General features: G+C 41.5%; 1 protein-coding gene across 1 annotated transcript; it reads right to left on the bottom strand.

Moving 5' to 3' along the window:
• Positions 1 to 9,535: 9,535 nt before the first annotated feature.
• On the bottom strand, positions 9,536 to 102,202 carry mtr (5-methyltetrahydrofolate-homocysteine methyltransferase). The gene is made up of 33 exons (XM_060940299.1): positions 102,024 to 102,202; positions 99,792 to 99,994; positions 99,134 to 99,223; positions 96,929 to 96,998; positions 96,565 to 96,657; positions 92,406 to 92,512; positions 91,694 to 91,753; positions 88,935 to 89,029; positions 84,434 to 84,534; positions 84,288 to 84,349; positions 78,940 to 79,007; positions 78,574 to 78,653; positions 75,482 to 75,594; positions 69,099 to 69,239; positions 68,394 to 68,579; positions 64,239 to 64,418; positions 63,141 to 63,257; positions 57,415 to 57,555; positions 57,213 to 57,302; positions 52,752 to 52,904; positions 44,582 to 44,689; positions 44,282 to 44,382; positions 44,048 to 44,115; positions 42,544 to 42,664; positions 42,372 to 42,453; positions 35,048 to 35,146; positions 26,440 to 26,515; positions 25,910 to 26,065; positions 25,594 to 25,790; positions 25,216 to 25,419; positions 14,416 to 14,608; positions 14,117 to 14,229; positions 9,536 to 10,632 (listed from the first exon to the last, which is right to left on the bottom strand). The coding sequence occupies exons 1-33, from the start codon at positions 102,055 to 102,057 to the stop codon at positions 10,540 to 10,542; spliced, it is 3,795 nt and encodes a 1,264-aa protein (XP_060796282.1). The 5' UTR covers positions 102,058 to 102,202; the 3' UTR covers positions 9,536 to 10,539.
• Between the last annotated feature and the right edge of the window lie 11,104 nt (positions 102,203 to 113,306).

Raw genomic sequence — 113,306 nt, 5'->3', positions numbered from 1 at the left:
TCCGACAAAATCATTTCCGCTTAGAATGCAAACCAGCCAGCGAAATGACAGGAGCAATTTGTGAAAAATGCTAGCTATTATAATAATTCTTTAATTTTTTTTAAAGATATGTTCTTACCATCAAATACTTTTATTCCATATTTTGTTACTTTTTTGTATTTTTTGGGGTTTTGTTTTTGAGTAGAGTTTTTATTTAATCCTCGGTTGGTTCAGCAAAATGTTCAGCCATTTTGTTTTTCTCTACTCAAGGTATATGAGCTGATATCCTAGTAGTAGAGTAGCCAATCAGAGCGTGCGATGGCTCATATCCAGTGAATGTGGATAGAATACAGTTATACAATTCTCCAGTGAGCCAGTCATGTGGCAGCAACACAATTCATAAAATCATGCACAGACAGGTCAAGAGTTTCAGTTCATGTTCATAACAAACATCAGAATGTGGATAAAGTAAGCGTCATCTTTGTGAATCATGGTATGGGCTGGATTGAGTATTTCACAAACTCCTGGGATTCTCCCACACAATAGTCTATAAAGTTTACACAAAATGGTGTGCAAAAAAAAAAAAAAAACACTGAGTGAGCAACATTTGAAGAATGGTAAAGGACCAGGTGATTTTTATTTTTTAAATCTTCAGTTGTATAGTTTGGATGAATCTGTGCCCATGGTAGCTTCATATTCCTGTTCTTGGCTAACAAGAGTGGAACCCAATATGGTCTTCTGTAATTTAGCCCAAATTACCTTAAGCTTCAATGTTTTGTGCATAATGAGATGCTTTTCTGCTCACCACAGATGTAAAGAGTGACTAATGGCCCTTTTCCACTACCCTTTTTCAGCTCACTTCAGCTCGCTTCAGCTCACTTCAGCCCGACACGGCTCGCGTTTCGACTACCAAAGAACAGCACGACTCAGCTCGCTTCAGCCCTGCTTAGCCCCTAAAACTCGCACGGTTTTGGAGTAGGGCTGAAGCGAGCCAAACCGAGCCGAGTGAGGCTGGGGGCGTGAGCAGACACTCCCCTGTGCACTGATTGGTGAGGAGGAGTGTCCTCACATGCCCACACACGCCCCGCGAGCACGCTGGGATCTGTAAACACCGTAAACCCGGAAGAAGAAGAATTATGAATTACGAGAATTTCTGAAGCCTTATGCGCCTCGCCTCATCTATACGCTCTTGCCAGTATCTGTTGGCGTTGTCGGTGACAACAAGCCACAGCACCAAGACCAGCAACACTAACGACTCCATGTCCCCCATGTTTATTGTTTACTATTCGGGTCGTGAGACTACCGCTTAAAAGATCACTGATGTCACTGTTTGCGCTGCTTAACGACATCACATGACGTCCACCCACTTTCGCTAACTCCACCCAATGTGTCCACCCACTTCCAGCCAGCACGGTTCAGCGCGGTGGTAGTCGAAATGCAACTCCAACAGCCCCGCTCAGCTCGACTCAGCCCAACTCAGCACGGCACGGCTCAGCCGCGTTTGTAGTGGAAAAGCGGCATAAGTTACTATATCCTTCCTGGCATTTCAGACCAATCTGTGGTGGATTTCCCAAAAGGCTTTTAACGTTAAGAGTGTCTTAACTGGGAGAGAGACCATTCATTGTGTTGCTCACTTGAAAATTTAACGATGATCTTTGTGCTGTGATGGTTTTTGGAACTTCAGGCCAGGTTATTCTCCTCCGATGTCTCTCATCAACAACGTGTTTCCACCCGCAAACTGTTACTCATTCAGTTTCCTGAACCATTCTTTGTAAACCAGACGATTTGGCCCTTGGGAACCCATGGCCTAATGGTTCAAGAAACAGGTTTTGGACCAAACGGTTGCCAGTTTGATTCCCTGGACGAGTAGAAATGGCTGAAGTGCCCTTGAGTGAGGCACCTAACCCCCAACTGCTCCCTGGGCTGCTCTGGGTATGTTGTCCATCGCTCTGGTTAAGAGCATCTGCTAAATGCCAGTAACGTTAACGTTGTCAAAGTTGTTCAGATCCTTATGTTTGCTCATTTTTCCCGTTTACAACACATCAACTTTGAGGACTGACTGTTCACTTGCTGCCTACTACGTATATCACACCCCTTGACTGGTGCCACTGTAATGAGATAATCAATGTTATTCAATTCACCTGTCAGTGGTCATGATGTTATGGCAGATCAGTGGATGGATGGATGGATGGATGATGTGTATATTCTGTGATATTGTAATGTTTGGACCTGCACCTTAGTATCCTAGCTTTGACATTTTAGCAACGCATAGATTTTTATTTGTATTTTATTTAAATTTAAAAAATGGACTGCATGAAAACAAACAGGGTTGTGAATTTATTTAATTACAGAATAGAACAAAATACTTTGTCACTGATCAAAAAGGATAAAAGGAAATTGCAAGTTAGTAGTACACAATAATAATAATAATCTGTATACGCTGTTAGAAACAGGGGTACAGTAGGAGTCCGTTTCTGTACCTCATAGTACAATGTATACCGATGCATCCCTTAGGGCTCATTATTGGACCTCAAGGTAACTGTGTGTACCTTTTCTGGGCCAAAAAGATTCATTTATGTTCCCAAGCAGTATACAGTGGATATTAAAAAAAGTGTACACACCCCGTTAAAATTGTTTAAAAAAAAAGACCACGATAAATAATTTCAAAACTTTTCCCACCTTTAATGTGACCTATAACCTGTACAATTCAATTGAAAAACAAACAAATCAGTTCATGGGAAAAACATAAGAAATAAAAAAATGTACAATAAGCTGGTTGCATAAGTGTACACACCCTTAAACTAATACTTTGTTGAAGCACCTTTTGATTTAATTACAGCATTCAGTCTTTTTGGGTTCACACCTGTCATCAATTAAAATGACTCTGATTAACCCCAAATAAAGTTCAGACATTTACTCAGTTGCATCCTCCAGCAAAAGCCAGGGTTCACAGAGAGCTTACAAAGCATCAGAGGGATCTCATTGCTGAAAGGTATCAGTCAGGAGAAGGGTGCAAAAATATTCCCACGCCATTAGATATACCATGGAGCACAGTGAAGACTGTCATCAAGAAGTGGAGAACATATAGGACAACAGTGACGTTACCGAGAACTGGACGTCCCTCCAAAATTGATGAAAAGACAAGACGAAAACTGGTCAGGGAGGCTGCCGAGAGGCCTACAGCAACACTGAAGGAGCTGCAGGAATTTCTGGCAAGTACTGGTTGTGTACTACATGTGACAACAATCTCCCGTATTCTCCATATGTCTGGACTATGAGGTAGGGTCAAAGACAAACATCCAGGCCCGGATAAATTTTGCAGAAAAATACATCAACTCTCCCAAAAGCATGTAGGAAAATGTGTTATGGTCTGATGACACCAAGGTTGAACTTTTTGGCCACAATTCCAAAAGGTAAGTTTGGTGCAAAAACAACACTGCGCATCACCAAAAGAACCCCATACCCACGGTGAAGCATGGTGGTGGCAGCATCATGTTTTGGGGTTGTTTTTCTTCAGCTGGAACAGGGGCTTTAGTCAAGGTGGAGGGAATTATGAACAGTTCTAAATACCAGTCAATTTTGGCCCAAAACCTTCAGGTGTCTGCTAGAAAGCTGAAGATGAATTTTTCATCTTTCAGCACGACAATGACCCCCAAAAAGTTTTGGAACAGCCCAGCCAGAGCCCAGACCTAAATCCAGTTGAAAACCTGTGGGGTGACCTGAAGAGGGCTGTGCACAAGAGACGCCCTCACAATCTGACAGATTTGGAGCGCTTTTGCAAGGAAGAGTGGGCAAATATTGCCAAGTCTAGATGTGTCAGGCTGAAAGACTCCGACCCAAAAAGACTGAATGCTGTAATTAAATCAAAAGGTGTTTCAACAAAGTATTAGTTTAAGGGTGTGCACACTTATGTAACCAGTTTATTGCACGTTTTTTATTTTTTGTTTTCTCCCCGAACAGATTTGTTTTTCAATTGAATTGTACAGGTTATCGGTCACATTAAAGGTGGGAAAAGTTTAGAAATTATTTATCGTGGTCGTTTTTTTTTTTTTTTCATTTTAACGGGGTGTGTACACTTTTTATATCCACTATATAAAGGGTACAAATAAATATCTTAGAGGGTACTGCCCCAGTGACAAGCCATTGGACCCCTCAAGGTCCAGTAATTTACTTTGAGAGTGTATTGTACGTGTGACAACCAGTTGGCTTGCACATGATGTGAAGTATAATCTTCGTGTCTGAGGAACATGATATCCCCAACAATTTTGACTTATTCCCACTGCCATTCTCTCTTTGCTTGATCGTAAAAAGACGCAACAAGTACTATAGCGGCGGCTACAATTATCAACAGCAAGGACGCGTTATCCTAATGGGCTTCATGGGCAGCTGCCCGGGGCCTCGGAGGTAGCGAGATCGGAAAATATGAAACGATATTTTCAGAAGTTTTGATCACATTGATAACATTTTTGATGCATTTCGCCACCCGTAAGGAAGCCCACCTTGTCCCGTCGCATAAATCACCCGTCACTGTCAATATGATCACTGTCCACCATGTCTTCACACGCTACGCCAGCTTGAGTTCAATGATTTAATTAATGACTTCGCTTTCCAGAAAAGTAGGAAAGTGCCCTTATAAGTTGACCCATGGCTGTCAAACTGAACGCGCAAAGCTGTGTGCCGCTGCTGTTTGGGACACTGTGTGTGTGAAAGGATGAAATGTTTTACATAGCCTAACATTTTGAGATTTATTTCTGAGAAGCAAGATATTTTTCTTTGTTATCGCTCTTTGTTTTCACAAGTTAAAAGTCACCTGGATTCCAAAATGAAAACGAACGGTTATATACCAAATGAATGTTCTTGTTCTGAATACTAAAGAAACTGTTGTAGGCCTCGGTTATGTTCTTGACATGTTGTTCATTGACTCACTCATTCAAAGGCTTCTTGAGGCTAAACTTGAGTTAACCAGACTTGTTAACCGTGATGTCTGATGGATTTTTTCACCATGCAGTTGCCTATTTCACCATTGCTTTTTCTCGATTAAATAGGTGTTGATGGATATAAAGTTTTATCGTTCAATAGTATTTCTAATTGTGCCACTGTCATTACTTAAGTTTCTGTGTCTAGTTAGACAGGCACGTCTGAGGGGGTGAATTTGCTGAGCGCAGCTGACAACAGGCAGGGGTGGGGCCTCGGGGGTGGGGCCTCGGGGGTGTGTCTGCCCAGGGCCTCGGCAAGGGTTAATGCGGCCCTGATCAACAGTCCATAATTATCAACACCTTTTCAGATTTTCCAATAAAAAACTATTTTACAAAGGTGAGTTTCAGTTACAACAGTCATTACTGGTTAATTAATCAACCGGAAGACCCGCCTCGCCCTTTGACCTTGTCATCTGATGATACAGCTCGTTACCCGAGATGGAATATTTTTTAGCACGATTGGAAATTTTTCAGAAAATCCGGACGTTATCATCGCAGGTAAGCGTGGTGGAAAGATCAAGGACGTGTTTTTACTGATCGAATTCACCGATATTTCATGATCTGCTTGTCGAAACCTACTTTGTTTCTTACTCTTTCATTTGACAGCCGCCATTTTGTATCTAAACGTGCGTTTGAGAAGTTACGTGTGTGAGGTGTCGATAATAGTGATCACTTTCACCGGTGTCCACCATTATCGACACCCTGTGGAATTAAGGGACATTTACAACTGTTATGGATCGATCTTTGTGTAATATTGAAGTACTTTTAAAAATAAAAGTGCTGTAATTAATAAATTTTTCTGATTCATAACCGAATGGAATGTTTATAGAATATTTGGAATCCGACTGCAATAAATAGAATTAGAGCAGAATTAAATCCCTAGCATATATATAAAAAAAAAAATTACACGCTTGAAATATTCAGATTTTTCTATTCCATTCAGAATTTTTTTTCAAACTTTGTTGTAAATATCTACCGCATATTACAATATCAGTCGACATTTTTTTTTATCTTGGTTTGAGGAATGACGTGCGACCTTTGAACTGGATTTTCATGTGATTAGATTGCCAATTGCCTGTTGACATTTATTGGTAAACTACAAAAGTAGAAATTAATACAAACAACGATGAACGATTAACAAAATGTGATCTACGAAAATACTTAAAGCGGAACAAAAAGATTTGACGCAGGTTAAACATCAGTTCATTTGTTCACAAACATTAGAATTACTTCATTTACATAAACACCGACATCCAGATATTGATAAATATATTTTGAACTAAATATATAAGTCTATGTAAAATAAATTTTCAATAAAAACTGTTTTGTTAACTTAATACCACATACCAGTTTTTTTTTAAAATATATAAATCATCTGGCTGTCAATAATTGTAGAACAGTGTTGATAACTGTGGACAAAGGTGTCGATAATTGTGGAACGGCGTCATGTGATCTGAGACGCTAAGTAATCAGAAATCGACTCATTTTTTTCCCCAGTGGAAGTTTGAGTAATTATTCATGCACCATTTACATATTTAAAGTCTTTTCTACTTTTGCAACGGCCAAAAGATCGTTAAGGTGTCGATAATTGTAGCGGCTGCTCTAGTAAAATCTATCAGTGATTTTATGGTTGGCGTTTCTATTCCTCTGATTAACATTGCTTGGACCAGGGAAGTGAAAAGTCTCATCTCCTCAGAAGCAAACTGTTTTTTTTTTTTCACCTCCGTTTGTTTGTCTTTTCCCAATGTAACTTTAAAAGTAGTGAACGGATTTTGATGAAATTTGGAGTTAAAGTGATCCATGGGCCAAGGAACAAATTGATTAGGTTTTGATGCAAATCCGAACATGCATGTGGCTCCAAGATTTTTTTTTTTTTGGTCTTTTCCCAACATATCTGGGAAAATTAACGTAAAAAAAAAAAAAATTCATGAACTGATTTGGATGAAATTTGGTGGACAGCTTTAGTATGAGCCCTGGTTCAATTGATTTAATTTTGATGTTGATAATACGTAGCTTGGTGGAGGTATACACGACCGAGTGCCCTTCTATTCTAAATGGGTTACTTTTTCTAAAAACCTGGTAATTCGTATCATCTCCATTTTACTGGATGTAAGTGCAATAAAGTAAGGCTGGGGGGAAAAAAAAGTTTATTTTTGCTGTTAAATGTAGGGAAGACAATAATAACCAACTGTAATAATGACAGTGATAGGCTAGCTAAGTTCAAAACTTCCAAATGTAGTGTTACAGAGCCACGATACTGTTACAAAACCATACCATTGCTTGCACTGGTGGTACCATCAAGTACGCACTTTCTGAACCTTTAAGTGCTCCATTCTCAAAATCTAAATTTATTATTGAATAATTCTGGCGGTACCAGCGATTCCATGCCCTCTGTACCTCAGGGATCCCAGCAGTAATTGAAAAAAAATAGAGGAATGTAAGAAACTATCAGCAGGGGTCAAGGGGGCTGCAAGCCCTTTGCGGGGTGCAGGGGCAGCGCTGTTGAGATTTTAACATTTAAAGATGCTATAGAACACATTTTTTACATAGATTTAACATAGAAAAGCAACAGAATTTAACAATAATGTATCTATTTGGTGCCATATTTTGTAATCAATGACATAAGTGGCAAAAAAAATTGTTATTTATAAAAATTAGATGAAAATGTAGCTTTGAAGAATATACTTCTTCTAACCCGGACACTGTTCTGCTATCTCTTTTATGGACGATATCTTTCTTCCATGACATATTCAGGGCTGTGAAATTGTAAATAAGAAATCCAAGGAAAAGGGGGGGTCTGGGGGGCACAGCCCCCCAGCATAAGCTGGGGGTCTGGGGCCCGCAGGGCCCCAGACACCAAGCCATTTTAGGTGTTATATGGTGTATTCTGAGCATTTCCTGCAAGTAAAAAATTGATCTCAACAAGTAAATATTTGACTAGTCTTGGTCTTCATTTTGCCATATAAAATACCTATCAACAGTTTAAAATGAAAGATCCATGTAAAATACCTTGAAATATCTAATAAGTGCCTATGTATTTTCTCTTAATCAAAAATAAAAGTAAAAAAAAGTGTAAATAATTTAAAGAAATGTTAATAAAAGAAAACTTTGATAGGCCTTTCAAAATGACTTCGTGAAAAATCATGCTCAATATTTAAGTGAGATACCTGTTGTCTTCCAAATTACACTTAATTCTTGTATTATGTCCTGGCTTTTTCCAAGAATCTCTCACAATGTCTCTTGTCTACAGAGCAAAAGTTTAAAAAAAAAAACCCTAATGTTTCTTATCTAATATATTATTTACATCTTTTCTTTTACTTCTGGCTCCTTCTATTCCTCTTTGCATCACTCCCAGCTATTTCTTTCAATTCATCTTTCAGTAAGGCTATTAGTTATTAGTTCTATAGTATTTGCATTCCTCTATTAAAGCTATTTACAAAATGTTCATAGTCTGTCAAACAGCATCTAATGAAAGTCTTTTAATTTTCTTTTCTTTAACACCATCTCTTGCAGTTTTGCAAACTTGTTCTTTTTCATCTTTTCCTTCAGTCTGTCTGTGTTCTTTTCTAGCCCTCTTTGCATCTCTCTCAAACACCTCCTTAGCTTTCCTTTTTGATGGCATCTTAACTATGTCTGATCTTACACCCTGTAAGTACAAAATTCACGTACGCGGTGCCAGGTCATGCAATAGCTATTTTTAGCTCTGTAATGCACTCCTGAGCAGTGTTGCCAGATACTGCTCACGTTTTCCAGCCCAAAATATGTTCAAAACACACCAAAATGCACTTGAAACCGCCCAATCTGGCAACACTGCTCCTGAGTCGCAGTCAAGACGTGTTCCACGCTCAGCTGGCATAAAACTCCGCGAGTCCGGCGACTAGACCCCCCCAATGATTTTTAATGCAAAAATAGACGTTTTGTGAAGATGATATTTTTCGCGACAGAATCCGCGGAAATTTCACAGCCCTGCATATTGAATCAAGTTCAACGCATTAGAAACAAAAGCACGAACGGAGTTAAAACACGTTTTCTAGCAAATGGGCGCAGCCATATTGTTTTCTCGTTCTATCGCGTACAGTCTCGTGGTATTTACATCAATTTAACTTCCGAGTGTTCCCGAATGTCAACGAGAACAGACGAAGCTGACAAAAACCTCGCTAAACAAGCAAACCAAATCAGAACGTATTCTGCTGGTCATTTTACTTAAACATATTTTTAACAGATATACAAGAGATTTAAAAAAAAAAAAACCCACCGCTTTGGCTAGAAAAACAGCGGAATTCCGCTAAATAGCGGACGTCTGGGATCCCTGAAATTAAGTGCTTCACTCTTAAAATATAATTTTGATTGAATTTTTTAAAATTCTTTGGATTATTATTGAAAAAAAGGCAACAGTTGTACTCTGTCAGACTGTTGGTGCTTAGATTTATAGTTTGGATAGCATTAAAAAGACAAATGTCATTCCACACCGTCTTCTCTCCATACAATCACCTGGCATTCACACAGGGCAGTAATGGGGAAAAGAAAAGGCAAAAACTGGACATAAAAGACAGAAAAAAAATATACAATTACACAAACGGTGTGAAGGAAATGTTTATTATAATGTATGTACAATTCATGTGTAGGATTGTGGGATGTGCGGCGGGTTCATAAATTAAATTAGCTAAAGCCGAATGGAGTCCTGGAGCTAATTAATTCCGAATGAGTGGAATCGGGCAGGTCAGAGCAGGGAAGTCTCTAAACTGTGCTGGCTTAATGAAGGCAAATGAACACTATTCTATCTGCCAAATTCTTGTGACCTGCACTGGGAGAAAAGCAAGAGACATCAAACAATTAGGTCCCTCCCTATGAGTTTTAATTTAAAACAAGGAAAAAGAAATCAAATTTCTTTCTTGTATTTTATTCCAAGACAGCTTGATAACTCTAGAGACATGTTTATTGAAGCCGTGCCTTAAAGGTTAAAAGGAGCAGCTTTGGGACCAAAAGGTCAGCAGTTCGATTCCCTGGACTAGCAGGAATGGCTGAAGTGCCCTTGAGCAAGGCGCCAAACCCCCGACTGCTCCCCGGGCTGCTCACTTCTGTGGGTAAATCAGGGTCTTGCTGTGCATTGCTCTGGATAGGAGTGTCTGCTAAATGCCTGTAATGTAAATGTTGTAGTTTTTCACTGATCGAGGAAAAAAAATAATAAAAAACCCCACAGTCACTTTGAGCATCTGATGCTTTGACAATTTATCTTGGAAAAATCCCTTCAAATGGGACAACTTTGGAAATATTTTCCATAATATATATATGTCATCTGACATGCATGTTCAGATAATCCCAATGACTATAATTTTTATATACGTATTGAATACGTATGTAAGGTGCAAGTTTACCAGAACTTAGATTTAAAATCCCAAAATAATATTTCAAGCACGAAAAACAAACAAACAAACAAACAAAAAAAACCCCAGAGTCGCACTCTTGGTGGAAAAAAATAAAATAAAATAAATAGTTTGCCGCTGTTGGATCAATTTAGCTCATCTAGTCTTAGGGTCCACAATCACAGGTTTATAACCGTTTTGATCAGATGTTGACTTTGTGGTCAGGCGTCGTCAGTGTCGTAGGCCAGGTTGGGTGCCAGCCATTTCTCTGCCTCAGTCACAGAAAGCTCCTTCCTCCTGGCATAATCTTCCACCTGCATATTAATTAATTAAATAATTAAATTTAAAAAAAAAAAAACACCACTTAGCCAAAGGAATACAATGGGACTTTTTTCAAGCTAATCTCAAATAACCTCAAAATTTGGCACATTTTCCTGTACAACTGTAAAACTTGTGCGAAAAGCTTAAACAAGCAAGCAAATAATTGGAATTTTCTTTTCATTGTATTGGTCCTCTGTTGGAAAGATGGAAAAAAAAACCCTTCATAAAACAATACTTTCATTTTACATTTATCCCATTCGAAGACGTTTCTTGTTCGAATTTGCATTCCAGAGGCGTGCTCATCATCAGCAAATGCCTTCAGGCTTCTTTAATAAAGGAGGAGTTTCCAATAAACTGGTTTCCTGCTCTTCTCTCACAACAGGCAACAGAACGACTCCACAAATTACCCAGAATCCTCCACTGTTTTGGTGCTACGCTATTCGGCAGACAGGCACTAACAGAAACACTTGTACTCTTAAAATATTTCTCCTACATGCAAACGCTAGTAGTCATCGTCTTGAAATAAAAATATATACACGGGTCATTCGAGAATTCGCGGTACATTTCGCGTCTCTGAGATAAACCTTTTGTTATTCTACACAAAAGAAGTCTTTATGGAATCAGTTTTGAACAATAATCCAAATTTTCCAAGTCTTTCACCAATAGCGATGTTTGATGCACATTTTAGACCCAATTTATCCATAAAACATTAACTAAACGACTCCCACCCCTCCCCCCACATTGGCCGTCTTCGACTCCTGATTCATCCATTCAACTCCAATGAACACGACGGGATTCAGTCGAACAATCTGTTTTTGGGGCTTGTTCTATTAACTGATATCAAATCAATTGCATAGAAAGTCTATTTCCTGTATTATATGCAATTTCAGTAATAATTTATTTTTAAATCTGTTATAAAATCCACAAAGACTTGTAATAATACGCATGACATCTGCACTGAGTGATGTCACTTCCTCTGGCAGGAAACTTCAGAAAGGCAGTGAGGTCTGTTCTGTTTCTTCTCAGTAATTTGAGCAAAACGTTGAGGATCTTACGCCAACAGGAGATTAATTATTCATCAGATCGGTTACTGTGATATCGGAGTGAATCTCACCCTTTTAAAAAAAAAAAAAAGATTAAAATCCATAAAATTCTGTTTTTACGCATGCCATGTGGTTGCTAGTTTGAGGTTAGCATGTGGAGTTAAGACAAAATGGTGGGAAATATCAACTCCGTTATCGTCAGTTCTGTTAACGGATTGCCCAGTTTAACGATAACAGGGTCAACACTTGAAAAAGTACCCGCAATTATAGAACGGGCCGTACGCTACTCCTGATGAGAGGCTTTCCTTTGCCATGCTGTCGACTTTGACAAACCCGCTCGTAGTGCCCTGTCATATTACTTACACTGTGGTGATTCAGGTGCTTATTTATGCTTAGTTGTAGTTAACGTTGTGCTGAATAAGCCTACAGGTCTTTAAACTGACTACAGGTCATATGGTTACAGTGCCCTCCACAATTATTGGCACCCATTGTAAAGAAAAAGGTTATCAAAAAAAAATTAACTAAAATAATCGTAGTAATCATGCTTTTGGTGAAGTTATTTCATTGTCATCGTCATTATCTGTAGCCACTTTATCCTGTTCTACAGGGTCGCAGGCAAGCTGGATCCTATCCCAGCTGACTACGGGCGAAAGGCGGGGTACACCCTGGACAAGTCGCCAGGTCATCACAGGGCTGACACATAGACACAGACAACCATTCACACTTGTTATTTCATCTCAGTGGAAAAAAAAAATCCAACCTTTAATTGAAATTAATTTATTCAGAGAAAAACAAATCCCTCATCAAGAAATTATTTTCAAATATGAGGTGACACAGAGGCCAAATTCCCCTCAGTCATCCATCAACCTGAGAAAGATAAGAGAACACACAACCCAAACCAGAGAGATGTGTGCTGACCTTCTGCTCACCTGAAAATGTCCATTTCTACTGTTAGGGCAATAATTAATTAAAAAAAAAAAAACTGGAACGGTTACAAACTCGCCTGGAAGAGGACCCAAGTTTATTTTGCCCCCACGTTCAGTGAAGAGGAGGACAAGGGAGGCAAAAAAAATTCCCAAGGACCACTGTTGGTAAATTACAAGAAAAAGCAAAATCTTAGGGTTTCCAAGTCTCCAAAACCACCATCAGACACCACCTCCATGTCCAACAGACTATTTAGAAGGTCTGCCAGGGGGAGGGGGGGGAGAAAAACAAAACAAAAACCTTTTCTGGTCATGTGACCCCTAAAAAGCACCTGGAATTTGCAAAACTTGGACTTGAACCATGCTCTGTGGTCTGATGGAACAAAAATGGAGCATTTTAGCAATAAACCCTAAATGAATGTGGGTTCAACAGGAACGGTTACAAACTCACCTGGAAGAGGACCAGAATTTATTTTGCTCCCACATACAGTGAGGAAGAGGATAAGAGAGGTAAAAAAAAAAATCCACAAGGATCACTGTTGGTGAATGACAAGAAAATCTTGGGGTTTCCAAATCTCCAAAACCATCATCAGATGCCACCTCCATGTGCAACAGATTATTTGGAAGGTCTGCCGGGTGTGTGGAACAAGCCTTTTCTGGTCAGGTAGCCACCAATAAATAAATAAATAAACCCCGCTCCTGGAGTTCGCGAAACTTTGACTCGCGCCGCCTTCTATGGTCTGATGGAACAAAAATGGAGCATTTTAGCAATAAACTCTCAATCAATGTGTGTTTGGCGTAAAAAGAAGGACGGCTATAACGAAAAGAACCTGATCCCAACTGTAAAATATGGTGGAAGTTCTGTGATGTTTGTTTTGTGGCTGTTTTTCCTCCAAAGGCCTTGAAACCTTCTTCGGGTCCATAGCATCATGGACTCCATGAAATTTTAAATCAAAATCTGGCTGCATCCGAGAGGAAACTAAAATTGGACCCTCATCGAATCTTCCAGCAGGAAGGAGCAATGATCCAAAACATCTGTCCAAATCAACACAAAAATGGTTCACTGAGAATCACAGAATCAAGCCCTGGCCATCTCAGTCCCCTGACCTGAAAACCTGTGGGCTGAGCTGAAGAGGGGAGAGCACAAGAGAGGGTCGAGGACCCTGGACGATCTGGAGAGATTGTGGTCTCGTTTCTCTTTACCCTGCTCTGCATCTCCAACCTTATAAAATGTCATAGGAGAGACTCAGCACTGTTTTACTATCAAAGGGAGGTTGGACAAAGCATTAAACGCAGGGGTCCCACTAATACATTGCACATGCGTTTTTCGAAAATAATTTGCTTGACGAGGGATTGGATTTTCTCTGAGTAAATTCATTTCAATTAAAGGCTTCTCATTTTTTCCAGTGAGAGATGAAGCAACCTCAACAAAAGGTGGATTTTTTCCCCCCTAATCTTTACAAAGGGTGCCAATAATTGTGGAAGGCACTGTAGTTTATTCTGGCACGTACCTGCTCCTTAGTGAGTTTGCCCACAGCAAAATAGGTGGATTTGGGGTTGGCGAAGTAGAGACCAGATACAGCTGCGGCTGGAGTCATGGCGAGTGATTCCGTCAGACTGATACCTTCAACAAAACCTCATGTCAGCTCATGTTTAAAATACAACACCCTTTAAAAACAGTCTAGACCAAAAAAAAAAAAAAGCGCCACATTAGGTCGCCTCATTCCAGCGAGATCCCCGGATGCCATATTAACACTGTTTTGTACCAATTACCACAAACATGAGTATTCCTTTGTACCAGACGGCATACCGGTTTTTTCCTGAATTTCAGCGAGTCTCCACATGGTGCGTTTCTCAGTATGGTCAGGCTGGCTCGGGTAGCCTGGAGCGGGACGAATGCCAGAGTAACACAGCTTGTGCAGGTCGCTGGCCAGCATATCTCCCTCTTCACTGTAACCCCAAAACTCCTTCCTCACACGGGCATGGAGCTCCTCAGCAAATGCCTGCCAAACAAGCAAGTTAAATCCATCATAATCATCCAACCGCTTACACATACTGTATGTACTGGGAAGAAATATGGATCCTACACAATTAAGAGACAATACAGGGGCAGAATGCAATAAACATACAGTAGCTGTACAAATAACACCTAGAGATGCATTTCATTAAACCATATATTGGTCAACAAGACATTTCCTACGTATTAGATTCCTGTCATGACTTCATATAAATATTTATGGAGTTCCCACCAGCGTTATAGTCGAGTCACTAAACCAAGTCCCCAGTGTTCAAGCCCAAGTCATCTAAAAAAAAAAAAAAAAACCCCGAGTCGAGTCGACTATTGATCCGAGTCGAGTCCAAGACTCCAACCGCACCATTTGACGTTGGCTGTTTTAGCACCATTAACATTAGTTTTGATGTATGAACAGGTGAATGTGCTTCTCTTTATCAGGGGGTGTGACGTATTCTGTCAGAGATGGTTGGGAGACGGATGGAAGTGCAGAAGGTGTGTTTATTAATACAATAAACAATCCAGAACAGCAGGAAAAATCGTAAAACAGTGAATCAGGCAATAGGTCGAGCAAGGCACAAACAGGCTATCAAAGACGAGAAACAGGAAACCAAACAAGGCTCGGTAATGCATCAGCAATGCAACTCAATACTTCGCAAAGTAAGTGTGTTTTCGCAGGATAGATGGATGGATAGTGTTTTGTTACAATTGTTAAATCAGCGTTTTGTATGTTTTATTTTGAAACAGGAAATTACCTGTAACATGTCAGGTGACTTAAAAACCAGGAAGTAAAAAGAAGAAGAGCAGGGCTCAGAGCCATTGTTTTCATCAGTTTTCCAATCCTTTTGAATCTGCCTGCATCTTATGCCCTTTGATGGCATCGTTGGTGTGTATAGAGATCTTGCAGTCACGTGACCGGAAAGTACACAGCCGCCATCTTGTCGGTAAAAAACACAGCTGAATACTGCTGCGCTCGTGTACAGAATGGATCAATTTCAACTGACGGACTACACGGCTCATTTTTCTAATGAACAGATAACGAGATACATGTCTAAAATAAACGACCTACAGATTAGTGACCCTTATGGCTTACCGGACGGAGTTTTCACGACCGTGTCAATGGATTTTGAACTGCCAGCGGAATACCCAGACGTGTATAATTACCTCATTAACTTTCCCTCGCTGTTCAGTGGTGAAGCACTGCGTGCTTATAAATCTCTGGACAGTTACCTTTACAGAAATTCAGGATTTGTCAGCGACTCAGATGTGGCATCTTGTAAACAAGAAAATAATCCTTATTGGACGGGTAAGTCACTTAAGTATTGAGTATAGCACTGACCAGCCGATTATAGAATAGAATAAGGTAATTCCAGCTGTAATTCCAAATCGTCCGTCTTGTTTACCATGGATCTGGCGTTGGAGAGGTAGAGGCGGCAGTGGAGATTTGAGTGGCTGTTTTCTGAGCTTAGTCAACAGGCCGGCTCTGCCTGCAGCCTCGCTTTTGCTTCCTCTCCCGGCGCCGCCTCCTTCGCTTTGCTTCTGATAACAATCCACGGAGACCCCGCTGGTCTCGCTATCTCGTCCGGAATGTTGTGCATGCGATGGAAATCGCTACAAACCGTCATTTTCTGCTGGGAACCAATGTCCAGTAAGTCCATACGGTTGTAGTGGATATTGAAGTCCGGTACAGACGAACAACACGCAAAAATACACACAAAAAACGTGCACAGGTAGGGAGAGCTTGTAGCCGCAGCCGTTGTAGTAGAATTGTATATAGTAGGGTTTTCCAGAAGAAAAGGTAGAAGTAAAAGCAGAAGTAGAAGGCGGAAATATGGCGTTTGACCGACAAGATGGCATCTGTCACAATCTGGATCGGCTGTGACGTCACATGCAAGTGCTCCATTGATTTGTTTCATTGTTACTGATGATCGTAGATGATGTTTTTGTGACAATTTTGAGTTTGGGAAGTTTTGTGAAGAAAGTCTCTCGAGTCGTTACAGTTACTGTGTCTACTCAGCTAGGACCATTGTTAAAGTTCATATGAGAGAATAAATACAATAAATATGAGCAAATAGTGGATATCGTCTCGTCTCGTCTTCTTCCGCTTTATCCGGGACCGGGTCGCGGAGGCAGCAGTCTAAGCAGGGAAGCCCAAACTTCCCTTTCCCCAGACACCTCGGCCAGCTCCTCGGGAAGAACACCGAGGCGTTCCCAGGCCAGCCGAGAGACATAGTCCCTCCAGCGTGTCCTGGGTCTTCCCCGGGGCCTCCTCCTGGGGGGACATGCCTGGAACACCTCCCCAGGGAGGCGTCCAGGAGGCATCCGAAAAAGATGCCCGAGCCACCTCAGCTGATTCCTCTCGATGTGGAGCAGCAGCGGCTCTACTCCGAGCTCCTCCCGAGTGACTGTGCTTCTCACCCTATCTCTAAGGGAGCGCCCAGCCACCCTGCGAAGGAAACTCATTTCGGCCGCTTGTATCCGCGATCTTGTCCTTTCGGTCATTACCCAAAGCTCATGACCATAGGTGAGAGTCGGAACGTAGATCGACCGGTAAATTGAGAGCTTCGCCTTTTGGCTCAGCTCCTTCTTCACCACAACGGACCGGTAAAGCGACCGCATCACTGCGGAGGCTGCACCGATCCGCCTGTCGATCTCACGCTCCATCCTTCCCTCACTCGTGAACAAGATCCCGAGATACTTAAACTCCTCCACTTGAGGCAGAACTTCTCCACCAACCTGGAGAGGGCAAGCCACCCTTTTCCGGTCGAGAACCATGGCCTCGGACTTGGAGGTGCTGATTCTCATCCCAGCCGCTTCACACTCGACTGCAAACCGCCCCAGTGCATGCTGAAGGTCCTGGTTTGAAGAAGCCAACAGGACAACATCATCCGCAAAAAGCAGAGATGAAATCCTGTGGTTCCCAAACAGGATTCCTTCTGGCCCCTGGCTGCGCCTAGAAATTCTGTCCATAAAAATTATGAACAGAACCGGTGACAAAGGGCAGCCCTGCCGGAGTCCAACATGCACTGGGAACAGGTCTGACTTACTGCCGGCAATGCGAACCAGACTCCTGCTCCGTTCGTACAGGGACCGGACAGCCCTTAGCAAAGAGCCCCGAACCCCATACTCCCGAAGCACCCCCCACAGAATACTACGGGGGACACGGTCGAATGCCTTCTCCAGATCCACAAAGCACATGTGGACTGGTTGGGCAAACTCCCATGAACCCTCGAGCACCCTATGAAGGGTATAGAGCTGGTCCAGTGTTCCGCGACCAGGACGAAAACCGCATTGTTCCTCCTGGATCCGAGGTTCGACTATTGGTCGAATTCTCCTCTCCAGTACCCTGGAGTAAACCTTCCCTGGGAGGCTGAGAAGTGTGATTCCCCTATAATTGGGGCACACTCTCCGGTCCCCTTTCTTAAAAAGAGGGACCACCACCCCAGTCTACCACTCCAGAGGCACTGTCCCTGACCGCCACGCGATGTTGCAGAGGCGTGTCAACCAAGACAGCCCCACAACATCCAGAGACTTGAGATACTCAGGGCGGATCTCATCCACCCCCGGTGCCTTGCCACCGAGGAGCTTGCAAACCACCTCAGTGACTTCGGCTTGGGTAATGGACGAGTCCACCTCTGAGTCATCAGCCTCAGTCTCCTCAGTGGAAGACATGACGGTGGGATTGAGGAGATCCTCAAAGTATTCCTTCCACCGCCCGACAATGTCCCCAGTCGAGGTCAACAGCTCCCCACCCGCACTGTAAACAGTGTTGGCAGAGTACTGCTTCCCCCTCCTGAGGCGCCGGACGGTTTGCCAGAATTTCTTCGAGGCCGACCGATAGTCCTTCTCCATGGCCTCCCCGAACTCCTCCCAGTTCCGAGTTTTTGCCTCCGCAACTGCCCGAGCTGCAGCACGCCTGGCCTGCCGATACCCGTCAGCTGCCTCGGGAGTCCTGGAGGTTAACATGGCCCGATAGGACTCCTTCTTCAGCTTGACGGCATCCCTTACTTCTGGTGTCCACCACCGGGTTCGGGGATTGCCGCCACGACAGGCACCGGAGACCTTGCGGCCACAGCTCTGAACAGCTGCGTCCACAATGGAGGTAGAGAACATGGTCCACTCAGACTCAATGTCCCCCGCCTCCCTCGGAAGCTGGGAAAAGCTCTCCCGGAGGTGGGAGTTAAAGACCTCCCCGACAGAGTGCTCGGCCAGACGTTCCCAGCAGACCCGCACCATACGTTTGGGCCTGCCAGGTCTGTCCAGCTTCCTCCTCCGCCAGCGGATCCAACTCACCACCAGGTGGTGATCAGTTGACAGCTCAGCCCCTCTCTTCACCCGAGTGTCCAAGACATAGGGCCAGAGATCAGATGAAACGACTACAAGGTCTATCATTGACCTCCGACCTAAGGTGTCCTGGTGCCACGTGCACTTATGGACACCCCTATGCTCGAACATGGTGTTCGTTATGGACAAACCATGACTAGCACAGAAGTCCAATAACAAAACACCACTCGGGTTCAGATCGGGGAGGCCGTTCCTCCCAACCACGCCCCTCCAGGTGTCACTGTCATCTCCCACGTGAGCATTGAAGTCCCCCAGTAACACAATGGAGTCCCCAGTCTGAGCACTCCTCAGTACCTCTCCCAGGGACTCCAAGAAGGCCGGATACTCTATACTGCTATTTGGGCCATAGGCACAAACAACAGCAAGAGCCCTCTCCCCAATCCGAAGGCGCAGCGAGGCGACCCTCTCGTTCACTGGGGTAAACTCCAACACATGGCGGCTGAGCTGGGGAGCTATAAGCAAGCCCACACCAGCCCGCCGCCGCTCACCACGGGCGACTCCAGAGAAGTGGAGAGTCCAGCCCCTCTCGAGGAGCTGGGTTCCAGAGCCCAAGCTGTGCGTGGAGGTGAGCCCGACTATCTCTAGCCGGTACCTCTCAACCTCCCGCACAAGCTCAGGCTCTTTCCCCCCCAGCGAAGTGACATTCCATGTCCCAACAGCCAGCCGCTGTGTCCGGGGATCAGGTCGTCGAGGCCCCTGCCTTCGACTGCCACCCAATCCACATTGCACCAGTCCCCTACTGCTACCTCTGTGGGTGGTGAACCCACAGGAGGTCGGGCCCACGTCAGCTCTTCGGGCTGAGCCCGGCCGGGCCCCATGGGCAAAGGCCCGGCCACCAAGCGCTCGCATACGAGCCCCAACCCCGGGCCTGGCTCCAGGGTGGGGCCCCGGCTGCGTCATCCCGGGCGACGTCACGGTCCTCGGATTTTTCTCCATAGGGGTTTTGGTGAACTGCTCTTAGTCTGGCCTGTCACCTAGGACCTGTCTGCCTTGGGAAACCCTGACAGGGGCATAATGCCCCCGACAACATAGCTCCTAGGATCATTCAAGCACACAAACCCCTCCACCACAATAAGGTGGCAGTTCAAGGAGGGGCAAATAGTGGATATGTTAAAATAAATTAAAATACAGTGGTTTACATGAACATAATTGATAAATAAGCCATAAATACATAAAAGGTAGCGGTTAAAAAAAAAGTAATTTAGTTCATTTAAAAGTCAGTATATTTACACTGTATGAATGTGTAAGCATAAAAGAGAGCGTTTCATTTGTACTCATTATGCCTTTTGTGTGCTTTAGTTTTACTCTTTCTTACGTCATTAAACCTGTGGATAATGGACAACTGTCTCCAGAGTCGTGATGTCAGGAAGGAGTTTGTCTAACTGCCAAGGTGCATCACAGCACATATACTGAGGGCAGCATAGATGGATAGATAGATGGATGGGATTAAGGCCGACTGCACCTTAATCCTGTGCAAGTGCGAGTTGTTTACGGCGCACGCACATGAGAGTCCGCTTGGTGTGCACGCTGTCCAGAGCGCGCCCGAGTGTCTATTTGATGCACGCACCAAGGCACGCAAGTGTGACACTCTTGCACAAAATTAATGTAGATATAAATATCTTATGCCAAATTATTATGGCATGTTACAAAATAAAGAACAAATCCGAGTCCTCGTCTCCATTTTATGAGTCCGAATGCAGTTAATGCACGAGTCTGAGTCGTCGGTGCTCAAGTCCAAGTCGAGTCACAAGTCATTAAAAATTAGGGCACGAGTCAGACTCGAGTACTACAAGCCTGGTTCCCACCAAACAGAAGTCCTGCCCTCCTAACCCATTCACTACCAGCTATGAAACACTTTTTAACCAAAACTCTGTTTAACGTCTCTCAAAGCTTTATAAAAGTTGGTATTTTGACAACTGCATGCCTTCTGTGGAATTATTTTGAGTGAGCAGACTGGTCAAAGTGCGAAAAGCGTCACTGTTCGTAAGCTGTTCTTTAAAAGAAAAGATATTATGGTCTGAAACAAAACAGGGTTTCTGTTGTTTGAATATTAGGATGTTAATGCCAAATACTCTGTAAAATTAACTGTGTTTTTCTAAGTTTGAAAAAAGTGCAAAAGACTTTTCGTGAAACAAGTCCATTTCCGGTATCGTTGTGACAGTTGGTTATCATACTGTATATGATGTGTGACGCTCTTTTCACACCAAATTAGCCACAGGATAGGGGTCGTTCCTGACCCCCAGACAGGGCTCGAAATTAACTTTTTTTCTTTGTGTCCCCCAGTGGTCCCGAATTCTGTGTTGTATTGTCCCGAATGGAAGCAATAGTATCCCCATTTTTTTCCTCTCTGAAATAACCAGTGGTTAATATTATCATATGAAGTTACTATTATATTTGTAACTATGTGATTTTGAACCCTTTATATCATTTTTACAATAAGTCACAAGACACAAGCGACACATGTCCTATACATCATCTACTTCAAAATTACAGTTATTGCATTTTCAGTTTATTAAACTTTGGCGATCTCACTGTATGAATAGATACCCGTTTATTTAAAGGGGCCAACTAGCTCATTCAGAAAATGTTTCAACTCACTACATCTGCAGTACACTTTAGTTGAAAATAAGACCCCTTTTATGTTCATTTCATCTACTTATACCTTGAATATCTGTTGGCACTTATAAGGCCAACTTATAATTTTCACCATTACCGTTATCCATTTTTATGAACTTTCCGTTATCCATTCCCGTTATCCATTTTTATGGACTTTCCGTTATCCATTTTTATGAACTTTCCGTTATCCATTACCGTTATCCATTTTTATGAACTTTCCGTTATCCATTTTATGAACTTTCGCTGCCGGAACGTGGGTGGAACATCAGCATAGTGGCAGGTCCGAGCCTAGTTGTGCTGCTGACTGACTAAACTTTCTGAACTAGAAAGACACCAAGAAAACTCACTTATTCTGTTGAACGGTATCTTCCGTCAATATCATCCACATCATTCCTGTTGTATTTTATAACGTGTCTAACAGTGTTCATTAAGTTCATTCAGTTGCTAGCGTTGCCTGCAGACCAGGCGATGACACTTTGGATCCTGAAGGTCCCGGAGACGTTATGTCTGGGCTTTCAGTTTCTTCCCCGCGGTCGGTCCGCTTCAACCACTTCAGCATTTTTGTTCTGGCAAGAGTCGGCGCAGCGTGTGCGGTAGCAATTCCATTCCAAGTCCATATAATGCGGACTCCGGCCGAAGATTCTAGAACAGAATGCGCTGCTCTGTAGCCTACGGATGCAGGCGCATCGAAAGTGTAGCTACTATGTATTTTTCGCTGTTAACGTTTTAAAATTAAAATTGACAAATTAGGTGAATGTCTACGTATGTGTTACGGCTTTGTAAATAATATTAATGTAGAACTTTTTTTCTAGATCTATTTTTTTCCATTGTCCCGGGATTGTCCCAGATATGATAATTTTGTGTCCCGATGACATTTTTTATGGTCCCCGGGGACGTCGGGACACCGTTAGTTTCGAGCGCTGCCCCCAGATCGAGCGCACATTTTTAGTCATTACTGCTTTATGTGAAAACTCAAAGAACTTGGAAAGGAGAACTGATAGAACAAACACATCTTTTTATTCTTAATAAATGTTTCCTTCATTTAGGTGTTACAGTGCCTTGAAAAAGTATTCATACCCCTTGAACTTTCACATTTTTCCACCTTACAACCACGAACTTAAGTTTTTTATTGAGATTTTATGTGACAGACCAACACAGAGTAGCACATAATTGTGAAGTGAAACGAAAATGATAAATGGTCTTCAAAATTTTAAACAAAAATCTGAAAAATGTGGTGTGCATTAGTATTCAGCCCCCTGTCCTCTGATACCTCTAAATACAATCCAGTGCAATCAATTGCCTTCAGAAGCCATCTAATTAGTTAATAGAGTCCTACTGTGTGTAATTTACTCTCAGCATAAATACACTTGTTCTGTGAAGGCCTCAGTGGTTTGTTAGAGAACACTGAAGAACAAACAGCATCATGAAGACCAAAGAACTCACCAGACAGGTCAGGGATAAAGTTCTGGAGAAGTTTAAAGCAGGGTTAGGTTATAAAAAAAAAATATCCCAAGCTCTGAACATCTCAAGAACCACAGTTCAATCCATCATTCAAAAATGGAAAAAGTATGGCACAACCGCAAACCTACCAAGACATGGCCGTCCACCTAAACTGACAGAGCGAGCAAGGAGAGCACTGGTCAGAGAAGCAGCCAAGAGGCCCATGATCACTCTGGAGGAGCTGCAGAAATCCACAGCTCAGGTGGGAGAATCTGTGCACAGGACAACTATAAGTCGTACACTCCACAAATCTGGCCTTTTTGGAAGAGTGGCAAGAAGAAAGCCAGGCATAAGAAGCCATGTAGGGGACACAGCAAACATGTGGAAGAAGGTGCTTTGGTCAGATGAGACCAAAGTTGAACTTTTTGGCCTAAATGCAAAGCGCTATGTGTGGCAGAAAACTAACACTACTCATCGCCCTGCACACACCATCCCCACTGTGAAACATGGTGGTGGCAGCATCATGCTATGGGGATGCTTTTCTTCAGCAGGGACAGGGAAGCTGGTCAGAGTTGATGGGAAGATGGATGGAGCTAAATACAGGGCAATCCTGGAAGAAAACCTGTTGGAGGCTGCAAAAGACTTGAGACTGGGAAGGAGATTCACCTTCCAGCAAAACAATGACCCTAAACATACAGCCAGAGCTACAATGGGATGGTTTAGATCAAAGAATATTCATGTGTTAGAATGGCCCAGTCAAAGTCCAGACCTAAATCCCATTGAGCATGTGTGGCAAGACTTGAAAATTGCTGTTCACAGACGCTCTCCATCCAATCTGGCTGAGCTTGAGCTATTTTGCAAAGAAGAATGGGCAAAAATTTCAGTGTCTAGATGTGCAAAGCTGGTAGAGACATACTGTACCACAAAAGACTTGCAGCTGCAATTGTAGCAAAAGGTGGCTCGACAAAGTATTGACGCAGGGGGGCGCATCACATTTTTCAGATTTTTATTTGTTTAAATTTTTGAAGACCATTTATCATTTTCGTTTCACTTCACAATTATGTGCTACTCTGTGTTGGTCTATCACATAAAATCTCAATAAAAAACTTTTAAGTTCGTGGTTGTAAGGTGGAAATGTGAAAGTTCAAGGGGTATGAATACTTTTGCAAGGCAGTTTATATGAAGAGTTTGGTTCGAACACACAATAAGCGCCATTTTCAATAAAATAAAATAAAATTCCCGCCAAAAGAAACAAGTTCGCCATTTGACCGCTATTCAAAAAGTTCCATGTTCAAATTTTATGCAAAAACATGATATCTGCCACTTTTCTTTGCACTGTACCGTATATCCCCTTTCTTTCCAAACCATTGCAGTCAGATTCCAGATACTCTATAAAAACATTCCATTCTGTTATGAATCAGAAAAAAAAAAAATATATAAAAACCACAGCACTTTTATTTATTTATTTTTTTTCAAGTACTTCATCTACTTCAACAATATTACACAAAGATCGATCCATAACAGTTGTAAAATGTCCCTTAATTCCACAGGGTGTCGATAATGGTGGACACCGGTGAAAGTGATCACTATTATCGACACCTCACGCACGTGACTTCTCAAATGCACGTTTAGATCCAAAATGGCGGCTGTCAAATGAAAGAAGAAACAAAGTAGGTTTCGACGAGGAGATCATGAAATATCGGTGAATTCGATCAGTAAAAACACGTCCTTGATCTTTCCACTACGCTTACCTGCGATGATAACGTCCGGGTTTTCTGAAAAATTTCCGATCGCGCTAAAAATATTCCATCTCGGGTAACGAGCTGTATCATCAGATGACAAGGTCAAAGGGCGAGGCGGGTCTTCCGGTTGATTAATTAACCAGTAATGACTGTTGTAACTGAAACTCACCTTTGTAAAATAGTTTTTTATTGGAAAATCTGAAAAAGGTGTCGATAATTATGGACTGTCGATAATTGTAGCCGCCCTCGCTAACACTTTTTTTGGTAAAGAAAGTTTATCACGGTGGATTTACAGCGTTTTGGAACCAAACTCTTCAAATGATGGTTTATTTCTGTGCAGCGTTATCCACAGGTCCTGAATTGAACCATGAACAGTTCAGCTTCCGTCTAACCCAGATGGGCTTTGGCTGTTAATTTGGATTTACGGTGCTGTGTACGTGGCATGGTCATGCGTTACCTCGGCGAGTCTGTCAGCAAGCGCTTTCACCATGATGCTCCTGTAATCATCCTTGCCCTGCTGTTCAAACTCTCGGCTCAGCTTTTCAGCACCAAACACGGCGACTGCAAAGAGTCCGACGTAGTCCCGCACTCCGCTTTCCAACGGAGCAACGAAATCGGCCAAGCAGAAGTGCGGCTCTGTACACGCGGAGTCCTTCTCTGCCTGCACAGGACACACCACATTCAAATACTCAGGTAAAGCAAGCACAGGTGGAGTTTCTCCCTATTTGATCAGTGGCCAGGAATTCAACTGTGACTAAACAAACTCTTCTCTTCACGTCCCAGGCATCTTCAACACAAACGTTTGTGAACCCAAACACCATAAACGCAACGTCACCTGCTGTCTAAGCCCGTAGAAGGTCTCGTTGTAGTTCGATAAGGTTGGAGTGACATCATCGGCGTATACGAGAATGTCATCGCCGTGGCTTTGTGCACGCCAGAAGCCCACGATGCCTCTTGCTTGCAGACCCTTGCTGCTGATCAGCCTGTTCAGAAGTGACTGAGCATCATCAAATGTACGCCTGGCCTGTTCTCCTACACACAAACATTAATGTTAAAACTTGCATGCACAGAACATTTAAAAAAAAAAAAACACATTAGCTAAAATTAGTTTGGTTTTTTTGTTCAACTACACCCTGAACATTTTCCCTTACCCACGGTTTTGTCATTAAAGATTTTGGGGTACCCTCGGTTGGGATATTTCCCCCTCAGCTGCCACACATCGAAGAAGGGCTTCCAGTCGATGAACTCCACCAGCTTCCTCAGGTCATATGCATCAAACACACGCGTGCCCAGGAACTGTGGCTGAGCTACAAGGAGCCAAAGGGAACAAAATCAGTCTCTTGTCTTTATGTGACTGGGAGCACATATTCCCCAAACTGTGAAGGTCTAGAGCTTAAAGAAAATACATCATCTGACAATCAAAGAACTTGGAAGATCTCCGGAGATCGTTACCTCCACCAACCGGGTTCTGTTCCCAACGCAACTCAAAAAGTAATGAACGGATTTGGATGAAATTTGGTGTACAGCTTTAGTATTATCCTCTCTTCAAGCGATTTGATTTTGATGATGATGCATGCTTTTGGCAAAGGTATACACTACCAATTGCCCTTCTAGTTGATGATCTCTTATTTTTTCCTATCCAAGGAGGTTTGTTGTTCTCATTGGCAGATTAAATGTTTACCTGGTTGAGGCTGCGAGTGCCAGTCAATGTGTAGGCCTTTTTCACGTGCTTGTGCAAGAGACAAGTATCGCCTATCCTGTAAGAGCAGGAAAAAAAAAAATTATAAATAAATAAAAATTATATACATGTACTGCACAGCATGCATCAAAAATATCTTTATTTCATAAGTATCTCAGTCAAAGGTTTTCTTAAAAATTCATAGTTCAAAGTGTTTGTCATATGCACAGTAAGGACGTCCTCTTGCACAATGAAATTCTTAGCTTGCTGCCAATTACAAATACAAATAAATAACTAGGTGAAAGAAATAATACAAAATAAAGGGAATTCAGTGAAAAAAAACAGTATAGTACAAGATAAAGGTAAATGTAATGCAAAATAGACAGTATAATACAAAAATAAGGCAATGATTGGACATAGCAGCAAAAAAGGGCAGTAACGTGAAAATAAAAGGGTCCTAATCTAGCCCGATTTCACCACCATTAGCTTTAAGGCCCAATCCCAATTCTAATTTCTACCCCTACCCCTCCCCCTTCTCCCTTCCCCTTGAAACTGAGCTACAAGGGATAGGGCTTGAAATTCAACCCCTACGTATTGGGATAGCCCTTCAACGATCGCATACGTCATCGCGTACCTCCGTCAGCGTTTACGTTAGCAAAACGCGACCAAATGCGTCATTGGCTGCGACCAGCCGCTACAGTCAGAGCCAGAGGCAGAACCAGAAATCTCTGCTGGCAGGGTGTGATTTGTTAACTAACACCACTGAATGGGATATCTTTGGCGCTTCGTGCACCACATCCGACAGAATGAGGTGTCAGAACACTCATGTAAACAATAAAAGCGAGAATAACAGAACAAAACGTACGCAGTCAAGCAACCGAAAACAATACTCACTCCCAAAGCTTTTTAGCAGCAGCTTGGATTTCAGAAATCGCTGCTCATTCTCAGCTCGAAAGCGAATCAAGCGGCGTGTTTCCTCTGGATAACAACTTAAAACACGTAAATAATGGAGAAAATACATTTATGACAATCTTTCGCCGCGGGAACCGCCATCTTTCTGAAATCCACATGGCATTGTGGGAAATCACTCAAACCCCTTCGTTCGGAGTCTGCTCCAGGAAAATCTCCGTTTGGAGGGGTACAGAAGCCCTACCCCTTCCCCTACCCCTCCGCGTTAACTGGGATTGGGATACCCCTACCCCTTCACGTGAACGCGCAAAATGGAGGGGAAGGGCCAAGGGGTTGGTCCAAGGGGTGAAATGGGATTCGGCCTATAACCTGCTATTGGTGATTTTATTGACATTAATTACAAGTTAAATGCATACTACTAAATATTGTGTCTTATCTGAGTGCCACATGCTAGCAGAGTCTGTCCTTAATTGTTATTTGAGCCAAGTTTTCGCCCTGGCAATAAACTGACATGGAGCCATGGTTCAAGGAAAAGCAGAAAGCACCAATTTAACATTGTAGAACTATGAAATGTGTGCCTGGGAGAGTCCCCAGCACGGCCCCAGACCTTCCTCAAAGGACTTTCTCAAATTCCATGCAAATCTTGCATACTGCTACACCGCGACAAATCCAAACGGCACACCAGTGAATTCATCAGACCAACCCTATGATCCAGAAATATATTGCGTGAAACAGCCCAATTCCTAAAATTGGAACGAACTACTCAAAATGGCGGCCGAAAGTAAGAGCCAGTTGCCTTGTTGGTTAACATGAAACATGATCAGATTATTACACTGACACATGAGCAGATGGGTGGCACGGTGGTGTAGTGGTTAGCGCTGTCGCCTCACAGGTTAACTGGTGACTCTAAATTGAGCGTAGGTGTGAATGTGAGTGTGAATGGTTGTCTGTGTCTATGTGTCAGCCCTGTGATGACCTGGCGACTTGTCCAGGGTGTACCCCGCCTTTCGCCCGTAGTCAGCTGGGATAGGCTCCAGCTTGCCTGCGACCCTGTAGAACAGGATAAAGCGGCTACAGATGATGAGATGAGATGAGAGACATGAGCGGATATAAAACGCTTGGCTCCAGGAGTTATAATCAGAATACAATGTGCAGGAGCCAGAGCAACATCTCATCTCATTATCTGTAGCCGCTTTATCCTTCTACAGGGTCGCAGGCGAGCTGGAGCCTATCCCAGCTGACTACGGGCGAAAGGCGGGGTACACCCTGGACAAGTCGCCAGGTCATCACAGGGCTGACACAGACAACCATTCACACTCACATTCACACCTACGCTCAATTTAGAGTCACCAGTTAACCTAACCTGCATGTCTTTGGACTGTGGGGGAAACCGGAGCACCCGGAGGAAACCCACGCGGACACGGGGAGAACATGCAAACTCCACACAGAAAGGCCCTCGCCGGCCCCGGGGCTCGAACCCAGGACCTTCTTGCTGTGAGGCGACAGCGCTAACCACTACACCACCGTGCCGCCCCAGAGCAACATTAAAATGAAATTTATTTTGGGTCCCCCCCCCCGAATTTTCTCCCTAATTTAGATCTGGCCAATTCCCACTCACCAGACAAGTCTCTCCTACCAACCAAAGAGGGTGAGGATCACCACCATGTGCTTCCTCCAAGGCCAGCCAAATGCAGCTTTTCAAACTGCTGCTTATGCAACATTAGGGGGCGGCGTGATGCACACCGAGGAAAGTGCAAGCCGCCTGCTTACGTATCCATGAGCTCAGTCACTAAAAAAAGACCTATAGCTGCTTGAAGACATCACCACGACGCACTCCTTGAACGTGATGTTTTATGCTGACGACTCAATCATACAGAGTGTTTCAAAAAAAGATATTTCACAATCTAATAACTTTGAATGATTTCATGCAGGAGAATCGTATTGATTGGAGCCGCCGTTGTGGAATATGTACTGATGGCGCAAGGGCAATGACGGGCCGCCACAGTGGTTTGGTGAAGCAGACGCAAGCGGTTGCCCCGGGCGCTGTTTGGAAGCACTGTATCATCCATCGCCAGGCCTTGGCGACCAAGATGATGCCAAAAGAGTTGTGCGCGGTGCTGGACGAGGCAGTAAAAACTGTTAATCTAATTAAATTACATGCCATGAATGCTCGTCTCTTCTCCGTCCTCTGCAATGAGATGAATGCTCACTTCCAACAGCTGCTGCTGCACTCCGAGGTCCGATGGCTGTCCCGGGGCAAGGTCCTCACCCGCTTGTGTGATTTGCGCGAGGAAGTGCTCCTATTCCTTGCCGAAATCAGTTCTCCACTGGTGAAGCATATAGGGGACATGAACTGGATTGCAATGTTGGCATATCTTTCTGATATCTTTGACCAAATAAACGCACTGAACACTTCTCTGCAGGGCAAAGAGAGCCATGTCTTTTTGGCACACGATCGAGTCTCTGCATTTGGGAAAAAGTTGGACCTGTGGTGTGCTCATGTTAAACGGGGCTCGGTGGAAATGTTCCCGACGTTGGAAGATGTTGTGGAGAAGGCAGGGCTGCAACTGGACGCTGTACAACAGGTGATCATTGCGCATTTGGAGGGGCTGCGTGAGCAGTTTGCAGAGTATTTTGGAGAGGAGACCTTAGCAAATCAGTGGGTGAGAAATCCATTCTCATTCCCAGCGACATCCAGTGATGCACTAACAGTGCAAGAGGAAGAGGCCCTTGTCGAACTGAACTCTAATATGGACTTGGGAAAAAAAAAAAAAAGATGAGTGAAGTGTCACTTGCGCACTTCTGGCTGTCTGTGTAGACTGAGTTCCCCCACCTCTCCAAAACAGCGCTTCAGGTACTCATCCCGTTCACATCTACATACCTGTGTGAATGCAGTTTTTCCGCGTTAACATTGATCAAAAACAAGTACCGGTCTAGCCTGCAGGTCGAGGATGATATACGTTTAATTCCTGTCAACAGTGCGTCCCCGCATCAGGTGCCTGTGCATATCAAAAGAAGCAAACTCATAGCTCCCACTAAGATGAGGCAAGAAAAGGGGCTGTAGTGACGTGAAGTGTTAAAAAAGAAAATGTATTAAATGTGTGGGTTTTTTTTTAAAGCACATATTTAAAATGTGTAAAAAAGAATGTTTTTAGCACGTTTAAAACGTGTAAAACGATGTTTTAAAGCACAGATGTTTAAAATGTGTAAAAAAGAGGTTTTAAAAAGCTCATGTTTTAAATGTGTAAAACAAGATGTTTTAAAAAAGCACAGATGTTTAAAATGTGTAAAAAAGGTTTTAAAAGAGCACAGATGTTTACAATGTGTAAAAAAGATGTTTTAAAAAAGCTCATATGTTTTAAATGTGTAAAAAAGATGTTTTCAAAAAGCACAGATGTTTAAAATGTGTAACAAGATGTTTTCAAAAAGCACAGATGTTTAAAATGTGTAAAACAAGATGTTTTTAAAAAAAGCACAGATCTTGTTTTACACATTTTAAACATCTGGGCTTTTTTTTAAAAACATCTTGTTTTACACATTTTAAACATGTTTTAAAGCACAAATGTTTAAAATGTGTAAAAGATGTTTTCAAAAAGCACAGATGTTTAAAATGTGTAAAACAAGATGTTTTAAAAAAAGCACAGATGTTTAAAATGTGTAAAAAAGAGATGTTTTAAAAAAGCACAGATGTTTAAAATGTGTAAAAAAGCACAGATGTTTAAAATGTGTAAAAAAGCACAGATGTTTAAAATGTGTAAAAAAGGTTGTAAACATCTGTGCTCTTTTAAAACTTTTTTTTTACACATTTTAAACATCTGTGCTTTTTAAAACATCTTTTTTACACATTTTAAACATCTGTGCTTTTTCAAAAAATCTTGTTTTACACATTTTAAACATCTGTGCTTTTTGAAAACATCTTTTTTACACATTTAAAACATGAGCTTTTTTAAAACATCTTTTTTACACATTGTAAACATCTGTGCTCTTTTAAAATGTGTAAAAATGATGTTTTAAAAAAGCTCATATGTTTAAAATGTGTAAAACAAGATGTTTTGAAAAAGCACAGATGTTTAAAATGTGTAAAAAAGAGATGTTTTAAAAAAGCACAGATGTTTAAAATGTGTAAAAAAGAGATGTTTTAAAAAAGCACAGATGTTTAAAATGTGTAAAAAAGAGGTTTTAAAAAGCTCATGTTTTAAATGTGTAAAACAAGATGTTTTAAAAAAGTACAGATGTTTAAAATGTGTAAAAAAGAGGTTTTAAAAAAGCTCATATGTTTTAAATGTGTAAAAAAAAAAAGATGTTTTCAAAAAGCACAGATGTTTAAAAAGTATACAACCATTTTTTTTTTAAATACGAATGGAACATTAAGTATAGCAACAACAAAAATTATTGGGGGGGGGGGGGGGGGGGGCGCCTGTTTATTTGCTCTCTGAGGGGGGGCTGACTCTCCCACACTTTGAAAACCCCTGGGCTAGACTATGTAGTTTCTGGGATATTTAAATCTCAAATATCATCAAATATTTTTGAAAACACCCTGTATATATCCTTCAAGCGCAACCAACAAGAAGATAATAGCAATAAACTTCAACTTTGTTTGCAAGAGGTTATGGAATGGATGAAGCAAAACATGTCGGTTTGTAATCCGTCCAAGACTGAGGTTATTCATTTTACCTCCCGGTTTTCTAATTCACCAACCAATGTAGAATTTCTGACGATTGGCAATCTAAAGATCAAAGCCACTTCGGAGGTCAGACACCTTGGTATCATTCTTGACCCGTCATCTAACATTTAAGACTCGTGTCAACACAGTACGCCAGTCAGCGTCCCACTCAGTACCAGTCCCTAATGACCACTGGGAGAAGAATCAGAAAATATATCTTTCTGATCATGAATGATTAGTAGTTCATGCATTAATTTCATCGAAAGTCGACTACTGCAATGCCATTCTCTACGACAACGTCTTGAGAACACAGTGGCCCGAATCATCTCAAGGACCAAGAAGTCCCAACATATTACAACAGTCTTAATACAGCTTCACTGGCTGCCAGTAGAAGAAAGGATTTTATATAAAATCTTCTTAACATACAAAGCTAGAAATTGCATTGCTCCGGATTACATCATGAATACAAGCCAGCACGTGCTCAACAGTCTCCATCTCATAATTTAATAGATTCCCAAAACTAGACTTTCCACGTATGGTAAAGGAGCATTTCGTGCTGCCGCTACTCCAAAGCTATGGAACAGTCTTCCATCTTATCTTAAACAAGCCACTACACCTGAAGCATTTAAATCTTGACTAAAGACTTTCTTCTTTTGCAAAGCCTATGGATTATAACTCCGTCAAATTTTAGTTAATTTTACAATTATTTTATTTTGTAAATGCATTGAGACTTGGTGTAATGGGTCTCTAAGAACGGTTTTATTATTATTATATCATAATAGAGAGGGAAAAAAACCAAAAACAAACAAACCCCACACACAAAACATTCCTCCCTCCATCAACACAGGCCAATTTTGCGCTCTTGGGCTCCCAGCCATGGATGGCATTGGATTCAATCTAGCGACCTCCGGCCCACACTTTTCTGTCCTGCCACTCTATTGCTGATTTTTCATGTTACTTGAGCCAATAAAAGTTTTAAACGTCATCTTGCCAATCCATTACTACAAAGAGTCCCCCCCCATTCAAATATCCTGGTATTGTAGTACTGTAAAATATGTGCCTGGGACAGTCACTAACACAGCCCCAGACTGCCCAGACCTTACTTGAAGAACTCTCTCACATCTGGTCTGCTTCTACAAAGCGACAAATCCAAACAACGCACCAGTGAATTCGTCGGACCAACCCTATGGTGCAGGTTGTCATTCTGAATTTGAGCTCAGACCTGCATTGAGCCCCAAATTAACCACCACTGATTCAAAATCAAAGTACAAACTTAATCAAGGATGACATCATGATGTGTCGGAATGTCCCACTGAATTTAGCCATTACCGTCTGGTATCAAAACTTAAAAAAGCCTGACAGTACTGCCCAAGGCGGTCACGAAAAATAAAATAACAATGGCATGAGCTAACTGATGATGTCGACTGTGGATAGAGTACATGATGTTTCAATAAATTATTCAAAAAACAGCACAATAACATCTGACTAATTTGAATTTTATAACAGCTTGTTTCTGAGCAAACTGGGTTTGGTAGCAAGCTCATACCATGTTTGGAAGCAATACCTACGCTTCAAACAATAACTCGCCACAAGCACCGTTTATCCGTCTAAATTTCCATCTACGTTATTAGCCAATTTAAACTTACTCTGTGGTCACTCAGGTTTCAGCTCCTTATAAGGCCATCCTTAAAAAAAAAAAATCCGTTTCCTGTCCACCGGGTGGGCAAAAAAAATTTCAGTCGGGAGGGAGGGATTTATTATTTTTTTAATTAATATATATGGATGGATAAGAAATCGCAATGCTGTGTTTGCTTTTTCTTTCAGTACTTTTTTTTATTACAAAAGCAGACACATTTAATAAAATATGACAGTTAAATCAACTGAAACTTGTACAAAAACTTTAAGTTAGCATTTTAAACGCTGACTGCAACATTTGCAAAACTTTTCCGAAAGGTACTTAAAATGTCCGACACACGGACTTTTTGTAGTTCTAAATTGACCGTTAGGCCCAGTTCGGATGAAATTACACTATTAAAATGATCACTGAATGATTTGTTTTTCTGAATCTTTACTATTTTTGTTGTTCGCCAGAATACCATTTTGCGATTTCACACTTAAGCAAATGTTCGAAAACTCCGGATCTCCTTCCTTCATGGTGGCTGACATTTTTTTGTGCCGCACGGCGCATGCGCAGAGCTGATTCGACAGGGCTTTCCACAAGCGCCGGCTGCCGGCCACGCAATTAAGTCCAGCCGGCTACTTTAATGACTATTTTTGTAGCCCACAGGCTCTAAATATTAATTTTCGATTTTAATAAAATTAAATGTTTATCTAACGGACTGACAATAATGTCAAACTGAACCGTTGATCAAGGGAGAGTAACTCATCCGCGCCCCGACATGCGGTGTGCGCGCGCACTCAGCTGCGTGAATGTGTCATGCACCGAAAATAAGAGCTTTACAAGCCAGGAACGCCTCATGATGCAATACGCAAGAAAAGAAAGAAGATTTACTGCCATTTTACTTTGTATTTGAGTAAAGTGAATAAATAAATGGTCTGTGGAAAATACATTTAACCCTGGGAACTGCGTGCACAGGAGTTTATTTTGTGTTTACTCCCCCGGCTACTTATTTGTCATGGCTGGCTAGTATGAGCCTTAGTGGAAAGCCCTGGGAATGCGTAAATGTCAAGTTTGATTTTAGATTTACGAACCCGAAAAAAAAAATGTCGAAAAACCGGCGTTAAAAAAAAAAATTTCACCCGCACAAACGGCACTCACCCGGCCGGTGGACCGGAAACAGAACATTTTTTAATAATGGCCTAAGGCTACCAAACGGATGTGCTATAAATTAAAGGAAAAGGTCTGGATCTGTATCTGTCCATCCCATCATGTTGTGCCTCTATTAATAGCAGGAAGATGGGAGTAAAACCTAAGGCTCGAATTATGTCACCAGGTTTCTATTCAGGCCTTGTTTTCAGACTCGTGCGCCAATTGGGGAGGAAATCTTGCATTTGAGAAGAAATTTCCAGAAACCAAACCTTAAGAGAGTCGTAGTGATCCTGCCTGATCTCTTGATACTCCTCCGTTACCTCCTCGAAGAAATCCTCACTCATCCCTTCATCCAACAGCTGAGAACACTGCACAGAGAGAGAGAAGGGTATTTAAGCAGAAGGCAAACGCTATATAAAATCTTTCGAGAAGCACCGTTGAGAAAACCCATGAGAGAGTCAGATATTATCATCATTAATGACTCATCAGGAAATGAATGAGGCACTTTAATGGGCACAAACTGCCAAGTTTAATTTGCACTTCCTCCTTTGGCCAGTCAGCTACCTGCTATTAATATCCAACCAATCACAACCCTGAACCTCTGCCAGGTGTTTTCTGCTAGGTTCTTATTTCCGTGGAGTATTTTATTTTTTTTTTTACAAGTTGTCATATAAAAACACAAGAAAGATATGGGATACTTTTTTACAATTTGGGAATGGAATTATACATTTGCTTTCCTTTTGTGTACAATGTAGCTTTAAAATATATGTCATGCCTTAAACGGCATATTCTGGACCAATTTCGTGTTTGTTTGTTTTTTATATGAAAGTATGTCCCTTTACACACTCATCCAGAAGGGTAATTTTGCACAAGGCCATCTGTCTACAGCAGAAAAAAATAAAATAACAAAACGCGTCTGGAATAATCCCAAGGGAGTCTGGAGCCAGATTCGTGACGTTACCTGCGGAAGCGCCAGCAGGCTGCGAGAGCTTTGCACGGTTTCAGTGCACAGCCTGTGTAGACCAAGCGCTCCCATTTCTCTCTCATTGTCCGGTCTTTTGGGAAACGATGAGTACTAATCCCATCAAGATTGGTGTTGCTACACCCTCCTACGATACATCTGTTAACCATTTTAATAATTACGCGATAACGTTGAAGAAATTTGCAGAAAACCACCAGGTCGTTTTCTCAAACAAACCAGCGCTGACGTAGGATTCAGAAGGAGGCGTCCCGCACGCGACGTCACGAAAATCAATGTTTGCCGGGAAATCCAAATGCCAAGTTTTTCAGAGGCGGACCAATTCGCCTCAAATGGCTTGATTTCAACTGAATTTTTCTGGTATTGCGCAAGGGGGAAAAAATTGCACAAAATGCAGAATGTGACAGATATTTGACCAAAGTTTAATATAAAATTGAAGAATTACATTGATCTTGCTCCTGAATTTACCCATGATATGCACTTTAAAATGTATATACATATCATTAGTAACGACCAAAATGAATTAATAAAGTGGGGGGGGGGATAAATAAATAAACTAAACTATGTTATTTTATTATCAAGCACAAAGCTATCAATAAACCGTGGCTTCTGGATTCTGGAAAAAGGCAGTCTCGCCTCAGGGCCAACCTCGTACGATGTCACACGTGGAACCCCGGTTATCTGGGTCGTTTCCGTTCATCCGACTCCGTGCTTGTTTACTCAAAGAGATTGGATATTGTTGTTGAAATCTTACAAAAATAATGATGGGAAAGCACTGCATTGTGTTTGGATGTTCAAATTCCTATACAACAGGACATTCAGTTCACAAATTTCCGAGAACCCCCCCAAATCTAAAGCAACAGTGGGTGAAATTTGTGAAAACGAAGCGGGCAGATTTCGTGTCGCCTACGAATAATAAATCTGATTCATCAAGTGTTCACCACCAGAACGACCACATGGGAATTACTGGAGCAAAAATAAACCATTTATTTAATAAATGACATTTGATCTGACATTTGGACAGTTTGTCAATTCCCCTATTATCTCTCTCTCTCACACACACAGGATTATGAGCAACATTTACACGCTCGCGACATCTGATATCATATCTGATGCATTTTAACAGAAAGAAAAATGTGCACGCAGTCATTAATTATTAACTGAAAGGTGTTAAATGCTCTCAGATTGCAATATTGCGAGACTCGATTTGTTTTTAGTTTTGTTCAGGAAAACATGATGAAAGGTAACTACCGTGTTCTGCACATCTCTCTCTCTCCATCTATCTATCTATCCATCTATCCATCCATCCATCCATCCCCCGCACGCTACAGAGGAAGACCGTCATGAACCGGCATCTGTTTCTCGTCATGGGGGCTTGAAAAGATAACCATTTACTCCGGAATATCCTTGATAAATCATCTGCTCCTTCATCCGACATGTAAGAATCTCAAATCACGATCAGAATTCTCTCCAAAATGTGATTTCGTATGGAGACTGGTCCAACCACTGCTGCACACGGGAATGAAATCGATACCTGGATTGTTACACGTGTGACGTCACGCACCGCTTCGAGATCTTCTGGATGAGTCTCGGCAGATTCTGTGAAAATCGGCTGATCTTATTGATTTTTCCATCAATTTATGGCCTTTTGGATCAGCTATGATTCAAAAACGCATGGTCAATCATCATGATTGTTTCTTTGTACAAGGAAAGAAAGTGGAGTTTAGGGGCGTTACATACACTTTAAACTCCAAGATAAAAGATATGATCATATAAAAGTTTACTGATCAGAAAGGAAATTCTTGTACCAGTTGTTCAAGACGAAACAAAACCATGAAAGATGAAAAAAAAAAAAAAAAACTCAAAAAAGACAGATAGAACCTTAATAAAAGTAGACAAATTCTTTAAAACTAAGTGCGCAGAAATACCAATTTAACCTTGTAAATAAAATATGAGATGCATAATAAGTGTAGAAATAGAGTAAACATAAATATAAATGAAAATATTCTTTTAAACAAGTTTATGCGCTTCGCAGTGAGCAGAATTTAAGTTTGATAACAGTATGAACATTACAGTAATGTTTTTAAAGCGTTGAACGTAGGACAAAAGAAGAGCATTGCTGATTGGCCTTGGCAGGGATGGTGCTAGGATTTTTCGTTCTGGGTCCAAGGACCCACATGACTGGACAAATACGGGTCCCAAATATTTTTATATACAGCAGTCAGAGAGAATATAAATCTATATTATATCCATAGAGTTGCAGTGTGCGGCAACGAACTTTACCCCCCCCAATGAATCCACGGAGTTAAAGGTGTGTCAGTCATTCTTTGCGAGTTTTTTTTTTTGGCTTTTATAACAAGACAACAGGAACAGGAAAATACTAAGAAATACAGCTACATGTCTTGAACGAACATGCCCCCCCACCCCATCTCCAAATTACTCCAGTTCTTGGTTGGGAATCAGGTTAAGCCTCGGTCAGAACCGGCCATGTGTGCTCCTACGGCCGGTCTACGTGCAAAAAATGCAAGAAACGCACGAAGAGCGTGCATGAAACGCACGGAGGGCGCGCGTGTGACATGCTGATTTTCGAGCCGTAGACCGGCCGCAGAGGTTCTTTGTCATGTCAAACAAACTCTACGGGCGCTTACGTTTTTTTCAGGTTGCAAGACAAACTTACGGCCAACGTGCGTCTTTCTCCATGAACAAAAAAACCGCAGCGATTTGGGAAACGGCAAAAATCGCACGGCCAAAAAAAAATCGTATGTCCGGTTGTGACCTAGGCTTTAGTAAGTTTGTCCATTTCAGTTATTGAATAGGGAAAAAGAAAAACGTATTTCTGCCATATTAGGTACCGCAGTGTGCCACTATTTACACGTCTCCGGGCTCTTCCATTACAGGTGACAAATCGGTCCTCAACGCATAGGAAATGAAGGGGTCCCAGATCTGATGAAAATTATGATGTTTTATTGTATATGTAATTTTCTCTCAGGGGAAAGTTGTAGATAGTTCAGACAACCACTTGCTTACACTCGGCTTTCTCGTGTTTTTCCATGAGAGGGCTATTACTCTCTTTGCCATTAACACACTTAAAGTGCCATTCCACCATTGGATGTATTCTTTGGCATAAAATACAATACATTTTGATAGCATATATAAATGGTATCACTAGGTAGAGAAATCTTTTAGCTTCAAAATGGTATATCAAACATAATTTTTTGACAACGACAAGTATATTAATTTTGCGACCAAAGTCACCTACCCTTTTAATTTCCGCGCGTGATGTCATCGGCAGGTTCCCCTTCTTGTGTACCACGTGACGTGGCACATATTATCAGCAATGGCGGATAGAACGCGATAAAAATAATACCAATAAATCTAGCTAATACCAATAAATCTAGCGAACTGAAAGATTAACTCAAAATTTTTCGCAATTTTTTTGGCTCCCATATACGAGGAGAAATGACTCTCTCACTTTGGGGGTTTCCTGGTCTAAAAATAGACCGACACGTGGTACACAAGAAGGGGAACCTGCCGATGACATCACGTTTCACTACCGCGCGGAAATTAAAAGGGTAGGTGACTTTGGTCGCAAAATTAATATACTTGTCGTTGTCAAAAAATTATGTTTGATATATCATTTTGAAGCTAAAAGATTTCTCTGTCTAGTCATGTTGTCATAAAATATATTGTATTTTATGCCAAAGAATACATCCAATGGTGGAATGGCACTTTAAGTCTACAAACATTCGATGATATTTTTAAAATCTTCAAATTATCTGGATATAAACCTAATATAAACAACTGTGGGATTAAGGGTATTTGAATCTGCAAAATACATTGTTTTATTTCTTTCCAGAATTTTTGTATTTCTATACGTTGCCAAATACAATGGAAAAATGTACCTTTTTCCTTCTCACATTTAATACAAATATCAGGTATAGCGCTGTTATATCTGTTAAGTTTTTCTGGGGTGATATACGTTCGCATCAACCAATTGTATTGCAGTAATTTCAGGCGGGTGTTAGTAGTTCTCGATTGTGCTTTGGCTCCTCCCATTTTCCTATTGGGATGTCCTCCTGTAGATCCTCTCTCCATGCCCCCAGCCGGCGTGCGGATGTTTCTGTCTATCAGGCGTTTATAAATTTTGGAAATTAAACCTCTCCCTAAACAATTTGTATTAATTAATTTTTCTATGGTAGACATTTCAGGGATGCATAATGTTTAATTTTGATCTGTTCTGATGAAATTTCTCAACTAAAGGGGTGTTCACACGGCAACTTTTACTCCGGTGTAGCGCTGGGGCTGCCCCGGTAGAGCGTTCACACGGTACAAAGTTATACCGGTGTAGCCCCTGAAAGCTGCTTAAACCGGTGCAAATCTAACCCTGCTCGGGAGGTGGTTTAAGAAATTTACTCCGGAGTAAATGCTAGTTTGCGGGGCAGCACCGATATAAAATGGGACGTCTGAACGCTACAGGGGTAGACTCGCTACGCGTGAGGAGAGTCGATTACATACGGGCATTGCATAATTTGCATCCTGGTATTTTGCGCTTCCAAAATGGCGAATATCAACAACAACAGAACTGCGTGTCTTCCAGTGTTGCCAGATTGGGCGGTTTTAAGTGCATTTTGACGGATTTGAACATATTTTGGGATGGAAAACGTCAGCAATATCTGGCAACACTGGTGTCTTCATCCGCGTTGTTTTCCCGGCGCTTGGTGATGCCATGACAACCGGGAAACAGAAGTACAGTTTCACGCATGCGCATATTTCATTTCCGCATTATTACTATCAGAAATATTAATAATGATAGGAAATGATAGTAATAAAAGGAAATATCAAAACTTTATTACTATCAAAGGAAATGATAGTAATAGTTTTTGCTACTAACACGGTCGCAGAAACTGCCGTGTGACCGCAAGTGGGGCTGCACCGGTGCTAACACGCTTCTCTCTAGTAAGCAGGGTTGTGACGTGTGAACGCTGCGCAAAATTTACACCGGTGTAAGATATATCGCAACAAAATACATCGGTGCAGCATCGATGCAAATATGTGCCGTGTGAACACCCTATAAGTATTTTAAAAAAAAATGTACGATTGCGGGGCATGTTAAATTTATCGACTATTTCTTCAAATATCATCAGCACATTTTGCAAGATCTATTTTTCCCAGCCCCTTAGTCGCCCAACTTTGCGAGTGTTTAAACTGGAATAGAATACAGAGGCCTTTCATTCACGTCACAAATTTTTGTTTTTCACGCAGCGTCCGCCATATTGCCGGGCAAACAAAGAAACAGCCGCGAGAGTTAATAATGAAAACTGAGACGACTGCAGTCAGTACAATCTCTGAAACGATGAAAATTTTATTTTATACAAGCAGATCGTGTTACATCCAAACGCTGAAACATGCAGGCATCATAGATCCATATAATTCATCCACAAAATGTACTTATTATTTATTCTCCACACTGCTCTCTCTGTGTGTATGAGAGCGAGAAAAAAAAATCTGTATCCTGTATCCCAGGACACATTAAAATTCTGAACATGCATTTTTGTCTGTAAAAATGCATGATTTCTGCGCGAACGTGATCCCTGCCTGGGTATTATGTGACCAACGACAAGAAGACAAGCTGGGCCGGAAAGACACTCACTGGCCACGTGGAATCTCTGACAGACTTTTGAACGGGGTGTTAAAAAAATTAAGATCACTTTGCTCACCTTCAAACTGGTCTGTGACAGCACCTCATGACTATTTACTGTAAAATTTAATATTCCCCTCCATTCGTAATTTGTTTGCTTCAGGGTAGAGAACACACAGTCAGACTATATTTCAAATTCTGAGAATAGATTTGTACCTGATATACTGCACCTCACCATTTGATATAAAGGTTTTTCTTTCCTTGAAGAAACTTGAACTCGCTTGATTTTAAGGAAAATGCGTAATGGAAAATTAAAAATTGATTTCCAAAAAGAACGGATATAAATTGTGAGACGAGTAGGGAATTTAAGTTTCGAATATAGGAATTTAGTATAAAGGTGATTACAGGAAGTCACGCACGCTGATTATCGAGAAATAGTCCGAATTTCTCGACCAGCTCGGCAAAACGGCGTCCGATCGCTTCGTCACCGTAAATAAGGGAGAATTACAAAATGACGAAAGAAATGCTGCTCCTAAAAAGCACTAAAAGATGCTACGTAGTTTGAATAGTTCTAAAACTATTCAAATCTAAGGTGGGATTGGGATTTATTTTACTTATTTCAAAAGAAAAGTATTTTGTGAGATCCGGCATCGACAAGTCTGAGCGCCTTTATTACATTTGCATGCCACTTCGGAAGTTTAAATTTTTTTTTTTAAATCAAAACTCACCTGTGTATTTATACTAAAACAATTACCTGCCTCAGGCTTAGTGAATATCGATGAATAATAACTTCGATTTCATCTCAGTTATTCACCGATATTCACTTCGCCTTCAGTAAATAATTGTTAAAAAAAAATTAGTTTTATATAATAGTTTGTTTTTTTATTTTAATTGTAAATGTCCTATATGCTTATATACCATTGAAACTAGGAACACTAAACTGGAAAAACTTTAAGAAAAAGAATGAAAAGCTTACCACGACAACACTACGAGACGCGTCGAGAACGTGCACAACAGGAGCTGTGTATCGTGGGGCAATCTTTACTGCTGTGTGAGTCCTGTTCACAAACAAACACACACACACACACTTAGATCTTTTCACTGATGTTTTGAAGGCTGATTTCGATCTGATTTGGTTCAGGACTGACTTTGAAGTTGTGGCTCCTCCGATCAGCAGAGGGGTTTTCATGCCCAGACGTTCCATCTCCTTTGCTACATAAATCATCTCGTCAAGGGATGGCGTGATGAGGCCCGACAAACCAATAATATCTACAACACACAGCAGTGCTCTTATTCATTCTGTACACTCTGACATGAAGGGAAAGTGCTCTGGGCCTTAGTTAAAGGAAAAAACTCCAATGACATATTGAGTGTCATTTTTAATTTTGGCCTGGAGCCTACAACGTAGCCGAAATCCAGCTGACTGTAGAGCCATCTTGGACAACCTTGGAGAATAATGTTCATGCAGTCTATGTAGATCAGCATCATTTATCCTTGTAAGCTTGTAGTACTCGAGTCTGACTTGTGCCCTAATTTTAAGGACTCGTGCATTAACTGCATTCGGACTCGTAAATTAGAGACGAGGACTTGGATTTTCTCATTATTTTTTTTTGTAACGTGCCGTAATAATTTGGCACAAGATATTTATATCTACATTAATTTTTGTACTAATTTCGTGCAAGCGTGCGCCTTGGTGCGTGCACCAGACAGACTCTCGGGCGCGCTCTGGACAGCGCGCACACCAAGCGGACTCGTGTGCGGGCCGTAAACGACTCGCATCTGCACAGGATTAAGGTGCCATCAGGGTGCCGATATAAAAACTGTGAAAACACACTTACTTTGCGAAGTATTGAGTTACATTACCGAGCCTTATTTCCTTGTTTGGTTCACCGGGCCCTGATTTCCTGTTTCTTGTCTTTAATTCTGTCGAGTCTACGATAGCCTGCTTGTGCTTCATTCGACCTATCGCCTGTTTCACGATTTTGCCTGCCGTTCTGGATTGTTTACCGTCTTCACTTGTATTAATAAACACACCTTCTGCACTTACATCCATCTCCCAACCATCTCTGACAGAATACTTCACGCTTCCTGATAAAGAGAAGCACATTCACCTGTTCATATGCCATGTTCAGGAACAAACTAATGCTAATGGCGCTGAAACAGACACCGTCACATGGCGCGGTTGAAGTCTTGTTCTCGGACTCGACTCAAATTTTTTTTTTGATGACTTGGACTTGACTTGGACACTGGAGACTCGAGACTTGGCTCTGACTCAAGGTTTAGTGACTCGACTACAACACTGGGCCCCGTTTATAAAATCTGAATTTGGACTTGTATCATAGTGCTGAATTTAGAAGATACGATACATAGTACGTTCTCTATACTCTTAAACCTGTAAACAAACAGTAAATAAACCCTGCCATTTTATTAAGCAGATCCATCACCTGAAGCAAGATGATGATTAGAGTATTTAAGAAAACATGAGACGTCCATTATTCATTAGCGCCATCGGATTTGCAGCTCATGTTCAAAAAACATCAGCATCAACATCAAATAACCAACATGTCTTGCCTTGCTTTACCTTTAGGTTCTATTCAATATTTAATTCAAAAAATAAAATCCAATCAATCAATCAATCAATCAATCATCTACCTGCTTTCTTCTCAATGGCCGCCTTCAGGATCTTATCACATGGAGTCATCACTCCTAAATCAATCACCCTACAGGAAGAAAAAACAATACATTCTCATATCCATCCAGCTCATCATCGTTGTCAGGACCAATGATGATGTAATTTCTACTCTAGCTTTTGTTTAGTTCCTTTTTGATGACCCTCGCACCCGTTAGCATCCCTTTACTCACTTCATATTTTATAAAGCTACGTACCGAAAGTTGTTGCATCCCAGAACGACGCCCACGATGTTTTTGCCGATATCATGGACGTCTCCTTTTACCGTAGCCAGAACGATCGTGCCCTGGTAAGGATCCTGCACAGACGCAAAACACACGCAGTTCGACCTCAGCACTGCGAGGAGAAAATGCTTTGGCTGTATTTTTTTTTCTGAATCCTGACTGAGATAAAGTGAGTAAATGGCAGAACAAGGAAAATACAGCCGAGTGCTAAAGGAGGATCTTTATTTGGGAGAGTTTCGTTAGGAAACAGTGTGTAAAGGCGTGATGGCTCACTGTGTCATCAGGCACTCCAGATGTCCCCATCATCTCCTCCCTCTCTTTCTCCATAAAGGGAATCAGATGGGCTACGGCCTTCTTCATCACACGGGCTGATTTAATCACCTGAACACAAACGAAGAAGTGTGGTTAGATAAGCAATCGCAGCACAGGTTTAGGATTTAGCGTTTGATTATTACAGCGGTTCAGGATAAAGCATGGAAATAACACAAAAGGTTGATTAATGACGCGGAATGATGCCAAACTTCTGTCAGACAAACTCCCCTGCTGCAGCTCACGGGGAATAAATTACATTCATGCAACCAGTTTGAAACCACGCTATAATTAATTAAATGGTACACTTGGAGCAAAACTCCATACTTAAGAGAATATAGTAATGCAGCGACCTGATTTTCGATGGCTTGACCTTACGACGTCCGTACATACGAACGGCAAACGTGTACCACCACAGGGAACCCAATCATAAACGCAAGGCAACGTCTCTCAAACACCAGTGTTTTCCCCAGAAAAAAATTAAAGCCCTAAATTCTGGTATGATGAAAACAGAGACAATTGAGCGCCAATGGCACGAAGTGAAACTAGGGGGGTCCAGGGGCATGCCCACCCGGAAAATTTTTTGAAAATGGATGCTCTCCGGTGCATTTTCAGGTAGAGGTCTGCACGGGACAGAATTTTCAGTCCCGCTCCCGCATTGTGCAGTCCCGCTCCCGCAAAGAATTATGATTTTCAGTCCCACCCCCGTCCGCCATATTTTGTCCCGCTCCCGCCCGCAAATCCCGCATGATGCAGACGTTCGCGTTATTTCTCACGAAAGTTCTTGTCATTGGCTTGGGGAATTAAACATGCTGAGCTTAGCTGAGCTCTCCACTGACCGATCCTTCACCTAGCACACGTAGCGAGGGCGCGCGTTGCCAGGCGGCATGCGCAGCTGAGGCTTTACAGAGATACCCAACACACCTACCAAAATCTACAGTGGATATTAAGAATATGTGACCCCTCACCGAATCCAGGGACACATGTCGGCCGAAACGAATCCGAGATAATCGCAAAAGAAGCATTTTTTTTCGAAATTTGTGATTTTGGGCGGCACGGTGGTGTAGTGGTTAGCGCTGTCGCCTCACAGCAAGAAGGTCCTGGGTTCGAGCCCCGGGGCCGGCGAGGGCCTTTCTGTGTGGAGTTTGCATGTTCTCCCCGTGTCCACGTGGGTTTCCTCCGGGTGCTCCGGTTTCCCCCACAGTCCAAAGACATGCAGGTTAGGTTAACTGGTGACTCTAAATTGAGCGTAGGTGTGAATGTGAGTGTGAATGGTTGTCTGTGTCTATGTGTCAGCCCTGTGATGACCTGGCGACTTGTCCAGGGTGTACCCCGCCTTTCGCCCGTAGTCAGCTGGGATAGGCTCCAGCTTGTCTGCGACCCTGTAGAAGGATAAAGCGGCTACAGATAATGAGATGAGATGAGATTTGTGATTTTTGTTTTTTTCCATCATGTGCAAGTTGAGATCTTGAAGAATGCGATCAGTATTTCAGATAATAGATTGTTTTGTTGGAAAAGCATACATTTTTTGTTGCAAACTGTCTCGTTTTTGTCAGGACTGTAGCCTGCTGGGGGGTGTGGGTAAATTACCATATGGATCATTCACATGATGATTTAAGTCTTTTTTTTTTTCGCAAAATCAGCTGTATGATGCGAGTTGAGCGCATGGCTACTTAACCTGCATAGAGGCGTGTGATTTCACTATGGAATGAGCAAGTTAAACAGAGCGCAGAGGAGCTGAAACACCGCGAAGCAAACAGACACACGGTATTTACATCGGAGATAGCCATTTCTAGCAAAAAAAAAAAAACCCTCGTTTTCCAGATTGAATGGAATACTTGAATGATCGGATGATACACGGACCGTTCTAGGATTACATTATTCCATCGGAGGCATTGGTGTGTGCAAGGCGCGGTTTCTCTTTCTGATGGGGTGAGTTTATTAATCTAAGGCTGTGTGGTTATTTTTGCATGTAACGGAGAGTGTTGTGGTTTGGTTAAGCCTAGGTCACAACCAGACGTACGATTTTTTGGCCGTGCGATTTTTGGCGTTTCCCAAATCGCTGCGGGGTTTTTTTTGTTCATGGAGAAAGACGCGCGTTGGCCGTAAGTTTGTCTTGCAACCTGAAAAAAACGTAAGCGCCCGTAGAGTTTGTTTGACATGACAACGAACCTCTGCAGCCGGTCTGCGGCTCGAAAATCAGCACATCACACGTGCGCCCTCTGTGGGTTTCTTGCGTTTTTTGCATGTAGACCGGCCAGAGGAGCACGTACCGTACAGCCGGTTGTGACCGAGGCTTTACATGAAACTAGCGTTGTGTTAGCTGTGTCATTATTGTGCTCTTTCTTTCTTACGGTGTGAGTAATTTTTCAACCACAAAACGTCAAAGTGCTGATGACACGTTTTTGACATCTTTGGCGATGTTTTATAACATAAAAAGTAATTCCCGATGATCCATATATTAATTCACGAAGGCACCTATTTTACAAGTTATGATAAAAAACGCGGCTATTTGGGCAAATTTGACGGGGCTGCAGCATCCAGGAGACGAAAGAGGAGGAGGAGCTATATGACGTCAGCGAAAGAACCTTCCTCCTAACTTACCAGTTTATTGTTGATGCGACAGGTGTTCAGTTTGTCATTATTAGTATTATTATACATTTTATATATATATATATAAATTAATTAATTAATTAGTTATTCTGCCTTCGCGTTGTGTTGCCAGCTTTTGCTCCAAAACCCACAAGGATGGGGTAAGTTTATTCAAGTTTCCCAGAGATCCCGAGCTGCATGCGAAGTGGGTGAAGCAAGTCAGGCGCACTCGTGACAAGTGGGAGCCCTCGCCAACATCCGTCCTGTGCTCTGAACACTTCGATTTGGATTGTTTTGACACCCTTCCCAGCTTAAAAGAATCTCTTGGGTGTTCAGTTCAACACAAACGTGTGTTACTACCATCAGCAGTGCCTACACAGTGTTGCCAGATTGGGAGGTTTCCCGCCCATTTGAGCGGTTTCAAGTGCATTTTGGTGGGTTTTGAACATATTTTGGGCTGGAAAACGTCAGCAGTATCTGTTGCCAGATACTGCTGAAGTTTTCCAGCAGTATCTGTTGCCAGATACTGCTGAAGTTTTCCAGCCCAAAATATGTTCAAAACCCACCAAAATGCACTTGAAACCGCTCAACCGGGCAGGAAAAATCCCAATCTGGCAACACTGCCAGTATTCCGGAGGGGGTCTACTAGTAGCTATGCCGGATCCAAAGACAGTCCTCCTGTCAGAACATGTGTTGTGAAACAACATAAGATAAAGGTACGTAGAGCTATAGATTCTACATGATAATCATAAAGTCGACGTGATATCAGTCATGTATTTGCTTGTGAAAGCTTGCGGCTTTCATGTAACTGCCGCCTAGCAACGAGAGGCAAAGGGTAAAGAGGGTAGGCTATCATAGATTCTATTCGGAAGAGATCAACACAATTCTAGACTCCCAGAAGAGGAAGAGCTAGCACTAGAGAGTTCACCGGCGTTTTCATGCGCCATTTCCATTGAGTAGAACCAGAGTAGAACAGCCAGTGAACCGCAGCGTGTTCTCCCGCTGACGTCACAACATGGCCGCGAGCCACGGACCCAGTTTTCTTGCGCTGTGCAATTAAAAGTTGGATATTTGCGTAACAACAGCTTCTTTTCACGTAATTATAACAGAAATCTAACATGTTTGCCATGTTGTATAGTTTATTTAAGAAATTGCATAGAGTCATGTTCGTGTCATCAGCCCTTTAAAGTATACTTTAGGACTTATTTTTGTACTTCATAATTGTGTTGGGCATACTTTGCATGGAAGGAAAATTGACGTGGTGATCTGTGTTTACATGAAAGTAGTATCGCGCTAGCTAGCTTTCCTTAATGTCATGCAAATGAGCAGCATTATGTGGCCGCCCTACACCCAGAGTAGCTGAGATGGAAAACTTTGAGGGCGATTTTCTCCCTTTTCTGTTTTAAGAAGTATACACTTTCAAAAGGCCACACATTCTTCAAATATTGTCAGATCTCCACATGGAAGGCATCATTGGAAAGCTTAGAAACTGTACTTTCTGAATCGGTCAATAACTCAAAATGCCCCCGGGCGGACACGTGTCCCTGGATTCTGTTTTCTGACACATATTGTACATTGCACATAGCTTATATGTCACTCCTCACATTTACATTCTAGGAAATACAAGTAGGCCTATAAGAAATTAATATAATTTAAAGACACAGCGTGATGGTGCCCCACCCCCTACTTTGAGTGGATTTGAGCATAAATATCTACAGCTCACGTTCAGGAGTCCGTTTCCCAAACAACCAACCAAGTTAGCATTAAACCAATATGGTATGATGCAAGTTTGAACTAACTAACATCCAAAAAACGACTTCCAAATGTCTGATTTCAGGACTCTTGACTTTTTAACGGTAAATGTACCTCTTTTTAAAGCAGCACTTACTTCTGAAGCACTGTGAGCTTCACTAGAGGAGCTCTGCTCTTCTGCCATGATCGGAGATCTCAAACACGGAAGAGCGGAAAGGAATCGGAAACGTACGCGAGATTAGACCACATCCGCAAATTTAGGCATCTTAAAATGTTTTTATTAATGCCAAATAAAATATCCAGCACAAATTATATATGATAGACATAAATTAATAATTTATAAATTTTATTTTTAACACGTTTTTAGTTAGCGGGACTGCAGCTCATCACCTCTCCCGCCCGCTCCCGCATTGTGCACTCCCCCTCCCGCCCGCAATGAGCTTTTAAAATTTGTCCGGCGCCGCACTGCTTTGCGTCGGGTCCCGTGGGAGTGCAGGGCTCTATTTTCAGGGTCTCCGAGAGGTTTTAGATACCTGATTATAGGATAGATTTTAACAGTGCTTCAATGATTTCTGACCGAAATAGTATTAATGTATACACATTTGAAATTTCACCTTAAAGTTCAACATGCAAGTTGAACTGTTTTGCTATAGATTACTGAGGTCTACGATAGATTTGAAAATCTACGGGGATCCCTTGCACTTAATTACCTATGATCAAGTCGTGTTGTAACAAAAATGTGCATGAAAATATGAACAGTGGTTTGCGCCATCTTACACAATCCAATGAAGAGAATCGATCATCATGACCTCCTGTTGATCACAAAGGGATCTGAACCTAAGACCTGCCACCTTAAAATAAGTTGCTGTATTACTATAACTGTAATGATTTAGAATGTTTCTGATGCAATTACCGTAATATATGTAGAACTAAGATGCACTGAAAAGAAAAGTAAGGCAACTGCATATTATCAAGTTTAAATTTTGGCACTTTATTAAATGGACTAGATTCAGATTAAAACATATTTAAAGGAAAAGAAAACTTAATTCATACATTTAAGTTCGCAGAAAGATTATGTATTTATAAAAACATTCATGAAGAGACTGCGTTAATAAGTGTCAAATGTAGCATAATTGCGAATAATAACAATAAGCGTATTTGGCAGTGTGACGTCACTGTGAGACTTTAACAAAAGAATAATCCGGAACCTTCTTTAGTTAAATGGATCCCAGTGACATCACACTGCCAAAAATGCTTATGATTATTATTTGAAATGATGCTATATTTGACACATTTGGACAACTTCACTTGGTGAGAGTGTTTATAAAGTACATAATCTTTCTGCAAACCCAAACTAATGAATTAAGTTTTCTACTCCTTTAAAGCAGATTAATTCTCCTCGGCTTTTGCTCGGCCCAATGTTGGCCGACTCTCTCATAGTCCATCTCGCTGTCATCCATGCTGATGTGGCTCAATTTGTCCAGCGAGTCTTCTCCGAGCTTATTAAAATCAGTCGGCTTTGTCCGTCTGGTGGGGGACAACATCGGCAGCCAATGAGATCGCTTATGATGAATCGGAAACTTCCGGGATGTCTGACGTTTTCTTTCGATGTTTTTTATTGGACAGTTTGAACACGTGATCTTGACGTAGCCAACAGATTACAGTTTGTTTACATCATACCACGCGGACATATTACTTTGACAGAATCAACACAAACATTGGGAAAAAAAAGACAGCGTGTTTAACACAAATATCCATCAGTATGTAAATGGATCTGTTATTTGCTCTCCTATGTACACTACCGTTCAAAAGTTTGGGGTCACCCAGACAATTTTGTGTTTTCCATGAAAAGTCACACTTTTATTTCCCACCATAAGTTGTAAAATGAATAGAAAATATAGTCGAGACATTTTTCTGGCCATTTTGAGCATTTAATCGACCCCACAAATGTGATGCTCCAGAAACTCAATCTGCTCAAAGGAAGGTCAGTTTTATAGCTTCTCTAAAGAGCTCAACTGTTTTCAGCTGTGCTAACATGATTGTACAAGGGTTTTCTAATCATCCATTAGCCTTCTGAGGCAATGAGCAAACACATTGTACCATTAGAACACTGGAGTGAGAGTTGCTGGAAATGGGCCTCTATACACCTATGGAGATATTGCACCAAAAACCAGACATTTGCAGCTAGAATAGTCATTTACCACATTAGCAATGTATAGAGTGGATTTCTGATTAGTTTAAAGTGATCTTCATTGAAAAGAACAGTGCTTTTCTTTCAAAAATAAGGACATTTCAAAGTGACCCCAAACTTTTGAACGGTAATGTATCTAGTTACTTGCGGGTTGGAAATTTTAACGTATCAGCATAAATCCAAGCGTATCAGATTTTAACTAAAGCGACTAAGCGTATCGGCAGGCAGAGCAAGTGTATCGGGCCCGATACGCTAAAGCGCTTTGGGGAAACCCATGAACACTCAACCACTGGACAATGAAATTTGTATCTTTATTCACATAAAGATGATGGGCTTGTATCCAGAGCTTATTTTTAAAATAGCATGGGATTATTAATTACTGAACACATTTTACAGAAAATATACACAACAGTTTCATCTAGTTAAAAGTTTATTAGTCCACTACCTGGTTGGACAGCTGACAGTTTGTCATGTAAGGGCGATAGATGGACACAAGAGTTTTACTGAAAGCATGCTCGCAAACAGATCCAAAACGTAAACAAAGGCAGAAACAAATAACAGGCAGTGAGGCACAAACAGGATATCAGAAGCAATACAATACTCACAGTCCAAAAACACAAAAGCGATACAAAATACAAGGCTTCCGCAAAGTCGTGTGTTACTCCGAGTCCTTACATGTATGTGCTGTGATTGCACTCTAAATCAGGAACAGGTGCATGGTCATTAGTCCTAATGGTGCGCACATGCTTTGGAATCTGCAGCTGCGCTCCGAGCGCCAACGCACGTGGACGTGAAGGCTGTAACCAGACAACTCTGACACCAAGTTTGATACTGGATGGTAACTATAGAGTAAAGTGAAAGCGCTGGTTCACTGCTGTCCACCAGGCGCCCAGCAGAGTCACACCATAATAAACGTCGTGGTGTTTCTGGCGCATGGCATGCAGTATCAAAGAAAGGAAAAAAAATTAAATATGTGTATCGTAACTGCGATGTGCATCTCATTATTGGTCTCACGGTCACAAGACAATGCAGCAATTTATTGGCGTGAAATACATGACACGACAGTTCACACGCTAGATTATTATTCTACTCCGGTTGACTTTGTGCCCTTGAAAAAATTTCGCTCAGACACTCATCAGGAGCTCTGCTTTTCGGCACTGACTAAATATCTATAATTATGTGGCTGGAAATGAGGTTTTGTTTGCAGCATCGTTAAATATACTATGCAATCATATCAATATTTTAAGTTTAAAATCATGACACACAGTATGGAATACGGGCAGGTGTCCATATGACATTCATTTTTTTTTTTCTGAGCCCCAATGTTGTTTTTCAAGATTTCCCAATGAGGAGAGAACGTATACGGCTGTTGAAAATCAGAAAGGCTCTTGTGCCATCACTTTGGCTCCTTTTCAAGCAACCGACCAAATGGCGATTAGCTATATACACGTTGTCAAGATACTGTTGTCGTAGAAACGAAACCGACATGTGGTGCACCCTGCTCGCGCTTTTCTGCCAGAGAAAAATGCAAGATGGACACGCACCCTAAAGGTGCATGATGTCCGCTACAATCAAAAGGTGAAGGTGTGCATGTGCTACCTGTGGCAGGAACATCTTGCCAGCTCCAAACAAATCTCCCACGATCTTCATGCCATTCATGAGCGGCCCTTCGATGATGTGGAGTGGTCGGGTATACCGATCTTTCTGAACACGAGCCTCTTCGGTGTCCTCCACTACAAACTTCTCTATACCCTACACACACACAAATTAAATGAAAAAGGAGTTATTGTTCAGAGAAAAATTGTTCATCAACATAACATCTGATGTTAACGAGGGGGCAAATTAAGTTGCATCTGATCAGTCAAGTGCAAAACTAGACCACATGACATCATGGCTCGGCTTATCATACTGGTTATACTCACGCAATAAAACTATTTAAAACAGCATCATCTAAGTCAGGCATTTTTTAATTGCAACAAGAGTGCTCCGAGAGCACAAGATCCCCCGCTGGCAACTATATCTACGCTCCAAGTGCTTAATACACCCTCATGAAATTGTTTGGTAATCAAGGGCCATAACTTTGGGGTTTAAAAAAAAAAAAGCGAATGAATCGAACGAAATTACAATATGCACATTACCAACGTATAGCAAAGAATCCTGTCAAGTTTCGTGAAATTCTTCCACAAAGTGTAAGAGAAGTTGATTTCAGAAGGCAAGTACCCTTCCTGGGACAGACGAACATCGTCACGACATACTCCCCCTTCAGGCCCTTCGGCCAGCAGGGGATTTAAAAAAACCCAAAACCTTTTTGCCGAATTACATGAAATTCCTCCAAAAAATTCTAAGGGAAGTTGATTTCAGAAAGCAAGCACACCTTGATGAATTTGCCAAAGTTTGTTAATAATCAAGGGCATAACTCTGGTCAAATTTGCCCAAATTAAACAAAATTTCAATCTGCGTATAACTGTCATATAACAAAACCTTCTGCCAAGTTTGGTGAAATTCCTCCACAAATTGTGAGAGGAGTTGATTTCAGAAGAACGTACACCCTCATGAAATTGTCCAAGTTATTTAATCAAGGGTCAAAACCTCTGGGAAAATTTTCACAAACTAAATTAAATCGCAATCTGCGCATTACCGTCATATAACAAGGCCTTTTGCCAAGCTTCGAGAAATTCGTCCAAAAATTGTGAGAGGAGTTGATGTCAGAAGGCGAGCACACCTTCACGAAATTGTGAAAGTACAAGGGTGTTAATCAAGAGCTGTAACTCTGGTAAAATGTGACTGAATTTAACAAAATTACAATATGCGTATTCAGGGTTTCTGCAGGCTTGAACAAGTTCAATTTAAGACTTTTTAAGACCAGAACAGGTTAAATTTAAGACTTACGCCACACAAAAAAATAAAGAAAATTGGGAGAGCCTGAATTACTTTCAAAATAACAAAATTTATCATCATTCACCAATGAACTCATTACATCCCTAGGGTGCGCTCTTGCATTAATGAGGAACCAAGTTGCAGTGGAGCCAAAGACATCCCGCAAATCACTTGAGGATGAGGCGTTCGATTCCGTACGGTTTGTGTTGTAACGTTACAGTTCGCACGGAGTTAGCTGATACACTGTCTCGAGATGTGCTTGGACCTGACAACGGTGAACAAAATTGAGTGATGGCATGCGATTGTTGCAGACTTTTATGGGCAGCCTGGTGCTTCTCCGCTTTCGCATGCGATTCCGGTGCCTTTACACCCAGGGTGCCGAGTTTGAGTGTTCTTTTGCACAATGTGCAGTACGCCTCAAACGGATTGTTTGGTACACGTTTTAACCAGTCTACGAAATCATTGCGTTCAAGCCAGCAGTTGTTAAACTTGCATTTGCCCATTTTGCTACAAACCGTGACACTCTCCCTCGCTTCTTTTAGGCTCTACTGTCCAAATGCGCGCGTGCCATGCCCTGTGCATCACCATGCCAACCGGGCTAGACGCCGGATTCCACTGCGCCTCATTTGTAGTTTGCAGCGTAGCCTACTGATACTAAGTAGGCCTAGCCTATATGACTAATTATGAATATCACCAATGCATTTAACAAAAAAAAAAAAAAAAGCGAATGGGATAAATGGACGTAAGGATTTAAGACTTCACAGAATTACATTTAAGACCTACAATGCAAAATATGCTCGTATTTTAGACTTTTTAAAGGCGTCACGCAGTGGCGATAAAAGTCGCATTATTCTGCACCAGAATGCTTTCGAGATTCGAAATAAATTGACCGTCGATTTTTCAAAAGCTTCCCGCGGTTGTAATCGGTCCTTATTTGGTCATGCCCATCACTTGAAATTTTCCGCGTTCGCAGCGCCCCCTCTCGGTCAATGGAACAGCTGCGTGACGTCATACCAGTAACCACTCGGTGCAGTTGCAATGGCGGACACACCAGAAAATAGGAGCGATGCTGAGGAAATTAGCTTTGATTTTACCGATACAGAAGAAGAAAATGGCCCACAAGTAGAGATTCTGACAGCTGAATGTCCTGGTGGTATCCAGCCTTACAGATTTGAACCTGAGCGCTCATCTTCAGAAGAAAATGAGGACAGTTCTGACGACGACAGAAACGAAGACGAGAATGAAGAAGACCGGCGACTTGAAGACTTGTTTTGGTTGGTTTCTCTGACTAAATCACTACCGTATTTTCTGGACTATAAGCCGCTACTTTTTTCCTAGGTTTTGAACCATGCGGCTTATACAAAGGTGCGGCTATTCTGTGGATTTTTCTTCCACCGCTAGGGGCGCTCTAACCGGAAGTAGAATCAAAAATAAGATAGACGAAAAATCAATGCAAAGAAGAATTAGCAGATCTTTAGCAGATAGAACACGCACGACAAATTACTAACTGGTAATTATTTTCAAATCCAGCGAAGATGATTAAAGTGACTTGTGGTTTCAAACACAGGAGAAATGAAGGTAAATAAATACCGGTTATTTTCTCTTGGTTCTGTTCCGTTTTAATCAGCAAAGTTGCTGCCGTGTTAAAAGGCACTGTTCGGAAAGAATCTGTTCAGGTACATACATGTACATTTACAGTACAAAATCGTTCTGTACATGCAGTAAATATCTAATTTTTCAACATAGATATCTGCGGCTTATAGCCCGGTGCGGCTTGTATATCTTTTTTTTTTATTTTTTTTTAAAAATAGAGCGGATGCGGCTTATATACAGGTGCGCTCTATAGTCCAGAAAATACGGTACTTGTGTGTATTTTTAAAGACCATTTTCACTTGAATTAGAATGCTGTGTGATTAATCTATGATTATGTGTAATACTGATAGCTGTAGGGGGTGAAAGTATAGCTAGAAAGATTGAATTCTAGCAACTTGACAGCTTGCGATCTCGCGAAATGCAGTGGGCCTTCTGATACAGTAGACCCCTTGATATTCCAGTTTTCATCATTTTCCTTGAGGCGAGGATGAGACTGATGCTGACCATGGGCATGGCGAGCGTGGGGCAGAGCGTCTGCGTGCAGGTGACACGGCGTGGTGCTCGTGCGGAAAATGTAACGTGGAGTTGCTCACGAGTCCAGCAGAATGTATTTGCTGCAATGAGATAGGCGCCACCCGTGGACTTGCGAAATCGTCGCAAGAGGCAGAAACAGGTATTTCACACGTGCTATTCCCAACCTCAATGAGCCAACACAACTGGGCACATACATACGTCATGAGTGTTACGCAGAGAAAATGAACGTGCATTCTGATTGGATAAAATTAATATCATGGCGGGCTGTTCAAACTGCGGAAATAGTTTGCTCGAGCTACTTTCAAAGCACTATAACTTTCCAACCTTAGAACAAAAAATTTTGTAAGTCTTGAATAAGGTACGTTAATGTGTGTTTTGTTATATTTACTCTATATATTGCCCTCTGTTCCCCTTTAAATTAGGATTATCAAATTTTAGACTTAAGACTTTTTAAGACTCCCTGGTATTACTGACATACAATAATGCCTTTTGCCAAGTTTCGTGAAATTCGTCCAAAAATCGTGAGAGGAGTTGATTTCAGAAGGAAAACACACACTCAAAGTATAATTTTGTTAATCAAGGGCTGTAACTCCGGTAAAAATGTGACCCAATTTAACGAAATTACACTAAGTCGGTACTACACATATAACAATGCCTCTTGTCAAGTTTCGTGAAATTCCTCCAAAAATTGTTCGAGGAGTTGATTTCAGAATGTGAGCACCCTTTCTTGGATGGACAGACAGACATTGCGACGACATAATCCTCCTTCGGGCCTTTCGACCAGCAGGGGATAAAAAAACAACTTCTCGATCACGAGCGAGTCAAGGTGAGGAGAACTCTTGTACTGTGCAGAAGCCAACTTTGCTAATGCCTGAGGTGTTAAAAGGACCGGAATAGATAATTTTGAGACTGGATGATCAATCTCCACAAAATAACCTTTAACTTCACCCAGGAATGCACGTCACTCAGCGATATCAAGACATGTACACACAAACCAGTGCATGTTCACGATCACATTCACACACACCGCTCAGTAACAGGTAACACACACACTACCTTAACAAGTGCATACTCCAGTCTCTCCTCCACACTTCCATTTCTCCACTCGTCTGTCTGAATCACCTTCTTCCCTCCTTTAGCATGATTCTAAAACACAGGAGGTAAAGCTTGAAAACATTTCTACGATATAGGACTGTAGCTGGCAAGGTTAAAATCTCCGTGTATGTGTTTTCCTGAATACGTCAAATACATCCTGTACCTGAGCGTACAGAAGGAGCTTTTCTGTAGCGTCTGGGTCTCGGTTCCAGATGAGATTCTCGCACAGGACGAGCAGCTCTTTATCAATGTCGTCATACACAGGCAGAGAACCTGCATTCACAATCCCCATGTCCATCCCGTCCTGCAGGGGGCACAACAGGTAAGCGGACAAATTTCTGCTTCCAACTCTGAACTGCAGCAGTCTTATCCATGAAAATCCAGTACACGATAAAGACAGACCGACTTTATTATAGAATATACTTTTTATACTGTTACATTTATTACATCAACAATGCAAGTTATTTTGCTCAACTGTAATGAGGTTTAGTATTAAAAAAATTCAAGTTTAGTAGCTTTTAAAGAAAGCATTATTGGATGAGTATCAGCAGATCAAGGATTCAGTCTTAGTATTGTAAAAAAAAAAAGCGATACTGGTACAGTGGTGCTTGAAAGTTTGTGAACCCTTTAGGAATTTTCTATATTTCTGTATAAATGTGACCTAAAACAACATCAGATTTTCACACAAGTCCTAAAAGTAGATAAAGAGAACCCAGTTAAACAAATGAGAACAATATTATAATACTTGGTCATTTATTTATTGAGGAAAATGATCCAGTATTACATATCTGTGAGTGGCAAAAGTATGTGAACCTCTAGGATTAGCAGTTAATTTGAAGGTGAAATTAGAGTCAGGTGTTTTCAATCAATGGGATGACAATCAGGTGTGAGTGGGTACCCTGTTTTATTTAAAGAACAGGGATCTATCACAGTCTGATCTTCACAACACGTTTGTGGAAGTGTATCATGGCACAAACAAAGGAGATTTCTGAGGACCTCAGAAAAAGCGTTGATGCTCATCAGGCTGGAAAAGGTTACAAAACCATCTCTAAAGAGTTTGGACTCCACCAATCCACAGTCAGACAGATTGTGTACAAATGGAGGAAATTCAAGAGCATTGTTACCCTCCCCAGGAGTGGTCGACCAACAAGGATCACTCCAAGAGCAAGGCGTCTAAGTCAGCGAGGTCACAAAGGACCCCAAGGTAACTTCTAAGCAACTGAAGGCCTCTCTCACATTGGCTAATGTTCATGTTCATGAGTCCACCATCAGGAGAACACTGAACAACAATGGTGTGCATGGCAGGGCTGCAAGGAGAAAGCCACTGCTCTCCAAAAAGAACATTGCTGCTCATCTGCAGTTTGCTAAAGATCACATGGACAAGCCAGAAGGCTATTGGAAAAATATTTTGTGGATGGATGAGACCAAAATAGAACTTTTTGGTTTAAATGAGAAGCGTTATGTTTGGAGAAAGGAAAACACTGCATTCCAGCATAAGAACCTTATCCCATCTGTGAAACATGGTGGTGATAGTATCATGGTTTGGGCCTGTTTTGCTGCATCTGGGCCAGGACGGATTGCCATCATTGATGGAACAATGAATTCTGAATTATACCAGCAAATTCTAAAGGAAAATGTCAGGACATCTGTCCATGAACTGAATCTCAAGAGAAGGTGGGTCATGCAGCAAGACAACGACCCTAAGCACACAAGTCGTTCTACCAAAGAATGGTTAAAGAAGAATAAAGTGAATGTTTTGGAATGGCCAAGTCAAAGTCCTGACCTTAATCCAATGGAAATGTTGTGGAAGGACCTGAAGCGAGCAGTTCATGTGAGGAAACCCACCAACATCCCAGAGTTGAAGCTGCTCTGTATGGAGGAACGGGCTAAAATTCCTCCAAGCCGGTGTGCAGGACTGATCAACAGTTACCGCAAACGTTTAGTTGCAGTTATTGCTGCACAAGGGGGTCACACCAGATACTGAAAGCAAAGGTTCACATACTTTTGCCACTCACAGATATGTAATATTGGATCATTTTCCTCAATAAATAAATGACCAAGTATAATATTTTTGTCTCATTTGTTTAACTGGGTTCTCTTTATCTACTTTTAGGACTTATATGAAAACCTGTTGTTGTTTTAGGTCATATTTATGCAAAAATATAGAAAATTCTAAAGCATTCACAAACTTTCAAGCACCACTGTATTGTGCCATCTGGCAAACCTATCACAGTGTGCGAGTTAATGGTGTCCTTTCTGACAAGCTCCACTCATCCACTGGTTCACCTCAAGGATGTGTACTCCCCCCATATTCTTTACACAAACAATCGCAAGAGCAAGTTTGAAAACAGGCAAATAATAAAGTTTGCTGACGACTCCATTATAATTAGTCTGCTCAGGGTGGGGGAATTAGATAGTAGTAGTTTTGTTTCGTGTCACACCTCCAGATGAGCATCTCTAAGCCAGTTGTTAAAGGTGTTGCTTCCTTCATGTATAGTGGCATAGCCCCCTGGCGCTGCTGTTACGGGGCAGTGCAACACTTGGAGGTCAGTGTCTTGTCGGGATTCCTGACATTTAGGGCATACAGGGGACTTGATGTAGCCCCAACGATGCAAACTGGCAGCTGTTCTGGCATGTCCTGATCCAGGCCTGTTTGCTGGAGTCCACCATCTTCTAGTTTGTTTGAGGAAGCCAGGTAGTGGATTGGTGGGGGTCCTCTATTAGTTCCCCACCTCTGTGAACATTTTGGTTCCATTCCTCTCTCCAGGAAGTTTTGATGTTCAAGTTGTCGTTCTTAGTCTTCCAGAAGGGTTTTCTTGATTTTACTCTTGAGGTGGTCAGTGCTGCTTCTATTATATATTTGAGCGGTATGGCACTTCCTGTGTTTGAGAAGCACTGGTGTTTTTGAGTGATCTCTTCTCTGTGAAGATGTTTGTGGAGCAATGTTGCTCGTTGTTGGTAGCCATTCTACTGGTGTTGATTTCATGGCACCAGGTATGAGTCGCATGCTTTCGTTCAACTTGGTGTCAGTCTTTTTTGCATGGGTGTTACGTGCCCACACTGGGGCGCAATATATTCAGCTACACTATAGCATAAGGCTAGTGCTGATGTTCTAAGCACACTCGGGGATGTTCCCATGTTGTCCCTGCTAACTTCCTGATGAGGGAGTTTCTTTTTGCCACTTTCTGTGCGGTGTCTTTTGTACGTTAGGCCTCTGTCAAGGATCACTCCTAGATATTTAGGGTACTTCTCTAGTGGAAGTGGTTCGTTATTTAGTAACACCCGTAGTTTTTGATTTGCTTGGTGGTTGTTCAGGGGGAATTAGATCATGGTCCATTTGTGAAGGATATTGTAGCATGGTGCAAGGGATTGTTCGTTGAATTGAACGTGTCCAAAACTCAGGACGTGATGATTGATTTTAGGAAGTCAGCTCCTACTCCCAAGCCGACAGTGATGGAGGGAACTGAGGTGGAATTGGTTGCGAATTATAACTATCTGGGTACTGTGGTAGACAATAAGCTCTGCTTCCAGGCAAATGCAGAGGCTACAGTAGCTATCAGAAGGTTCAAAAACCATCTTTATTGTCTGGGAAAAATTAACTCAGAATGCGTGCACCAAAACGATGACTATTTTATAAAGCTTTCAGGGTTTTTTTCTAGAAAAATTTAGTATGAGGGCGCTCACCATGGCGAGGGGAATGGTGCCGGTTGTCCATCCCCCCTGCCGTGCGAAGCCTTTGAAAAATTGAGACTACAATGGGACATTCTGAGGCTATCTGAGAGGGAAATTGTAACAAATTGTCTGTCAGTCAAATTGAAAAAGAAAGAAGTAATCTTCTGCCCCGGACAGTCTTTGGCTTTCTTCCGTTTCGTGCCGCGGGATGACATCTTTAAATGCCCAAGTGTCAACAAAAACAACTCGCGAACTACTTCTGTCAAAAACTCCCGCGCCGGTGGGTGAAAGGTCATTCAATCTCGAGAAATCTCGCTCTCCAAGTCAGCTGACCTTGTATGTAACCCACATCAAATCTCGCAAGAGCAGCCGCGACAACAACTAAACAACATGGCGCCTCAGTCTGGAAAACGCCAATTCGGATTGTTTTTGCACCACCTGGCGGTGTATCTACTATGATTGGAATATTTCTGGAGTAATTATAATGTATTTGATGATCAGACACATTGTCACGTGGTGTTGCTGGGATGTTTTCATGGAGAAAAGATCGTTTTGAGAAAGATTGCATATTGTGCAGTAGCATACAAGTGCATGGCCTAAGTGTGACTTGGGGTTCAATCGGCATTTCGGTAAGAGGGCGCAGCGCCCCTGTTCCCCGGTTTAGACGAAAGCCTGACTTTTATTGCATCAGTCCTGTCCTGTCCTTCTCTGTTGTTGTATGGTTTGGTAACCTTAATCTTGCAGACAGGAATAAGCTTGGTCAGCTTACCAGAGTTGCCAGTAAGATCATTGGGTTGAATCAAGCTCAGCTCTCTGACCTTTGACAGTCATATCCTCAAGAAGGCTCTGGCCATATTGGACCACACTGACCATCCCCTCTTTAGGAGTTTGAGCTTCTACCTTCAGGGAGGAGATGGAGTTCCCAGCCACAGGACAAAAAGATTCAAACTTTCCTTTGTCTGCACTAAAATTAGCGTGCTAGATTTGCACAAATGAAGTCACTGCTGCACCTTACAGTTCTGCACACTGGACTTTTCGCTTATCTTGGCCTCTCTCCATGTCGTGATCTTGCATGTTCTCCCCATGTCTGCGTGGGTTTCCTCCGGGTGCTCCAGTTTCCCCCCACAGTCCAAAAGACATGCAGGTTAGGTTAACTGGTGACTCTAAATTGACCGTAGGTGTGAATGTGAGTGTGAATGGTTGTCTGTATCTATGCGTCAGCCCTGTGATGACCTGGCGACTTGTCCAGGGTGTACCCCGCCTTTCGCCCGTAGTCAGCTGGGAGAGGCTCCAGCTCGCCTGCGACCCTGTAGAACAGGATAAAGCGGCTAAAGATAATGAGATACTGAGATGGGGAACAGAGCCAGTTGCTTGTTAGCTTTTCAACTCTGTAAAGCTCAGGACCTAAAGCTGTAGGTCCCAAGATTCTACCGCTCCTTAAAAATAGGATCTCTTCCAAAGGAAATAGCTGATGCCTTTGCATCATTCTATAAAAATGAATCTGTACAAAGAGCCCAAATCAAAACACATACATGATCACTCTGAGGTCTATTTAAAAAAAAAAACCCTCTCTCCAGGGATGGACAGAGTCCTAGAGCTCTATAAAGGTTTCATAGATGATTTCGTACCAACATGAACTAAAGATTTTAAATATGCCGTCTCCAAAGGTCACCCACCAATTACATGGTGAAAAGGTCGTTACATCAGTGGTCTACAAAGAAGGTAAGACTCGATATTCTCTTCGTGGTAATGACCCATTATTTGGCTAGGTCATGACCAAACATTATTGCCCAAGACTCTGGCAAAACACAGATCATACAGGCTTCATCTCCAACAGACAAGATGCTAATAACATCAGGAGAACGCTAAACATTATAACATAGCAAGAAAATAGGAAAAACTGTGCTGATCAGTTTTGATGCACGGAAAAAGTATTCAATACCGTGAATTAACAGTTTTCTTTTTTTCATAAAAAACACTGGCTGCTTGTCACCTCAGATCAGTGCTGAAGGGGCGGTGACTTTGGACGGTCCAAAATGATCACAATATTGGCAACACGTACAAAATGAAATTAAAACATATTTAGAACTACCCTTAGAACCATCTTAACCATAAGCACTATTTTTCTTTTTGTTTAGTTATAAAGACAACAATCAGATTAGTGGCAAGTGACAAACCCTGGTAAGATCATATGGTTTATGAGAAGAGGGGCGGCACCTTTATGGCGTGATATAGGAACACTCCATGCATGGCCTCCCTGATGGCCTCCATGCCCCGAAAAGAGAAGGACAAATTGGACAGGCCACCACTGACCCGGGCTCCAGGCAATGTTTCCTAGAGAGAGAGAGAGAGAGAGAGAGAGAGAGAGATATCTTATCCTGAGGCCAAATATTCACATCATTAAAGGAACAGTCCACCGTACTTCCATAATGAAATATGCTCTTATCTGAATTGAGACGAGCTGCTCCGTACCTCTCCGAGCTTTGCGCGACCTCCCAGTCAGTCAGACGCGCTGTCACTCCTGTTAGCAATGTAGCTAGGCTCAGCATGGCCAATGGTATTTTTTGGGGCTGTAGTTAGATGCGACCAAACTCTTCCGCGTTTTTCCTGTTTACATAGGTTTATATGACCAGTGATATGAAACAAGTTCAGTTACACAAATTGAAACGTAGCGATTTTCTATGCTATGGAAAGTCCGCACTATAATGACAGGCGTACTAACACCTTCTGCGCGCTTCGGCAGCGCATTGATATCTGAGCTCCGTATCAATGCACTGCCGAAGTGCGCAGAAGGTGTTAGTACGCCTGTCATTACAGTGCGGACTTTCCATAGCATAGAAAATCGCTACGTTTCAATTTGTGTAACTGAACTTGTTTCGTGTCACTGGTCGTATAAACCTATGTAAACAGGAAAAACACGGAAGAGTTTGGTCGCATCCAACTACAGCCCCAAAAAATACCATTGGCCATACTGAGCCTAGCTACATTGCTAACAGGAGTGACAGCGCGTCTGACTGCGTCTGACTGACTGGGAGGTCGCGCAAAGCTCGGAGAGGTACGGAGCAGCTTGTCTCAATTCAGATAAGAGCATATTTCATTATGGAAGTACGGTGGACTGTTCCTTTAAAACTTAAATCTTTCATTAAGAGTAGACCTCATGAATTTTTTTTTAATAAAATCTTTCACACCAAGTAACAAGGCTAATGCAGCTAACAACAAGATAAAAACTGTCAAACAACCACGATGATCGACTACATTTGAAGTAAAGAGCACATGTCGTCAAGTCGAATACTATCCATATCGTCACTGTTCTACCTTTATAATCCGTGTGGCTTTGATGAAGTTGATAGCGTATGTGTTGTGTTCCTCCATCCCGGTGCCGATGGTAAGGATATTGGGGTCGAAGATGATGTCGTTGGGGTTAAAGCCCACCTTTTCGGTTAGGAGTTTATAGGCTCTTGTACAGATCTGGACCTTCTGATCAATTTCAGTAGCCTGAAGAAAAACACCCCACAAACATATCTTTATGAGCCAACCAAGAGCAAGACAACTACATACTGTAACACTTCCCGCCCAAATAAAATAAATAAATAAATAAGTGGTCACCGTTTGGATTTAAATAAGAGCCTTTGATTGGCTAATTACTGCAGCGATTAAAATGCTTCAGCTGGCAACAATTCTTTAACCCGAACTGATGCAGTGAGTAGCTTCTCATTTCTAAAACACGTTGGAAGGTGCATCCTGTGCTTATGGAGAAGTTGCTGGGTTTCAGAAGGTCAAAATTATTGGCCTTCATCAAGCAAACTAAGGAGATTGCTGAAATGACTGGAATTGAATTAAGAACTGTCCAACGCATTATTAAACCTGGAAGGATAAAGACGAACTGTCAACTTCATGGAAGAAATGTGGTTTTTGGCAGGGGGGGACTTGACTGATCAGAGATCACTGGAACATTTGATGTCGAACCATTTTAAAGGACAAAAAAAAAAAAAAGACAGCGGGTTGCACAACTATATTTCATAGTGAAAGTAAGATCACTTCCACACACAATGCGACGAGAAATCACCACCACCACCACCACCACTGGGACCCAACAGCTGTGTGTCCATAAGAAAACCACTTGTTAGTGAGACTAATCAGAAGAAAAGGCTTCGATTTCCTAGGGAGCATAAAGACTGGACTCTGGAGCAATGGAAAAAGGTCATGTGGTCTGATGAGTCCAGATTGACCCTATTCCAGAGTGATGGGCGTGTCGGGGTAAGAAAGGAAGCTCATGAAGCGATGAACTCATCATCCATCGTGGCCACTGTACAAGCCTCTGGAGGCAGGGTTATGATCTGGGGTTGCTTCAGCTGCTCAGGTTGAGGTTCAGCAACGTTATTGGGCAATAAAATCAAGTCAGCTGACGACCTGAATGACCAGGTTATCGCCACAATGGATTTTTTTTCCTTCCCTGATGGCCCGGGCATAAAATTAGGGCTCAAATTGTGAAAGAGTGGTTCAGGGAGCACGAGGAATCATTTTTCACACATGAACTGGCCACTTCAGTTGTTATTGATCATTACTGAGAACTTTTAAATGACTAGTTTATTATAATTACCAGAAGGTTGAATTTCCCCACCGAACAATTTCTCCATTGTCTGCACAGTGTTTTGCTCAGACTTTACTTGGGCAGGCAGCTCAAGAATATTAACGTCCATCCAAAGTGTATTTGTCGACCCGTTTTTCCAAACAAGTCTGAAGAACAAATTGTTCAGTGAGCAATAAACAAAACAGAATGTCCCGCATCACTAAAAGGAACCGTGTTCCGCCAGAATGATTGGCCAAACAGCCAACCCCATTAACGCACAGCTTTCATGCTGTAGACATATGTACGTTACCATGACAACATAGAACATTTGAGTCCAGTCAGCTCGATTCTTTGTAATAGCACTCTTTGAGCTTATTTAACTTATTATTAAAAGAACATTAACAGTCTGTACATTTGATTTTCGTGTCCGTAACAGAAATTAACAGGCTGGTATTTGGGCCCTTTGGCAGACTATGTAAAGCCAACAGTCACAAACTTGGGTTTTAAGATGGACAGTGATTTTAAATTAGATCGGCAAATTAGTTCCGTAGTGAAGTCTAGTTTCTTTCAAATTAGGCAGCTGGCAAAGGTGAAGCCTTTCCTTGCGCAAACACACTTTGAGACAGTAATCCACGCCGTCATAACATCTCGGCTGGATTACTGTAATGCACTTTATTTTGGAATTAGCCAGTCCTCCCTCGCACGTCTCCAGCTGGTGCAAAATGCAGCCGCTCGCCTCCTAACTGGAGCATGTAAGAGGGAGCACATAACTCCCATCCTGGCCTCCCTCCACTGCCTGCCTGTGCACTTTAGAGTCCATTTTAATATTCTTTTATTTGTTTTTAAATGGTCTCGCCCCACCTTACCTCTCTGAGCTCCTTCAACCCTACGCTCCTGCTCGGTGCCTCAGGTCAGCTGACTTGCTGCTCCTGGAGGTACCGAGGTCCAAACGGAAGCTCAGAGGGGACAGACCTTTCTCCATTGCTGCTCCAAAATTATGGAACGAGCTACCATTGCACATTAGGCAAGCTTCCTCACTGTCCATTTTTAAAACTAGTCTTAAAACTCATTTTTACTCCTTGGCTTTTAACTCCGCATGAGACTCTGCTCTTGTTTTAGTGCTTTTATGGTTTGCTTTTTATTGACTGTTTTATTGTTTCTAATTGCTTTTAAAAACAATGAAACAACTGTTTGACTGTCTGTTTTTATTTATTTCATTGCTTTTAATTGTTTTATGTCTTATGTACAGCACCTTGTTTTCAACTATGGTTGTTTTAAAGTGCTATATAAATAAAGTTGAGTTGTTTTTGTGTGATTTTTTTTTCCTTCTTTGCAAGCCAAAGAAACAAAAACAAAACAAAAACCCATAAACAAAATACTCTGTTTTTCTGAAGCCTGTGGTTTTCACTGATGGATAATACACGTGATTTACTGAGTAGATTCTGAGACAGGGAAGGAGCACGCTTGGAGTTTGTCCATGTAACTGTACTTTGTGCATTCGTTATGTGCTTTTCTGGAGTTTTGAATTTCATACATTTAAGTGAAACTATTGAACATTCTCATCTCATCTCATTATCTCTAGCCGCTTTATCCTGTTCTACAGGGTCGCAGGCAAGCTGGAGCCTATCCCAGCTGACTACAGGCGAAAGGCGGGGTACACCCTGGACAAGTCGCCAGGTCATCACAGGGCTGACACATAGACACAGACAACCATTCACACTCACATTCACACCTACGCTCAATTTAGAGTCACCAGTTAACCTAACCTGCATGTCTTTGGACTGTGGGGGAAACCGGAGCACCCGGAGGAAACCCACGCGGACACGGGGAGAACATGCAAACTCCGCACAGAAAGGCCCTCGCCGGCCACGGGGCTCGAACCCGGACCTTCTTGCTGTGAGGCGACAGCGCTAACCACTACACCACCGTGCCGCGCCTATTGAACATTCTATCAAACAAATTTCTTATTGCCCATCAACGATATAAAACAATAGTTTAATGGCCCAAACCATTTTTTTTTTTTAATACAAACTTTGGTACAGGTATTTATTTGATGACGTCTACATTATGAACTCGGGTTTTTAAAAATAAATAAATAAAAACCCACACAACAAAAACCCCACACTTCAATTTCCAGACGTTAGTTTTCCAGCATAAAATTAAATATTACAGAAAAATGTTTGTGTCTAAAGAAAGCAGCATATAACCTACATAAGAGCGCACTTTTCAGATTAAAAGAGAAACTTTAACGAAGGCTGCTGGGTTTTGGTGTAAAATGAAGAAGTGAGGGCGGCACGGTGGTGTAGTGGTTAGCGCCGTCGCCTCACAGCAAGAAGGTCCGGGTTTGAGCCCCGTGGCCGGCGAAGGCCTTTCTGTGCGGAGTTTGCATGTTCTCCCCGTGGGTTTCCTCCGGGTGCTCCGGTTTCCCCCACAGTCCAAAGACATGCAGGTTAGGTTAACTGGTGACTCTAAATTGAGCGTAGGTGTGAATGTGAATGGTTGTCTGTGTCTATGTGTCAGCCCTGTGATGACCTGGCGACTTGTCCAGGGTGTACCCCGCCTTTCGCCCATAGTCAGCTGGGATAGGCTCCAGCTTGCCTGCGACCTTGTAGAACAGGATAAAGCGGCTAGAGATAATGAGATGAGATGAAGAAGTGAGTGTGACAGTCAAAGTGTCCAGAAGAACTGCGGCTGGTTCTGCAAGATGCTCAGTAAAACCTACAGATCATTTCCGCATAAAACTGCACACACTGGACCTCAGACTACTATTTTTTTTTTTAAAGCAAAGGGTCATCTCACACCAAATATGGACTTTCATTGATTCCTGTTTCTACTCTTTCTAGTATTTTTCCATCTTCTCTAAAGCATTTCTTTGCACGTGCCTAAGACATCAACCTGACCTGTCCTTTTTCATCGAAGGCCATAATGACGACGGCGGCACCGTAGCGATGCACTAGTCTGGCGTGTTGGAGGAAGGCCTCTTCTCCCTCCTTCAGGCTGATGCTGTTGACGATGCACTTGCCCTGGCAGCACTTCAGACCTGCCTCGATTACGGCAAAATTAGACGAGTCGATACACAGCGGCACCTACACACCAACACAAAGATTACACACTCGGGATTAAATTGAGATTTTAACTTGGACAATATTTTCATTTAAAAATAAATAAATAAATAAAATACACACGTGTGTGTGTGTGTGTACACACACTTTTTTAATGACTCTCATTGTCTTCTAAAGGTGTCTTGCAGTTGGGAAAAACAGTATTGAGGGGGAAAAACAAAGTTCTAAAATACCATTCAGAATAAGATACATAAAAATCTCCCATAAATGATTGTTTCACTATTTCCTTTTGCTATTTTTTTTATTTCTCTCTCTATTTATTCATTTCCATTATCTACTGGCTTATAATGTTTCTCTCTTCCGTTATAATTCTCTCTCAACTTATTCCTCCCCATTATCCTTATCATTAAAGTTTAATTAAAATGAATATTTACTATAATTACGTATAGCCATTTTATTTTACAAGAAAAAAACCCCCACACTATTACAGTTGCCCACTTCTCTCTACAAGTTTCTAAATCATTCTAAAGAGCAGGCAATTACTTTGGCAATGTCAGGCTCGGAGGCAACGAGGTTGCAGAAGCGCGTCATGGCAACAGGTCCCTCCAGCATCCCTTCATCCATGTTGATATCCAGCACCTGAGCACCCATTTCCACTTGTGTTTTAGCGATACTCAATGCCTCCTACAGATTAACACACACACACACACACACACACACACACAAATACTGACAAATGCAACAATAACATACTTGAGTAAAATAATATACTTCATAAATTAGTAAAATTTCATATCAGGAATAGGCTATGCAAATACAGAGTTTAAATATTACTTAAAAAAAAAACCAAAAAAACCACCCATACCTCATGGTAATGAACGGCCATCCGTTTCATCTTTTCCGAGTGTCTAGATCAGTGGTTCTTAACTGGAACAGTCTTGGGACCCACAATTTTCCATGGTCATTAGGTCGTGACCCAATTTTTTTTAGCGTTCAAGTCAATTTAATGTAATTCTCAAAATATAACCATAATATGTAATAATAACTATTATTATTATAATAATACCTGTGTTTGCATCTGCATGGCCATTATATGCTGTATGTCTGATCAATAAACATAGGCAAAACGACGGCTTCATGCTCTCATGTGCAAGTGTCTCACCACATACCACACAGATGGGTTTCTGTACCATTTTGTCCTCAACACAACTAAATCCATATTTCAAATATTCGGGGTCGTACCGTTGTTTCAACATGTTGTTCACCACTCAAATGACTAGCACGCATGTTATGTCGCATAAACATTCTGCGTCTATGGCAACAGATGACACGGAGCTGGAATCGTCTATCAAAATAAGAGTTGCAAATTGTCGCAGAAAAAAGTTGCACTTTTTTTTAGTGAATCAATGAATTAGCTTTTTTTTTTACACCACAGCTCCGCGACCCACCCAGGACCCCTCCGCGACCCACTTTTGGGTCGCGACCCACCAGTTAAGAAACACTGCTCTAGATCATCTATAGATTTTTTTTTTTTGGTAGTTTTATGAGTCAGCATGCATCATCTGGTCTCCAAGAACTTAGAAATTTAAAGCCCAACCCTACATCCCAAAAAATTCTAGCCTACACCATTCTTTACTAATAAGCCCAAAAGGTTATTATTTAAATAATATTGGCTGGCGTTGAGTGGTACATCAGATATATAGGCTGCAGGTCAATAAGTCCATTTTACAACTGCTTCATTCAATCCACCCTCACCTTTGGCATCTTGGCATGGTTTGGCTCCCTGAGTGAGTTGAACAAGGCCCCCTTCAATAGAATCATCAACATGTGTGCAACCTCAGACCACCCTTTCAGCCAAATTTGAGAAACAAGCCATCAGGAAAAGTAAATTAATTGCAACTGACCCCACTTACAATTTGGAACAACCGCTTTGTTCTCTTACCCTCTGGGAGGAGACCTGAAGCGAGCAGTTCATGTCAGGAAACCCACCAACATCCCAGAGTTGAAGCTGTTCTGTACGGAGGAACGGGCTAAAATTCCTCCAAGCCGGTGTGCAGGACTGATCAACAGTTACCACAAACGTTTAGTTGCAATTATTGCTGTACAAGGGGGTCACACCAGATACTGAAAGCAAAGGTTCACATACTTTTGCCACTCACAGATTTGTAATATTGGATCATTTTCCTCAATAAATAAATGACCAAGTATAATATTTTTGTCTCATTTGTTTAACTGGGTTCTCTTTATCTACTTTTAGGACTTGTGTGAAAATCTGATGATGTTTTTGGTCATATTTATGCAGAAATATAGAAACTTCTAAAGGGTTCACAAACTTTCAAGCACCACTGTATGTATCCATGTTTGCCTAACCACAAATGAAGTTCCCTCATGGGAAAATAAAGTTCTCTTGAATCTTGAATATTCCATTCAGCTAGCATGATACTGAACGAATTGAAGACGAGTAGCTGAATGGAATATATCTGATGTACCATGAAAAAAAGCCAGCCAATATTATTATACGTACACGTTCCTTTCGGGTGTTCAACACGTCTTTCTCTTAAAATCTTCCGTATTTAACGAAGCAAACCTGACGGCCATGTTTGCTTACAAATTGTCACAGTCGCTCCCTTACTAGCGTGGAAGTTTTACGTCTCCGACGTGTGACGTCATGTTGTCTTGACAGCCATGCAATATCATAAACCAGATTCAAGGCTCGTTCTCCATTGGGTAGAGTGATGTAATACACGTAGGATAAGCGATACGCTAACAATATTGCATGCTATCAAACCAAAATGAATGAAACCTGCTAGAAAGGAATAGAACACGTGTTTTTATTCCATTGAAAAAAAGTGTCCTGGATGTAGAATTGCTGTTTTTCTTCTTTTTACAAGGATCCTCGCAGTGTCCGTTTAGCATCATGGACGGTAAATTAAGTCTGTGCAGTTGCATAGTGCCATTATCTATTACAAGAAAACATCATGCAAAGAGCTAATCTTGTGGTAAAGGACTTGCACTTTTGGACTTCTTGTGTAGTCTTGATTCCTGAACTTGCTGCTCACTCGTTACTATGACCAAAGTCTGAACTCTTCATACACTGTTCGGGAGTTCAGAAGCTGAAACAAATAGGTGGTTTATGGTAAAGGTGAGGTGTTGTACCCCTTTCCTACAAATTGACCCAGTTCCCTGAGGTCTTAATGAAATGTCTGACATGCTTTGGTCAAAATACTACAGAAGCCGCGAGAGGCCCTTCATATAATCTTTTTTTTTAATTCACCTTGTTATCCTGAGACAACGACATAATTAATTCAGGATCTCGAGAAAACAAAATTATTTCATGATCTCGAGAAAACAAAATTATTTCATGATCTCGAGAAAACAGAATTATTTCATGATCGAGAAAACAAAATTATTTCATGATCGAGAAAACAAAATTATTTCATGATCGAGAAAACAAAATTTCATGATCTCGAGAAAACAAAATTATTTCATGATCTCGAGAAAACAATTTCATGATCGAGAAAACAAAATTATTTCATGATCTCGAGAAAACAGAATTATTTCATTATCTCGAGAAAACAAAATTATTTCATGATCTCAAGAAAACAAAATTATTTCATGATCTCAGCTGGATCACTGTATCTCCATCGGTAGAGACGAAGCCGGGCCAGTCTTCTGCAGAGGTGCCGCGGACTAATTTTGAAATGATCCCTTATTAAAAGACTTAATGCAATCTGTCCCTGTGTCAACCCCTGATCAAAATATTGCCTTATTAGGTGATCGATTATTCCAGACATTCTAATGACCAAAGTTGCGTCTATACAGAATGAGAAATAGCCCCAAAGTCAGCATATCACAAGTCTCTTGGCGCGCCTGAATGAACCATTTCTCAGCTGTTTACTCGAGATCATGAAATAATTGTTTTGTTTTCTCGAGATCTCGAAATAACGGTTTTGTTTTCTCGAGATCTCGAATTAGTTGTGTTGTTTTCTCGAGATCCTGAATTAATTATGTCGTTATCTAGGGATAACAAGGTGAATTAAAAAAAAAGGATTATATGAAGGGCCTCTCGCGGCTTCCGTAAAATACCACAAGGATAAACTACCACAACTCCTTCTCACGTGGTCTCGACAGCCCTGTTCAAAATGGCTGATTAAAAGGAACAGGCTGTTCCTCAAATCATAAATGAGCCACTGCTCACCCAACAACCCGTCTTTCACAAGCCAAGTCGCACTTTCTTTGTGAATGTTCATTTGCAAAGGGCAGTTCTCAAACCATGAGTGGAGCTGCACATATGAGGGGTGGGATTATTCTAACGAACTCCACTCGGGACATAGAAAGTGGAGCCAAATCTGAACGGCTTGTTGAAGTAGGGGAGAGTGGGGAGGAGTGAGCCATGGGGAGAAGTGAACCACTTAAAATTTTTCTAAATTTAGCCAGGGTTTATCCCAGTTAACTTGTCATATGAAGTCACCAGGGAATTCCCCTGACTTCAACCCACAGTGGATGGAAGCCTGGCACCCTGCTCACAATAGGAGAACAAAAGTCTAAAATTCAAGGTAGTAAGTAAATATTTCACTTAACATGTTTTTTATCCTATTGTCTAATAAACCAAGATAACAATCACATTGTTGTTGTTTATTAGGCATGTACTATGGTATTGTGTGATGACATAACCTGGGCCACATCCTTCCGTTCAAATGTAGGTCGACATCAGAAGCAATGGCGGGTCGTTTTGGGAGGAGTGAGCCACACAGTGCATGGGAGGAGTGAGCCTAGGCTCACTCCTCCCTTCAGTGGCCCACTCCTCCCTTAACTAATCTTGTGTCATGGCGATACATTACCGTACTAATACTTTTACATGTAATTAAGGTATGGGGCTATAATCCACAGATTACCAATAATCCTACCAACCAGTCGTTGGCATCAAACGTACTTTAGACCAGTTCATGTTTGATGTGGTCTTTTAACACGTTCATTTTTGTATGCTGGGATGGCATACGAGGTACCTATACTTCTGTTGTAGGCTTTAAGAAGCCTTGAGTTCCAATTTCAGGTTAGTTGGTTATTTGGCTAAGCGTGCCCATTACTAGTATCTCATTTCAGATTATTTTGGTGTTTCGGCTAAAGACAGGCCTCAGGTTTAATTATGTTTTATAGACTGTAATGCTGCTGTGCAAACACGTGTTCCTACAAAAAAAAAAAAACACTTATAATAGCTGGACTTTTTTTGTTAAGATTTTAGATTTTTTTGATATCTTTACTGTTTTCTGATTTTTTAATACGTTTCATTTGTTACAGTTCAAATAAAAGTTTGTATTTCATGACAAATGTCATTTGTTCATGATTTCAAGCCAGTGGTCCAGTCCTCCCCATGGGGTGGTTCACACCTCCGATAGATCGGGGAGGAGTGAGCCATAAAATTAACAGGCTTTTTCTCCCATCTGTAGAACTGATGGTTGCACGATTAGTTGTACAACTTGGTTCGTGTTGCAACTACTCTGAATACCTTTCATTTGCATAGGGTCATTTTAACTTCAGCCTTTAACTTTAACTTATTTTGGCTAGGGGTCCAAAAATAAAAAAAAGCAGCTCACTCCTCCCCACTCTCCCCTACATGCTTTCTGAGCGCAAAAGAAACTGACTGTGTGTCTTATTTCAGAGTCTGCGGGTTGGTTGGTACTCCAGACCAGGCCCGGCGCCAGGAACAGTTTACTAAGGGGGGGAATTAGAAATCGCAAGGGGGCAAATATTTTTCATATAGTGTGTAGTAGTGATGGCGGTCTGACAACGTGTTTCAAACAATTAACTGCGCCAACCACAAAACCACCACGGCCCCGAAGGTTGCTTTAGTCTGGGAAAATCATGTGACATATTACCAGGGCAGTTGCGCTTTTTTCAACACCCGTGCCCACCTGTTAATCCTCCCCTCCAATTTTCTCACAGACACGCGTTACAACCGGAAAGATGCCAAACATAAAACACCACACACAAACCTACAGGCAAGTCCTTTACATTTAAAATACATACAAATAGCTCCGCGGCATGAAAACAAAACGTCAATGCAAGTCTAAGGTACTTGGCTCGGCGGCCAAAATCATAATTTAAAAAAAATCAACAGACCCCGCGGCTGCACCAGTAATAGCCTTCCTGACTCGCACCGAGTCAACGCTAACCACTTAATCCGCGATCCCAGTTTAGGCGTGTAGGGGACTAAACACTCTGAAGTGATGAATTTCACCCCCGCTGCATGGGGGATGACGTCAACGACACATATTCTTACGCTATTTGCGCACAAAGCGGACCATATATGAACACATACACCAACATAAACGGAGATAAACTTAGCCTACAAAGAAAGAAAATGGATTCACAATATTGTGATTGAATTCGTTTAATTCGGTGGGGGAAAGACTACTCCCGTAAACTGACAGGATATTGCAGAGACAGTGCACTTGTAAGTGTAGACTACATGTAAAACCCCCGCCCGCCCGCATGACCCCTCCCCTTGTCCTTATCACAGGTCTGTGTGTGCGCGGCTGTGTCAGCATTTCACACATACACCCACAATAACTAGTCCCCAGTAGTTAGGATACATATGTCTAAAACAGGTGATTTATGTGAAATGTATTTTTGTGCAATGCGCAACCACTTAATATTTCGTATTTGAAAATGCAAATTATTAATACGTCTATAATACATTATATTTTCATAAGAAAACAATTAAGTGATCTGAGTCTCCGTTGAGGGGGCGGGGATGTAGCTACGAGGGGGTGACGCCCCCTTTCGCCCCCCCACGGCGCCGGGCCTGCTCCAGACACCCAAATATGTGCGCACAAGCCAGTTTTTCATAATATGTCCCCTTTAATGCACTGGGATGTCGATGATATTACAAGTCTGATCATTTCACAGGCTTCATTAAACAATACCTCATAATTCCCAGCCATGATGAGTTTGGCGAACTTGCGTGATCCGGCCACGTTGCAGCGCTCGCCAATGTTGACAAAATTGGTATACGGCCCGATCCGAAATGGCTCCAGACCTGACAACAATGTTAAAATCAACATGTTCAGCACATTATGTAAAACATACAAAAATAAAAAGGTCAGCATTAAAACAGTCTGAAATGTGGTTTACTGCCGACATTCTGTTCCTCTATCACACCCTTGAAAACTATAAAAACCTGTTTCTGGTTTGGGAATGAAGCTAGGGCAGAGACTGAAATTTAAGTCGGCTGTGCTACATTAAGAGAGACAAAACTTGGCCTTCAAATGCCTACAACAGCCCAAAGTCCAAAAAGATTCAAACCCATGGTTCGCAAGGGGAAGAGGAGAGGGAAGAGAAAAAAAACCCTTTGAGAACACGGACACCTACAGCATAGAATCTGTTGTGAAGATAATGGTTTGTTGATCCATTTCAAAAATTTGTGCAGCCTATTAAAGGAGAACCGAAGTCATTTTTAAATTTGCTTTATTTCTTAATTAACGTGTTATTCAATTACGTTTTCGGTTTTAGTAACCTTATATCGTGACTCATATTGGCAACTAATTGCAATTAAATATTATACTTATCGGCCTATTCGGTTTTTAGCCGTGTTGAATTTAGTTCGTTTGGTCCACGGCAGGCGTCGCTTATCCGCGCGATCTTCACGAGACTTGTGCGAGACTTTAGTACGATTCACACGGGATAAGTATTACCTATGGACCTCTGGTAATTCGCAATTACCCCCGCACCTCTGTGTTATTGTGTGGCGCATTCGGACGGGATAAGCAAAAGTCTGTAATTCACTGAGTTTACAGACATTGTGACCGGATGTGTCGTAAGTTCACAGCATCCTGTTTCGTCTTGTAGACAGTAGAGATGGGATTTATGGCTTTTTGATGGGATCCGCATCTTTGTGATCCGTTCTTTGAAAAGAGCCGTTCAAAAGACTGGCTCATTTTAAATATTTATTCAGTTTTAAGAAGACAGTGTCTAAAGAAGCCAGATCCCTCTGCGTAGACAGTGACATCAATATTTCTGGACATACCTTTTATATAAAGCAACCTAGACTTACATTACTGTAACCCCTAAACGCTCATAAATAACCATTAAAAAACAATGAGGGCTTCAATGAATGTCCATGCAGAACGGCTTTTCTGTAAAAAAAAAAAAAAGAACCCACTCAAGAACATAGTTATCAAGAACGCAAGAATATTTCATAGAAAAACACTTGTTTTACAAAAATATTTAAGTCTGAGATACAAAATAGATACAACTACAATAAATATAACACAAGAACTAGTTATCACACAAGAACATTTTAATAGAAAAAAAAACCCCTTTCTATATTAAAAATATTGAAATTGTAACAAAATAGATACAACTAAACAGTCAGATAAATAGATAAAGTTATAACAAGAACACAAGATTATTTTAATAGGAAAAAACAAACTATTAATGCAAAAAGTATATTATTAGAAAAATAGATACAACTAGACAAACAGATAAATAAATAAAATACACGAAAATAGAACAAACAAAATGACGATAGAATAAATTAAATGAACGTCCGTGCAAAGTAGTTTTCCCACAATATTATCATTAATATATCACGCAACAGCATTATAAACTATATACAAAACAACTTGAACTATTAGGCAAACAGGTAAAACTTGAATAAATAAAAGGCAAATGCTGTTTAGCCTACTTCTTGTCCTTGGGCAAAAGCTTTTTCATCTGAAACACAGTACAGAAAAAGAACGACAGAAAGAACGGCTCCCCCAGCTCGAGACTCGGTTCTCATCGTTCATGCCTAGGAGCCGTTCAAAAGAATCGGTTCGTTCGCGAACGTCACAACACTAGTAGACAGGAGTTCAAAATGCTTATCTGGTTCAAATACGGGATAGGCCTACTATCACTTGGCCCTGAAATGCTGTTTATCAAAATTTCGCCCGTATCCTCCATTATTCACTCCAGAAAAGTACAAGAGACGCGCGTTTAATAATTACAAACACAGACATGCGCATTCACACGGGACTTGTATTACCACTGGACGTCTGTGTTTTGCCGAAACACAGTAGGTAATTCGCGGCGGAATTATTACTTGGCAAATTACGGACATGGCGCATTCGCACGGGACTAAGAACTCAGACATTCTCTGTAATTATTCCGAATTACCAGAGGTCCACAGGTAATACTTATCCCGTGCGAATAGGGCTTTTGAAACGTCAAGTGTCAGCCAGGTGTCAGTGCTGCCATTTTGAAAACTGTTTTCCAAACGAAATATTGCACAAAAACGAGTTTAAATGACGATTACTGCCTACAGTACTTTTTTCAAACTTTCCTGATTGCTATCAAAACAAACAAAACTTCCGGCTTGATCACGTCAGCATTCGAAAGAGGCCGCGCGCGTCTTTTGACAACGTTGGCCACTTTGATTTCCGCTGTACGTTTTACTTCCGTCCTACGATGTCTCGCACAGGTCTCAACGAATCTCATTTACGGCCATTGCTTTGACATATGGACTGATATATTACAGAGCATATTTCAAACACTCAACTTGCTATAGCAGCGACAAAATAGCGAACAAAAATGCATTCCTATATTTAATAAAATGAGAGAAATAGAATTTTGATGATAAAAAAAAAAAAATTGCCTTCAGTTCTCCTTTAAAAACCCCTGACCGAACCTGAGCAACTTTACTCCAACTCACACAGATGGACTCAAAACTCCGCCCCAAATAGCACTAACAATCCGCTCTAACCTACTGCTCGTAAATTTCCGATCCATTCAAGTTCAAATCCCAAAGACTTCCAGATGGTCATCTGAGATTCTTTAGGACTGTCTTTATACACACACACACACACACACACACACACACAAATTAAAAGTGTATGAATAAATACACTCAGCATTCATATCCAACTGTCTCAATTTTGTGCTACACTGATAATATAACCTTGCGAGCATTTTCTTAGACATCCAGTGCGTTCCTATGGATGCCTAAAAGCCTTCAGAGAGACACAGATGAGCAGTTTACCAGAGAGCAGCATGTAACTGCTGAACACATCTGTCGGAGGAACTCTGGGCTGGCACTGTTTCACACTCTCAGCGATGGCCCTGCGTCAGAAATACAAGTACACACCATCATTATCTAGGGTTAGATCTGAAGGTCCAAGACTGCTATGAAGAAAAGGGGGGAACCCATTCCTCAAAAAGTTACAGAAAGCGGTATGGATGAAGAACACACACTAGTGTATGAACTGACTCCAAAGACAACTAATACATGTTCCCATTTTATCACGTCAGTATTTAAGACGGAACGCAGATGACACATGACACGACACCAAACCCAGCATTTAAAACAAAAGCACAAACGCAGTCCAAATACACGTTTTTCCATTACCGTATGTGATCTGGCGTCGTTCCACAGCAGCCACCGACAATGTTCACCAAACCATCCATCGCAAACTCCTGTGTGATGAGAAGAAATGCAAAGCAAGCAACATGAATTTTTCCTTTCCTTCACAGAGGGAGGGAGGGAGGGACGGACGGACGGACGGGCGGGCGGGTTGTCTTGACAACCAGGCAATATCGTAAACCATACTCAACGTTCATTCTCCATTGGGTAGAGTGATGTAATACACATAGGATAAGCGATATGCTAACAATATTGCATGCTATCAAACCAAATTAACGAAACCGGCTAGAAGGGAATAGAACATGTTTTTATTCCATCGAAAAAGTGTCCTGTATGTATGATAACTACTGTTTTTCTTCTTTTTACAATGATCCTTGCAGTGTCTCTGCACCGACAAGGTTCACCAAAAGACCCATCGCCAACTCCTGGGTGATGAGAACAAACACAAAAGTAAGCAACATTAATTTTTCTTTTCACAGAGCAGTCAGCTCTCAAGCAACTGACTGGAGAGAGAGAGAGAGAGAGAGAGAGAGAGAGAGAGAGAGAGAGAGAGAGAGAGAGAGAGACCCCGTGTCCGAAATCACGCTTGTTCACTACTCCCTACACAGGGAATTACTATATAGAGGACTATATAGTGAGCTCAGTGGTAAAATGAAGAAGCGCTGGTATTTACGTCATTACTGTCGCACAATTAAAACGTGCCAGATCAGTCGGCTGGTGGGTTTCAAAATAATAAATACATGCATGTGTTTTTGTGATAAATCCATATTATACTGAGCACATTTCCCCACATTAAATCAATACAATTGGCCCTTTTCCACTACCCTTTTTCAGCTCACTTCAGCCCGACACGGCTCGCGTTTCGACTACCTTAGAGCAGCACGACTCAGCTCGTTTCAGCCCTGCTCAGCACCCAAAACTCGCACGGTTTTGGAGTGGGGCTGAAGCGAGCCAAACCGAGCCGAGTGGGGCTAGGGGCATGAGGAGACACTCCCCTGTGCACTGATTGGTGAGGAGGAGTGTCCTCACATGCCCACACACGCCCTGCGAGCACGCTGGGATCTGTAAACACCGTAAACCCGGAAGAAGAAGAATTACGAGAATTTCTGAAGCCTTATGCGCCTCGCCTCATCTATACGCTCTTGCCAGTATCTGTTGGCGTTGTCGGTGACAACAAGTCACAGCACCAAGACCAGCAACACTAACGACTCCATGTCCTCCATGTTTATTGTTTACTGTCCGGGTCGTGAGACTACCGTTTAAAAGATCACTGATGTCACTGTTTGCGCTACCTAACGACATCACGTGACGTCCACCCACTTTCGCTAACTCCACCCAATGTGTCCACCCACTTCCAGCCAGCACGGTTGTAGTCGAAATGCAACTCCAACAGCCCCACTCAGCTCGACTCAGCACGGCACGGCTCAGCCCAACTCAGCCGCGTTGGTAGTGGAAAAGCAGCAAAAGTACCTGCAGCTTTCAGTTTTTTTTAAATCGAGGCTGAATACTTTCTTCTTTGCCGCTGCCTTTTATTAAATCAAATTTGAGACTTTTAATTTGATTTCTTTCAGCGCGACCGCAATGCATGATGGGATATATTGCTTTGGTTAGTGACCATCAGCTGTATACTACTTTTCGTGATGCCTTGTGGGATACTTTGAGTGCACTATATAGGGTGTAAAGATTCTCACTACACATTCAGACAGCACTACAAAATGGCAAACTCAGGGAGTGATTTCAGACACAAGGAGAGAGAGAGAGAGAGAGAGAGAGAGAGAGAGAGAGAGAGAGGACACATGCTTCCTTCGAGCCACATGAATCCATTCAACCATATCTTTTTGAACCAAAGCTCCTATTGCATCTCAGGGCAGCATAAATTTCTTTTTTTTCTTTGGTTTTGCAAGCGACGGATCCATGTTCCACAACAGAACGGTCTCATCTCTTCCCTTTGCAGTCGCGAGCCCTGTGATGACTCAGTAGTCAAACTGATGACCCACAGGAACATGGATCACGTCCAGGTGCTGATATTAACTTGACCGTTTGTTGGCTGCACAACAGCCTGTACACAGTACAGCAAGGGTGGATTGCACGGGCCCACCAATACTCTCCTTCCTACCAGCTCGGTCACTGGGTTCCTGACCACCAGTAGAATTGTAGCTGGTTGACCTCCATACTCCATAACAGAAAAGAAAGAGCCCTTTGATAGTATGGCTACCGACCAACTCGACATGGCGTCAAGCTACGGTCACATGACAGCTCATGATGGGTTATCGAGGACAATGAGGCATTTTGGTGGCAGTGCACGGCGATGTACAGGCAAGCCTAAAGTTGTGGTCACACAGCAGGCGAACACTCAACTGCCACGCCTTCATGCACTCGAGAGGCCACGTTTGCTCGCAGACCAGGTCATGTGTACGCTTGGGACCCGGTCGTGATGGGAAACACCTGACGATGATCTGAGTGCAATCAGCATGCGCGTATAAGGACACAGAGGTTTTGTGAAGTCTTACCATCACAGTCATGTTTATGACGCTGCTTTCGATTGCATTTTGTTTTTGGAAATATCACGCCTGCTAACAAACACTCTTCCTTCACTGAGACCGCCACATACCTGACAGAATACTTGCAAAGTCTCTGAAAACAGCATCATTATACGCGCATGCTGATTGCGCTTAAATCAGAATCAGGTGTTTACGCGAGCTGAAGGATCCCTGAATGTAAATGCACTTTTTAAGTCTCGGTGAAGGTTAGGCTATGCCGAGCCGCTGTGTTGAGGCTCCCGCGAGCATGGATTCGAGACAAATGCATCTTAAGAGGCTCGACGAAGGTTCTCCGAACTTCGGGAAATATTCCCACACCCATCTGCGAGTATTCACTGCTTAGTTTGGCAATGAAAACATCGCTACCAAATTTCAATGCATGCACTGAATTTTTTTCGCAATGTTTTTGGCCACTCAACATGGAGACGCACCAAAAAAAAAAAAAAAAACCTCACGAAGCTCAGAGAACAAGTCGCTGTGTATTGTACAACCCCGATTCCAAAAAAGTTGGGACAAAGTACAAATTGTAAATAAAAACGGAATGCAATGATGTGGAAGTTTCAAAATTCCATATTTTATTCAGAATAGAACATAGATGACACATCAAATGTTTAAACTGAGAAAATATATAATTTAAAGAGAAAAATTAGGTGATTTTAAATTTCATGACAACAACACATCTCAAAAAAGTTGGGACAAGGCCATGTTTCCCACTGTGAGACATCCCCTTTTCTCTTTACAACAGTCTGTAAACGTCTGGGGACTGAGGAGACAAGTTGCTCAAGTTTAGGGATAGGAATGTTAACCCATTCTTGTCTAATGTAGGATTAAAGTTGCTCAATTGTCTTCGGTCTTTTTTGCTGTATCTTCCATTTTATGATGCGCCAAATGTTTTCTATGGGTGAAAGATCTGGACTGCAGCCTGGCCAGTTCAGTACCCGGACCCTTCTTCTACGCAGCCATGATGCTGTAATTGATGCAGTATGCGGTTTGGCATTGTCATGTTAGAAAATGCAAGGTCTTCCCTGAAAGAGACGTCGTCTGGATGGGAGCATATGTTGCTCTAGAACCTGGATATACCTTTCAGCATTGATGGTGTCTTTCCAAACGTGTAAGCTGCCCATGCCACACGCACTAATGCAACCCCATACCATCAGAGATGCAGGCTTCTGAACTGAGCGCTGATAACAACTTGGGTCGTCCTTCTCCTCTTTAGTCCGAATGACACGGCGTCCCTGATTTCCATAAAGAACTTCAAATTTTGATTCGTCTGACCACAGAACAGTTTTCCACTTTGCCACAGTCCATTTTAAATGAGCCTTGGCCCAGAGAAGACGTCTGCGCTTCTGGATCATGTTTAGATACGGCTTCTTCTTGGAACTATAGAGTTTTAGCTGGCAACGGCGGATGGCACGGTGAATTGTGTTCACAGATAATGTTCTCTGGAAATATTCCTGAGCCCATTTTGTGATTTCCAGTACAGAAGCATGCCTGTATGTGATGCAGTGCCGTCTAAGGGCCCAAAGATCACGGGCACCCAGTATGGTTTTCCAGCCTTGACCCTTACGCACAGAGATTCTTCCAGATTCTCTGAATCTTTTGATGATATTATGCACTGTAGATGATGATATCTTCAAACTCTTTGCAATTTTACACTGTGGAACTCCTTTCTGATATTGCTCCACTATTTGTCGGCGCAGAATTAGGGGGATTGGTGATCCTCTTCCCATCTTTACTTCTGAGAGCCGCTGCCACTCCAAGATGCTCTTTTTATACCCAGTCATGTTAATGACCTATTGCCAATTGACCTAATGAGTCGCAATTTGGTCCTCCAGCTGTTCCTTTTTTGTACCTTTAACTTTTCCAGCCTCTTATTGCCCCGTCCCAACTTTTTTGAGATGTGTTGCTGTCATGAAATTTCAAATGAGCCAATATTTGGCATGAAATTTCAAAATGTCTCACTTTCGACATTTGATATGTTGTCTATGTTCTACTGTGAATACAATATCAGTTTTTGAGATTTGTAAATTATTGCATTCCGTTTTTATTTACAATTTGTACTTTGTCCCAACTTTTTTGGAATTGGGGTTGTACGATAGGTGGCGATGCTACCAATTTTTCATCACCAAGTATTCACAAACCCATCAGGAGCTGTAGCGTGACCAGGGCCTCAGGCAGTATTACACCAGCTACCCATTTTTGATTATTTTCCTCTAACAGAACTCGCCATCGGGTTTTATTCCTTAATATACTGACAACTTATGTACAATATACTTGACAGGCTCTTGCATTTTATGATGCAACACCACTCGTCAAATATCCACAACACTAAACTTCTCAATACATCAATTAATTTTTCCATCTTTGCACTCAAATCCCCTGAATGTTTTATATACCGGGGATTTTTTGTGACATCTCTTTAATTAACCATCTTGTGTTCCTCTTTCAAGTCTAGCCGCTGCTTCACGTCGCATATCAGCTGCTCTTCTCCATTTTGTCTGTGATTGCAGGTCCACAGTTTGAACACGCCACTGTACTTACACAGACCAATCAGAACAGCCCTAATCTGCATATTTGAATCCTTCAAACCTTCAATCCATCCTTCATTAAACGGGTCAAGAAATCACGACATCTGAATTGAAATAGGTTTTGTAATCATAAATTGAAAGACTTATTGGATGTTACATTTCTTGATGGACAGACTGACAAAAATACATCACACACAAAAAAAAAAATATCCTCCATATTTATAATTCAATAAGGTTTAGGGTCATTTTCCATGTAGCAGCTCACCTTTAAATGTCCAGCAGTGCACTGTGGGGTTTCATCGTAGCCTCCAAACGTGTTGGGGAGACCTGGAGAGAAGCAGACGAAGGTCAAATCAAATCAAACTATTCCACAGAGCTCGTGTGTAGCCTTCCAGAGCAGAGGGGCATTACCTGCGTTGGGGTAACATATGACGAAAGCCCCGGTGCTCTTCCCGATCGTTTCGATAAACGGCCTCATTTCAATGGCTCCCAGAGCGCAGTTCAGACCAATACTACAGGGAGGGAGGGAGGGAGGGAGGGGGCCAGAGGTTAACATTTACACCGGAGGTCAAAAAGTTTGCACGCAAACAGTGCAGAAAGGGTCACGCGACGGTTCAGAACACAGGAGCTCAACTGAAGTGCAGTTTGACTGCAACAGTTGGCTGACTTCCTGTTGTGGGTTTTTCCATCATCGTCATCATCAGGACTCGTTTCAAGCCTTTATTACGTCAAGTAAAGTTCATGAGACGACCCCTGAGGGGACTGAAGGATCGAGTAAATACACCTGGAGACAGCACTGTAGTCTGAAGCACCAAATAACTGTTATTCTATCCACGTTCACTGGATATGAGCAATCGCGCGCTCTGATTGGCTACTACTGGAATATCAGCTCATATACCATGAGTAGACAAAAACAAAATGGTGGAGCGTTTTGCTGAACCATCCGAGGACGAAATAAAAACTCTATTCGAAAACAAAACCCCAGAAAATACACCCCCCCCAAAATAAATAAATAAAAATGAATCAAAAGGAGCAACAAAATATGGAATTAAAGTATTTGATGGTAAGAATGTAGCTTTTTTTTTATTTCTGTTTTCTGACAAAAACAAAATGGTGGAGCGTTTTGCTGAACCAACCGAGGACAAGATGATAACTCTACAAAATATGGAACGAAAGTATTTGATGGTAAGAGCTTAGCTTTTTTTTTTTAAAATAATTTTTCAAGAATTATTATAGCATTTTTCACAAATTGCTCGTCATTTCGACGGTTTGTTTATATTCTTCATCTTTAAGCATTAAAATGTGTTGAATTTTTTTTAGACTGGTTCAAAAGCTCAAAGGAGTTTGAAAATTACAGAACTTTAATATGGAAGGAAATATTAAATAAACGTCTGAAGCTATTCTAGACCTTGGCATGACAGCGAGACGGAACTTTCTACAAAAAAAAAACAACACCAAAGTCAATTCATGCCGCCATCGACAGGTTAAGAAGTCTGCCTAAGCAGAAATTATTTTATTGGACATTTTGCATAGAGTTTTTATTTATCGAATTTGCAAAAAAATAAAAATAAAAGCTCGGTTACTCAAAATCCAGTGAAATATGGACAGGATAAAACAATTATTCCACTCAACCTCGTCGTACACGGCTTAAGTGGAATGCAACAGCAGAACACCACGTTGGGTTCCGCTCCTGCAGCCAAGAACAAGTTCCTATATAAATAAAGTGGCTGGAGAGTGCATTAACAAACACTCACACTGCAATGATCGAACCCAATGATGTGTTACTCGGTGCTACTCGCCTCGTCGTGGAATAATTGTTAAATAGGTGTCTGCTGCTTCAAGTTAGCATCAGCAGAGCAGTTTCTTGGCCACACAGCAAGAAGGTCCCAGAATTGAACCTCACAGCCGACCGAGGCCTTTCTGTGTGGAGTTTGCATGTTCTCCCTGTATCTGTTTGGGTTTCCTTTCTCCCACTTCAGTCAAGTGAATTACCGTATTTTTCGGACTATAAGTCGCACTTTTTTTCATGGTTCGGCTGGCCATGCGACTTATACTCCGGTGCGACGTATATATGTTTTTTGGGGTTTTTTTCACCGCGGAATAACTGGAGCTCATGCTGAGTCTGACGACAGCCACGCAGAAGAAGAGGAAACGGCGCTTCATCTGCCGCTGGAGGCAGAGTTGTTCAGAAGCGACACCGAGGATGAGGAATTCAATGGATTTGCTGATTTGGAGTGAAATCATCAGCTTGATAAACTTGATTGACCTGTGTTTTATTATTAATGATAGGCCTATAGTTATTTAAATAAGTTATGTAGTGATTTTAGGCAGTGCTTAATTTGTGAAGTGGGAGGTCCCAGAACGCAGGAGGTGGGTGGGTCCGGCGACTCAAAAAAAAAAAAAAAAAAAAAGGCGGGGGATGGTTTACTATAACTTTACGCACATGCGCTTATTGTGTGTGTAAAATAATAATAATAATTATAATAATAATAATAATAATAATATCAGACATTATGATCTTAGAAAACGCTTTAGTGACAAACAGTTACAGACAGTAATATGTCGTGATATTATATTATAAAATATTAATTTTTATTAGTCTATATATTAAATTATATATTACATTTATCTTCTAAAATAACAGACTGTACTCATCACAACCGGTTTATTTCACCATTGGAGATCAGATCACCCAAGACATGAGTTAAATGACTCGTTTTAAGGATTTAAGTAGGGGATTTAAAAGCGGTTGTTATTTTTTTTTTCACTAGACGGTTGTTTTTACTACCGTACCTGTCTTTGGAGATGATATACCTATAGCCTACTTGACCTCTGATTTGATGAAATAAAATTCGACAAAAACGAAGAATGACACTCCTCGATGATGACTACAGCTTTAATAACACAGATGAAAGAGCCATGGGGCGATAATAAGCCCTACCGGTAAAAATATTCTAAAAGCAAACTGATTAATGCATCAGTAATAGGCTACTAATATTAGTTATAATAATAATAATCTAGGCTATTAGTAATAACGATAGTGATAGTATTAAAGATAGTAGTAGATATTTAAAATAATCAGACTAGGCTACTTACAGGGCAAAGGGCGCGTTATCACTGCTCAGCTGTTCGTTTATTAAACAAACAATGCAGTCGCGCAGTAACCACGCGCCGCTTATCAGATACAATCACAGATTCTATGGATAGAATAACCCTTCAAAAAAGTGCGACTTATAGTCCGGTGCGACGTATATATGTTTTTTTCGTCTTCATAATGCATTTTTTGGCTGATGCGACTTAAACTCCGGAGCGACGTATAGTCCGGAAAATACGGTAGGTAAAACTTGTACGTTGTTCTGGGTAAAAGCATCTGCAAAATGCCTGTCATGTAATGCGAAAAAATGCAAGTTGTATAACCTGTATAACCTGACGATGTGCACTTCAGAGCGTTAAGTCAGTAAGGACAAGTTTAGATTTTATCCAGCAGGATAGACATGTTCGTACTGAGCAATGCCATGTCAGAGTCAACACTTTTCCCCCCACCAACATTCCTCCATGAGCATGAGCGTCCTTGTTGATGAGGTTTCACGCATTTGAAAATCTGGTGGTGAAGAACACGTCATTGGGTTCGATCATTGCAGTGTGAGTGTTAATGCACTCTCCAGCCACTTTATTTATATAGGAACTTGTTCTTGGCTGCAGGAGCGGAACCCAACGTGTTCTTCTGCTGTTGCATGCCGAGATGCTTTTCTGCTCACCATGGTTGAGTTACTATATCCTTCCTAGCACCAATCTGACCTCTCTGATCAACAAGGCGTGCGTTTCCAACCACGGAACTGTCGCTCACTCGCTCAATTTTTTTTTTGTTTTTCGCACCATTCTATCTGTGTAAACTCTCGAGACTGAGACTATTGTGTGTGAAAACCCCAGGAGATCTAGCCTGGGAAATCCCATGCTGTTTTGCACAATCGTTCTGATCTGAAAAGACAGCATGGAAACTAAGGTCTAAAGGCTCGCCTGAGTTAGGGAGCCAATCAGAGAGTGGGGAGGGGTGGAAAGACGGTGACGCGTACTACTCGACAAACAGAAGCTTGTAGTTTATTTGGGACTGTTTACGGATCACATTTAACATGGCGGCGAGCGATACGAACCAAACTAACCAAACCAGCTTCTCTTATATTTGTCTTGCACAAATGGCAGTAATCGTTCAGTGCCATTGTTTTCCTATTTTTGTTTTGCCTTCTCTTTCCTTCTCTTCTTCGTCGCTCTAACTACGTCACCGGGTACAACTGCCATGATTGGCCATACGCCAAATGATAGACATTCGCAACGTCCAATAAACGGCCGTTGACAATCGTAAACCACACCTCCCCTACGAGAAATTCAATAGGCGGATTCCAGACCATATTTCACTTGTGATATGGTCTGGTGTTAACCAGACTACAGGAGATCAGGAGCAGTTTCTGAAATACTCAAACCAATCCGTCTGGCTCAAACCAACACCCATGCCACAGTGAAAGTAAGTCACACTTTGAGATCACAATTTTTCCCCGTTCTGATGTTTGAACATTAACTGAAGCTCTTGATCTGCATCTGCATGACTTGCTGCCTTGTGCTGCTGTCAAGGGATCGGCTGATTAGAGAACGGCATCAAACAGCAGGTGGATGTCTGATGTTCCTAATAAAGTGGCCAATGGGGGGGTAAGTCTCGTAGTTGCTACATACAGCAATAACTTCTGTTCATCACATTTTAAAAATGTTAAAATCACAATAAAAAAGGTATGTACCAATTATACTCCATTTTCAAAAATCTACATACACCAACAGTGAATATTTATACGTACATGACCATAAATATTCAAACATGCACGTCATATAACAACGCAGAGCTACAGTTGTAGGAAATCCTTACCAGAGTGGCTTTACATGGGAAACGCTGACGACAAAAGCCTCTCCTGTCTGCCCTGACAGAGTACGGCCACTCTTGTCCACAATCGTCCCGGAAATCTACAACACAGTCATATAAAAAGTTCTCTCTGTGAAACGGAGCTGTGACCAGGACTGAATTCCATATTCTGACAAAATAGAATAGGTCACCCAGACAATTTTGTGTTTTCCATGAAAAGTCACACTTTTATTTACCACCATAAGTTGTAAAACAAACAGAAAATATAGTCAAGACATTTTTCTGGCCATTTTGAGCATTTAATCGACCCCACAAATGTGATACTCCAGAAACTCAATCTGCTCAAAGGAAGGTCAGTTTTATAGCTTCTCTAAAGAGCTCAACTGTTTTCAGCTGTGCTAACATGATTGTACAAGGGTTTTCTAATCATCCATTAGCCTTCTGAGGCAATGAGCAAACACATTGTACCATTAGAACACTGGAGTGAGAGTTGCTGGAAATGGGCCTCTATACACCTATGGAGATATTGCACCAAAAACCAGACATTTGCAGCTAGAATAGTCATTTACCACATTAGCAATGTATAGAGTGGATTTCTGATTAGTTTAAAGTGATCTTCATTGAAAAGAACAGTGCTTTTCTTTCAAAAATAAGGACATTTCAAAGTGACCCCAAACTTTTGAACGGTAGTGTATATAAGATGATTACGAGTATGTTATGACGAGGCTTCCCAAACATTTCGGACAAACGAACCTCGACTGTAATATCTGAACGTTTTATTATACGTCAGTAACATACGCTTGTATAACATAACTGGCAAAACGCCAAAAGAAAACAGTACTCATTTAGTCTATCCACGTTCACTGGATATCAGCAATCGTGCGCTCTGATCGGCTACTCGACTACTAGGATATCAGCTCATATATCGTGAGTAGAGAAAAACAAAATGGAGGAGTGCATCAAGTCAGATATCACTTTATCATCAAGTATTTAAAAGAATCAGGAATAGCTTAAAGAATATAGTTGTTCTCCCTGTCTCCCCCAATATCTCCTGTTCCACACTCCAGCCCAGTCAGTGGCAGTAATGTAGCTTTGGAGTGCTTTCTTCCTCACACACACGTGTATATATTTTCACACACACATACATATTTTCTTATCACTACAATCTGTGTACATACAGAACCAAAACAATTCTGTTTATACTATTTTCAGTGCAATCCATGTACATATTAGTGCTGTCAAAAATGTCGCGTCATTAACGCGTTAACTTGACTCAATTTTAACGGCGATAATTTTTTTATCGCGAGATTAACGCTCTGTGACATGATGTAGGTTTTTCATAAGCTTCTGAAACTGCCAGGAACTTGGAACAGAGACTTTGCTTAGAAAACCGATAGCAGCTAGACTGTAATGCCACGCCCCGCACAGCCAGAGTCCTCTGCCCTCCCCCCCCCCCCCCCCCCCCCAAAGAACCAGCGCGGGCAGGGCGTGCTAGTAGAGATGGGATTTATGGCTCTTTGATGGGATCCGCATCTTTGTGATCCGTTCTTTGAAAAGAGCCGTTCAAAAGACTGGCTCATTTGGCTCTTTTTAAATATTTATTCAGTTTTAAGAAGACAGCGTCTAAAGAAGCCAGATCCCTCTGAACTGTAAACTCAATGCTATCCCAGAAATCCTTCCTGAAATATGCAAATTTGGCCGCCTCTGATTGGACAGCGCAACGCATCAACAGGCAGAAAGTGTAAAAGTACAAAATGTGTTAAGTGAGCTGAAACAGTAAAGATCAGATTCAATGCAATATTTATCAACGAACAACGGAGATTAAAAAAAAAAAAAAAAAAAGAGATGGATAATTCAACAGTAGATCATTTCACTCATGGTTCTCTTGCTAGCCCCGCACCGGTGCTCGGCTTAGGTTTCACTTTGCAGTGATTGTGTCAAGACGTGTTATGCTTTGCAATAAAAAAAAAAAAAAAATTGGTACAAAGCAAGCCCATGCACTTTTTTATGCTGATAAGAGAATTACAATGTTTTTTTCTGTGACAAAAATGTGCGATTAAATTGCGATTAATCGTGAGTTAACTATGACTGTCGCGACATTAATCGCGATTAAATATTTTAATCGCTTGACAGCACTAGTACATATAGAACCATACAATAGATTTCTGTCTATATTCTGTTTATACCATTTTACCAGTGCAACTCTGTATACTTGACTATTTATTCGTTCTCCCCTTTTTTCTTTCAATAACATGAGTCAACAGCACCTTCAATTTCGTTGTACCTTTGGAAAAGTGACAATGACAATAAAGACTTTATCTTATCTTAAGTTGGTTTGCCAACCACCAACAAACTTTAAAAAAAAAAAAGTGGCGGAGCATGTTACTGAACCAACAGAGGATGAAATTTTACCAAAAAAATAAAATAAATAAAATCTGAGGCTCTGGACACACCAAATCAGTCAAACCATTTTAACCGAATCGAAACATCCCAGTGGCTGGGAAGTAACTGCTGTATCATATGGATTAAAGTAAACAATACTGCCATTTCAGCACTAAAACTTAAAGCTATTAAGAAAGTTTACAAAAAAGTAGTAGTTTACACACTGCCCGTCACAATCTCAAAAACAAATCAAACCAGTAATACAGGTTTTGATGTTTGTGTTCACTAACCTTTCATGAAACACCTTTATAGTGGTTGAGTACAGAAGTCCAGCAAACATGTATATTATTTAAAATAAACACAAATATCGTCTTGTTACTTACAAACACGGGTCTTGGCTCAAACGAGTCCTCAAACAGTTTATCAATAGCAAACAGAGCAGCCTTGAAAAGAAAAAGAGAGATTTTGGTGGTGTGTAAAACTTTCAGAACAAGAGTGTGATGAAGTTTGCTAATGCTCCGGTCACACGACAGCTCGCGATGCTTTGCGATGGGTTATTGATGAAAGTGAGGTTTGGTGGCGATGCTTCCCCGAGCTTCAGGAAGTATTCCCAAACCCATCTGCAAGTATTCAAAGCTTATTTTGCCGATGAACACTTCGTCACCAAATTTCAGTGCATGCGTAGAGATTTTGTGTGACGTTTTTGGCCAATCATGAGGTGGAGAGACACCAAAAAACTCGAAGCTCAGAGAATATTCACCGTGCATCGCATGACTGGTGGCAGTGCGACAGATTTTCCTTCACCAAATATTCACAAACCCATCACGAGCTATCGTGTGACCACTACAAAATCATAGATAATGATTTTGCAACAGTGATAATTGGAATTCTGTAAATCAAACTTAAAATACCTATGCATACACACACACACAAATGTAATAACACAATTCATTTTTATGGAGGACTGAATGAGCTTATGATCACAACTTTTCCTGATTGGTTAACTGTAGCAGTCATGATTATAACGCAGATTAATAGTTGACTAATTGTGCCATAAAACTGGATTTAATGAGCGAGCGAGAGAGAGAGATGTACCTTTGCATTAGCTGTATCAAAGATGGTTTCCACCAGCAGGATATCAGAGCCTCCATCTAACAGCCCTCGAACCTGCTCAGAGTACGCCTCAACCAGCTCATCAAATGCTACAAACACGTACCGTTTTTAATACACAAGGCAATGACACTTTATATAGGTATGAAACACACTAAAATAAATAAATAAATAAAGAATTAATTTGAGCTGACCCGATCATAAATGGTGGGAAATACTAACTCCCCCCAGAAATGTGAATATATGATGACATTCTATTATAGTCACTGAAGGTTTAAAATAAATAAAAATAAAAACACATTCACACACACACACGTTTGTATACGGGTCTGTCTCAGAAACTGGTCTCTCATTTGGGATATTATGGTCAAAAAATAAATTTTCTAATTTTACTATATTTTTTTTTTTGCACTTACCTAACACTCAATGTTTCTTTTGTCATGTTTAATAAGAATAAAGATAGTATCTTGCTTTATCTGGCCTCCACTGTGGAATTTTTTTTTTATTACAATTCAAATGCTTTTGTAAAATTGATTTCCATATAAAATAACTCCATCATGAAGAATTAAAGCCCCTCCTTCACAGATGAGTGAAAATATTGAATAAATTTCCTCTTTTTGATTGCTTGGGTTAAAAATGCCAAGTTATGATGACTGAATTGATTATTTACTTAAATATGAATAATATGATGCATTTTGGGTATTTGATATGGCGAAATAGGACACAATGGAAAAATCAAGAGCACACCGGAAAGATGAGAATAACGGCGGCAGTAAAAGAACAGCGACTGTACCGGCTGTTTGTTTGTTTGTTTGTTTAGTAAACCAATGTATATACATAATATAATAAATACAATATGGAAAATATGGTTGAACTATAATAATCACAAACGTGTCTGTAACCGAATTTTCCTTTTCCAGATGGTAACCTTTTTACGAGAGATGAGGCAACAGTTGAGAAGTACTCATTAAACCGAGTTGCTACCTTGGACTTGTCGAAGCAAATTTGGTCCCCGATTTTTAAACCTATGCTACTTTGGTTGGATTTGGATTTTGAAGAAGTGCTGAAGGTCGCGCGGGTCTCTGCTGCGGCGCGCGAGCAACGGGACATCACTACCGCACCGGACGGAGCCCGAGGCGGGGACGGGGCACAATGACCGGCCGTAGATTCTATCAAAAGTTCGATCTAAATTGACCATGGTTGCAAAATATTGGCCAAAAATACGCAAACACTACAAAATATGAAAGTAAGATGAAAAAGAAACATTCTATTGCCTTATACTGCAAGACTAAAACAAAATAAAACTGTCAAAACTCAACTTTTCAGTGATAACGTCCGAACAGATCACCCGCGTAACAGAAAGACCGCAAATGGAAGCGCGATCAACTTCTAACTGCTGGAGTGGAAAATTCCATTCTACACATGCAAATTGTTAATGTGTGTCCTTCCCCGCACACAAATAACACGCTACGGTAAAAAATAGACCACGACTCATTTTATAGCTCAGAAATTCATACAAGACCAGCTACCATCGTAACATATTCTGTAAGAAACATATTCTATACCTAACTTTCAGCTTTCGTTTTAAAAAACAAAATCGCAGATTTATAACTAAATGTTTATATGGCGTAGTGATTTTAAGTTACTACTTTTGGTGAGGTCGTGACCTCGACCCTGAGGCTTTCCGTTTAGATCAAAACACACAATCGTATCGGTTTTGGGTCTGCAGAAAATGGAGTTACAACGGCGATCAAATATGTTGCATGATGTTTTATTACGGTTATGATTATTCTGTGAGCGCACCAATCCTTAGGTGGATAAAGTTACAACTTAAAATACAATCAGTGATAACTGTAGACTTTTCAGTGGACTACAACCTTTTTAAGGGAATGCGATGTAGTCGACCGTTTATCACGTCCCAGATCAAGCCGCCATTTTCCCACAAATTTGCAGAATTTTTGCCAAATTCTGAATACAGTATTCACATCAAAGATTTAGTTTTATCTGTATTATTTTTTTCATCATTTTATTTCAAATTAAAACCAACATCACCATTCAAAACTTTATAGTTTATTGACTCAGTATATTTAGTGGGGTCCCCCACAGTACGCAGTTTCTGAGACAGACCCATATATAAAAACCTGCAATGGCTATAAAACACTGTACACACACACACACACACACACACACACAGCCCTTCATGATTAATGTTAGATTAACTTTTCATGTGTAACTTTCCCCCCCTCCTGGAGAGCAGACTTTAGGATGTTAAACTGCAGTATTTCATCTTACTCAAGGATGAACTTTCAGTAAATATTTAAGTTAAAAGAGAAAACGGTGCTTGTCTGGTCGTATTTCTATTTACATCGATGGCATCATGATTAATCCCTCTGCTCACGTTTGCAATCCTGGAGTCATTTCTGGTTCTTCCCTGTTCACCAAACACCGCGAGTTGGCCTAGTGGTTAGCGTGTCCGCCTCTCGATCAGGAGATCGAGAGTTCTACTCACGGTCGGGTCGTACCAAAGACCACTGTAAAAATGGTACCTACTGCCGTCTGGCAAGGCACGCTGTGATACAGATGCGAGTGGGGAGTCAAACTCTCGCGGTTACCAGAGGACTAGCCCGCCACTGTAACCCTAGCTATGTAATAGGACAGAGGCCGAGGGCTACGGAGATCGGCACCGCCCTATACGCCACATGGCGTGGGAAAGACTTTTGACCTCTTCACCAATCATCAGGTCTGGAGCATTACCTGACGTTATCTGTTACTCTGGGTGCTTTCACACATATTAGTCTGTATGGAGCACTTGCATGTGATGTCACAGCTGATCCAGATTATGACAGACGCCATCTTGTCGGTCAAACGCCATATTCCACCTTCTACTTCTACCTTTTCTTCTGGAAAACCCTACTATATACAATTCTACTACAACGGCTGCAGCTACAAGCTCTCCCTACCTGTGCACGTTTTTTATGTTTTTTATGTGTATTTTTGCATGTTGTTCGTCTGTACCGGACTTCAATATCCACTACAACCGTATGGACTTACTGGACATTGGTTTCCAGCAGAAAATGACGGTTTGTAGCGATTTCCATCGCATGCACAACATTCCGGACGAGATAGCGAGACCAGCGGGGTCTCCGTGGATTGTTATCGGAAGCAAAGCGAAGGAGGCGGTGTCGGGAGCGGAAGCAAAAGCGAGGCTGCAGAGCCGGCCTGTTGACTAAGCTCAGAAAACAGCTACTCAAACCTCCACTGCTAAGCCTCTACCTCTCCAACGCCAGATCCATGTAAACAAGACGGACGTTTTGGAATTACCTTATTCTATTCTATAATCGGCTGGTCAGTGCTATACTCAATACTTAAGTGACTTACCCATCCAGTGAGGATTCTTGTTTACAAGATGCCACATCTGAGTCGCTGACAAATCCTGAATTTCTGTAAAGATAACTGTCCAGAGATTTATAGGCACGCAGTGCTTCACCACTGAACAGCGAGGGAAAGTTAATGAGGTAATTATACACGTCCGGGTACTCCGCTGACAGTTCAAAATCCGGTCGTGAAAACTCCGTCCGGTAAGCCAGAAGGGTCACTAATCTGTAGATCGTTTATTTTAGACATATATCTAGTTATCTGTTCATTAGAAAAATGAGCCGTGTAGTCCGTCGGTTGAAATTGATCCATTCTGTACACGAGTGCAGCAGTATTCAGCGGTGTTTTTAACCGACAAGATGGCGGTTGTGTACTTTCCGGTCACGTGACTGCAAGATCTCTATACAGGTGAAGTTATACTTTCAGTTCATTTGTTATTTGGCTTGTTTGGTTCATTTTCTCAACATTACTAAACCAACCAAAAATCAAAAATAAAATAAAAGTTAGCTGAGGAGCACGTCGTGCTGAAACGACACCCACAAAACGCTTTCCTTCGTCGGAAAAGAATAAAAGTGTGCAAAAAACAGTTCCTAAAATCTGCTCTCCAGGAGAGCGAGTCATAGTTTTGGGAAAGTTACACATGAAAGGTTAATCTGACATTATGGCAGAGCAGAGAATGTCCAAACAAACCAAGTTTACCCAAGTGTCCAGATAAACTCTAGTGCCGATCAAGCTTGTGTGAGAAGCTGAGAGAAACAGTATGACTTACTGATGTTTCTGAAGTCTGGTCTTTCCACTGACGGGGACACAGAGAGAGTTCTGTTGGTTGGCCCGACAGCTCCAGCCACATACCGTTTAACACCTGAAAACAGAGACATGCTTCAAACCAGACTAAAATAATCCTGTTCACATTGACAAAATGGATCTTTCAAATTCAGAATGAAAAAGTAAGATTAACATTAACCAGTGAAATACATAGCTTGAGTGAAACCCAACAATCTTGTGCTTAATTATAGGTTAGTAATTAATTGTGCAGCCCTTACATGTTATCATGAATTGTACTAGTTGTCATCGTCTATAGTATAGCATGTTTTTCCTCAGAAATACGTCATCAACAGCAATCATAATACTACCTGTGTGAGCAAAAATCTCATCAGCAGCCTTCCGGGCCAATTCTGCCGACACCTTGTTCAGCCGATAAGCCTGCGGAGATCAAACAAAGTCCGAAAATCCTGAAGTAAAACCCGCACTGCATGTTCTAAATACAGTTTAATCTCTGATGTTATTCTGAACTCCACCACTGAAGAGTATTCCTTACTGCAAGCCCTCTCCAACTATGAACCTAACATACCTACTAGGGGTGGGCAAAAATATCGATACGGCGATATATCGCGATACTTTGTCTTCCAATTCAAAGTTTGAATATCGATATTTTTTCAAATAATAAATCATGTTTCAGACGGGTTGTAAATCCAGTACGACTTCCGCACCTCCGCTCCGCAAGGTGTCGCTGTGCCGCTACCTCATGGCAAGGCACTCTTCGTCTTCTCTTTTTTTCCCGGTGGTTGCAGTGAGGAAAAAAAACAAGCAAGCATGGCTGTTAACGTAAACCTAGAGACGCCGCCGAACTTTAAGGCAGATGTTTGGAGGCATTTTGGATTCCAAAGGAAAGGAGCAAAAAAAAAAAAAGTGAGCTGGACAAAAGAGTACGCACTTTGCAAAACCTGTTTCGCTCCAATTAGATATTCAGGTAACACAACAAACTTGCGAACTTACTTAGCACGACACCACCCCGACATATTAGCTCAGCCGGAGCCACCGAAACCCGACCCGAAGCAAACTACACTGGACAGCGCCAAAGTCCTCCCGTCTACTTCAGTGATGTGTGACTTACTGTAACTGTGAACTTAATTTTGTCATTTAAGGCCAAAGGCAAGAAGCTGCACTTTATTTTGCATTTTCAATTTTAGTGTGTGTGAGACACTGCATTTTATTTTGAGCATTTACTCTAAGTTCAGAAGAAACATGATTCACTGAGGTTTCAATTCAGTTTCAGTGTGTGGACACTGACCCACACTGCACTTTGTTTCATAACTGTGCTCAGGGAGACTAAGGGCGTATTCACAACTACGTTGTTTGGTCCGGACCAAACGAACCAAATTTCCCTTGGTCCGGACCTTTTGGGTTGGTCTGAATACAAACCACCGAACTCTGGTCCGGACCAAACAAGCGGACCGACACCGAGCTGCAAGGTCGGACTCGGTCCGGACCAAAGGAACCCTGGTGCGGATCTTTTGGAGGTGTGAAAGCAGACCGGACCTAATCCGACAGTTTTGCTTTTTTGTACCTCGGGAGCTTCCGTCGTTTGCCGAGCATTATGGGAAACAGAGTCTTGACACTCCACCGCAAAGTGCAAACACTGTTTCGGTTGTCAAGGGAACCTTACAACAGTCGTTCAGACCAGTGGTAGGCTAGACTACAGAGTACAAAAAATGAGTAGGGGGCAAACGTGGGCCGAAGAAGAACCGCGTACCCTTGTGGATATATGGGCAGATGTCCACATATCTGAGCTTTTGGAGAGAACACACAAAAATGCCGACGTGTTTGCTGTATTCAGTGAGAAAATGAAGGAGAAGGGGTTCACGCGCGCCCCAGAACAATGTCGGCTAAAAGTGAAGAAACTCCGTCAGACCTACATTAAAATCAGGGACATTCTTTCAAAAAGTGGCGGTACTAGCGACTTGCGTGAAGAGCCAGAACTGTCACAACATGATGTGCGCTCATCAGCGCTATCCTCCGCGACTACTTTTGAACTTAACGCTTTGTGCGCGTGTCGTCTCTGACCAATAGCTGAACGACCTCAGGGCGCGTGGCTTTGTTGACAGATTTTGGTCCGCTTACTAAAATGTACAGTGTGAAAGCGAACCGCACCAAAATGAAAAAAAAAAAAAAAAACATTTGGTTCGGACCAAAGCAAGTGAACTATCGAACTATCCTGGTCTGAATACACCCTAAGATGCATAATGCAGTTTACATTTTTCAGTGAACTATGTAGAATATCGCAATATATCGCAAAATTTTGATATCGCAATATTGTATCGTATCGTGACTCAAGTATCGTGAGGTCCTTGGCAATACCCACCCCTAATACCTACGGGAACAGTGTAAATATGGATGTACAAAAATATCCACAGCATGATCCACAACTTCGCCTAATCAGCGTCTTCTATTCCTCATCAGCCACATTAATAAGGAATGTTAAACCTTGTTGCACATCAGCGCTAATTCGAGAAGGCTATAAATAGACCAAGCTCAGAAAAACTCAGCGCGAGACGTACCAGCTTCTCGAGCCCGTAGTCTGCTTGAGCAACTCGTGTACTGCTGAAGGTGTTCGTCTCGATGATATCTGCTCCAGCAAGCAGGTACTCCTACAGTCATGTCAAGAAGAAAAAAAAAGGGGGGGGGGGGGGGGAACCACCCACAACAACGAGAATTAGAGGGTTTGCAGAGAAATTATTTTAAAATTTTAATAACAAAGGCTATTATAATATCTAAAATCTGGTGGGATTTTTAGTTAAGTTTCCTTTACTAAAGAGATTATCTGCATGAACAAGGAAAAGAAAAAAAAGGAAAATAGAAAAAAGAAAACAGAAAAGAAAAAAAAAAAAACTTTGTGGGTGATCTCATCCATTCCAGGCTGAGTTCAGCGGAGTAGAAGATATTAAATTCACTCTTCATATAGTTTTAAAATCACTCAACTTCTTTTAAACCACTTTTCAAGAACGAACATGATTTTTATTTCCTCCATTTTCATGACTGTAGAATCATCAATCTCAAGTTATCCAGTTTGTTCAGGATACACAGGAACAGGTTAAAGTGCACGCGCGCACACAAAGAAAACAAAATGTTAAAGAAAAAAAAGAAAAGAAAACCACATACAGTGCATGCAAGCACGGAAGCATGCACGCACGCACACACCTTAACTAGCACGCTCACCTTGTGGATCTTATACACAACCTCAGGCTTGGTGATGCTCAGCAGGTCATTGTTTCCAGTCAGACTTTGTGGATGATCTTTAAACTCCTGACCTCGGAAGTCGTCTTCCTGCAGGTTCTCCCTTTGGATCATGGTACCCATTCCACCATCCAGAACCATGATTCTTTTCTGCAGCGTCTCTCTGAGCTCAGCCTCGAGAGAAGCTAGAACATAGAACATGTGTTATCGAGGGCCATCACACCAACACCGTGTTCAGTAATCTCTGTAAGCATTCATCACGCACTTGTTAAGGCCGTCCCATATTAACCTAACCTAACCGCAGGTCTTTGGAGGAAACCCACACAGACACACGTGCAAACTCCACACAGAAAGGCCCCCTGCTGGCTGCTGGGCTCGAACCTAGAACCTTCTTGCTGTGAGGCAACAGTGCTAACCACTACACTACACTACAGAGGATCACGCCAATCCAACAATGGATGCTAAATAAACAGCCCAGAGATCCTCAAGTTATTTTGAGACATGTTGCTGTTATTAAATAAAAATTATGTCATTATTTTTGTTTCTTAAAATGGTGCATTTATTTTTTTTTTCCAGTTTTCATCAGCCAAACATTTGATATGGGTTGTTTTACAATCAGGGCACAAAGTTTGTGTCACAGGGGTCCAAAATTCAGATTGATTCAAACTGGTTCTTGTACCAGTTTTTAAGTGAAGGACAAGTTAAAGAACAGATTTCAGGTAATTTTTTGACATGCGTGTATGGTAGTTTTGTATAATCTGCTATAAGATGGGAGAAACAAATGAAGTGATTCTCAGAGAGGACTTTTTTTTGACAATTCAGAATCCACTACTTCCATAGTGCTTTTAAATATAAGCTTTGTGTTAGTTGTCTCTAATATTTATGTCCCAATATCTTGACCACATTTTAGGATGAAAATAATCATTTTAGAGATGTTATTTTATATTGAAAAATTAGCTGTCTCGGAGAGGACTTTTTTTTTGACACAATTACAGACTAATTTGATCAAAATGGTCTGAAAACTTACTGGCATTCAACATTAACATTAGTTAAGTTTTAATGGTTTCCAATGATATGGAACCAAATGTGTTTTATGGTATAAAGAATGATTTAAGTGCATCCCTTTTGGAGCTACCTGTGGTCAAAAAAGCACTTTTTTCTAAATGACACGAGTAATTTTGCTAAATATGACATATATTGCCATACATTCACCAAAAATAACGTTATCACCAAATTTTTTTTTGCATGGTAAATAGAGCTATCACAGGGCTACAATAAACAACCAAGTTTATTTAGTCAAGCCTTCTGATATTGAAGATAATAAGCGTTAAATGTGATTTTTAGCTTGCGTACCCTGATTGTAAAACAACCCTTATGTTGTCTGTGTTCTGTTGTGAAAAATATAATGTTTATGAGGTTTGCAAAATCATTGCATTCTGTTTTTAATTTATATACACTACCGTTCAAAAGTTTGGGGTCACTTTGAAATGTCCTTATTTTTGAAAGAAAAGCACTGTTCTTTTCAATGAAGATCACTTTAAACTAATCAGAAATCCACTCTATACATTGCTAATGTGGTAAATGACTATTCTAGCTGCAAATGTCTGGTTTTTGGTGCAATATCTCCATAGGTGTATAGAGGCCCATTTCCAGCAACTCTCACTCCAGTGTTCTAATGGTACAATGTGTTTGCTCATTGCCTCAGAAGGCTAATGGATGATTAGAAAACCCTTGTACAATCATGTTAGCACAGCTGAAAACAGTTGAGCTCTTTAGAGAAGCTATAAAACTGACCTTCCTTTGAGCAGATTGAGTTTCTGGAGCATCACATTTGTGGGATCGATTAAATGCTCAAAATGGCCAGAAAAATGTCTTGACTATATTTTCTATTCATTTTACAACTTATGGTGGTAAATAAAAGTGTGACCTTTCATGGAAAACACAAAATTGTCTGGGTGACCCCAAACTTTTGAACGGTAGTGTATTTTACACTGTTCCAACATTTTTGGAGTTGGGGTTGCATTTGGCCAATGAACATGAACCTGATTCTGACTCCGGTGTAATTATATTTGACAAAAACGACAATAAAAGAAGAACCGGTGAAGAATTAAATTAAATATAAACCTGTTCTGAATGATTTACATTGACTCAACGTTTGTGTTTTGCCTTTATTTAATCCTCTCATCCAGCTCGAGCTAACAGACACTCACTCACCTGCTCCTGCCTCACACTGAAGAGTCGGACCCATTTTAAAACCGGCTCAACAAAAACCACCACAAACTTCAGCGAGACGTTTTTAATAATTTATTAAACCGTTTCCCCTCCGGCTCTGTCCATAAGACCCCTCTTTAATCTCCACTCAGCATGCTACAACCAACGCATGTGCGCAAACTGCGCATTTCTGCGCATGCGTACATTTCTGCGCATGCGCTGTTAGGCTTTGCGGGGTATTGCACCAGCCGTCCTATGCTTTCGGGAAATGATCATCTCATCTCATTATCTCATCTCATCTCATTATCTATCGCCGCTTTATCCTGTTCTACAGGGTCACAGGCAAGCTGGAGCCTATCCCAGCTGACTACGGGCGAAAGGCGGGGTACACCCTGGACAAGTCGCCAGGTCATCACAGGGCTGACACAGACAACCATTCACACTCACATTCACACCTACGCTCAATTTAGAGTCACCAGTTAACCTAACCTGCATGTCTTTGGACTGTGGGGGAAACCGGAGCACCCGGAGGAAACCCACGCGGACACGGGGAGAACATGCAAACTCCACACAGAAAGGCCCTCGCCGGCCACGGGGCTCGAACCCAGACCTTCTTGCTGTGAGGCGACAGCGCTATACACCACCGTGCCGCCCAAATATATATATATATATATGTGTGTGTGTGTATATATATAAAATGTGGCAGCAGTGCAATATATAAAATCATACAGATTTCATACAGGCCAGTGGCTTTGGATAACGTTCATATCAACCATCAGAATTGGGTGGAGAAGCGATTCCAGTTATTTTGACCATGGTTTGATTGTTAGTGCCAGATGGACTGGTTTGAGTATTTCTTTTTTGGTCAAGGTTTATTTATTCATTTTTAAAGCACAAATGTAAAATTTACAGTACAAATATTCATATGAAAGTCAAATAGCACAAACTCCCACCAACCCACCCAACCATCCCTTCACAAAACAGGCATACAAATACATCACAGGCACACAAATCACAAGCAAGGACATCTAAAACATTAACAGTAAAGGAGAACAAAAACATGAGAACAAAGCAAAAACAAGACAAACTGTAAAGAATAAATACACCCCCCCCCAAAATAAATAAATAAATATATATATATATACAGTGGTGCTTGAAAGTTTGTGAACCCTTTAGAATTTTCTATATTTCTGCATAAATATGACCTAAAACATCATCAGATTTTCACACAAGGCCTAAAAGTAGATACAGAGAACCCAGTTAAACAAATGAGACAAAAATATTATACTTGGTCATTTATTTATTGAGGAAAATGATCCAATATTACATATCTGTTAGTGGCAAAAGTATGTGAACCTTTGCTTTCAATATCTGGTGTGACCCCCTTGTGCAGCAATAATTGCAACTATACATTTCTGGTAACTGTTGATCAGTCCTGCACACCGGCTTGGAGGAATTTTAGCCCATTCCTCCGTACAGAACAGCTTCAACTCTGGGATGTTGGTGGGTTTCCTCACATGAACTGCTCGCTTCAGGTCTTTCCACAACATTTCGATTGGATTAAGGTCAGGACTTTGACTTGGCCATTCCAAAACATTACCTTTATTCTTCTTTAACCATTTTTGGTAGAATGACTTGTGTGCTTAGGGTCGTTGTCTTGCTGCATGACCCACCTTTTCTTGAGATTCAGTTCATGGACAGATGTCCTGACATTTTCCTTTAGAATTCGCTGGTATAATTCAGAATTCATTGTTCCATCAATGATGGTAAGCCGCCCTGGCCCAGATGCAGCAAAACAGGCCCAAACCATGATACTCCCACCACCATGTTTCACAGATGGGATAAGGTTCTTATGCTGGAATGCAGTGTTTTCCTTTCTCCAAACATAACACTCCTCATTTAAACCAAAAAGTTCTAGTTTGGTCTCATTCATCCACAAAACATTTTTCCAATAGCCTTCTGGCTTGTCCATGTGATCTTTAGCAAACCAGATGAGCAGCAATGTTCTTTTTGGAGAGCACTGGATTTCTCCTTGCAACCCTGCCATGCACACCATTGTTGTTCAGTGTTCTCCTGATGGTGGACTCATGAACATTAACATTAGCCAATGTGAGAGAGGCCTTCAGTTGCTTAGAAGTTACCGTGCAGTCCTTTGTGACCTTGCCAACTATTACACGCCTTGCTCTTGGAGTGATCTTTGTTGGTCAACCACTCCTGGGGAGGGTAACAATGGTCTTGAATTTCCTCCATTTGTACACAATCTGTCTGATTGTGGATTGGTGGAGTCCAAACTCTTTAGAGATGGTTTTGTAACCTTTTCCAGCCTGATGAGCATCAACAACGCTTTTTCTGAGGTCCTCAGAAATCTCTTTTGTTCGTGCCATGATACACTTCCCCAAACATGTGTTGTGAAGATCAGACTTTGATAGATCTCTGTTCTTTAAATAAAACAAGGATGCCCACTCACACCTGATTGTCATCCCATTGATTGAAAACACCTGACTCGAATTTCACCTTCAAATTAACTGCTAATCCTAGAGGTTCACATACTTTTGCCACTCACAGATATGTAATATTGGATCATTTTTCTCAATAAATAAATGACCAAGTATAATATTTTTATCTCATTTGTTTAACTGGGTTCTCTTTATCTACTTTTAGGACTTGTGTGAAAATCTGATGATGTTTTAGGTCATATTTATGCAGAAATATCGAAAATTCTAAAGGGTTCACAAACTTTCAAGCGCCACTGTATATATAAAGGGGACACTGGTGGCCAGATCCTTGGTGGTTGTCTGCATAACAATCACAGTTATGGTGTATTTGTGATAACATCATAACAAGAGAGTAATAGAGGCCCTAAAGTGAAGAATAGGAAGACTTTACAGGACCATTGAGGAGGTTAGTTATATATCCTAAGTACTAGGCTGGTGTAGAAGGAGAAGTTGGTGGGTTGGAAAGTAATCTTAAACATACTAGATCATGGGAGTGTTTGTAAGTCAGTAAAGTATTCTATAAAAGGACTCCAGTGCTTGAAGAATTTACTTGTTTCCCCACGTAGAGTGAATTTGACTTTCTCTTATTTTAAGAAAAACATGAGGTCTTTCAACCAAACAGGTAGAAGAGGGGGCTGTGGTGATTTCCAGTTAAGTAGAATTCTACACCTAGCCAGTAGGGTGGCGAAGGCCACAACATTTGCATGGGTCTTGCTGAGGACATGTGGGCTGGGTGAAACACCAAATATGGTGACAAGAGGGCATGGTTCCAGAGTGATTCCTAATATTTCTGAGAGGATTTTAAAGATGGAGTTCCAGTAATATTCAAGTTTGCGGCATAACACAAACATATGAGTCAAGTGGCAAGGTGTGCCTCCACACTTCACACAGGTGTCCTCAATGTCAGGGTATATTTTTGATAGCCTTGAACTCGACAGATGCAATCTTTGCACAATTTTAAAGTGAATCAAGTCCAAACGGGCACACGATGAAGAATGACATATTCCGTTAATGGCTCTCTCCCAGAAATCTTCCTCAGACTCTATGCCCAGCTCCTGCTCCCAGACAGCACAGCTTTTAGAGCAGTGCTCTGCGTTAAATGACAGAAGACCTTGATAAATTAGGGAAACAAGTGACCTCTGATTGGGTTTGAGTTTAAAGAAGTCTTCCCACGGCTGCTTAGGGGGTGGAGAGGGGAAGTCAGAAAAAATATTTAAGGCACAATGCCTAATTTGAAAATATCTAAATAAATGTGTTTTGGGCAAATCATGTGAAGCTGATAGATCTGTGAAGCTACCAAAAATTCTGCCTGTGTATAATTCGTTGAACGTCTGTATGCCATTTCTCTCCCACAAGCGAAAGGCAGGGTCTAAAAGAGAAGATGGGAAAAGATGATTGGCATAAGAGTAGAGGGGGAATATGACTTAAAATGGCGCCTGAATTGATCCCAAATTTTCAAGGAGGTTCAGACAATTTGGTTATCTGTGTAATAAGAGGGAGATGTCGGGAGTGATGAGAAGAGAAGAGCAGGAAGAGAGGATGACACACAAGACCTCAACTCAAGTTGGCACCGCAGGGTTTGGGGTTATGTACCCAAAACAGAAATTTATGGATATTTGCTGCCCAGTAATAATACATAAAATTTGGCAATGAGAGTCCTCCACTGAGTGAGCACTGCTGCAAGAGGGACTTCCTAATCCTAGGAGTCGTTCCTCCCCATATGAAGGAAATGACAGCTTGATCAATAGATTTAAAATATGATTTTGGCAAAAATAGAGGGATGCATTGAAAAAGATATAGAAATTTTGGAAGAATGTTCATCTTAACTGCATTAATTTTACCAAGCATAGACAGGGGCAGATTACGCCACCTCTGGAAAGCATTTCTCATATGGCTGAGTAGGGGGGTAAAATTTGCATCTAATAAAGCAGACAGTGTTCGAGTAACAGTTACTCTCAAGTACTTGATGCTACAGTTATTCAGATGAAAAGGTAGGTCAGACTGAGAAAGCAGGAGAGCCTTTGAGTTTATCGGGAGACATTCACTCTTTTGTAGATTGAGCTTGTACCCAGAAAAAGAGCCAAGCTTTTGTAATAAAGACAGAATGTTGGGTAGTTGAGAAAGAGGATCAGTAACGTACAAAAGCAAGTCATCTGCATACAACGCAAGCCTGTGTTCAATGCCCCTACGGGTTATCCCCAGGAATGAGGGTGAACTTCTGATAGCTATAGAGAGGGGCTCTATAGCAATGGCAAAAAGCAAGGGAGAGAGTGGACAACCCTGGTGAGTGCCATGAGATAAATTGAAATATTCAGACCTAATATGGTCTTGACAGAGGCTAGGGGTGAGGTGTACAAGAGGCGTATCCATACTGTAAAAAAAAAATTAGTCAAGCCAACTTAAAAATGTAACGCAACCTGCTGCCAAAGGATTTTGAGTAAACTCAACTCCGGGCCAAATAGTTGTGCTGACTTGCTCTTTTAAGTCGACACAGATGAGTATTTTATGTTGAACTTACTTTATTTAGCAAGTTCAGTGCATTCAATTTGTGATGTTGAAATAAATTGAAATAATAATTCCAATTAACTTGGAAAAGCAAGTTGGCACAAAAAAAACATTAAGTTATCCTAAATTATTCTTTTTTTAAAAGATTTTTTGGGGGGCTTTTTCCACCTTTATTGGATAGGACAGTGTAGAGACAGGAAATAGACAGGGAGGGATTGGGAAATGACCTTAGGTCAGAATCAAACCCGGGATTTATGGTATGGCGCCTTATCCACCTGAGCCATGATGCCCCAAAATGTTCTTTTAAGTTCACATAGAAGAGTAATTTATGTTGAGTTGACTTGACTTGCCTTTAGAAGTTCAGTCCAACAAATTGTTTAGTTGAAATAAATTGAAATAATAATGCCAATTAACTTAGAAGAGCAAGTTGGCACATCATAGTTCTAAGTTGAGTTTACTCAAAATCCTTTGGCAGCAGGTTGCGTTACATTTTTAAGTTGGCTTGACTATTTTTTTTTTTACAATGATTGTGTGTATTACATTTTTTAGTTAACACAAGCCTCTCAACACTTAAGTTCTACTTCACTTTGCCTATTATTACACAAACAGAAACAAATACCGACATACAAGGAGGGAATTCCCTGGCCTCTGTTGAGGAAAGCTTACTCTATACTCCTACACAATGTCTCGTGTCAGTTTCCACGGACTTCTTTATTTATTTATTTATCTTTTGCCATAGGAAGATCTATATATATATATATATATATATGTACATACATCACGGCATGGGGCAGCACGGTGGTGTAGTGGTTCGCGCTGTCGCCTCACAGCAAGAAGGTCCTGGGTTCGAGCCCCGTGGCCGGCGAGGGCCTTTCTGTGTGGAGTTTGCATGTTCTCCCCGTGTCCGCGTGGGTTTCCTCCGGGTGCTCCGGTTTCCCCCACAGTCCAAAGACATGCAGGTTAGGTTAACTGGTGACTCTAAATTGAGCGTAGGTGTGAATGTGAGTGTGAATGGTTGTCTGTGTCTATGTGTCAGCCCTGTGATGACCTGGCGACTTGTCCAGGGTGTACCCCGCCTTTCGCCCGTAGTCAGCTGGGATAGGCTCCAGCTTGCCTGCGACCCTGTAGAACAGGATAAAGCGGCGAGAGATAATGAGATGAGATGAGACATCATGGCTTTGGAAACCACAACAGCTTGCGCCAATTGCAGTGGCCCCATTGTACTGAATCTGCATGTCTTTAAACTGTGGGGGAAACCGGAGCACCCGGAGGAAACCCACGCAGACACGGGGAGAACATGCAAACTCCACACAGAAAGGCCCCCTGTCGGCCATGAGGTTCGAACCCGGAACCTTCTTGCTGTGAGGTGACAGTGCTAACCACTACACCACCATGCCACCCGACCGTTGAAACTTTCCAACTTGTGAAGTGCGCATGCGCAGTGGCATTGGTTAAGGGGCGTCAATCAGCACTTGAATATATAAGTTCACTTAACTTAATTTTCCAATTCCTATGAACTTGTGGCGAAGGAAAGGCGTCTCAACTATTTTTTTTTAGTTACTTGAACAATTAGAAGGGAAATTTGTTCATTCAACTTAGAATCCCTTTTTCACTCAACAATTTTGCAAGTTACATTTTTTACAGTGCAGGATATTAGTGTATCCCCAAAGCCAAACTTTTTCAGAACAGTGAAAAGGTACTCCCACTCGACTCTATCAAAAGCCTTTTCAGCATCCAGAGAGATGACTACTTCAGGGAGGTGACGCGTGTCTTTGGAGTAGATAATATTAAACAGCGTTCTAATATTGAAAAATGAATGCCTGCCTTTATGAAACCAGTCTGCTCGTCAGATATTATACTGCGAAGAACATTTTCAATGTGGGTAGCTAACAGCTTAGCCAGGACCTTTATGTCGGCATTGAGGAGACTCAGGGGCCTGTAGGAGCCACACGGATCAGGGTCTTTCCCCTCCTTTAACAGAAGAGAAATTGAAGCTTGTCTTATAGTGGGGGGAGTGAGCTTTAGAGATTCCTCAAACACAGATATTCAGGGGGAAAACCATCTGGACCAGGAGCTTTGCCTGATTGCAATGACATGATAGAACCCACAACCTCATCCAAATTTATAGAGACATCAAGTTGATCAGCTAGAGTGGAATTTATATTCGGGATATCCAAGCTATTAAGAAAATGAATCATGTTGGAGTTGGTTGGGAACTCAGAGGTATAAAGTGAAGAAGAATAGAACTTAAAAGTAGAGTTTATCTCAACAGGGTCGAAAGTTAAAGTTCCCGAGAGGTTTTTAATTTGTGGAATAGTTCGCTCTGCTGCCTGACTCTTTAGCTGATGTGCTAGAAGGCAACTGGCTTTATCACCATATTCGTAGTAAGAGCCACGAGACTTTAGCAATAACTTCTCCGCTGCCCCTGTTGACAGGAGGTCAAACTCGGCCTGAAGATCAAGGCGTTGTTTATAGAGCTCAGGAGATGGATTCAGTGCATACTGACGATCAGTGTTAAGAATGGCATTGGAAAGGTCCGTCTGTTTAGCTTTCCTAATTTTATTTTGGTGCGATGCATAAGATATGATGTATCCTCTAAGGTAAGCTTTGAGGGTATCCCATAGTAAAGAGTAAGATGTGTTAGGAGTTTTGTTTATCCTAAGGAAAGTGTCAATGGATGAAGAAATTAATTCACAGAAAGAGGGGTCAGATAAAAGTAAAGAATTCAGTCTCCATGAGGGTTGGGCCACACAACAGGAATTCAAGTCAATATTAAGAACCAGGGGAGCGTGATCTGAAATAACAATAGGTAAATGTTTTATGTTTATAACCTCTGGGAGTAGAGAGCCATCAACAAAAAAGTAATCTATACGAGAAAACGTATGGTGTACGTGGGAAAAGAATGAGTATTCTCTAGCTAGAGGGTTATTAAATCTCCAAGGGTCAGTGTATTTATGCTGCGTCATAAATTCAGAGAAAGCTTTCGACATGGCCGATGGCACGCTGGTTCGAGCACTGGATCGATCCAACACAGGGTTGATAGCACAATTCAAGTCTCCACCAAATATTAATAAATGGGTGTTTAGGTTTGGGATCTGCATTAAAAGGTTATTAGCAAATTCCAAATGATCAAAATTAGGAGCATATACATTCACCAAAAGAACAGGTGTGTGGTTAATAGAGCCCATTATGATTAAATATCTAATATTTTTATCAGCTATAACTTTAGCTGGGGAAAAGTGCAAGTTTTTGTGGATTAGAATGGCAACTCCTCTGGCCCTGGAATCAAAATTAGAGTGAAAATAATGCTCAGCCCAAGGGGGTTTTATCCTATGTTGGTCCTTAACACGCAGATGAGTCTCCTGGAGAAAAGCCACATCTACCATCAACTGTTTTAAGTGAGAGAACACTCGAGATCTTGTCACAGGGCTATTCATCCCTTTTAAATTCCAATGCAAGAATCTCAGGGATGAATCAGTTTAAAACTGATTTATTAATAGGTTAGCAAGATGACCTGCCTATACCTGTGATACTTTTCAAATAATCCTTCTCTATATCATGATTATTCATGTAATAAAGGTAGGCCTACCCCAGATCAAATAGTACAGTGTCATATTTTCGCAAATATTGTACAACCCCGATTCCAAAAAAGTTGGGACAAAGTACAAACTGTAAATAAAAACGGAATGCAATAATTTACAAATCTCAAAAACTGATATTGTATTCACAATAGAACATAGACAACATATCAAATGTCGAAAGTGAGACATTTTGAAATTTCATGCCAAATATTGGCTCATTTGAAATTTCATGACAGCAACACATCTCAAAAAAGTTGGGACAGGGGCAATAAGAGGCTGGAAAAGTTAAAGGTACAAAAAAGGAACAGCTGGAGGACCAAATCGCAACTCATTAGGTCAACTGGCAATAGGTCATTAACATGACTGGGTATAAAAAGAGCATCTTGGAGTGGCAGCGGCTCTCAGAAGTAAAGATGGGAAGAGGATCACCAATCCCCCTAATTCTGCGCCGACAAATAGTGGAGCAATATCAGAAAGGAGTTCGACTGTGTAAAATTGCAAAGAGTTTGAACATATCATCATCTACAGTGCATATCATCATCAAAAGATTCAGAGAATCTGGAAGAATCTCTGTACGTAAGGGTCAAGGCCAGAAAACCATACTGGGTGCCCGTGATCTTCGGGCCCTTAGACGGCACTGCATCACATACAGGCACGCTTCTGTATTGGAAATCATAAAATGGGCTCAGGAATATTTCCAGAGAACATTATCTGTGAACACAATTCACCGTGCCATCCGCCATTGCCAGCTAAAACTCTATAGTTCAAAGAAGAAGCCGTATCTAAACACGATCCAGAAGCGCAGATGTCTTCTCTGGGCCAAGGCTCATTTAAAATGGACTGTGGCAAAGTGGAAAACTGTTCTGTGGTCAGACGAATCAAAATTTGAAGTTCTTTATGGAAATCAGGGACGCCGTGTCATTCGGACTAAAGAGGAGAAGGACGACCCAAGTTGTTATCAGCGCTCAGTTCAGAAGCCTGCATCTCTGATGGTATGGGGTTGCATTAGTGCGTGTGGCATGGGCAGCTTACACATCTGGAAAGATACCATCAATGCTGAAAGGTATATCCAGGTTCTAAAGCAACATATGCTCCCATCCAGACGACGTCTCTTTCAGGGAAGACCTTGCATTTTCCAACATGACAATGCCAAACCACATACTGTATCAATTACAGCATCATGGCTGCGTAGAAGAAGGGTCCGGGTACTGAACTGGCCAGCCTGCAGTCCAGATCTTTCACCCATAGAAAACATTTGGCGCATCATAAAACGGAAGATACGACAAAAAAGACCTAAGACAGTTGAGCAACTAGAATCCTACATTAGACAAGAATGGGTTAACATTCCTATCCCTAAACTTGAGCAACTTGTCTCCTCAGTCCCCAGACGTTTACAGACTGTTGTAAAGAGAAAAGGGGATGTCTCACAGTGGGAAACATGGCCTTGTCCCAACTTTTTTGAGATGTGTTGTTGTCATGAAATTTAAAAATCACCTAATTTTTCTCTTTAAATGATACATTTTCTCAGTTTAAACATTTGATATGTCATCTATGTTCTATTCTGAATAAAATATGGAATTTTGAAACTTCCACATCATTGCATTCCGTTTTTATTTACAATTTGTACTTTGTTCCAACTTTTTTGGAATCGGGGTTGTATATAGCAAATGGTGGCATGACAACAGTTAATATTATATTAACTATACTTAATGTATAACCTTCATTGTTATCACCTATTCAGTGACTATATAACCGAAGGTTTTTTTTAATGATTCTTTGCAAGGGCAGCACGGTGGTGTAGTGGTTAGCGCCGTCGCCTCACAGCAAGAAGGTCCGGGTTCGAGCCCCGTGGCCGGCGAGGGCCTTTCTGTGTGGAGTTTGCATGTTCTCCCCGTGTCCACGTGGGTTTCCTCCGGGTGCTCCGGTTTCCTCCACAGTCCAAAGACATGCAGGTTAGGTTAACTGGTGACTCTAAATTGAGCGTAGGTGTGAATGTGAGTGTGAATGGTTGTCTGTGTCTATGTGTCAGCCCTGTGATGACCTGGCGACTTGTCCAGGGTGTACCCCGCCTTTCGCCCGTAGTCAGCTGGGATAGGATCCAGCTTGCCTGCGACCCTGTAGAAGGACAAAGCGGCTAGAGATAATGAGATTCTTTGCAAACTAAAGAAGACGTTATACATTGTTCATCATCACAAAGTGTTCCAAAGAGTTGGCAAAGTCCAATGCTAACAATAGCTTCTTGTCTCATACCAGAGTTCATTCAGGACCTCAGACCATGTTGTCTTGTCCTTTGCCACTGCTCGTGTTGTGACAGTTGTCATAAAGCCCATTATCTTTATCATATTCTCTATACAGTACTGTGCAAAACTCTTGGCACCCTATTTTTTTTCATACAAACTTTGTGATAGATTTCTGTTTTATGATTTCTACATTATTGAGTCAAAACATTACAAAAACATTTTAGAGTTCCAAATGTTCATTTTCCAGCACAAAATGAAATGTTACAGAAATAAAAAAGTTTGTATCTGAGCAGCATAATCCATAAGAGAGCACTTTTCAGAGTAAAAAAGGAAACATAATGAAGGCTGCTGGGTTTTGGTACAAAATGAAGACGCGAGTGTGACAGTCAAAATGTCCAGAAGAACTGTGGCTGGTTCTGTAAGATGCTCAGTAAAACCTACAGATCATTTCCACATAAAACTGCA

The sequence above is a fragment of the Neoarius graeffei genome, chromosome 14 (genome assembly GCF_027579695.1).
Source record: "Neoarius graeffei isolate fNeoGra1 chromosome 14, fNeoGra1.pri, whole genome shotgun sequence".
In the NCBI taxonomy this organism is placed as follows: Eukaryota; Metazoa; Chordata; class Actinopteri; order Siluriformes; family Ariidae; genus Neoarius; species Neoarius graeffei.
Note: the sequence above shows the minus strand (reverse complement) of the source record. Positions and strands in the feature narration are given on the sequence as shown.

Excerpts from the sequence above, each read along its gene's own strand:
- mtr (XM_060940299.1), bottom strand. The coding sequence starts at position 102,057 with ATGGGTCCGACTCTTCAGTGTGAGGCAGGAGCAG. Across the intron at positions 26,516-35,047 it reads ATCACTACGACTCTCTTAAG|GATAGGCGATACTTGTCTCT; the intron begins GTTTGGTTTCTG and ends CTGCTCTTACAG. Across the intron at positions 14,230-14,415 it reads TGAAATTCAGGAAAAAACCG|GTATCAGTCTGACGGAATCA; the intron begins GTATGCCGTCTG and ends GTTTTGTTGAAG.